Source organism: Manacus candei, unplaced genomic scaffold (genome assembly GCF_025592945.1).
Source record: "Manacus candei isolate 608988 ecotype Guabito, Panama unplaced genomic scaffold, ASM2559294v1 h1tg000028l, whole genome shotgun sequence".
NCBI lineage: Eukaryota > Metazoa > Chordata > Aves > Passeriformes > Pipridae > Manacus > Manacus candei.
This window is the reverse complement of record NW_026138076.1, coordinates 5,466,868-5,588,763: the sequence shown is the minus strand read 5'-3', so window position 1 is coordinate 5,588,763 and position 121,896 is coordinate 5,466,868. Positions and strand designations below refer to the sequence as shown.

Genomic DNA, 121,896 nt, shown 5'->3' with positions numbered 1-121,896 from the left:
GTGATGTCTGTGGCTCAGCTGCTCTCTTGCAGAGGGTTTCAGCCTGGTGGCCTGTGATTGCAGGCAGGTATCCTTGGAAGGGTTGCCTGGTTTGGATTGTCTGGGCTGGGTCTGACCAGGGACTCTCCTGTAATATGTTTTAATCCTGAGGAGCAAGGTGAGAAACTTGCTGTGATTTGCATTTGAAGTTCAGGTTGGAGCTCAGGTTAGAAAAATTTGATTGAGTGGATATTGAAAGACTGGGTAAGTGTTGTGGGTGTTTGTTGCATTTCTTTTTTTAACTTTTTTTAATGTAATTTTTTTTTCGTGGTTTGTGCCATGGTGTAGCAGGGGCTGGTGGCTCCTTGGGGCTGGGATGTGGGGAGCAATGGAGGCTCCCCAGGGACAGCAGGCCTGGATGCCATAGCCAGAGTCTGTCCTGCCACCCCAGCCAGGGTGTGGGGCAGCCGCAGGCAGCAGGGCAACCCCATCCCAGGCATCTCTGGCAGGGCCTGTGGCCAGGCTGGGCAGGGCTGCGGGGAGCTGGGGCAGGGTCTGGCCCCCATGGGACTGACATGGAACCCTGGGCAGGGCAGGGAGAGCCCTGGGTTGGTGGGCAGGGACAGTCAGGCCTGGGAATACCCTCAGGGCTCTCACGGTACAGACAGACATATGGGATGTCCTGTCATAATCACAACTAGTAATACACAATGTGCCAGTAGTTCACTGGCATTTGATATTGTAGTAATCTTTGAAAGGCAAATGTGTACATAAAACTTGTATCCATTTATGAAAATGCTTAGAAGGATCTGTTAAATTAGGAAAGCGGTAGAGAAATCAACAGTACTACAGTACTTTAAGAACATATAAAGCTTTTTTATTTTACAGATACAGTATTGTGACTCTTGTCCATAGCTGAATATAGTTCTCTTGAAGCTGAGACTTTAGGTTGTTTTAATTGCTCCTAGGGTTATCGTTAATGTTTTGAGAAATTGAAATACTGACTTAGTCTTGCACTTGAAAACAATTTGCATTTAAATGAAATAACTTAAATATCTGCACATTACTGAAAACCCACCTCCTAATATTCTGATCCTTATGTATGTTAATGGTTAGACTAGGATTCAGCATATACTGTAGTCAAATACATAGTTGGTGCTTTTTCTGTATCTAATGAGGGCTATATCTTATAGTACTCCTTTAATGTAATTTTTGTATTCAGAAAATGCATAAAGTACAAAAGCCACCAGATTATTTTTTATATGATTAAAAAATTTATTTGGAGTTTATAACAGAAACTTGATAACCATAAAATTTCAGTATAAAATGTCAAGCACTTTCTATTTCAACCATATTTTTGCTGAATTGGCAGCACCAAATTGATCTCTATCTCCTTTTTTCCCCACAAGGAATGCAGCCCTTCCAGGAATGCAGCTATTTTCAGGGCTTATGCTTAGTTCAACTTGGAAGCTTGATCCTTTTTTCTGCTGTAGGTTTCAGGACTACAGCAGAGCCATGGAGGAGTCCACATTGGCCCTTGTTGTTTGTACATAAACAAAACACATCTTGCTGGGGATATTTGAAACAAACTGTTTGAAAACTGTATTGCTAAGACAACTGATGTGTGCCTGGAAGATTTAGTGGAGTTGAGAGGTTTCAGGATGTAGTTCTACTACAGTTTTAATCTATCCAAACTGGTAGGGACTGAATTTTCATCCCTCTCCAGCACCTCTGATATTGTGTGTACAATTCTTATGTGAGCTGTTTCAGCTCATAAAACCAACAGAAAGTTACCTATTCACTTGGATTTGGCTAGACTTCTGCAGTTTTAAGGAACTGAAGCAGCAACATGAAGTTGAGGGGAGATGTAAGGGGAGAGATGAGGTTATCGTCCTAATGCCTGCTGCACATGCATGGGCTTAGATTTAATCAATAATGGAACCATAGCCACAGTGAAGTCCAAGCAAAGCTGCCGTCTTGATTTCACACTTCTGTAGATCATAGAACTTTGGCTCATTTATATATTTTTTTTGTGCTGCTGATGAAAATCTGTGGTTTCTAACTTCATGGCTTCAATTGTTGTTTTAAATAATGGAAATTTTCTGAACCTGGAGCCTCCAGTGTGCGTAGACCCTCATGAGGGTCAAAACCAAAGGAAACATTTGCATGAGTCCAGGTGAGGTGGGTATACAGCGGAATATTCTGTGTGGAAGAAATGATGCTTTGCCCTCCTGGTTGGCTCCACAGAGAAGAGTATTACCATTAGCCAAGGGAGCATTTTTGTACCTCGGGCAGTGGAAATTAAAAGGCTGTATAAAACAGCTGAAGAGACAGAGGTTTAAGTACCAACTCCTTTTATATATGCTGTTCATAACAGCTCTCCATGTGTGCTGTACATGTGTTCATATAGATCCAGAAATAAAATCTGGATCTTACCTACTGTATTAGGATAAAACCTTCATCTAGTACTAGTCATCATCTTCCAGGTCTTCCCCTGCAGTTGCAGCTTCCAGTGCAGCCAGAGCTGCTGCGACTTCTGCATCTTCCTCCTCAGTTTCTCCGTTGATGTCTTTATGGTTGGGGTGTGGGAGTGCCTGTGTGACTTTGGTAACAGCCACTGCAGTGACACCACCAGTAATGCCCTCACTCAAATTTGCAGAGTCAGTTTCAAAAGGTTCAGCACTGCTCTCCTTCACAGGCAAAGATGGGGTTACACAAAGGTCCTGGTTCTCTATTGCTGAAGGACCAGTGTTTTGACCTGAATGTGCACAGTGGACTGAAAAGCTGTCTTTTTCAACACAGTTCCCAGTTTGATTGCCATTTTGAGGGTAGTCAATATCTGGCAGTTGTATGGCATTGTTTTGTGTCCCCAGTATTGAGTTTCCTTTGAGAAAGATGCTGTCTTGTGCAGACTGGGAGTCCGAAATACTGTTAGACACATCGCAGGCTGCTTTCCTCTGACTTCCTGTCTCTAGGTCAGGTTCTTGTCCAGACCTGTTTGATATGGTGTAAAAGTCTCTGTTGCTGGTTGAAGAAGCCTCTGACTGGCTGCAGGTTCCCTTTTCACTGGCTTCTTTTGTCAGGTTTCTGTTGGGATTGAGTGTGGAGTGCCCTTCAGCACAGGAGTTGCCACCATTGACTGCAACATCAAGCTTTGCAGCACACTTCACAAGGCTGTCCTCTTGAAAATTGTTGCCTCCATGATTCCAGAGAGTTTCTTTTGTACTATTTAATGGATTTTTATTTTCTGTCCTACTTAACTCATTCTTCTGAAGTTCATTTTTGTGTTCTTCATTTTCACTGTTCTCTTTGAATTTGAATTTATTGCTACCTTGTTCATTGTGTTTATAGTTGTCTACTTCATGGATGTGTCCCGGTGATTGTACTTCTTCTGGATCAAAAATATAGCTGGAGTAAGGAAAAATTGTAGAGGAAATATTACTTATGATATTAATCAATATAATGAGTAAGAAAGATTAAGTTTCATTTTTAACTTGAAGGTATTGAGGAACTAGAGTCACTAAACTTTACCTCAGGTCCTGAGAATGAGCTAAACCGAATGCAAATGCTGAACTGTGCTGTCAGCTGCTGTCTCCTGGGACTGATCATAACTAGCCCCTGTAGTGAGATTCACCAGGAACATAAGCAGGATGTTGGAGAACTGTGTGCTGGCTGTTGCTTGTTTCCAGCTTTATTTTTTGTTTCCTCTGGGGAGTTCATTAGCCAATGAGTAGTCATTGCATGGATTGTTAATTAGTATGTCCTCACGTAGTAGCTAAAATATCTGTTTTTTGCTGCTGTTCTTCCTTCAAGTCTTTTGTCCTTTTCTCTTTTTTTTTTTTCCCCTTCTGATTTATTTTCTTCCTCTTGCTCTACATTTTCCTTGACTTATCTCTTTCAGGGCCTCTCTCTTTTCTTTATCTCCCCTCTTTCTCTCATAGCACCATTTCCCCACCCCACTTCCTTACCTGTTCTACAGAAGTGACCAAGGGAAGGAGTAGCCCCCAAGTGGGGATTAAATGTGGTCTTTATCAAACTAGCGAAGCTTCCTCTCTAGGGAGACTTTTATATGGGAATAATTCCCACAACTAACTACATTTAAAAGCTATGATGGAAGCAAGGAACTATAGTTCATTTTCATTGCTTAGGAGAGAGGGAGATCTGACAAAGTCTGTGCTCCTTGTTCTACCGAATTGAGGGAAGCTCATGCTACCTAAATGAGAAATAGCTTTACTAAAGAAGAGTTTTCAATGTCACACAATTTACTTTGTGGGACAGGAATTATAAAAAGGGACCATAATTACAGTAAACAAAAAGGACATTTGGAGGGAATCAGTATGCCTATGCTTGAAGATACTGTAAACTTTGAGAACTCCAACCTTTTAAATAGACTAATTTAAGCAACAGGTGTAGAGGAGCACAGTGACATGGTTTCATGCTTTTCTTTTATTCAGTCTAAGCAACTCTTGTTCTATTGTACCTTTGAATCATTTTGCAGCACCTGCACCCCATCTGGATTTTCTTTAATCTGAAAAGAGAGAGGGAAGGCAAGGGAGAGAGGGAGTGAGTGAAGCATTATGAAATTAATGTATGAACAATTGCATTGAAAATTATACTCATGTTTAGAAGGTTTTTATTAGCTAAAAAGAAAGATGTCTATGCAAGAATGGATGTGGTACAGTTCAAGATCTTTCCAGGTTCCTATCTTGCATTGACAATGACCTTTAACTGGGGAAATATCTGGGGAAGAATTTAACAATTCTGAGACAGTGGTGTTCTCCCAGAATTATTTCCTAAGCAATTTTATGATTTGGAGAATTCTAAGTCAGCGCAGTGGGTGTGGGGGTTCTTGTTGGTGTTTTGGGGGTTTTTTTGTTTGTTTACTTTTTGTGAGTTTGTGTTTTTTTTGATTGGTTGGTTCTTTTTCTTTTCCAGTATTTTTTTCATTTGACAGCTATTGGTGAAATTCTCTTCCATTTGTCCAGTTGTTTTCTGAAACAGTAAACTGCTAGCATCTACCACATCCTTTACTCAGTTGTTTCACAGACCAACCTTGCCTGTGTGAAGAATCACCTGCTTTTGTTTGACTTGAACCTGGTTCTTACTAGCAGTATTTGGTGCCTTCTAGTTCTTCTTCACATGATCTGACCATCATGTCCTATTGTCACTATAGAACAGGTCCTGTACTGCCCCTTCAGTTCAGATACACAGTCTAAAGAATCCTTATCTATTTAAATGTTAGCCATAGTGATATAATTTCATGTCTATAAATTGTCCTTGTGTTCTCTAAGTCTTTTGCATTTCAACATCCTTTCCAAATGATTCATGGGAACCACAAATGCAGATTTCTCAAGGTGTTTGGAGCCACAGATTTATTCTTTCCTAATACCTCCTTGTCTCCATTCACTTCTGTGACAGCTACTGAGCGTTTTTGTGGAACTATCTCTTAGTGAGGCACAGACAAATTCCTGGGATTGGCATTTTATTATATGCAATGTGTTGCACCTGCATTTTACTACAGTAAATTCCAGAGTTTGACTAGAACTAGCAGACTGTTTTGCTACATATCTGTATATTGCATGCACTGTGTGTATGTCATTGCCTGACTCAGTGAGATGCTAAGAACTATCTATTATACGCTTCTTATGCCAATGTCTTTTATTATGGGAAGAAATGTTTTGCTAGTATGGACCCTTGAGAACTTTTCTGTTCTAAACCTAAACTGAAGTCCTAGATCAGAATATGCAAAAATCCTAAAGTCTCCAGTACTCTTTGTGGGTTGGGACTATCTTATATCAAATTAATCAAGTCAAGACAGATTGTTTAATATGTTTTGTCCATCGATATTCAGACTCTTTCTTTTTCTCTCGAGATGCTCTACAACCTTGCATACTTTTGCCATTGCCTAAGGACAGCTACTCACTTCCCATCAAACAGAAACTGATGATGCAAGATCAGGATGTTTTCTGGAGTCATTTATTCACAAAACATTCAAGGAAAGTAGTATTGATTTATTCTTGCCAGGCATGGCCTGATCTGCACACCAGTGACTATGCTAGCAGAAATGTAAATCAAAACTCTCCTTTTTTTTCATCCCCCTAAAATCTGACTGCCTCTTTGCACTGAACTAAATACCTGATGTAGACCTCTCATTCCTGCAACCTCTAAGGGCCTACAGTCATTCAGCAGCAGGTTTTAGCTAGGGTAGAACTGCTCCTATACTTTTTACCTTTGTCTGCATGTGAACTGTTCTGGAGAAGAAATTTCTATCAGGAGTAGCCAGCATGATGTAGCTCAGTGCTTTTTGGGATGGCTTGTAAGCCAACTGCTTTGCTTCCTCTGTCTTGGTCCTGCTTCTCTCCTTGAAATGCAGTCTCCCTTCCACATCTCTGCTAATCTTATACTGTGTTCTCATCCCTCAACACCACCAAAGCAGGAATTCTGATACAGCATTTTTCATCTGAAGAGGATGCAATAACTGGCGAGATGATTGAGTGTACTTACCCTCCTTATGTGCAGTTGCTCTACATTACAAAGGTGTTTGGACAGGTTTGACTAGATATGGGGCTTATTTAGGCTGGCTGGTATAGCCATCTATTCCAGCCAAAGGGGAATTCTTAATACAATTTGCTTTGATCGTGTTAAAAGCTGGATTAGCTGTAGCTCTTCTTTAGGTTAAGGCTGGTTTGAGGCTAATACAGTTGAGCTAAGCCCTGTGTGGAAACTTGTTCTGGTTTGATTGACATCTTGAGTTTTAGCTTAAACCTGCTTATAAACTGAAAGAAATAAAAACTGCATGAAGTTGGCCAGCTGTTGATAGACTCGAACTTCAGGTCTCAGTGGCTGGCAGGTTACCATGTGTTAGATAAGTCCCTGTGTGATCTCTGTTCATGGGAAAGACAATGTAACTTGGCTTATTTTAAGCCTCTTTCTCTAGTCTCTACCAAGCCCTATCCTTCCTGTGGGCTAAGAGTATGCAAATATTATTGTGATTTACCAGACATGGAATAACTTCAATTGCTGTGTCAGTTGCTGTGTGAACCCACTGAAATGCCCTTGTCTTGGCTTTAAAGTTTATAGGTTTGTATGGTGACCAGTACAGTAGATATTGCTTCTAGCTGAGAGTGGGCACTTCAAGTCAGGCTGCTTCTGTTTAAACTTTTATCTGACAGATTTCCTACTCAGGACTTTTATTTATAAATTCTGTGTTGTTTTTTTTTTTTAAGCACAAAATCTTGCTGATAGGTTTTAAGCATTGAGAAGTGCTAATTGCTGGCCTTTATTCTGTTGTAGAGACACTTATAATATAAAGCAATTATACATTGATATTACTATTTTAGTTTCCATAGAAAGCACTTTCCTTTTTTTTTTTTTTTTTTTTTTTTTTTTAATACAGCTACTGTGGGAAATATCTCTGCAGCTATTGCATTAAGCTTTTCCACTGATTAGATACAACTGAATCTGCCCTCTGGCATGAATAAACTATTACATATGGAAAATAATGTATATTGTATTATCTTATAAATTATTTCACATCCCTGAAATAGGAATATGATTTTACAATGTCACTGTCTGAACACTGGCTTGTTTTTTTTTCCCTTGCCCTTTTCTTTCATTTATAATAATCTTTCAAATCAAGCTGGAAAATAATTCTGGGAAACAGTTGCTTTTATAGGATGAAAAGGCATGCTTTAGTCCTACTTACCTTGTTTTAGGTACCTAGCTCTAAAGACTTGTGTATTGTGTGATGTTCATAGTTCCATTAATGGAAAACTACTGTCTGGAACAGTTTGAATCAAGCATGTGCTACAGACTTGAAACAAGAGAGGATTAGAGACTTCACGCAATGGATAATGGTATGTTAACTGATACTGAGTTTAGAAACATTGCATCCTTGTAAGATGTTTATTCTGTTAGATAAGATGTGCTGCTAAATTGATTAGATAGTTTCAGATAAACATGATGTGAAATGTTCCCTTGAAGAACACTCTGTGGGCTAGTTCCACCCCCCCCCCAAAAAAAAAAGAAAAAGGCTGCCTGTCTAAAGTGACAGTAAAATGCTTGGACTTAACATTTAGATTCTCAGAATTCAGATCAAAACTACCATTAATCCTAGACAACTTTGTGTATGTTTTCCCCAGCCACCCTAGCAGCCATTTGCAAAAGATAGTCTAGATATAATGTCCTTGCAATGTATTAGATGAGTGTTCACACAGAGATCAAGAAGACCTGATGTTATGAAAGACTTTCTTCCTTTGAAGGAATATGATACAGAAGAGCAACCATTTTAAAAAGAGTTGGATAAAATTGTACTACAGAGGGAAACAGTAATTGGTCTTAATTTGAGTAGAGCAGGATATGAATCCCATCAGTAAAACAAATGCTAAAAAGGGGGAGGTTGTTAAATACATTTATGGTGGCACCTGCAAAGAGAATAATCTTTTCTTTAAAGTGTGAGACCATGGTGAAGATAACAAGAATAATGTCTGACTCCAAAACAACAACCTTGCATTTCAAGCCACAATGTGCTTTAAGAGAAGTCTGCCTTGCTTTATCAGATTTGAGAAACACAAGGTATCTGATTTTCAATCATGTAATAACATAGCTTGTATTGTCTATTTAAACTGTGGCAGTGTAATGAGTAAACAAAAGGCAAATTAGATAATGTCATTAAAATGGTAGAAAAAATATTTTTGAGGCATAAAAATGGTTTGGCACCTTTTTCAGTGTTCTTGGGAGTTTACATGGAAACAGAAAAAGGTCAGTATTATTTTTGCTCATGGTGTATTTTTAATTCTATCTTGATTTTTATTTTTAGATTCTTTTTAAACACCTCCAGTAGCAGAGGCAGAAAGCTGAGGGAAGAGCATATTAAAATAGCTTTTTCTAGTGGATCTCAAACTGATAAACTCTGACTTTGGGTCATTCTTTTTAAGCCAGTTGGGTTTTTTTAGTTTGTTTGGTGTTTTCCTACCACACCCTGATGCTTCTGTTTTTGCTTAGCTTTTCCCTCTCCTCCATCCTTTCTAGATTACCAAGTAAGGAGTTTTTTCCTACATGTATATTATCTGGACTGCTGAACCTGAATGATGTATCCCCCAGGGGCCTGAGGCACCTCTTTCTGATGACTTTTTCCACCTTTCAGACTTGATCCTGCCAGTGTCTTCCCCATCAGTTTGCTGTGTTTTGCAGCAATTTTAAAATTGCTCAGTGAAACCCTTGCATTTTAAGGTTACTGACTGTAGCTACCAATCTCTTTGCAGTGGATAGAAACCCTTGCTCATGAAGATTAAGTCTGGCTACTTCACTAGTAACACAAACACAATTTACTTGGTATTTTTTTTGTTAATGAGGTCTTACCTAGATGCCAAATGCTAACCAGCCAGGAGACATATGCACAGAAGCAAATGTGGGAAGAGAGTGTGTTTGCAGGGAAATATGTGGAGAAGAAATATAAAGAATGTAGGGTGGGAATAACCTTAGAGAGCTCTAGCACTTCTCCTAATGGGAGGTGCATTTTGCCTTCTGTGCTAAGTAGGCATTCACACCTCTCAGAAAATTTCAGATGCTGTCATCAGCATATGCCAAGGTGCAAGAAAGGGTCACACGTGCCTAGGTTGTAGGGAAGTGCAGTGTCCCTGCTAATAGCAGGGAGTTGGACTAAATGACCTTTAAAGGTCCCTTCTAACCCAAACGATTCTGTGAATCTATGTGTTACTGAGGTGTGGAGGCAGAGAAATAATTGATCTGAATCGCAGATAATAACACCACCAATAAAAGCCTTTTTTTTTTTCTTTCTGACAACAGAACATTTATGAAAACCAATTCCTTTTCTCAAAAACTCCAAATAAGTTTTACTGATGTACCTGAAAGTTGCAGCTCATTTGGGCTGTAACAGTTGCATTTTAGCATGTAGGTGGGAACTGAAAAAACTGTGAAAATTCAAGTGGTTGTCTGATCCTTTTTGTTGAGTCTCTGGTGTCTGTGACAACTCATGTCTTAGAGTGCTTGTTATGGGAGCAAAATTTTGATAACAAATCTGTGCTTATACCTGCATTCAGACCAGTACTTAAAGCTGGGCTGAAATCTATCTACTTTCATTTTTCCTGACTGAATCTTAATCTGTAAATTTATTTTAAATGTGCTTCACAGAAAAGCTGAATTGACATATAAAATCTAAAATATGTGAACTAACCTGAGGAAATACTGTAATATGCTCCCTTATAGGAAGGGGATCCCACTTCATGGGCCATTTTCATGTGTCTGTTTTTCTCTAGCTGAATTGACTTCAGTCTTTTTGTTCACACTTTCTTAAAATGCAGCACTGAGGTGTTGTTTCTGTGCTTCAGCCGTCTTGCAGTCCAGCCCTAGTGAGATACCTGGCTGTGCCATCCTGCTGACAAAATATGACCTGTGGATGGACTTTGAGTCACCCTGCACTCCTTGCTATCTGTGCTGCTCTGCAAGAAAAGGGAACTCTGCAAGTGCTTTTTCTGGTGCAGCTTAGTTTACTCTCCTGTGTTGAGAGAGGCAGGGTCTATATTTGGGAATAAGAAGTGTCAGAGTGTCTGCCAGAAAGAGCCTTATGCTATCCTGCTGGCACAAGGTTATTGCCAAGGTTATTGTTGCTTGTCCTATTTTCGTTTATTTCACAAAGCTGAGGAGCTGCACAGGTCTACGAGGCACTTTTATTCTCCACCGAGGCCTTATTTGCCCACTGAGCAGTTTGCATGCCTTTGTAGTACAGCTAACGGTGCAGATAAGAGAAGCTGACACAGAGGGACTCATGAAAAACTTATAAAACTTCTTCAGCCACTGTCTAACTAGCTGACTTATGGCAGTCAGCTTTGGATGTTTGATTCCCACTGCCACCCTCTGGGGTTTTTTTCCCTTTTCAAATTGGATCCCCTGTGTTTCACAGATAAATGTGATTGTTGCTTGAATGCAAATAATCCTTACACTATCATCAGTTGTTAACACTGATAATGTTATTTTTTTTTTTAATTCTTTGTTCTCTTTCTCCCTGGCCAGGCTGAATCAAGCACATGGATATGTTGTTCAAGGCAGTGGCCTGACTCTGTGTTTTCAGGACTCAAGTGTCAAACTTCTGGGTGATATTACACACTGTGTACAGACAATGGCTGGGAGGAAATTGATGTGTTCTGTATGCTATTCAAGGTATGACGGTTGAGGTTGGTTTTGTGTGTAGGGAATTAGGGATATAATTTAGGCTTCTTTCCAGTGAAGCCTAAACTAATCACTGAAACTGATTTAGACTTGTAGTTTTTTCAAGGGACAAAAGAGGTTTTAATCAGGGCAGGTATCAAAAACTGGAGGTTCTCAGTCATCAGAAGCATGGGAAATATGTAGAACTCACATATTTATGGCCTCATAAATTTTGATGCTTTGTATTCTGACATAGAGTAGTTTTCATTACCGGGGAACTAGGTCTGATATCACAAAATGTTTTTGCTTCATCAAGGTAATACATGGCAGGATAGCTGAATCCTTAAATGACAAAGGAATGTCACTAGTCATAGCACGGGGAGAAGCAAACCAAGTGACACTTAAACAGAATTGTTTCTAATTAGCTGAATCCCATACTTTTCAGGAGATTAAAGAGCAAAGTAATTAAGAGGGTTGGAACACCTCTTCTCTGAAAACAGGCTAGGAAAGCTGGGGTAGTTCAGTCTGGAGAAGAGAAGGCTCTGGGGAGACCTTGTTGTGGTTTTCCATTACTTAAAGGGGGCTTATAAAAATGAAAGAGAACAGCTTTTTACATGGGTAGATAGTGATAGGACAAGGGAAAATGGTTTTAAACTGAAAGAGGAAAAATTTATATGAGATGTTAGTAAGAAATTCTTTACCCAAAGGGTAGTGAGGCACAGGAACAGGTTGCCCAGAGAAGTTGTGGATATCCCATACCTGGAGTTGTTCAAGGCCAGGTTGGATGGGACCCAGAGCAACCTGGTCTAGTGGGTGCCATCCCTGCCCTTGGCAGGAGAATGGGAACTAGATGGTCTTTAAGGTCCCTTTCAACCCAAGCCGTTCTATGATTCTATGAATATCAAATACCCAAATAAACAAGCACTATGCTTGCCTGATGAACCATCAGTACAGCATCAGCTAATTACCAAACTATGGCCTACTCACCACTCAGCCAGTGGGAGTATGTTATCATGATTTTAACTTCTATTTGCATGGTGTCATCTGAAAATGTATGCATGTAGTAAATGTTTATCCAGGAAATGTGCAATAGTAGTGATTGACAAAAATGAGCAATTTCTATGCTCTTTGTCCCAGAATCACAACATTAGCGGTCAACACTAATTACCATGTACATGAAATAGTACTGTAATAGAATAAACTGTGTATTATATATTTGCATTATTTATAACACCATCCAAGGAAGAGTGCAGTCTCCTAGCTGAGAGGTGTGTCTACTGTGCAGGGGTCAATTGTGCCCTTTAATTGTGAGTGCATGCTGTGATATTTCTCAACAGTGGGGAAGAGCATCCTGCCAGTGTGATGTCTGGCTACGATCTGATGAGAAACTCCTTTGGCAGTCAGGATGGTGAGAGTAATGGAAATATCTGCTTACACTTGTATTCTCAAAGAGCTGAGAAAAGGTCAGATTTAATCTGCTTTGCTTATATTAGAAAAATAAGTGCTAATTATCTTACATATGTGTAGTTACACTGTCAAGAAATTATACCAGTATAGTTGGCAATGGCAATACCTGCCAATTGTTACATGCCAGTGTAAATACTTCAGCTGGAATGGGGAGCTTCTGGATTGCTGCAAATGCAGCAAATTTGCAAATGCAAATGCATTAGAAACGGCTCCACTTCTTTACAGCTGCTCTTTCTCCATGCCACGAGAGATCCTGATGTTTTTCTCAGATCCTGATGGGTTTTCTGCTTCTACATTGCCCCTTCAAATTATTGCTTTTTCATGCAGCTGTTTTGCACCAAACTAAGTTACAGCGCTGGGCAGGTCCCAAGGCAGGGAAGCTTGGATGTTGCCAGTGCAGCTTGAGCACCACACCTGCACTTGTTATTTGTGGGAGTGTTGGCAGAAGGGAAAGGTAATGAAAAGTAGATGCTATCAGTTTTACAAAAGGTGTTTTGTTTTGATTTGTGACTGTTGGTCTTTGCCTAAGCTGATCTTCCAAAAAATTTAATAATATGCATTGCTATGTTAAGTCCTGCTAGCTCCTCCTCAAAATGTCCTTCTGTCCAAGCCAATAAGGACAGCCAGGTCTTTCACTTATTTCTAGTGGCTTCCTGACAGTATTAGTTAATAAATGAAGTGCTGTGTTTATTCTCATTATAGGTTCCTATTTCTATTTCCATCCTGTCAGTTCTTTTTTTAAATTTTTTTGGAAGTCATTCTTTTACTCTCTCATTCACTGACTAATTTCTAATATCTCTGGTAGCTGTTGAATTTTTTCATAAACACCTGTGAGTGAGTGAGGCCAAGCTTACATGAGAGTTGGACCTTGTCAGGCTATTATTAGTGCAGTAGAATGCCCTAGAGGGGACATGGGCTACAACCTGGAGGTGATCTGTACACATCCTTTTTTTCCTGTTATGCTTTTTGCAATTGATTTAAAATATTTATAAGATAATTAAAAGGAAATGCATTCTCTCTGACTGGTTCCTCATCACTCATAGCACTAAGTCACAGAACGTTTCCCTCCCCCCATTATTTGCCATACAAAATGATTGTTTTATTTTTAATGAGTAAGAGGAAGAGTGGGGCAAAGGGTAAAACTCTCACAGTCATTAGCCAGTTTGCATAAAGGAAAACCAAATATAGCTTGTAGCATAAAACACTCATTTCCTCTTCAGCCATGCTTGTTTTTTACATTTGATCTTCCCAAACTTACATCACTGTCCAGTGTTTAAGTTACTGAAGCTTATATTTCCTTTCTCTTAAAATTGTTAATCTCATAAAATATAATAGCTTGTTTAATTGTGGGGCCTAAACCCCTGAATCCTGTATAGTCCCATACTGTGCAGAGGCAAACATAGAAATGTGCTCCTTCCTAGGGGATGTATGGTCTAAATATGTGACAAGGCAAAAACTGGATATGGGAAGCAGATGGTCATGTACATGTGAAAGAAGCAATCAGCAGAGAAACTATATTTCATTCAGTAATTGTGTTAGGCTAAGCCCAAGTGGGGATCTGTGTTTGGCAGCACAGCTCTGGCCTCAAAATAGTTATAGCCAATTTTTATGTAACAGAGGGACTGTACCTGAATTTATCTCTCTTGAGAGGTTAAAGTGTCTCTGTAATCTTGTGCAACTTCGTACTTTGGAGGAAGAATTCTTGGGTTCCAGCTCTTGCTCGGAAAAACCTTGGTTGTATCCAATGCCTTTTTAAAACATTTAACATAGAAACAAATCTAGAATCAGGGCCTGGAATAGTGCTGCCATGGGTCTACAATTCACAAGGTTCCTTTGCTTATACTTTGCCTGGACCAGCTCCTTTCCCAGTGGCAGGCTTCAGCAGCCTGTTTCAGAGCATGCCATCAAGGACGTGACTTTGATAGCTGTGAGGTATGGCTTTGAGACTGGGGTCAAACTGAACTGGGGACCCTCCTAATGAGGGAACTCTTTGAATACTGTGTAAAATAATCACTGCCTTCTCGATGGTTTTGGCTTGATGTGGTTGCTGTGTTTTAGGTTGAACATTGTTCTCTTAGTCTCTGTATGATGTGGTCTTAATGCACCTGCCAGTCTTTGAAGTCTTAGCAACACCCTGTGGATTCAGGCCAAAGGAAATCTGTATAGTCATACCTTAGGACAAGGGGTTCAGAATCTCTCAGCAGACTTTCAGCTGAAGTGCCTTGTCCCTCCTGGCACAGGTACATATGGATATTTGATTATAAATTCTTGCTCTTAACTTGGACTCCGTATTCTATCATGTCTTTCATGTATGTCATATGTATGATGCAATGAATCTTTCCAGGAGAAAAACTCAACTCCTTTGCCCCATTTGTCAGTCTTGAAGGGATTCAGCAGAGGAAGTGGTTTGTCATTTTTATACCATAATCTTTCTGATAAACAAATAACATGTCAAGTTAGGTTGTAAAGCTGCATTTCTATATAAATATACCTCTCCTTAAGTGTTTATAAAGTTACCTCTCCTTAAGTGTCATACACAGATACGCAAAGATAAATAAAAAGAGTCTCAAACAGGGAATAAATGTATGACAGTATGTGGCAGTCCAAGCAGTTTTCTCTTCCTGTTGGTGATAATGTCTCCTTATTTGCTCCCCAGTTTTTAAAACACAGCTACTGATGTCTTGGTTATGGATTTCAAAGGATCCTTGCTCTTATGGCTTCCCAAGACAATAGTAGGAAGATGTCATACAGAGAGATTGACTTGATTGCATGCGGCTGCTGAAAGAGAAGTGCATGGCAAGTGATGTATACCATAACTGTTCAAGTTAAATTTTTTATGTTTATTTTAAAATATGAGGTACTTTATAAAGATGTTGCAGCAAAAATAAAAGCTATAATTTGGAAATTCTGTTCCATGTTCACATTATGGTGGTATAGCTGTTGAAAGCTATTATTTGCTCCTAATTATTTCTGAAGTATTTGAATACTTCATAATACTCTACTGTTTCCTGTCTTCTCATATGGTTCCTATTCTGTAAACATGCAAGAGGCTGCTTCCTAGCTCTTGCTAGAAATATCTGTACTTTGAGGTGTATTCAATGTCCATCTGAGGTATTTTCCCTTGTCATATTAGCTGGAGGATCAGACCTAAGTTTGAACTGCTCTGCCCTGCTTCTGTGATATTCTGTAATTTCAACCCTGTTCAGTGGCCTGGTCTGAGCATACTGAAGACCACAAGCCTTTTACAGAGTCCATCCATATTCTGTGTGCCTACTTGAGAAACAATCATACACTGAAATCATGGAGACGTTTTGGGTTACTTAAAATAAAATCTTGATGAGTCCCTCCACTGACTAATTTCTGCCTAGTTGTCTACTTCATGGGAAACACTGAGGTTTTTATATGTGTGTCATTGTTCTTTATACTTTCTTTTTTTCCTAGTGGCTGAAACATTTCTCCCAGCATAAAAAAATACATACAATTCCAAATCTGGTGATTAATTTTTTTGTTTGTTTTGTTTCTCTCAGTAGGTCCATCAGACCTATCTTTAAAATATAAAGGAAATGAGAAAAACGAAAGGTCTGATGATAACTTTCTTGCTTCTAGTTCTGTCTATAGGGATAGCTGAAGAAGTGAAATTTCAACTTTTGGATGAAAGATGAGGTACAAAGAAGGACCTAACTTTACAGGGCTCAAAAAATTTAGAATGCCAGAGTAGAGAGGACAAAAACATGATGCTTAATCCATAGATATATTAAAGTCTGGTAAATTTTGAGGACTGCATAAATCCAACAGTTGCTGAGAGGTCAAAGACATCTGTTAAATTTAACAATATTTAAAGATGTTGCTATCCCTGATGAAAGATCATATTGAAATTTTAGCTGAATTTGAGGAAGGGCAAATGCTGAGGTAAGGAGGGTGCATTTGAAGAAAGCATCAATATGTCAGGGTCTGCAGTTGCATTCAGTCCTTGACACGTTTGCTTTTGGCTGTGTCCCGTTTTGGCTGTGTGTGAGATTGTGCTGAGCAAACTGATGAACTGCAGTGCCTGATGAGGCACAGCTGGGGGATCTCTACCTACCTGTGACTTAAACATGAACTGGCACTAAACTCAGGCACTGAGCTGAAAACTGGGATATTGCTGGTCACTCAGGTCACTGATTTGAACTGGTATCATGGTCCCTAAGATCCTATAGCAATGCAAGATCCACATGACAATGTGAATACAAAACAAATTGTCTCCTGGCCATGATGTGGCCTTAGTTTCCTGCACCCTCACCAGAGGTGACTGGGAGAATGTAAATAAGGACAGAATCTGCCTTTCAGAATATTTATTACTCTGGGGCTGAATGAGCCAGAAACTGCAGTTTGATTTTCTTTGCAGTACTGACAGGAAAGCAAACAAATCTTTTTACTTGAATTTTTATGTCAGCATAACTGGCTGTGGAGCTAGCTGCTTGTTTCCTGTCTCCTGGCCCAGAAGTCACTTTTCCTTAGATCTCCATTTGCAGAATCAGCTGAAGAGTATAAGCCTGCTTAAATATAGAAATATGTTCTAGATGTGGATTGTTTCTCAACTGAATATATATATATATATATAAAAGGGCTATCTTTTGTTGCCTCCTGAAAAAATGTCTTTTTTATTGTATTAGTTTTATGGATGGTGGTATCAATGAGAAATTCTACTTGGGACATTTGGAAAATGGAAAATATCAGACAGTGAGCATGAAGGCTACAGCATACTGTCATAAGATTTAGTTTGTGAGAAAAACTTGGCAAGCCAGACTGCTTCCCAGGTGTTTTATTTGGTTGTGCCATGCACATTGTTGTACAGTTGCACAGCAGCACACTGTATACTATGAAATCTAGGTCTTTGTTGATCCATCTGCTGGAAGCTGTTGCTTCTTGTATTTGCCTGTGAGTTCTGTGCAAAAACAATTTATTGGCCTTCTGCAGCAATTTGGGGCTAAAGACATTTAAAATATATTGTTGAAAGACTGAATCTTTAGGTAATCTGGGAAACACCTGGTGAACAGAAGTAGATGGAAAAGGAGAAAAGGTGGAAATCTCATATGTTTTAGATATCATAAAATTTTTGTAAGTTAAAATAAGAAAATAAAACTTAGGAAAACAACAATGAAGTCTGATCAAGGTAACTTCTGTAATTCTGGCATTCTAGCTTATCGAAAACTCTTGGTTGCACATCAGTTCTGTGAAAAGGTTCAGTACTTCCTTGGTGTTTTTTGTTTTGGTTTGGTTTGAATTTTTTTGTTTGTTTGGTTTGATTTTTCTGGGTTTTTTTGTTTGTTTGTTTTTTTTTTACCCTGTTGAGTCTTCGGAAGCGGGCATGAAGAGACACTGCTGGAGTTTAGCAGGCCTTTATCCTTTAAGTATGCCATAGACTTTTACTTAAGGGAGCAATATTCTGAAAGTAAGCTTGGATGTCTATGGAGATTGCTTCAAATATAGGTATTGGAGTTTTTTGTGTATAGGCCTTTAGGCAGGATTGAGGCCAGACAGGATACATGATCTCAGTTCTGGTATTCAATTGTAGCTTAGTGTCCCCAAAAATCACTTTGCCCTGAATATTTCAAATGCTTCTGGTTTGTTTATATCATCTGAAATATTGCCAGTGGCAGATATTGTGGTGTTGTTGTACTGCTCAGAACATCAGCCTCTCTTAATACAAAGAAAATTGGATAAAGCCAAAAGCAATTTGTATGAGTCAATGATTCTCTTCTGAAAAAAAAAAAAAAGTTAAAAAAACCCAAGCAAAAGCTGTATTCTCCCCCCCTCCCCAAACCAAACCAAACCAAAAAACCCCCCCAAACCCAACAAATGGATTAAGGAGATTTTTAAAAATTGTCAGGATATTGTGCTTTTGTGTTTGACCATTTCATGGAATAACATGCAGCTTTTTGTAAGGAAACTGTCAGAAGTCAGGGTGCTCTCCCTCTCCAACCAAATTAATCCTTACATTTTTGTTTTCCAATTAGTTCTTTTCCCAAATCCCCCTCTTTCTTTCCCCCACTTGATTTAGCTTGTTCTTCCCATACCATTTGCCTGCATTTCCACATTTTCTCCTGCCATTTTTCACCTCTGTTAACTGATTTAGATTGATTCAACTTATTCCTGTATTTCTTCTGTACAGTGTCTTTTTCTAAACTTCATAGTGGAAACTGGCAAATTTGCTGCATCAGGAACCTTAGGGTTTGGAAAGAAACATAGTTCAGAACCTGTTTTCTCACCAGTGCTTGCAGCAGCAGAGCACTGCCATTAGAAAGTATTGTGGAGTACTGCAGAGAGAAAAATAACCCAGAGGTGTTTTATGTTGTGGAATGCTGAAGTTACAATAGTGAATGGCCAGTAAGTTTTAAACCTACACAAGGAGAATTAAAAAAAAAAATAATCCTACCTTTCAGATTGTGCTCCATCGACTTCTTGAAAGATTTGTTTTAAATGTCTTGATCCTGCAATAGTAAAACACTTTGCAAGTGGTTTCTTCATGTGCGTGCACAAGTAAGAGGGTTACTCTGATGTGTAGACTGTCTACTGCAAATAGTGTGGAAATATAACAACCTCCTCTTGGTACCATTGTGAATTTTAAATTTTAGACAGTGATCAAACAAATCACTTGAGTAGTATGCTCATCCCCTTGAGCTGAATTGGAATGCTAACCTGCTTAAAGTGAGCATGAGCTTTGCTACAGTGGATTAGGACTCATGTGAAGTGTTTAAACAACAACAGCAAAATTAGAAAACTTTCAAATATGCAGTATTATGGGATTTTTGGTTTTCTGGGAGTCAGGATATTTATAGTATCAATTAAAACTTTACTGTGTGCTTGTCAGAACTTCACCCTTCAGATTTTCACAAATTTTGAAACTTAAGAAATGCCTCTGGCATTGCAGTAATATTCTAGGTTTTGGTAAAGCTGTTGTTCTTTCAGATATGTGCTCCAGACTAAAAGGAAAATTCAGCAAAATGTTTTCTATTAAGAATTTATAAAAAGACAAATAAATTAATGAGATAATTGTAGCATTAGAGTGTAACAATACAGTTGCTTTTTCTCCTTTAAAAATGTAAATATTTTATTTCTTGTAGTGAGCAGGATACACCCACATGGATCTGTGTGAGCAGGCAAACCTATAATGATTATTAATCACCAAGTCAAGCTCATTTCTGTGTAATGGGCAATGTATTTTTCTGTGCATTTTAGAATTTGGGCCATGTTCTTTCTTTTTGGCATCTTTCTCCTTTAGTGGTAACTTGAAAAATCTCAGTGCAACTTACATTACAAACCAGAAATCCAGGGAGAGCTGTGCTTGCATGATTTGTGAAATCTGCAAGTCTTTTCTTGTAAGAGAGGGAGATTCTTACTGGCCTTGAGATCACTTTCAGCAGGACACTCCTCCTAGGATCTAAGCCAAGGTAGTTCACTCCTGAATTCAGCATCCATAGTTAATGGGGCTGGGGAGGGATAGTACAAGCAACATAGTCATTGCTGCTGCTTCTCTTTTTGCATACATATTCTGTGCAGTTATACTTCTCAGAATGTATAGGTAAATTGAAAAGTTCTTATAAAATTCCAGTAGCTAGCCTCCAGGTTTGAAAGTTGTTCTGGCTGTGAAGTTTCATGGTTTCTATTTGCCTACAAATTCAAGAAGGCAACACTGCATAGTGTCTGATCCATAGGTGATATTTAGAAGGTTTTCTGTTAATAGCCTGAAAGACTGAAAACTGAATGCAAATATAAGCAACCCAGATATCTGATGTGACTCATTGCTAAGGAGAACTTGGGATTCACTCAGCCTTGATTCACTGCATTGCTCTGTTGCCCTACAAGAAGTCACTTTACTTGCCTTGTATGTCACCATTTTGTATCCTTCTCTATGTTTGTGCTGCACTTTGGAGATTTATAGCCCTATTCAATCTTACTATACTGTTGCAAATAGCTGAGAATATTTCTGTGCATCTGTTAAAGGTGACATCAGTACTGTAGGTGGAGTAAATAATAAAGCTTATGAAGAATGAGTCATGGTGTGTTCCTGTTTTTATGCAACCTTTTACTGAGGGCATTTTAAATCTTTTTTTGCATTAATTCTATTTTTTAAACATAGCTGTCATTATTAATTACCAACTAGATTCCTCCTTTTAATTTTTGCTCTGATCTCTAATTAATCTTACTTGCAGTGTAATTCTGTCTCAATGCCCTTACTTGTTTTGTGTAAGATGTGGTCTGAAAATTTATGCATACGGTGAAAGGAAATTGAAAATGAAAGGAAATGGCCCCATGTTGGAAGGATGCAGACTTTATTTAACAAATTCAAAAGATATAACCTCTTTAACTAAACCTTAAAGTGCATTCTTAACTGCTGTGAATTCCTTTTGTCTGTTTAACAAATTTTGAAGCTGTAGGTTACCTATAGGGTTAATTAATAGTTGGGGTTTGTTTATTTTCAATCTTCTATGAAATTCCTATGATTCCCCGGAAATTTAAAATGGAAATGCCAAAAAGGAGAGCTGATGGAAATCACAGCTGTTGGTAAGTTGTCAGCATATCCATTATATCATGTCAAATAATAACTGGTTTCACTGTCAACTTCTGATGCATGTAATTGGCTTTTGACCCAAAAGTAGAGTGTGCAGGTTTTTTTCTTTAAGGAAAAGGGGAGCCAATCAATTAGCAAACCTGTTTGCTTATAATGTTAAAATAAGTGCTGAAAACTCAGTCTCAAGTGCTGTATATTTAACAGAAGAATAAGTGTAGAAGCTGGAATTGAACCAGTAGTTAATTTTCTCAGTGTCAAATACAATTAGGCATAAAGCATTCTATATTTGTACTTAAACTTGAGTTAAAAATATCCTTTTTTTTTTTTTTTTCATTGTATTTGGAGCTTTTTCCTCTTCGGCTTGGTAATAGTTTGGAACATGGTTGTTAATCCTGCAAATTACATTCAGATGTCTTAATGAAATACTCTTTTTACCATCATCTTTGCTTAGCAACGTCCCTTTTGAGATATTCTGAGAAACCTAATACTTGTCTGGTGTGTAAAACAGTGTTTGTAAATCAAGGTGTGTTGCCATATCCTGCTTGCTTTTGTTGTTTAATACTTTTTATGTTGCTGTGTTTGAGACAGAAACATGAAGCCTTATACCCAGTCACTCCAACTTATTACACAACACAACTACCAGTGACCTGAGACCCAGTCTTTGGAATATGGCTTACCATGGTGGTGTAGATTGTTAAATCGAGTGACTAGTATCTACATGGTTGTCATGGATCCAAGCAGCAAGTAGTTTTCCCATTCCAAAATAACCTGGAATTTAAACAAAATCATAAGGCTCTCAGAAGTTCATATTTGCATTTTCCATTTAATTTAGTTGCTGAAAAACACTCTATCTCAAAGTCATACAGTCAAAATCGAAATACTTTAAACCTACTTTGGCATAGACCATAGGTACACTTCGGACCCTGGGTGTATTTTGTGCTGGACAAAATCAGGTTGATTCTGGCACTGAGCAATTATTTCCCTATCTACCTTCTCGTGCTGCTGTTGAATCTCTTTCTAGGTTTTTGGTTTTAAAAGTTGTGTCCTCCAGTGGAAGTGTGCATGGGGTGTTGCATTTTCTGACAGGCTGGAGAGTTGCCACTGATCCATCCACTAATGCCACTTATCCATTAGGAGCTCCCACCCTGAAACTTTCAAGCACCACACACAGCCCCTCTTTATATAATGTGTGAAGTTGACTGGCACTTTTCATAAGAAAAATTTCCCTCCCCCTAAGGATCAAAGAGAACTAACATATTTTACTCAAACAATATAGAGTTTAACTCTTCCTTTCCAGAAATCATAACTTGGGCTTCAAAGCTGAGCTGAAGATCAGTTGGTTGTAGACACTACTTGTTTTCCTTCGTTGATAAAAAATGTTAGAATTCTATGGTAGAGTTTCAGAAAGTTCTTAGCTATCAAGAGTGGTTTCAATTTATGCCCTGAGGTTTGCATTCCCCTCACAGTTTCCTCCCCTTCTCTAATAGCCTTGGCCCTTGTGCTTTTGTGGTACTGCCCAAATATTTTCTCTACTGCAAACTGTCGTCCAATAGCTTTTTCTTTTGGGTCTTTAGGATCAGTTCAGCTCTTCATTACAGTCTTTCAGTGGAACAAACCTCTGATTTCCATGCATTCTTTGCAATTCTGCCTGTGTGTTTCTCTATAATTGTTTACAGATGGTTGTATTAATGTGTATTAATTTTGATGGTAAAACTGTGACCGACCTTGCTAGAAGTGGACTAAAACTCTTTAAGATTCTGTTGTAAGTTCAAGAAATGGAACAGTTTTGTGAAATCAAAGCTAAATTTGAAAATCCTAAATTGTTTGTATGAATGCTTAGAGTGAAGAAATAATATTTCCACTGTAAAACTGCACACTTCTCTGCTGGACTCTGTAGGGGTGAGGAAAAGTAAACGTGGGTACTGACAGTTGTCTTGGTTCACTGAGGTAATTGAGGGGGAAGAGAAACAAATAGTCCATTTTCTTTACAAAACGTACCTAGGAAATATAATCATGTTGAGGTGAATTATTCTGTCAATCTTTCATGAATTTAAAAAGTTTTTATATATCAGAATGCTAGCTCTTGAATTCTGAAATCTGTAACTGAAAAGGCACAGGGTTGTTTTTTGAGTGGTTAAAACAAGCCGACAAAAGGAGAGGTCTTGATCCACAGCTGAAAATAGGCTGTCTGGAAGAGCTGTGTGGTCTTGCCAGTTGTACAAGAGATTTCTGGAGAATTACCCTCTTTCCATTAGCTGAGGCACTTTAGGATAGTGTTGTCTGTTTAGTTGATCCTGCAGTCCATTATCGTGTGTCCATTCATGTCTAGATAGAGTTCTTAGTTGTAGTCATGTCTTAGTGAGGCCCCTTTGGGTCACTGACAGCAAGAGATAATTTTATGTTCTATTTGTTCCACCACTCTTGTAGACCATGGTGGCTACTTTCTATTTCTTCCTGGCAACTAGTGATAATGAGCTGTTTTAGATGGTATATCCTTGTTCATAGCAGGCTTTCTGGTGCCTGGACTATGAATCACAACAAAATAAATTTGCCTTATGTTTTACAAGGTGTTGTACAGAATCATAAAATAATTGATTGAAAGGCAGTTCCAGAGTTCATCTGTCCCAGCCTTCCAGTCTGTCAATATAGGGTCTAGAAGCATGGCATGAAACACAGAACACCCAGGTTTAGCTCGTTAATGCATGGGAAGCTTTGATCTTTGTTAGCAGTGTCAGCAGCAGCAGCATGTGGCTCTGCTGGGCAGGTGATGCAGCATCAATATAATCTATTGATTATAGTCTATGTTCATATAGTTCTTTACTAGTAAAAATCTCCCAGAAGCAGAGGGTGAAAGTTCAGTATCCAAAATTTTCCACTTCTGTAACAGTTTCCTGATCCTAGTTGGGGTGTTAAATGTCTTACCTCCGGATTTCAGCCCCAAATGTTAGCAATCTGTCTCCTGTTTAAAGAACCTAGAAGAAAAAAAAAACACACTGGTGTGTTGCTGATATTTTGCATATATTTGCTGTGGCAATATAGAGGCATTGATATGCCCTCTAGCAAAAGATATTTGTGGCAATTTCCCTGAAACTCTTGTTAAAAAGAGGTTTTGTTTTGTTTTTTTTGTTGTTGCAGCAAATAACAATGTTCTGCAGGCAACTTTCCCTCATTTTAGAATTTTTGTTGTTGGGACAAGCAAAATAATTATGAGATAAGAAATGTCTTATAATCGGGACCTTTTGCAGCTTCATCCCTTGCTTGGGCACAGGGATGTTCTGGTACACAATTCCTGTAGACACTATTCAGCCAGCACTGAGAAACCCTGACAGACAGTACTCTGCATGGAGCAGCTCTTTTTCTTTGTAGAAATTGTGGATGTGCAGCCTTTTGTATGATCAGAATCTGAGAAATCAACCTATCCAGATGCTTAAAAATTAATTAAGGAGAGAGAGTGAGCAAAACCAGCTCCTAGTTCCTGCAGCAGTCAGTGCCCATAAATCAGCTCTGTTTTTCCTTTTGAAGCAGGACAAGAGCATGAATTTAATTAATGGGTTTGACTTGCACTGGAAACACACAGTAGAGAAATCACCATACCCACACCTTTGACAGATGCTGTAAACATACAAATGTTATTGTGTATTTACTCATGAATTGTTTCCAGCGTCATTGTGCTAGATACAGTTGAATGCCTTGGGCAGGTGGCAATCCAATGACTGCAACAAATCCTTGTTCTTTGGACACCCAGATCAGAGACTCAAAGGAGCAGCAGGTTAGTTCCTGTTTTCTTGGTTCCACCCGACTTCTGCTTAACAAAGGCATTAGTAATGACTGCTACAGAAAACTCTAGGTGAAAACAAAAAGTGGGTTTGTCTGTTTTCCATTATTGGGAATTTAATTATAACATGAAAAAAAAATCAAATAGGTTTATTCTGCCACTCTGGTAAAAAAAAGGGGGGGGGGAGAGAGCTTATTCTTTTTATAACTGTCTCTGCAATGGATCACCAGGAATGTCTCTGTATTGTTTGATTTTTATTGTATTTTTAATTCTACCCTGTTAAATGTAAAGAGACATAGAAACTGTCAGGCTGGATCAGACCCCAGTTCAGTGCTGTAGTCAGCATCAGATACCTCAGAAAAAACTGTGCAAACAGCCCTGATATTATGGGGAGCTAGTATTATATAACTTTTACATCACATCTATCATGGCTATAAGTCTCTTGTGTCTGAAGACTTACATTCTCCTAAAACTGTTAGCTTTTAAAAACTGAAATCTGATTTTGTCACATTCACTATTGTGATGCTGGATAGTGTTTGGGTTATTTCTGTAGAAACTCATTACACTCTTTCCCTTGGTAACAAATTTATAGATGGCAATTAGACAGACTTGTTATGCTGGAGGAAGAATTTTGTTTACTCCATTCTGAGCTGGTCCCTTTTTTGAGCTGATTGTGTGTTCCCCCATATTTATGTTGTTATATAACAAGATGGCTACACTTTCCCTTTAGTCTACAATGCAGTGTAGGATTTTGCTGTCTGGACAGCTAGAGGACTTAAAAAATGTGTACTGAGAAATGTGTATTTATTTATTTATTTATTTATTTAATAAGAAAGACTGGGAGCATTTTTTGAACTCTTCTATATGGATGGGACTTTTTGGTTAGTGTGGATGTCTGAGATGGGAAGTTAATTTCTAAGAAAGTAGGAAAATAGTGGTGCTTTATTGAACTACTGACAAAATGGTTTAATGTTGCTTTATATGCCCTGTGTTGCCTACTGGTGTGAGAGCATTCTGAAAACTTTAGATGCAGAATGGCATCCATGCTCCTATGATTGCTTGAACCATGTGATATTGTACTAGCAGTATGAGCTCTACCTATTTTGTTGGTTTTGTTGCTGCTTAGAGTTTAAGGACAGGACCTATCTGGAGATTCAAGGAAAATCGAGCCTCTAAATTTCAGAACAACATTACCAGACTGGTGGTGAATGCAGTTATGAATGTTTATCTGGAACTTAAGATTCAGAAAGAGTATTGAAATGTGCAAGCCACTGCATATTTTATTCAGGTAAAATTCTCAGACTTCTCTTCCTTTCCCTATGATGCTCATACCCTGACAAGATCCATGATCCTTGTTTTTTAAAAAGTCATGCCAAAACAAAAACATCCATAATAAATTTAAGTCAGAAAATGCTCTTTTCTATGTTTTAGTGTTTAACACACTCATAGCTACATTGGCCAGATGCTGACACTGGTAATTCTGGTAAATATTCACAAAGAATGCCAGACACCGGGCGACTCATCTTTGTGTTTGTTATAAGAGAACATTTTTTTATTGAACTGTAGAATAAATATTTTACCTTTCTCATCTATATATAACATCTTTAATCAAAGCCTTAGATAATTTCTTAAATTATTATTAACACTATACCTGACAGCATTTTATTATGTAAAAAAAGTCATCAATCTGATTTCATCAGCACAACTTTGTGTAAAGGCCGTTTTGCACGCTCTGGGGTCTTATGTAGGGATGGCTAAAGAAGTAAATCATCATCCTATCCCCAGCTGTTGGCCTCATTTCTGGGTAAGGCCATTCCATAAGGAATATAGAAGATGCTACATTTTCTTTACTCCTTTTTACCACAATTTCCAGCACATATTAGTGTGAACTGAAATCTATTGCTCTTTAGCCTTCATTGCTTCATGTTCTACCGTGTCTTCTCCATGGCAGTGGGCCTTCCTCCAAGGGGAAGAAACTTGCATGATCCTGAAGCTTGGTAAAAGCTGGACTGTGAATGACTTGTACTTCAGTGTTAAACTTGGCTCTGTGTTGTTTTATTACTTGATTGCTGAAGCATCTGACAAATTAAGGGCAAGGCCTTGTCTGCAGGTCGTACCCTGACTTTAGCTGTTTGACCTGTCTCTGCATTGTGTCAGGAGCTTCATGGGGGTGCACTGGGGCAAAGGCTTGTTTTCAGCTGTTGTGCTGTATGGGAAACACTGAGGCTCAGTGCCTGAACCATGTGATGCCATGGTGTCACTGGGCAATAAGAGATGACTTGCAACTGGGCGGAGCCAAGGATGTGCTGTAAAGCCTGACCTCATGCTGTTCTTCTGATGCTCAGGCTCAGAGGAGACTTCATCACTCTCTACAACTTCCTGAAAGGAGGTTGTAGCCGGGTGGGGGTTGGTCTCTTCTCCCAGACAACTGTCAGTAGGACAAGAGGGCATGGTCTTAAGCTCTGCCAGGGGAGGTTTAGGTTGGATATTAGGAAGAAATTCTTTACAGAGACGGTAATCAGACATTGGAATGGGCTGCCCAGGGAAGTAGTGGATTCACTGTCCCTGGAGGTTTTTAAGAGGAGACTGGATGTGGCACTTAGTGCCATGGTCTAGTAACCACAGCGGTGTTGGATCTAGGGTTGGACTTGATGATCTCAGAGGTTCCTTCCAACCTGGCTGATTCTATGATTCTACCCCCTGCAGGCCCTATCTGCAGACCTGCTGTGGATCTTTTCCTTGCTTGCTCTTACTGGGGAGCTTGTGTTTCTATGTTCATACAACTTCTATTTATTGGTGGAGGGGAAGGGGAGATGTGTGTGCTGCAGGTGTTTGTCTGCTCTTTCCAGTATGTTTTTCATTAAAACTGTCTGCTGTGGCATGCACTACCTGATGCAAATATATCCATGTGATTAGCTAGTCTTGCCAGCTTTTATCTGGGTTGCAGCTATCTTCCTTAGGGCCTGTCTCTGTAAGTGGTATTCTGAGGCACCCAGGCATCTTCCAGTCTCTCACTATTTTCAGGCAGTGGTGACAAAGCAACATCAAATTTAGCTACAAAAAACAGGATGGTTTCTGAAGTGTAATTCACTGTCATAAGCTCCTAAGCTTTTGTTGGCAAAGGGCCATGGGGAACCACCTGTAGAAATACAATCTCCCTCTATTCGTGATTTTGAGGATCTGTAAATGGATGACACTAAATCATGGGTTATAATTTAGACAGTGAGAAATTTGCAGACTGATTCTGTAAGTTGAAAAATCCCTTGAGGAAACACATTATGTCTATAATCCTGTCAGTCAGATTGGAGAGTCAGTCAAAAACTAACTTAGGTAAATGGCTTAATAGTAAAGATTGTGCTAATAAAGGTGAGAAATGTATTTTGCTGAAGGCTACGAAAATTGTGGAACTTTGAAGAACGGTATTTCTTTTCCAGAAGATGTAATAGAAAAATGTTCTGAGCTATGATGAGTTGAACATGATGCTTCTATTGCAACATTAGAAATAATTGAAATTACATAAATTTGTGGTTGAACGAATCCCAATGTTCTTAGCATTAGGTTATATATTTGGATAACATATGCAGCCTTTAGGGCTCAAATTTCAGAGTGGGACTTGTTCATCATAGTTTGTAATTGTGTGAATATTACATTGACACAAATGAATGAACCAATGAGGAAGTGAAGTGCTTTGGATCATTTTGAATACTCAATGGTAGCAAACACAGACTTGGGAGCAGGTTTTCCTCATCACCTTTGTTATATGCATATATAGATGTATATATTCCTACTAGCTGTGTTTAGAGTGTGGAAAGTCCTACACTATCAAATTTAGTTTTTAATAGTGTACATTCCTCCAGAAAGGTAAGTGAATCACAGTGCCTGCTGCTTCTTTCTCCTGCTTTTGGTAAGGTACATCCTGCTTTTGAGAATGAGTTTCTGTTGAGAGAGTGGAGCCAAGTTTTCTCTTACTTCAGAAGTATGATACTGAGTGGAACAAATGGATGACCCTTATTCTATAGTTGACATACATTTAAGTGGCTCATCTTACATCAGTGATCAGTGTAATCAACCTCTGCTAAAAATTACACATATATTTGTTTTACAATTTGTTATGAAATACTTGCACCCACAGTGTGAACACCCCTGTCACATCTAGGGGATGAGGATTGCAATCTAGGGGAGCATCTAGTCCTGGAGAGCCAAGGCTGGAGCTGCTGTCAGTGAAGTGTTAGTATGAGTCTTACTCAAGGCTTACTGCTTTTCCTGAAGTTCCTCAACTTGTTTGTGGGAGGTGTAAAGCTGTACCCAAAGGCCAGTAAACCCCATTGCTGAAATAGTTAATAGCTCTACACTTTTCTCCTTTGTGCAGGTAGCATGCTGCACAAAACAGACCAAGACCAGACTGCAGTGGGGGAGCTCCTCTGGGTAAGAAACACAAGCATTTTTGTTAGAATTTAATGTGCACATAAGGGCTGAAAAGGCACATAAAATCCTGCTGAAGCCAGCTTCCCCTTGTCCACTTGAAAGTTCTAGCTGTAACATTGGCAGTATTTTTATCCTCCAGACAAATAAAAGCTCAGGAGGAGGTATCAGCAGTGAGTCCTCTAAGCAAAGCAAAGATGAAGATTTTGGAAGTCGTTTCAGTAAAGCAGGCAGTAATGAAGAAGATTTTCAAAATGAAAAGAATTCCCTAATGTTGCCTCTAATGCCCTTTCAAAGTGGGTAGCAAAGGCATTTTTCAGACAAACTACTGCAATTCAATTAGACTGACCTAATTTTTATTTCTTCTCTTTCAGCTACAGATTTCCACACTGATACAGTTTAGCTTTCTTAAGATCCTGTTATGGCTTGGATGGGACTTGGGTTACAGCACTGTTAATTGAGAGAGTTTAAATACAGGAAATGTTCCCTGAATGCTTGCCTTGTCTGTATGTTCATTTGAGCTAAGAAAACTGAAAAAGGACTGTTTTTGAATTTAGGCTGATGAAACATTTTAGAAGGAAAGCAAATGCTGTTGCAGCCCAGAGCAAATGCTCACTTTTTCAATGAGAAAGAGTAGAGGTTATAGGCCCACTCTTTTATATTTATATCATTATCTTTGTGCTGACTATTCACAGTAGCATACTGAGTGGCACAAAACTCTCACTAAACACCTATAAACTCAATCATGTGCATCGCATCCCACAGTTAGCAGAATTGATTATGCATTTAAAGCAGTTTTATCTAGAAATAGAAATTCTTACTGGGCTTTCTTCATCAGCTTCTGTTTTCTTTATTTAACCTAATTGAAAGCTGCTTTAAAATGCATTGATGACATCAACATTTGGATAAGATTCTGAACTGATGGTTCTAGGTTCCAAGCCTTTGAAATAAATGACAGTTCTTTTCAAAGCGTGAAATTACTTTTTCTTGCAACTTCTTCCTTAATTTAAAATTGCTTATCCTATGAGACTGATAGTCCAAGCATCTTAAGACTGAAGCCTACTTTGCCTATAGATATGGCACTGTTGAGAAGCAAGAATAAACTAATAAATAAACCAGTTTTAAATCAGTGCATCATTTTCTTATGTACAGAATTGCTTCAGTTTAACTATGCCAGTGCAACACCACCCTTTTTTTAGAGCTGTGTATAGTACACACTGGTCTTTCTATGAGCTGCTCTAGGCAATGGTTTTGCAGCTGAAGCAATGCTACTGTAGCATTTAATACAGCTTGGGTTGTCACATTTCCAGTGCCAAAAGATCCCTGTGGTGCCCTGACATGAGACTGCCTTCTTTGCCAGGTGTTAGTATTTACTTGCAATCTGCATATGCAGGATTGAAAGCAAAGGCATGGTTTTAAATGATGAGAGAGATTCTCACTGTTTGCAGTCTTTGATCACTTCATCTGTAAAGAAGGTATTTATTTCTCTGTTGTAGTTTTAACTTACTAGCTGGTATGATTTGTTTGCATTCTAGGGATTTTAAGCAGAGAATCCTCAGTATTCCTTTTGATTTTACACTCACAAATGCTGTGTATCACATCTTGAATGAGATGTATTGAAATTTTGGAGTTACTGAGGGTGATTAAGTCTGTAGAAAAGACTTCCTTTTTCTACAGTGTAATCAGATATGACTTTTATCAGTTCTTCAGTCCTGTGGTTTCATTCTTTCAATGGATGGTTCCTCAGCTTTGACAAAACCTATTTTTTTATTGTTAAAATCAGTTAAAATCCTCGAGCTCTATTATGCATCCCAAAACAAATATTGATACATGGCTTTTCTTTTACAAATCACATTTAACTGAGGGCCCAAGTGATCTATAGGAACTAAGAATAAGTATTATCTCCAGTAATAAAGAACTTTTTTCTCTTAGCTCTTTAAGCTTTTCTCAGGTTCTAGTGGCAGGGATGCTTGTGTGGACTGGGGACACCGGAGCCTGTAAGGGTCTGTGCTGTCCCTTGCACTGCAGTGTTCTAGGTCTTTTGGTGTGGTGATTCACCATATACACTTCCCAGATTTTGACATCTAGAGACATTCCTATTTGTTGTGTATATTTTTTCAGATGACATGTGTTAATAAGGATGAATAGGGAAAGGTAAGTCTGGTTTACAGAAGCTGCAAAAAAAATGTATCTTTGTTCTGGTTGAGAAAACATAGTTTTCTTGTGGTTTCTTTTTAAAATTCTTTGTGAAAAGACCATTTCCCCTTTAACTTCATAGCATGATCTTTGTGGTGATCTTTAGCTATTTGAGAGAGCTTTGAAGTTCTTGGAGCCCTGGAAGAAATATTAGGGCTTAGTTTTTGTGCTCCTTGTCAGTCTGCTAGTTTGATATCAAAGAACTGAGCTGCTGTCCCAGTGTGGATCACAGTGCTGGTAAGATTAGATAGTGAAGTGACAGGAAAGAGAGTTACTTATTGAGACTCAGATAGCTGCTAGATTCTATCAAATCCTACCTTGTTCATGTCAAAAAGACATCAGAATTCATTTCAGCTAGGATGGACAGGCAAATCTGCATAAAAATGTAGTCAGTGCTCTCTTAACCCTTCTTCTGTCTGATCAAGTTTGAGTCTACACATCTCATTGTGATTAGGTGAGAAAGGGGTCTGAAGGAATAAGATATTTTTGTCCTTTACAGGAAAGAAGGCTTTTTCACACTGTGCTATTTGGCATATTACCCCCTGAAATCCTTTAAATGCTTATGTTTTTATTTTCTCTGTAGCAAAACTTTCTTGCAAAAGTGACATGAGTGACTTGCTGTGTAGTTTTCTGTCACAATTAAATTTCTGTGATACTGAACTACTACCAAGAGCTGTCCCTTTTCTCACCTATTCCTTGTCCTATGCTGTATGTATTCAAAAGGAAAAAGTGACTTTGAAAATTCATAATGAACAAAAGTGCTGGAAAAAACAGCAGTCTGCTGTGGCTAGAGCTTAATCTGAGCCCATAAGGTGAGAGCTGGTGAACTAGAGGTCTTGACATTCGCAGAAACTTGGCTAGTTCAAGCTGTATTGGAAGATCCCTTTTACTTTCTTTTTTTTTCCCATTTATTACTTTTTCAGCTAGTAGAAAGTTTTTCAAACATGAAAGAATTGTGGAAACTTGGGAAATCAGTCTTGGGAAAAGGATGTCTCCACAGGCAAAGTCTAAGAAGAAGGAAACAGGTGGTAAAGATTAACATGAGGGCAATTAGCTGTGTGGTTTGGGTGGAGCAATGACTGGGGAGGACAGCTTTGTGAATAATAGGCCTGACTAACTCCCAACAGTCTGTTTGTGGCTTTTCTGCTGGCACTGCCTGCTTGTGCTCTCTGTTGCTCCAGCAGTGGGTGCACTGCAAGAGTGGTTGTGGAACATAGCTCCAGTCCAGCTTCAGCAGCAGTCAGGTGCCACATCATGGCAGAACAATTCATAAAAGCCTTACCTAGTGTTGTGGTTTGAAACCCACAAAAATCCAATTCTCAAGTCCAAGCCCCCCCTCCCACAACTCTGTGGGATATTGGTGTTTGTTATGCATAAGACTTTGCCCAGAAAAATCTGTTTAACTGTCCTAAGTCCTATTACTGGACTTGACAGCAGTATGCTCATGGCAGGTCCCTTCTCTTTGAGGAAGGCAGCTTGACAACCACATTGTCCAAAGCAACCTAAGCTTTTCAAACCTGGTGTTTCCTTTGTCTTGAAGAGTTCCTGCTGCTCTGGGTGGGCTCTGAGCCCCCCTTAAACACAGTATAGACACTGGAACCCACTGCTGTCAAAGCCACATGAGGCAGTGGTCACCACAGGTTATGTAATAACCTCCTGATGTCACCCATTACTTGGGATTTCAGGTACCTGCAACTATGCGCCTCCTAAATCCAAAGGGATTAAAACTTGAACATTTATTTTGCAGGGATAATGTATTCTCTACTAATAAGCAAGATGGAATTGGGTTGTGCCTCCTTATTCTCCCAAAAGTAAGGAGGTGCCAGAAGTCTGGATCCAGTCTGGATCTGTCTAGGTAATCTATAAATGTTTAAATATAGTATGTGTTATTAGATGTCTCTGGGACAGATGGATCAATGAGACCTTTATCACTTACAGTGCCAGTAGATGCTGCTGTAACACAAACAAGAAAATGCTGCAAAAACCTGATAGTAGCTCAGAGACAAGGCACCTATAGGTCTCTTTATAGAGAGAAGTCCTACAGGAAGGGAGGGGGCAAAAGACCTAAAGTATAACGGGAGCTGGGTAATTGTATGCTGTGAGTAACAAACACCTTGGAATCTTCCAAACATCTCACCTGGATGCTTCAAAAAGACCATTCATGGAAAGCTTTGTGGTAATCAATTGCAATCTTTCTTCCATAAAGAAATCTTCAGGCCTCCTGGAAAGCAAAAGAAGTGCCTGGAGAAAGTAGGAGGGTAAACTCAGGCTCTGGTACAGGCTCAGCTTTGTTAACAGGCCTTTCAAAAGGGCTCATTGACATGAGTGCTAAATCATGTTTGTGTTGCGTTTTGCTGGACTAGAATTACAGTGTTTCTCACTGGAAGAAAAGAGTAATGGCTCAGTAAGGAGAAGATTTTCTGCATTCAGGCTTTTCTAGCCTTTATGATGGATGCTCTAGCCTTTGTTTTCCACATAGGTGTGTTATTTTTCTCATGGGAGGGAAAGTAGCAAAAGATCTCTCTGTGTGGGAAGGAGAGTGAAGCTAGTTCTGCAAACATGCTTATTGCAAATACCACCCTAGAGAGAGTCTGCAGATTTTTGGAGACTGAGTTCCATGTGGTAGGTGGGAGGGGTTTCTGTGCTATTGATTAATTTCAATTTGTGTGGGATTTTCCTGGCATAAATGCATGGTGTCTTTGCCAATTAAAGCTTAATTTTCCTTCTGTCAAATGAGCTGCAAAAGCTGTGTGATGAGGGAGTTTTGAGGATGAAGGACTCTAAAATCTGCAAGGCTTGATGCAGCTAACTTTTCCATTTTGTTTGGGAGAAGGAGCATGATTTTTCCTGGAAAGTAGTATATTTACTCATGTAAAAATTTCTTTTCCAGAGTCTTATTCAGGAAACCCTGTATATCTTCTGGAGTACAAAAGGCTTTTTTATATCTTTGGATAATATGCTCCTTGCTGGGAATGCCATGGAGATGAGGAAAACCAAAACAACCTGAATAAAGTACAAATTCTGCAGAGCAACAATAGATTTGCACAGGTTGGGAAACAGGAGGCCAGAAGGCTCTTGATGGACTCAGTCCTTGGGTTAGAGAATTTGTGCCAGTATTGAGGTGAGTTGTTCAACTGTGTTAGCACTGCACTGCACAGTGAGCTCTGTGGACTGAGCAATACTGCAGGCTGTAGGAAAGTGAGAGAAAGTAGAACTGAACAGGCCAGAAAAAAATGTGTTGTAATGAACAAAAAAATTTCAGTCTATGATTAAATATAGTTCATGTCAAGAGCAGAATACAAATCTAGGCTCTTTCTTGGCATGGTACTGAACAGTATAAGCCCTGTAACACAGAGCATACCACTGCTGGATTTTTTGTCCTAAGTGTACTTTAGAGAAATTCAGTCAGGTTTACTTTATCCTGACAAATAGTCATTTAATGCAGCTGTTACAGCAGTGCAAACCACAAGTTTGCAATAAGTTCTTCTGGGGTTCATCTCAAAACACTGGTATTATGAAACAGTTTTTTTTGCAGATTTGTCTCTTTTTTTGCATCGAGCTAGAATGACATAGAGAGTGGAAAACAGTTTCAGAAGATTAGAAGAATCAGTGGTTTACAAACTTCAAAATTGTTTGACACAGGCACTTTTAACATATGTGACAGCTTAACAGGTTTAAGCAAACAGAACCCACAGGGAAAAGAGTCAATGTTGGTTTCACTATTTCAAAGGAAACTTAAGTAGATAGAGGAAAAAAAGCTATTTTGTGTGACTGGAAGACTGAAAACTCTCTTGGGAAGATTTCAAGTTATAACTGGATCTTCAAATTGGAATGCATACATAAAGAAAAGATACTGAAACCTGTTTATAAGTAGCTCGAGTTTGCAAGAGTTACATCTTTAGTTTGTTACTGCTAGGCCAAAGTGAATTATACACAGAGGAGTAGGTATGACCCACAAAGCACATGCTATAAATTCATTGTTCAGACAAAACATATATTTTTCTGGCAAGACTGAAACAGAGGATGATGAATGAACTACTTGGCCACTTGCCCAAATTCATAGCTCCTAGCAGGTCTCAGAATCAGATAGCTATGCATAGGGCACAGTGTTTGGGCTAAGGCATACACAGAAGAATGGGGTTGGAGAAGTAAAAATAACACTTGGAGAACAACATACTTGGTGCAGATGAGTTGGGTTTGAAAGAAAAATTTGACTTTGGTCATCTTAAAAATTAAAGCAACCTTACACAGTTGTCCTGCATGGAAACAGTGGTAAAAATAACTTTATCACTTTTATAATTATTCCTTATTTTTGCTGCTTTTTAATTGGATCACAACATGAAATCCAGACAAGTAATTTGGCTTGCATTGGAACACCTGGAGAAGATCCTTTCCTCAGCAGAAGAATTTTACATGTTGTGGGAGCAAAATTAGTTTATTCTATGAGCAAAATAGTAATACTGTTAGTTATGCCACCAGCGTGCTTGCTTGTAACAAACATGGATAGAGCCTTTCTAAATCTTCATTCGCGAAGCCCAGCCATGATGATGATGTCAAGTATTGGTGGTCCATAGTTCAGATGCCTAGCATGTAGGGGCACCAATCAGGTATTTTGGTGAATAGTTAGGCTAGGGTGTGCCTGGCTCAAGCAGTTATTTCTGAAATGATCTTGTAGTCTGTAATCTAGTACTACTTAGACCTACTCAGCTATGGGAATGTTTGAGAAGGATCAACTATGTACACTAAAATTAGAAAACCTTCTAAAACAGCATAAGCCATATAAATCAGTTTATTTATCAGATTATATCTGTGTCTGCTCTCAGATCAGACATAGCCTGAAAGTTATTCATGTACCTCATGCATTTCTTTTTCATTCATCCTTTTTTTGGGGTAGTGGAGAGCAGGGTGTCTTTTCCCCCAGTTTCATTGCTCGACGTGCTTCCCTTACACAATGCTCCTTCTACCTAACAAGTACGGGAAACGTACCGGGATGCATTTTTTAACCTCGTTGTTCCTGAACATTTCACATAAAGAACGGTCAGCAGAGAGTAGAAAAGTATGGTTACAAAAGATTGTGAAAATGGATAACAAACCTTTTAAAACTGAAAAATACAGAAAACACTAGAAGTCACGCTGAAAAAAATCTTCAAGCAATTACTCTGATACAATACCTTAATAAAGACCCTTTTATATGATATGACTTTTTCTCTTACATGAATTCTTTTTGATTCAAAGGGGTTTTATTTTCTTTTAAATATAGCGTTTAGATTCATGTGTAAAGCATAGAGATAATTTAATCTAGAGCTGTTTAGAGTGTGAGTGAACTTTTCCGTTTGCTTATTTTAAACCAATTTCCTTCACAGACATTGAGTGATGATGGGTGGCTAAGGGAATGATTAGTTCACAATTTTGTGAACAAGAGCAAAGAGCTTTTACATTGTAATTACAATAATTATTTCTCAGAACAAGGCAGATCCAAAAAATTGACCACTGCATTTAAAAGGTCCAAATGTGGCTAAGATGTGCTAATGGTGAGATAGCAACTGCATTTCTGTAGAATTATTGAATTGCTGATCTTGATTGCATTTGCAACCTTTTTTAGTCTCTCAGTAGAACAATACTTGAAAGCTATAGTAAAATATTCATTGCCTTAAAAGACTTAGTGTTGTCTGGCATTGAGCCAGCTTAAAAATCCTTTTTTTTTCCCTTGCTGTTTCTTTTAATCCTGTGCAAAGGAATGGACTATATTCACCAAAATTATCAATGAAGATTGTGCTATTAGGTCTAACTTGCTGGTCTATGTTTTGGCTGTGGAGTTGCTTGTGATGCTGTACGCTAAGAACAGGCTGACATTTCCAGCAGAACTCCTTGTTCCAATAACTACAAATGGTGTGTTGCAGGTCACACTATCATAAAGCAAATACCTGCTGCCTGCGCTGGAATTTTATTTATTGGTCAATTTAACATACTGCCCTGTGACAAGAAAGTTATTGACACTGGGTTGGATTTTTAAAGTATGTTAGTATCTAGAAACAGATTTGACTATTAAAGTGTTTGGGAGACTTTGATTCAAATTCTGCCTCGTACACAGAGCCAAGGGGCTGATTTAGCTACTTGCTTCTCAAACCTGGCCTTCCCCCACATGCAAAATGTGGTGCTCTGGGCTAAATAGGTGCTCTCTCACTCTGGACTGACTGAAATCAGTCCAGACACACTGATTTCAGGGGTGCCATTGTAAAGTTTTATGATGGAAGGATGGCAGGGAAATGAAACAATACTAAGGCTGTAGTTTGATGGTGCTGGTATTGGCTGTGAAAGCAGCCCTAGCATCAAGCTCTTTGCCCTTGGTTTTCCTCTGTTTTCTTAAACTGTCTGATGTTTTTTGATCATCTGTGCACTAGCAAATCCATATGTTTGTACTCTGTATAAACTTAAAGCAAATGGAGAAGTTTTTATAGAAGGTCATTAATGGGATAATTGCACTGAGCATTAATTTTTAATGTATATTGGTAAATATGGATTAACCTTTTGGCAATCTGTGTGCATCCATCCAAAGCAATGGAAAATACTCCCAAATTATTTTAATTTAAAAAGAGATGCTAAGGACAGAAATTGAACATTGTACATGGCAATAGCTCCTCAGGCCCCTGGTGGCCTTCAATTCAGGACTGATGACTGTGGTTTCTGTTTCATTTGCATGAAAATGAAATCTTATGGTATTTTTGGTCTTTATCCCTTTATCCACATTTTTCTCTGAAATGGTGCATGGCAGTTGAATCTGTATCTTTTCTGTGCAGACGCTGCCTATTCATTACTAATGTTCAGTGGAGACATGCATGTACTCTGACAACAAAATGCAGGGCTGATATCAAGCCGTGCAACATCTGCTAAATTCACATGGGGAAAAGGAATATGAAAACAAATACACAAGGGCACAGCTACTGAGATGGTAAATATTGTTTTTTCCATGCCACACCCAAACCAAAAATAGAGACAGAGGGGCCCTTAACAAAGCTTTATCCAGGTTCCTGACAGCTGACTGCTTGTTTTCCAGTGAGTTATAAGTGAACAAGACTGCCAGCTTACTTCAAAAGTATGAATTAGCCTGAGACTTATGCTTCTTTTACTATGAGTAGATCCGAAGTAGAGGAGAAGAATAGCTCCATGGAAATTTGTAGTGTTAAAATCACACAAATACGGTTGCTATTAAGCTTGCTCGCCATAGAGGAGTAAGAGTGAATAACACTTCTTTTTGAGGAAATAAACTGGCTGTAATGTGGTGGAGCAGTATGGATTCACTGGCTGGGCAAGAGGAGCAGCAGGCAAGGGAGCCCACGCTGGCCGTGGGCTGCAGCCCCAGGACTGGGAGGTGCCCTGGCACGGTGGACCTGGGTTTTGGTGGGGTGTCCTTCTGCACAGCCCGGTTGTAGGAGGGAGCACACAGCCCAGAAGGGAGAGGAGGAACTTGCTGGGTGGGTGTGTTGGGGCACAGGTAGTGTTTTCTGCATCCTAGGCTATTGCACAAAGCTCAGGTGCTTAATAAGGTAGATAAAGCTGGGCACTCCCAAATCTACTGCTGATAAAACAATGTTTCACAGTGGCTGTGGGACGAAGGGGGAAGTGAGTGTAAGAAATACATTCCAGTTAATAAATATACTCATTGCAATAAATTCAGTGGGGAGGGTAGGTAGTCAGGGAAGGAACAGACCCACAGTCTTGAGGGGTCCTCAGGACTGTGGAAATGTGGCTCTATATGGCTCATTTGGGTCACTCCCTGCCTCTCCTGCCTGAAAGCTGCTGTCAGAGACTCTGTATCAGGGTGTATCGTAAGAGGACATTAATGCCAACCTGCCTGGGCAAAGTGCCTTAACATCCAGATGCACCTGTCCTGAGCATGGGAGATTGGACGTGAAATAATCTATTTTGGTATGGTCTGGAGAGCTTCTGCTCTTTGGTATGGTCTGGAGAGCTCTCTTGCACAGGCAAACCCATACTGCTGCCATGCTGTTTCTGCTGGCAACAATGTGCTGGGTAGCACTGGCACTCCTTGCATCAGGTTATTTCTTCTTCTCCTGTCCTCTGTTGGCAATGTGAAGATATGATACTGTTCCCACTGGAGGCAGTGTGAGAAGTTCACACTGGACTTCACACTGAAAGGATTTTCAGTAAATGGGATACACTTGTCCTCGTTACTCAGCTCTTTCTGAAAAGCAGATTGCCTGTAATAGCAAGGCATTGGACCTAATTTGCATAAAATCACACAATTAACTGCTCTTTAATGGAAATACACAAATTATTAAATAGTTGGGAAGTGATGCAAAGTTGGCCCAAGCCCAACTGGTAGCATTCAAAAGAGTAAGCCCCAAGGAGATGGCTTACTCCTCTTTGCTATCCTAAATGGAAAAGTAACTTATGTGAATTATTAATAGAGTATTCAACCAGAAATACTTTTCTAACCAGAAAGCATCTGTGGCTTTGCAGCAAACATCTGTGATTAAAGTGAAAAATAGAAATTAAATAAACTTGTATAAAAATGGCAGACAGAAAAAAGTCACACAGAAGAAGAAAACTTGTGCCTTTTTTTTCCTGCTGTGAGTGATTAAATGTTTAGTTTCCAAGCAATGTATTCAGTTCTTAATAAAATTTTAAAGTTCTTCCATATGTCTAAGTGAAAGTGACTCAGAGGAGAACTCACGGGAAAATTGCTGCCTTTTTTTTCCTATTTACAGGAATCCCTTTTGACCTTTCTACTGAAACTCATTTATTTTGTCCATTTTGATATCAAATTTTCAATAAGTAAAACTGCATTGTGTTTTATACCTATCCTCCTTAACAATACATCCTGCTTGCCAGCACTCTTGTGTAGCTCAGCAAAAATCAATGATTTTCATGCACCATTGCTTGGGTGTGAAGTTTTGACATTGCTTCTCTAGCATGATCAGGTGCTAAATGAGGTGCTCCTGGTTAAGGAGCAGTGGGGATTTGGCCACCTGCTCTGGTTAGCCACGACCTCCACATCACAACTTTGTTTTGTGGGCTGACAGGTGACCATATATAATCCTCAGAAAAAACAGGTCTGAAGGAGAAATTGTAAATTCCAATAAAATATTTATGGCCTGACTACATTTCATCGTGTTTTAGTGGATTGAGTCCCTCCCACCTTAAGTCTTTAGTGAAACAGTATCAGTGGAAGATGTAGACAATGCTGAGGCCATGTTTAATTGGATACTGTGCAAACATAGCAAAAGACCATCCCTTCCTGAAAGATGTGAATAAAGGCTTTCCTTGGCTTTTATTCAGTAAAGTCTGAGAGCAAATACTTTTAGCAAGTTTGTTTCCTTGAGCTCAGGTACAAACAACAGTGTGATTAGAGAAGGGCCTCAACACTCAGAAATGTTTACCTTGCGCAGTGACCACTTTTAACCAGGCTTTCCAAGGAAGGAAGCCGTGGTTCCCTTCACTTGAAGCTTTTGCTCTATCTTCCCACCTACCTAGAACTGTGCAAAAATCATCAGATTGATGATTTTCAATATTAGCCTTAAATCTGGTTAAGGTTCCCAGAGATCTGCAAGCTTTTTGAAAGATTTGAATTGGCTTTTGACCAATGCTTGTCTTAGCTCTGGTTTTGGGGTAAAGAGAAAATTATTCCAAACTTCTGGTAGCATTTTCATTCTTATGTTTGCTTGACTTCTCCAAAATTCAAGAGAAAAGTTCTCCTTTAGGCTTCTAATTGTCTTAGTTTCCAGGAACTTCTCTCTTTTTTTTTGGTTATGAGCAGAAAGTATTTGATTTGTGTGGATTCCCTATGAAACAACACTAGATTTAATTCTACATCGATGTGACAAAGCAAGAGAATAGGTTGGTTTGTTTCATCAGAAAAAAAGAAGAGCAGTATAAATTCCTTTACTAAATGTAAAATTGTGGGTATAAAAAACATCTGAACTACTAGTACTAGCTAGCAAACATCTCATTTATATTCCTTTCTTTAGGAAAGGAGTAAACGCTCCCCCTCATTCAATGGCCACCTTTCTGGTCACAGAGTAATAGTGTGCATTTTACCTTCCACCCTACAAAGACACTTTGTGTAATTAACATTCAACAAATTTAACTCCTGAGCTACTAAGAGCTGGTTTACCATGACACACCCAATTTGTACAAACATTTCGTAGAAGAGACTGGCCATGGCAGGCTTTCTTGGTGTTTCAGGTGCAATGTTCCTCCTTGGTGAAAGCCTGTGGTTGGCTGTTTTTGGGAGCTGGTGTGTTCCTCTCACTCCCCTGAGATTTAAATGTAGTTTAGCAAATAAGGCCCTTATCTACAAGAGTTTCTAAATAGATTTTTGTAAGTGATAGAAGTTCCGAGGTCAGTTATAGTAAATTCAGAAGAGTTCTTCAAAGTGTAGTGGCTTATTGCTACACTTCCCACCAGCACAGTTGTGAGCAACTCTATCAGGAGGCTGGTACAATTAGTTTGATAAAAAGACACTTGTTGTCTCAGGCTGATCTAGGCTGATCATACTTGGGTCTTGGCCCTACTCAGCATAAGACCTACTATGTTTCAAGGTGGGCATTCTGAAAGTGAACGACAATTTTTTGAAGTACCACTGGTAAACTTGTTTGGACTCAAATTTATTTTAAATACTGGTAATGACAAAACTATTTTTTTTTCCCCGAAGAAAGTTAAGAGCTTGTTGAAGCAAGTTGCTTCAGGTATAATTATTCTCTACTTCTTTTAGTGTCTCCTAGCATTTTGTGTGAAGAAGAAAAAGAGCTGTGTTTTGCGAAAAAAATACATTGTCTGCAATCACCACCTAATCATTGTAGGAGCAAAACAATAAATACTGCTTGCTGCTTTTGTGCAGTGGGAATCCTTAGGGAGTGGAAATCTTACGATGCATTAGGGATCTTTTAGTAAATTTGGATTCTGTAGCTCTATAGAATGTAGTCTTTAACTGAATTCCTATAAAGAGATTAAAATGCTGAGTATTTAAAACATTGTCTGAAAACAATTACAGTTTAAAGAAAAATCATGAGAAAAAGATCTTTGTGATGAAAATGCTAATGCTCTACACTGGAAAACTCCTTCAACACTAGTAAAAAAAAATGAACTCCTGCAATACTGCCAGCAATTGTCAGTGAATCTTTATCACTCCATGTGAAAACTGATATGCTTTAATGCAATTTAAATTCTTGCTTTAAATAAACTGATTTTAACTGTCTTTCCTTGAAGTCCATATTTTGTAATTTTTTCTCCTTTTATGGAGCACTGTAGTATTCCCCATCTGCCTTTCATTTGCTTTTGCAAGATTTTATTTTTAAATGTACCAAATTCTAGGAGGAGAGATCAGAAATCGTGTAAGTACAGTGAGGAACTGAATCCATTAAAATACACTTTGATTTGAGTGACTGAAACAATGTGCAATTCATGGTATAAGTAAAGTTAGAAGAGTTCTAAATCCCTTCGTTTCAGACATCAAAGACATATTAACTCCCCCTTTGCCCCACATACTCTAACACAACCCTTTCAATAACTAAGAAATCTTAAAAAAATATTACTTTTTAAATAGAGTTGGCTTTAAAATTGTTTTTGTTTGGATTTCCACTGAGCCAACTCTGTTTCTGATTGTAAAAACAATACTATTCTACAACAGGTGGAACAAATGAGAACAGATATTTTCAGGATAAATCTCTTAGGGTATTTTGAAAGGTGCAAAAGAAATACAGTGCAAAATATGTCTTATAAACAGTTTCTCTAGAAAGCACAATGTTACAAGTTTAAAGGAAGAACTTTTCCTACCTGCAGGTTTTGTGTGGATCAGGAAGTGTAGCTTTTTCTGATTACAATCTTCCATGGCTTAGCTCGGCTTCTGCATTTGAATGTTAAATATGTAAGAATGCCTTGTTTAGCTTGGGAGTTTGCATGACCTCTTAATGAGACACTGTAGTTAGTGTCATTGGGTATTAAGGCATCATGTGACTGTAGATGAAAATAAAATCCTTCAAAGTTTGCATTTAATACTTCCTAGAATCTGTAACCCTTTACCTGCAGGCTGGATAAAAGCCTGATAGAGCTCACCATTTTATGGTCAGGGTTAAAAAAAGGAGAAGTAGAAGAGCACGTGCCAAATAATTCCTTTCCTCGGAGGCAGTCACAACTACCACAACAAAGTCCGAGCCTGTCAGTGTATTCATGCTGCCATTTGCATATTCTTAAAATTAAATCTCCCCATATCACAAACAGTGCTGGAGGGATTTGGCAGCAAGTTCCTCTCTTACATGTTGGCTGGCAATGTTTATTTCCCACTATTTTGCGTGATTCTCTACGGAGAAACTCAGCTCTAAGGTATATTTGAAGGCATCACGTCACGTTTACCTGTGAAAGCTGCTGACTTTCCTGGAATCATTTTGATTTGAGTGTGGTGTTTCCAAAAGTGATACAGAAGGTATCACTGCCACAGCCCAGTTAAGAGAGTGTCCCCTGTGCAGGAGGAGAGATTTAACTTAAGCACGCAACTGGGTCAGGTGTGACCTTTAATATGTGTCAATGTACCTGGAAACTAAAAAAAACCTCCCGTAAAGAACGGGCACTCAGATTGCGTCACCTGACTGCCTGTGTCACAACCGGGGGGTGCTGAGCAGGAATAACAGATCCTTCTTGATAGTACTTCGGAAATGTTCAGCTAAATCCCTTCTTTGTTGCTTTTTTTTTTGTGGTGTTAAGCCTCATGGAAGCAGTTGTATGAGGTTTGGCTGCTATATTGAGTAGGTGTGCTGTTGTCACTCTAAATAATGCCAGATTTATGGTTGCCTCCCTGCCTTGCAGGGGTTGCATCCTTGCCTTCCCCAGAAGGATGGCATGCTTCCACTCATATCTGCTCTGAGCTGAAGCTGAGACTGTCAAACTCGTGTCAACAGTGGGCTGGGGAAATCCGGCAGGTCCCGTGCCTGGGAGCAGGGACCCAGATACGCCGCCTGGCCCAGCCTCCTACTGCAGGAGCCAGCACACATAGGGAGTGAAATGTCAGATGCCAGCAAAGAAATTAATAAAAGCTGCTTTGAATATGGTTATTTTAAGTAGAGGGCTATGTCATAACGTAAAGACCAAGTATCATTTACAGGCTGTGAGCTGCAAAGCTCTGCAACAGCTCTTTGGCAAATTTTAATTTTTTTTCTCCTGCAAACAATTAGTGTTAGCTGAAAATGGACTTCAAGAGCCAGGAAGTTTCTTAGTACAAAACCATCACTAAACTCTCCAAAGGCTCTCTGGTCAGTAAGTGAAGAATTGTTAGGCTAACATATCCCCAAGTTGTGAGAGGAGGTGAGGGAGGTAGGAGATGCAAACAGTTTGGGGCTACCTCTGCAGCATGGAGTCTGATGCTGCGTGCAGCCTTGTGCACAGTGTGTGTTTGTACCTGGCTTACAGCCCTGCCAAGCTGGAGCTAACCCCCATGGGCCAGCTTGGCTGTATTTTGCCTGTGGTATTTTGCCACTGCACTCGTGGCTGCTGGGCTAATGAGGTGGGCTAATAGGCTGAGAAATGTTCCAGTTGAAAAGCTGAGCTGTAAGCCAGGAGGCCACTGGAAGCAACCTCAGGGAGGCTGCCTCCCCTCTTCTCCTGATACTTGGCCTCCTTCTCAGAGGTTTTCCACAGCTACTGTATTTTTTGTTGCTCCTCAGACTGTTCATTCTCGTGATTTGTCGAACCTACATCCAGTATTTCTGCAACAGTAAAGTTCTGCCCCAGCCCCTGCAATCCCAAGTGTGCTGTGCTCCTGAAAGCTAACGTTTTCTATGAGTATGTGCAAACTGCTGGGATCTTTTTGGGATGATTGCCTGACAGGTTTTCACAGATGTGTTCCGCAGGAAATGATCACTTGTCTCACCAATCCATAGTCCTTGTTCAAAAACACGGGTGTGACAACATTTTTTTTCAAAGGAAAAGTATTTGAGACATTCAGACTGCAGAAATCCTCTTTTTCCTTTAATCTCATTCTTGTATCTATTTTGGCTGAAGTTTTCTGGAGAATGTTCCTGCTGAGATATAAGGCTACCTTGAAAAATTGCAGCCTAAAAGGTTAACTTTGTGACTTCATATACTATTGTCAACATGATATTAGTGGGACATGCTGGGCAATTTACTAACAGGCAATGGGATAACATAGACAAATGACAGCAAACCGCCCTGTTCTGTTTTCATCTGTACTACATGATGTCTGGATTTTTGCAATTTTGTGTATTTCACTTTAAATATGCTGAATAGATCTATTTCAGTCTAGAAGCTTTCTCACATCCACTGAAATGCACATGGAATCAGAGATTTTTGGAAGAAAAGCAGGCAGATGATTTTATTTATACAGTATTGTGTGGTGAAAACTCTGACAGTGGGAACATGTGAACAAAAATCCGTTTTTGTATATTCACTGCTGAGGCTGGAGAGGAGATCAGTGAGCTGCCAAAAGGGCAGGTGCTGCAGCTGGAGAGTGTATCAAGGCTGGGAACATGTGAGGGGCTTTGCTGAGGATGGGGGCATCACTCACCCTGGTAAGCAAGAGCTGCATGGGCCTGGGATGATGGGACAGTGGAGACAGGGAGAAGGGCTTGGTAGGGGCAGATTTTAAATGTCACTTTGGGAACCATCTGTGATTTCAAGAGCATGTTATGCTGGACTGGACATGTTGGGGGAACATTCCCTCACACTCTTCTGGTTATTGGCCTGGGTTTTCGAGTGAATTGAGCACTGTGTAGCTTGTCCTTGATAGTGAAAGGCCCTTTTTCACAGAGGGGTGGTAGTGCAAGCTTCCCCTTCTGGAGAAGCACATGATAAAATGCCTCAGCCTGCCTTGGGGAGGCTGGAAAGGCAAACCACAGGAGAAAATGTAGCTCACTACTCTCCCTGCACCCATGTGGTGACCCAGGAAGAGATATGAGTAATGTCCACAGCAGGGTACAAGAACTTGAAGGAGGTCATATTTGTAGCATAAAGGCTTTATAGGGATTCTTAGTAACAAATCCTTGCTAATGAAACCCATCCAAAGGCCGTAGTCCATATTTGGATGATTACATAATCAATTTTATGGTTATATGAAAAATAATGTGTAAAAAAGTAAGATGTCTTTGGTTTTATAATTAGGAGAAATAAAATTAGTCTGTCCTTTTGCAATATTAATAGTTATATTAAATCAGGTATTTTTTTAATCTTTAATCAACAAAATAAAACAATGCAGATTGTTGTTAATAGCCTAATAGTAGTGCCCCAAAGGACTGACTTTATGAAGTATCATACAGACACACATATAGTTTTTGACAAAGGGCAAACTCTCAGGATTTTAAGCTGACACAGTACACTCTGGATATGAACACTATTTTAGCAATCAATATTTGCTGTAAATTCTCTTTGCAAGATGGCTAAAATTTCTGTTTCCACAGGTAGAGGGCTTGAGTCTGCAGCATGGAGAAATCAGGGCGGGGGAGCCACTGAAACCTGAATGCCCCCTGAATGCAGAGTTTTCCAGGCTACATGTTAACTCACATTCTGATGTTATCTGATAATAATGTGAAAAAAAAGTCAAATGGCCACAGGCAGTTTGAAATGAAGTCACGGGCCGTGCATTCCCCAGCTGTGGTGCAAAGGAAATGACTGATAAAAATATTTTTTCTAGCTGACCTCCGGCTTACCTTTGTCTGCCAAAGAATTTCCGGCTAATTCCGCTTTAAAGCTTTCTTGCAGCTACAGCCTATTCCTAAAATCTTCTGTGTCAGAAAACATGGACCCCGTCTGAGCCTGTTTATTGATGCACTTTATCTAAAAAACAAATGAAAGCTGTGTACTAAATATGCAAATAGTGCTTCTTAACAGAAAATAAATTGCTCTATTCCTATCTAGGGATAGAACAGCACTTGGCATTTGGATGGCTCATTATTGGAGAAACTACTTAGTCTCCGTACCTGTGGATAGAGATACTTGGGGACAGATTTGTGAGGGGCTATGGAGCACTCACTCTTGCAGTAACAAGTATTTGGACACTGAGCAGCCTAATGCCATTCAGTAGCCTGTGCCTGCCTCTTAGGCTCAGTGTGAGGAATCTGACCCCTGAGAAATTGATTCAGAAAGCTGGAAAGCTGAATGAGATAGGTTAGGCACATGATGTGATTCTTGGGGACGTCCGGTGAGGGACTAAGAGTTGGACTCGACGGTCTTTTGTGGGTCCCTTCGAACTCAGCATATTCTGTGGTTCTATTATTATTCTATACTTCATTGCCACCCAAAGTTAGCCACTCCCTTGGCAGATGAGAGATGTATTTTACTCTTCCAAGATAATGAAAGCACTAACTTTCCAATATTACACAGGTTATGCACAAGGAGTTCAAGGCTGAAATGTGTGCGTTATGCACTGCATTTGAAAGAAGGTGGAAGTTGTTTACCTTCAGGACAGGATCCTGGGAACCATGGTTCCCACAGGTCCATAGCTCCACAGGTCTGAAGAGAAGTGGGATTTCAGGTGCTCCTCTCTCTTCTGTGCTTTGTCCTGGGTAGTTTACACAAGCCTTCATGTCTGTTGACTTGCATACCAGCAATATGCATTCTAGTCATAAACACCACCTAAGCATGGTGTTTTTTTGGCAAATCTCATTGGGGTTTTTGAATGCTTGATTTAGTCAAGTGAAAGGGGAAAATACTGAAATTTTTCCTTATGAATATAGCCCTCAGAAATTATTTAAATACAGGCCAAAGGGAGCTGTGAAGGCCTTGTGTCCCTCTGCCAGAGTGAAATTTCCCTGAAATTAAGGGACATGTACAAGTCTGCTTCCATAGTTTATTAGTACAAACAATGCATACACAAGACTGTATATTGTTTGAAGACTGCAATAGATTTCTAATTTAACAACTTTGTAACAAAATTTAACTAAATTTGACATTTATGAAAATATAAATCTCTGATTGGGTAGGTTTTCCCAACAATACAAAGTTTACATAAAAACATTCAATATGATCTATTAGTTGCAAACAAGTTAGGAAAAATCATTCAAGTCACTTAATATACTATATTGGCTTTTACACTGGACATTCACACACTACATTAAATTCTAGCTTAGCATTCATTTCTTGGAAATCTGTGACATGGGGTTCTGATTTTAAAAATAAAATTATTCTGTTTAAATAATTTGAAAATATATCCACAGATGTGCCATCTTTAAGATATGTAAGGAGGGGAAAATGTTCTTATCCTTTCAGATATTGTCCAATATATGTTTTTACTTGGGAAAATGTAAATTTTTTACAGCATTTGTCGTTATTTCACAATTTCTCCCTTGAAACGGTAAAACTGTACAAAAGGCTCAAAACAGTTCTAAAGCAGAAAGTGAAGCTTGTACATATGTGGAAGTAAGAAAAACCCATTACAAATTGGACCAGTAAAGGACCTTTGAACAGCCTTTATGTGTAGTGGAGGATTTCACCACATATACTAAGTGTCCCAGAGTGTTTGGTCATTTGATCTGTATTTATCATGGGAAAGAACAAAAATGATAGTAAGGCAAATGTTATAAGGATTAATATATGGCAGATCTGAAAACTATTAAGATTACATTAGGGACATAGGAGATACTTTAGATTTTCTTACAACAAAACAGATAGCAACCTTTTAACATAAAGAAATTAATGTGTTTAACTGTTCATCTGTAACGCTCTTTGTCTTTGAAAAATTTTCATTATGACCTGACTAATACACACTATGAAGACGAAAAATTTCCCTAAACCAAAAATAAAACCCCAATCCCTATACTTCTTTTACAACTTAGGATTTTTTTTCATTTTATCACAATACAGAAATCTGAAATCCCTGCATGCAGTTAAAAAAAAAAAAGCTTTCAGTCCATTCATTAAGGTGAAACAAATACTTGTTGCCTCACATGGTAACATGTTTACAGTTGACTGGCACCTACTCCATTCAACCCAAAGAATAATCCCAATTAAAAAGAAAAATCAAAGTAAGCATTTTTAAAATGATGATGGAATGTATCAAGTGTTCCAGGTTGGCAGGTGACATCTTGTCATTGCACCATCAAGCAGAAAAATGCATTTTTGCAAGTGGTTATAAAGCCGACTGTTAGCTGTAGACCCATCTAGGTGACTTGGAATATAAAACAGTGGTCTGACTCTTCTCACCAATCATGTGGAGGTTTAGTTCTAGTTAAAACAGTCTGTCAGACCCAAATGTGATCACCTGACTTCTGTAATAGCATAACAATTTTGACAGTATTGCTAGAAATTTTTAATCAAGGCCCTGGTGAAATTCTGGACTGAACCTTGTATTCTGAAATTAAAAAAAAACCCTGCAGCCCATTTATATTTACTTTTATGTTTACATAAGTGTAACACAGAAAAAAACCAGCTGGTCTGCCCTCTGCTGTTTCTATCTGTCTTCCAAGAAACACACTGATTTTTACATGAATTCAGAAAACATACCTATGCAAGTATACTATTCAGATAAGCTCATCCAGATGGTTAGTTAGTTGTCAGAGGCAAAACTGTGTCCTCTGCAATCTATGGCTGAGCACACTTTCTCATAGCAATAGTTGTGTTTTTTGGTTGGTGTTGCTTCACTCACCTCAGGCTCTATAACTGTAATGGGGCTATCCCTTGCAAATACTTCTGTTGATTCCCTCCAAATGCAGTCTGCAGCTGCTTTGAAGCTATAATTGTGACATTTTGGCCTAATCACTTGTGTTGTGTTATTGAAAATCTGACGGCTGTTTGAAGTAGCAATTTTGATTTTCAGTGCAGCATCAACTCGATCCACTACAGTGTAAGTACCTATACTTCCATCATCAAATCCAATAATAATGTTTAAATGTCTCTGTGAGAGTGTAAGAAAAGTGGGAGTTTTATAAAGAGAACAGGCACCAATGTTTTTGCCATCAGCCAGCCTCATTACAATTAAGCTGGAGACCGCACCATTATCATCATCTTCCTCACCACGACAACAAATGTATACCAGGTAGCGACCATCACGAGACAGCCTCTGCCGCCAGATGACACCCGGAGCGTGAACCACACGAAGTTTTCCACTGTATAAATCAAGCACATTGATGTTCTCATCACCACGCGTTATAATTCCTAGCTTCCCATTTGGAGATATTTCAAAGTCTTCCAATTTTTTTAAGAAATTGGTAGGCAACTGTACACGCTTGCAGATGACTTCTTCTGTTAAGCTCCAGATATTCACGGTTTCAGTAGATGTTATAAATACGATAATATCTGGGCAGTCTGGTATCAACTTAATATCCACAATGCTTGCACCGTCATCACAGCAAAACTTCTTTGTTATGCTGCCTGTCCAGAGACTGACAGCCAAGACTTTGTTCTTTGCCATTCCAACTACGAATGTATTTGCAGTTGTTATAAATGCATTCTGTAAGGCAACTAAAATATTGCAAACTCTATGTCCTGTGGCCAGTCGCCAAACTCTGGATGCATTTTGCTCACAGAGAGAGACTACAAATTGATCATTATGAGTAATCATTAGTTCTGAGATTTTTTGTCCATTAATGCGGAAGATATTTTCACCACTAACAGTGTGCCATACGTACTGGCTACATTTGTCATCTGATGTAACCATTATCTCTCCAGAAGAGGTCAGCACGCAGTTTTCAACAATACCTTCATGCTTGAACACAGCTTCAATGAATCCAGTGCTGAAGTTCCACTTATGGACAGAATCTGATCCATCTAATGTGTATATTAATTCACCTCTGGCTGGCAACACCAGCCTTTGGATAGGCTTGCCAGATTTGTCAATATTGGACATAGCAGTTATGATGTCTATATCCCAAATAGAAAGGACACCACTGGTGGATAAGGATAGCAGCATGTTATGATGATTTGATTTAATTAGCCTGACTATAGTTCCTGAGATTTCCTGTAAGCTTGCCATACACTGTCCAGTATCTCTTCTCCAAACAAAAATGGCTGAGGTATTTTCCATTGAAGCAATTATACAGTTGCTATTTTTGGACAACACGGCAGATATAAAACGCTCATTGTGTTTAGCTCTAAACTTTTCAGCCACCTTCCACACACGAGTGTCAAGAAGTTCAATGCTGAGAGCCTTACAAATTAAAATTGCACTTTGGTCTTCAGAAAGCTCTATGCTGACAACTTCACTGTCTTCCTTTCTGCAGTCAAAGTCATCTGTAAGCTGGGGACTTGCAATCTCCTCCATATTCCAAACAGAGAGGCTACCCTCACTGTCCACCATCACCATTTCTTGGGCTGTGTCCAGAATGAGAAGGAATTTCACAAACCCACTTGAAAATTCAGATGTCACGGTGGTCAGCTTCTCTCCACTGCCCAAGTGAAAAATGGTTGCAGTGTTCAAATACTGTCCACAGAATGCATAAACTCCATCTGGAGAACACTGCACACAGGTCACTTCGTACCAGCAGTGGAAGTGATAGAGAGGCCAGCCGTAAAGCAGATCTATTACCGTAACATCTTTGCTGGCCTCCAGCCAAGCAAGTGCATGGTTGACTGATAATGTAAATCCATTTATAAAAGTGGAGCCCCCAATTCCACAATGTTTTGATCCCTTAATTTCCACCTCAGACAGAAGACAGGAATTTATGTTATCATATATCAAAAGAGTGTTGTTTGTTGTAGCCACTACAAGATACTTTTCATCACTAGTGAGCTTCATCCCTAAGATAACGGACGGAGCTGTTGTAATTTGCCTTAGTAACTGGCGGGTCTCTACATCCCAAGTGCTAATGGAGCCATTTTCTAAAGCAGCAATAATTGTGCTGGGATTAAATGTAGGCAAAATCTCAGTGACATGCATGCAGCTGGATGACAATGGCAGGCGCTCAGGGCTGTAAGTGACATCCATGGAAGAATGCAAAGGGACGATAGAGCAGTACTTGGGTCCATCCTTGTCACATTCTAGGAGGAGATGTCGGAGTTTGGGCAATGAACTTACTACTGGGAGAAGCCTCTGCTGCAATTCAGCAGAGAGTGAACCTGGGTATTTTACTACTTTGAACTTTATACTGCGGAGGGTACTGGCCAGAAATTTCAGCTCTTTTTCTTGAGAGTAGGTGTAAGCCAGTTCTATGTCAGAAAGTGCTTTATCAAACTGCCCTATTCTAATCATGGTGTACAGCCAGCTGAAGTTCATAATGACTCCATACAGAAGATCATCAGTTCTTCCACATCTTGTCAAGTGATGGATAAGCTCCGTCATTTTTCTGTGATTGATAAAAAAGATATCAGGTTCTAATGGATTACACTGAAAGACCCATGGCTGATCTGGTGCCTGCCTGTCAAAAGCAGTCTGATCCATGCAATGCTTTTCATCCTCGTTCAGGCCTCTACTGTCATGGTCAGGACAGCCACTCAGATATTGGTCATTGCTGTAAAAAGGTTTTCTTCGTCCACCAGACCAAACACCAAGGAAATACTCTGCCATGACTGTGTGCATTTCACGCAAGTCTTCTTCGTTGTGCAGGTACAGTTTCTGGGCAATTAGCTGCAAGTGCCTATTTGCCCAAAGAAGCAGTGTTACATTTTTCACCTGTCGCTCTATTAAGTATCCTTGTAAGCCCTCCTTAAGCCTTGCAATATATATATATGGAATTCTCAATGGATTACTGTCTCTGACGCTCTCATTCAGTTCATACATAACACTGTTGTCAAGGGCTAAAATATCTTCCAGTTCCATTTCACTCAGGCCAGATCTGGACATAGTAATGTAGCCAAGTGCTCTTGACAATAGTCTTGATCCACACTTGTTTTCCAGTGACCAAAACAACTGCTCTATGCTTTCATGGACAGTGACACAGAGGGAGGACTCATCCACATCCTTGTGTGATCTCCAGTTCCTGACCTCTCTGAAGGTTAAGTTCACAAACATAGGCAGTGTGCACTTGGAGAATGCCTGATTGACATAGATTTGTTGCCCTGATGTTACTTTTCTTTTAACTCGCAGCAGTTGATGTTTCAGTACTTGACTACACGTCTTTCTGTCCCTTGCAGTCAATTCAATATAGTTGCTTTCTTCATGAATAAGGCACCTCAGTTTTTGCAAGATCCCATGCTTGTTTGGCAGTGTTGACAAAATTATCCGTACTGAGCGGGGAAGGTGAATGGGAAGCCACCAGAGCTTCCTACCATCATCACTATCTGTTAGCTGTTCTAGGGCATCAAATATTATAACCAGTGGCCTGTGAAATGAAGACTCATTCAAGAGATTTATGAACAAGTCCCGAAGGTCATGAATCTTTTTTGGGTAACTTTGTACGAGGCAACGGTAGTTGACTGCTAGTTGTTCACAAATGCTCTGAAGTATATTCTTCAGATCTGTACTTGTTTCAGTGGATCCCAAAAATCTTATAACTACCACAGGGTCAGAATCTGGTCCCATCTCTTCTTGCAACCAGGAATAGGCCTAGAATATAGAGCATAATTTAGTTTATATCTCAGTGAAGCACAGTAACAGAGTTTATAAATAGTGATAGCCTGTATATAAATAAATCATTTTAAAATATTACTAGTTGAATAAAAATGCTTTCACTTGCAGAGTTTGAGGTGGGTTGATTTATGTCCACTGAATGAAATTCAAAGCATATATCATCTTTGTTTAGCATAGGTAATATCTCAAAACACTAAGACTCAGATCCACAAAAAGGCTTATGTCAAAGGGGACATGACTAGAATGTAGTCCATGAATCCCAGGGTATTCTTGGCAAAATCTGTGTCACTTCAGAAAGTAAGTAGGTAGAGTGTCTTATAAATAAACTCCCTTAGACACTATGCAATGTCATCCTCGGTCAGCCTACCACCAGAACATGTTTAACACGGATTCCCAGCTGAATAAAAATGAATGTCACTAGAGGACAGGGATCAGAGTACAGGTTGCCCTTAACTAGCTGGTTACCTTAAACCCTGGCCCACAGAACTACACTCTGCCTTGGTGTATCTGTCTTTTTCTCTAAAACACTGCCAGAAGGAGGAAAAAGTATCTGTCTTTTGGTTAGATCACTAAGCAAGTGAGGAATGTGGTTTTAAATCTTCCCTGTCTGTGGAGGCTAACAAGCTCAGCTCTTTTACTTGCCACATCTTTTCACCACACTTAAAAAAATTACAGTATTTTAAAAGAAAAGCATAAGCAGAGTCTCTAGATTGACTTATGTACTCAGATCTGAAAAAAGAGCTTAATTTGCAAATCCCAATTTCATATACACAACTAATGTCACTCTATAGGAAGTAGATACATTATAAACAGTATTGTTCCCTTCTCCATTTCTTTCTGCCTGATATGGCTGTTTCCTAGCCCACTATGCTAAATTCTCTGACCACCCTGCACAGAACTCAAAGTTGTGACTCCCAGCTGAAGAATTAGGCTTAGAGATGCCAGCTTGGTCTTTTTCTGCATCTGGTCCCCTCTGGCACAAAGTGTTTCATTCATTTGCCTGTAGTAATCAGCTCAATGACTTAAACAGCATATGTCAGATAAATAAGTACAGGTATTTTTGCAGATTATTTCAGATAGATTTGTAGTAAGTGTATTAGACTAATTCTGGAATAATTTCTGATAAGAACATGAAATGGCATGACTTGGAAAGAAATACTGCATTTGTGTTTAAGACTAAAACCAGCACATGATGTTTAGATGGTTGCAGATTCATAGGACCTCAGTGGAACAAGAGGGAGAGATCATTCTACAATACACATTGTTAATTCAAAATATATTGATTCCTCTTAGGCTTCTAAGAGCTCTGTTAACCTTTTTTTGTTTTGGCTAAGCACATGATACAGATATGTTATTATCGGAAGGTAACTATTTTTCTGCATATGTGTACAATAATATGCTGAATATACCTTTTATTATTTTTATTTTATATATTGAGGGCTGATATCTGATCTATTGACAAAAGGAAGAATGAAAACAAAGTTGGCCTTTACACACAGTAATACTCCCAACATGACATTATTATGTAAGGTATTTATTTACCTTCTTTGCCGCTTCAGCTAATAGAAGAGTCTTCCCTGTGCATGGTCCTCCATATATGATAAGAGGGTTAATGTGTCCTATTTTGCTAGGTAAAACATACTTGTGAACTATGTTTAATGCCTCACATCTATATTCATAAAAAGTGGAGTACGTTTTACACAGCGATGAGTGTTGAAGAACTTCATCATACAGTGTGTCTGTCTCCGTGTCAAAATTCTGCTGCACTGTAGCTTGGATTATATCAATCATGTCTTCATAGAACTGTTTACCAAGTCCTTCGATGTAATGGTTCTCCACTTCTTGGGAGTAGCCCAGTTTCATGTCACAGTGAGTGACGGATGTGTACACTCTCAGATTGGACGATGCGACAATGGTAGGAATGAATTCGTCCCTGAGCTTGATTAGTTTCTCATGGGCTTCAGGATCTCGTAGAAACTTCCCTGCTGTATGTACCACATCCATGTATTTTCCCATCTCTGGAATTTTAACGAAGCGCTCGATGTTGGCAATTTTCCGAATGTAGCAAACACACTTCTTTAGGAAAGCTGGTGTTTGTTTACCCAAAGCAAAATCAAGTTCATCTTCAATAGCTGAGGATGAAAAGAACACAGAGTCTCTGTTAACTTTTCTTTATAAACATGCCCTACTCCCAACAGGCAGACTCTTAAATGATTGCATCTGTTTGTAAAAAACTAAAAAAATGGAAAATTTGCTGGGTGCTTTTCTATGGGTTTTAGTCTCAAGCAAACATAACAAACCTTTTTTCCCCCCTCTCTTTAATTATATGAGAAATGCCAACAGAAATATATCTTCATGTTTGAGGAAAGGTTGACAGAAAAGACAATAAATGGATAACATAGAAATTGTTAGTGGGAACTTTACCAGAGGAAAGATATCTCTTTGCTTGGCTATGTTTCATTTTTCCTTTCTCATACAGCAATTTCACAGCAGTCTTAAAAATCTTCTTAATCTCTTCTGATATATCTTGCCATTTGTTCTCATTCATAGAGTTTGGAGAAGATTCCATCTTTTAAAAATATCCACAGTTAAACAGTAGGTATAATACACACATCTACAACTTCAGAAAGTAGCAGTCTAATATTCAAGGTCAAAAATAACATAGTAACAGAGAAACATATACACTGAAAAAAATAAATAAGGGTTAAACTTTTTATACTGAAGGTGATCATAATGTAGCTACTTGGAGTATTTTGTGAATTCCTAGTGTAGGCAGCTAATGCAGTATTTTTCAAGAATAAGGCCAATAATACCTTTATAGAAAGAGGATTTTGAAAACCAAGCCTGAAATAATAAAGCCACAGTAATACTGCTAAAATTATCACTCCTTTACTGAGAAGTAATAATGGTAATAATTTAAACTTGAATATTAGCTAGCATATTTTAAAAATACAAGATCATATGTGACATTACTTTCATTCATTCATTACTATAGTAACAGTAATCTTACTGTCATCAGAGAGGAACTCTAACATAAATTCACTAATACTTTCAGATGGTATCTTGCAAATGCCATGATGGAGGTTTCTCTAAGGCAGTTGGGCTTTACTTACTACAGATGAAATCTTTAAGGGGTCTCCAGTTTTCCTGGAGGGTGTAACAGGAAAAAGAACAACCTCCAGGACAAGCCCCCTAGCAACTCTTTCTTGACATATTAACAGCTGTGTATATTTTATTCCTTTCTGTAAGTTTATGAGATGTAAGTCTGTGTTACATCTTTAAGTTATGTTACATCTATGCCACACCTTTAAGTTACAGCTTTAAGTTATGAACATGTTTTTATCTAGTCCTATGTATCAGTAGTTTGAAGAAAGGTATAAAAGATTAATAAAAACTCCCAAACCAGTAATACAGTATGCATTGAAAGTGAAGTGAAAACTCCTTTAAGGACTTCATTTTTTGTACACTAAAATCTATCCTTTGTTATATTGGATGTGTAGGAGGATAGAATTGAGCCCTGATAATATACAGTTTTTGTTGTCATCAATTAAAGGCATATGCCTGTTTTAAAAATAATAATTAACAGTGTTCCAAAATCTTATAATACAGTTAATAAGTTAAAAGTATGACACCTAACTCAAGACATGCTAAGCACTTATTAGAGAGTTTTCTTCTATGGGGATAGAAGGGAAAATTCCTCTGCAAGTCCTGTTCATTGAAATCTAGCAAAAGCACAATACTAAGTAGAAGAGCCTGAGCTTTCCCTGTTACAACATCAGGGAAGGAAAGAGAAATCTGTACAGCTGTCTCACTAGCCCCAGTAGGTCATGGATGACAACAGTCCCTTTCCTCCAGCTGTTATCAGAGAGCACATCAATGCAGGAGTCAAGTTCCTTGGTGTTTTGCAGCTGCTGCCTTTACCATGCGTGGGAAAGGAGCATCACAGCAGCAGTTGCTCAGGTGTGGACAGCATTGTAGAAGCCAATTCAGAGACAGCAGCAAGTGCCTGGCCTTGGGGACTCCCTGGCACTAACTGACAGAGAAGAATTTTGTTGAGCAGTGACTATGACTTACCGTATTCTGGTAGTTCTTCAGCATTTCAGATTTTGGTCTGAGGTAATATGCTGGTGGCACTGCATTCTCATCCCTGCAGTACCACTCTTCTAAAATCCTTGTCTCTAGCTTGGCCTCTACAGCAGCATCCAGGATCATTTCAAATTCTGACGATTCAACTTCCCCTGGTATTCGTATGTTCCCATACTTCTCTCCCAATAGGCCCTATGTATTTACAGGAAAGTAGGGATTAAATTTTTCTTTTTCGTTATGCAAAAAAAGCCTCCTCGGGGTCTGAATTTCATAAAAATAATTCTAATAGTAGTTAATGACTTTGAAATTACTAGGAAGGGAAACAAATACTGTGTGAGATGAATTACTGTAAAGGGTACTGTATTGAACTGTATCTTACATGACCTGGTAAAATTTCAAGTAGATGTATTGTCTTTCATATTATTAACTGGTAATAAAAATACAAAGGCATTCAAAAGAATTAATTAAAAAATATCCAACATACTTAGCACAGTGTTGACTCATGTACTACTGAGTTCCATTAGTCACAGGTAGAGATTAATCTCACATGAAAAAGCAAATGTCAAAATACTTTTCTGTGGACAAAGGATAAGTATGCATGCCTTTATTCTTATAAAAGTTCATGTTCTGTTTGATGAAAATTCACATGATATTATGCACAGTTCATATTGGTGCTATTAAAGATGTGGCTTATACCAGCAATACTAAGGATCAATGTTGCAGAACCATGAGCTACTTTGCTGTTTTATATTCCTTTGTTGTCTTTGCCCTGGTAGCTGTTCATTGAAGAACAGTGGGGCAAGAAAAGACAAAATACTGAGTAGAAATGGATCAAACCCCACTTTAGTACTTAAATGCATATCTTTTGTATAAGGGTAAAGGTTTGTGGAAGTCAGTTTTTAAACTGTGGCACAGGAGATATTTCACTTTCAAAAATGAGGTGGTTATGGTATTCTAAATACTCTTTTTTGAATTTATTTATGTAGTTTACTATCCATACATATTCTATAAAATATGATTGTAATGTCCTGGACTTTATAGTGGTATAGGAAATTACTGCAATCTTTCATCAATTTTTTTCAAATTTGTGATCATCAGATCAATTCTTCATTATATACTTGGTCCACAAAAGTCAGTGAGAATTCTTACTTCATTTATAATGGGATTTTTGAAAATTCTTTCCTAATTTTAAATGTATTCAGTAAAGATCTTCAGTTAATGAGGAGGACTTCATGCAGAGAGGAACCAACAGTATCAACATTTTGATTTGAATCAGAAAGATCTCTTAGTAAAGTAATGCTAATGCAAATACAGTAGTACCCTAAAGATGTAAATGACCTTGTTTGTAAATAATAATATCTAAATATTCATTATTTTTAAACCACTCATCATAATGAGAAGCTGTTTTAAACTCTTCCAGCTGAAGATCAGCCTGAAAATCAATAACTGATGATGATGAAGCCTACTTCACTGATTATAAAAGCATGAAGCAGCAGACCACTTTTCTGAACTCAGTTATGTTGGCAGAGGATACTTCAGTGGCTTACCAAGCCAGATGCTGCAGCCTCAGAGCACAGACATCAGAGCAGTGCATGAACATTTCCTAAACTCTTTTGGGGAAAACCACCTCAGTTAGCTCAGACCACACTTCACATCATGTAAACTAACCTGGCTTAGTTTTGCCTGGAGCAGATTAGGAAGAACTCATATGAACTACCAAGCTGGCTTTGATGGCAAGAAGTTGGCATCCTTCAACAGAGGAGCTGTGACAAAGAGCTGGTGGGCAGGAAAAAGTCAGTGTCTGTCCACTGCTTAGGAGAAGTGAAGGAATGTAGGAATTGTGATAGCTCATATAGCCAGGTTCCAGTTTCTGACAGGTCACAGCACTTGAGTTCTTCAAGAGGCTTCTCCAATAGAGAGGGATCAGGGGAAAGTTGGGTTTGCCTGACTGCCCATTCAGATCCCACAGCAGTTTGATTCAGGGTGCACATCAAGGAGTCAAGAGATTGTAGCAAATTTGTTCAGTAACTAGAATTATATAATAATTTTAATGAAATGAAATTATCCAATATTTTTATAATCTGAATTTATTTTTTCTATCATTCTAACTAGTAGCTCCCCTCATAGAGAGAACTATGTAGCTTCACATAATGAAATAGCTGGGGAAAATTTTGAAGCTTTTACTGTTCTGATCTATTCATAGAGACCTATAATTTTTGAATTCTGAAGCTGCAGAGGTTAAACAAAATATAATATTATTTTCCTTCATTCAACTGAGGTTAATAACTCTTATTATGATGAATTGGAAAGCCTTTTAACATTCATGTTGAGGTAGAATTCTCATAAAATTTCTCTCAGAGAAGCTTTTACCTTACATAGAAATTATTACTGAGAGTTCACTAGGCTACATTTTTTCTGAATTTAAGTCCAGTGGATTCAATAGACAGTTGCCTAAGCAAAGATCAATAGCTGGGCCCTTCATTAACAATGTTAACATTAATATGTCTGATTTTAATGTACTGCATTAAATTATCTATGTTTGTTTTAGAATTATTCTGTGTACTTTTCTGCTTCTCTGGTATGGTTTGTACTGTTCTCTCTCCACTGTACTATAGGCAAATAACAATCAGTATTACTTTAAAATTGAAAGACAGAGTTTTTTCTTTCATCTGTCACTGCAAAAGACATTATGTAAATAATCTCATATTAGGGATCATCCTACTGACTACTTGAGCAAAACACAATAAAACGAACTTTGATATGATCCAGCAAATCCTGAATACTGTGCTGAGCAGGTCATTTAGAGCAAGACAATCTCAGGTACTGCACTGATAGAAGTCAGCTGAGGTTTTGGTATCAGTATGTATTTGGTATTTGGTATTATCTGACTCTATGTAGCCATCTGAAGAATATTTTGGTAGAAAATGTTATGTTGTAGAAAGTCTTCATGTAGTCACTCCTGTGCTTTCTGATAATTTCAGACTAGCCTCAATCTACAGCCCAGTTTTACTGGCCCTTTAACTGAGGTATTGAAACACAACTCCTTTTCATTTTTCTGGAGAGGACTGAAGTAACTGACACTGTTTTTCTAAAGGACTGTGGTATCACACCCCAGGCTGGAAGCAGGAGGCATGCTGAGTAAGTGCAGCTGTTTTCTACTGAGAAACTGATTCTTGAATGCTGGGTTACACCACATAAACACACCAGGTTCCTGAGGAACAGTCCCTAGATGCACTGAAAGTTTTCCAGTGGCAGTGGCATTGGTAAAGAAAAAAAAGACTAAGGAGTATAAACAGATTATATGCATTTGCTGTAATTTTAAAAGACTATGTGTTTGTAGGGTTACATGACAGCCTTAGGATGGGTGCATTTGCATGCACAGGCTGTGAAAACTACACCTTCCCCCGTTAGACACAAAGGTGAGGCTTGGAGGTAACTCCTTCTCTTTTGGTATCATTATGGTTAAATTTATATCTGTCTGTATAAGTGTAGTCTATCAGGGTACCACAAAACCACTCAAACCTTAAAGGCCTAAATGAGAAGATCTGAATTGCGCTTTTTCTCCAGGGTCTTCAGTGTCTGAACTGCATCCATGCCAGAGGCTTACAGCAGCCTCTGAAAATATCTGCTCTATCTTCATTTCCCTACAGTTTCAAGTAAATGCAGCTTTCTTCTTAGAAAAATAAAGAAAAATGAAGCAACAGGATTGAAAGAAAATACAATTTCTCACAATCTTCGTGTTGTTTCATATTAAGTCTACAAATAAAAATTACCATTATTTCAGACCTCTATGAAAAATATTATAGTACTCTACAGTAAGAACCTAAAACTTCAATTTGTGATAATAACATTGCAGTATTTTGATGATTATTATAGGAAATTATTTTTAAAAGGAACAGTAATGTTTACACTGTGTTCATTATCAAGAGACAGTTTTATATGCAGATTCGTGAATCAAAATCTCCCACCTGATGAGTCATTTTCCTTTAATAGTAAAACATAAATTAAAGATTCATTAGATTGAAGGTGATTGAACTGTATAAATCTACCAGGCTGACAACCATGTATAAAACCCTCAGCAACCATATGTGTCTAACAAAACTTTGCAGAATTAACACAGAGCAATCGAACCAGTAGCCTTGCTAGCTTTCATAGAATCACAGAATCATAGGATGGTTTGGGTTGGAAGGAAACTTAAAGATCATCTACTTTCAAGCTCCCTGCCATAGGCAGGGACACCTTCCACTAGACCAGTTGCTCAGAGCTCCAGCCAACATGGCCTCCAACACTTCCAGGGATGTTTTGTTAAGCCTGAGGCTGAAGTGACTATTAAATGAAGGTTAAAAAACTACTGTTTAGATCAAGATGGGAAATATTTTTCACTCTATTATTCTTGGTGTGGAAAGATATTAAAATTATAGGCATAGTCACAATAATGACCAAAAGGAGAAAACACAGATTAGGATTAGATCTTGAGATATGAAGGATTCACAATGCTTCAGTTCAGACATCATCACTAAAATGTTCATAAACCCTAATACTAGACCTTATATTAAAACAGAACAAATTGAAGTTCTAAATATGCTCAATTCCAACTAAGATATTTAGTGGTAATTTTAATAAAAAACGAGCTGTCCAATAACAGCAAGTTATATTAATTACTGGTTTTGCCAACACAGGAAAGATCTGATCCAATGATCTTTTGCTGGGCATCATGGAATCAGTCCTATTTCTCAGTCTTTGTGAAGTTCCACATGTGACACTGAAGTCCTCTCTGCCTTTTCTCAGAGCAGTCCTGGATTGCCAGCTTTTTGAAGAATAAGCATTCGAGAAATCATCTTTGAAGGAATTAAATCTAACCACAATTAATTTTTTAATTGTATGCCCAGATCTAAGCACCCCTTAAACAATTTGGTTTTGAAAGATCCATGTTTTTGCAAGATCCATGAGGGATTAGGAAGTATTATTGTCCCCATGTGACACAGGAATTAAGTGCAGGGAATTAAGCCTGAGCAGGGACTCAGAGCTGGAACAGGTATGCAATAGTTAGATAAAACCCGGTAGTGGAAGCTGTTGTTCCTGATTATCAGCCCTGTCCTTCTTACTGAAACTACTCGCTACTGAACCAGAAAAGCCTTGCCCTCTTGTGATGAGGTCCTGAGCGACTTATATTTCAGCCTGCTAAATTAATGTAAGCTTAAACTAAGATGACTTATTCAAAGTAGAACAGCTCCATTAGGAGAAAGGGTATCTCACATTATTGAAGATGTGTTGAATGCTTCACACTCTGGCCTGAAAACTGTAGGGATTTAAGTGCTTTTAAAATACTGTGGAGTATTAAGTTCATCTGTTGCCAGGGGTTGGTAACTGCTGGTCTTACTGATGTTCCATCCCCAAGAAAGCTGTGGATTGCAGTCTGTTATCATGTCACCCCTCACCAGGAGGCAAGAAAACTGGTGAGGAGCAGAATGTATCTAGCAGGCCATCATCTATAGCAAAAAAGGTAATAAGGGAGCACAGCCATGAAGAAAGGGACCTGTTTCAAAATCTCTCCTCAACTGAAAGAAGGACAAGTCTGTGGTCACCAGGTATAAACCCTACTCATAAGGCTTCTGGGCATGAATGATGGGGTAACAGTAGCGTCCTGCTAGTGCAGCTCCTTTCTGTACAAGAAATTGCATAGTATTGTACAAGTAACTGAATATTAATTGGAGCAGGAACATGAACTTTATTTTTCCATAGTTTTCATGAGTACCCTAAACAAGGGCTACAAAGTGAATGAATCTTCTGGATCCCTCTCTCTTCTGTGGTCACTTGCTCTTCATTGCCTTCTGTGAATCCTGGGGTTAGAGACCTAAGTCCTGCTTCCTTAGCCTGCACTTCTAGGCTTCTTTCCTTTTGTAGTAAAATCTTTCTTATGATATAAACCTTTTTTTTTCCTCTTTAAAGCCATGCATTTCAGTCAAATAGCCATTTTGCTCAGAGAAATGTGTTTTTTTTCTCTACTGCTTACTGTGATGTTCATACATGTGTTAGCTGATAAAAAGTATGTTAGTCTGTAGTGGATCAGACTTCTATAGACAAAAGAGATACATAAAGAAAAAACACAAGTAAATGATTGACACTTCTACTTAACACCAAGCTTAAAACACATCAGATGCCAATACCCATCAATTTCTTTCCATTGCTCTATATGTATGTATGAAGACAGAATTACTTCAGCATAACTACAAGAAACGCTTCACTGTTTTCAAATCTTACTTTTTACATGCATAGTGGCTACATTATATGTCTTGTCTTTCATATTAAATTTGGAGGTGGTAAGACAGTGCACTGCTTGTGTGAGCCTGCCTAAGTAGCACATTAAAGTCAAGGAAGGCACTCAGAATTGTAACATGTAGGCATGTTTACCTTGTCTGCAGAAATGGGGGCTTAAATGACATAACCAAATATACAGGTAAACCACATCTTGAAAGTCTGAAACAAATGGTCAGGGGACCAGTTTTTAAGGGCCTTTTATTCAATATCCCATTCAAAGAAATTTAGTACAACTATAGGTCCTTTAGGTTTCTTGCCAGTATATTTTAACTCCATTTTAACAGTGTCCTATAGAAATTATGTATGTGATACAAGATGTGCAGGTGCAGCCAGAGTATTCTGGTGAAAAAAAAAAGAAAATCAAAATAACAGGATTAGCTGGAACTCTCTTTCACAGAAATAAATATGATTTGAATTGAAACCAAGAATTTACTACCAAAACTAATAGAAAAGCATATCCTATATTATTACTTTTAATAACTTAAGGGAACAATAGTCAACTCATCTCAAATTCAAAGCAAAAATGCTAATGGCTAAACAATAACAGTGAATCTGAACTAAAACCCAGAAAAGTATATTTACTTAAATTTAGTTTCAATACACTAAATAAGTTCAGTAAGGAATAAAAAAAGTGAATTTATTTAAAATCTCAATGGAATATATTTATGTTAAGTGCTTCTTAGGGCAAACTCCAAGCCATTAAATTGAGCTGTACTGAAAACTGAAACCAAGATGAAGAAAGCTATAATAAAATTCTTAATCTAAACCAAGTTTTAGGAAGCTGGAGTTCCAGAGTGCCCAGGAGATGACCTGAAAATAGCTGCCTCTGCTCCTTTTTTTGTACTTCTAGCTGCAATGCGGTACAGTGTAACGACCTCACAATACAAGCACAGAGAGAATATTACTGAAATAAATAAATACATTTGACTGCTTTTCTTGTCTATCAAAGGAAAAAAGTTATGTTGCACTGGTATTAAAAATCCCCAAAATACCACCATTAGAAATAAAAAAAAAATATGAAAAAAGGACAAAAATGTAATCTGTGATTTCTGGGATTTACAGGTCAAAGTGCCTTTTTCTTCTCCTGCCAACAGTTGTAAGGCAGTGCAGCTTAGCAGACAGAATGTTAGAGCTGCTGCAGATCTCTTAAATCTTCTTTCCACTTTTACTGCTTCTCAGTATGGAAACTCGTTGATGCTTTTGCCACTGCCTCAGACTGTCTATCCATAAAATGAGGCTAATGATAGCTTGCAAAATAACCATTTTATTTTAAGTATTTCTATTTTGAAAGATCTTGTGTATTTATGTATCAGCAGAGATGGAACTGTTACTTTACATTGTTTGTCCTGTTTAGTTTTTAAAGGAAAAATAATACCATAGAACAGTATCAAACACTTTCATTTGCTTTTCCTCCATACTTAGGTCATAATAACAGTGTCCATACCTCAATCCTTTGGTTGAAGCCTATGAGTAAAAAGATTTAATTTTAGAACTACAGTTGACTGTATAAAACATAATAAATACAGGTTTTAATTGAGATTATTGAAGTGAATAGGAAGTTGAAGGCATTTCTGATCTGAGAAATACGTTGTTTTTCCACCTACTGGGATATATATTTATGTTCCTTGGCTTGAGGAATATTGAAGTACGTTGTTTCACAGAGCCATGCCCTAATTTCTCTCTTCCTTTTTTATCTGGAGGCACTGCAGAAGTACTCTGGGGGGGTGATATGAGTTTCAGAAACTTGAGATGGGTCTTGGTTTCAGTTCCATGAAAAACAAAAAGGGCTGTTGAACTCCTTGTAAGAAAACTGACTGGAATTAGGACTGGAAGGGTAAGGTGCAAGTGCTGAAGTCTTTTGCTGTAAGTACTGTTCATGACATAAGATATAAGAAGAAAATGATTGTGGAGTTTCTTGATGCTCGACCTGTCTTTCAGAAAATTAAAGAGAGCAGCCAAATCTAGCTGTAAATGTACCACTTCCCTCAACTCTGAACTTCACCCACAGTGCAGTATTTTTAAATCTCAAAGCTTTTCTCTAGTGGTAGGGAGATATGAAATAACGATGAGTAATATTTCAAGACATAGTGTGTAGGAGCTAACAGTCCACCTTACAGAGCGAATATGTTTCCTCAGAAGAAATTCATGACCTGCTTCCCTGATACACTTTGCTTCATCAGAACTCTCCTTTTTCCTGGTTGAGAAAATACCAGTGGTCTTCCTCCACATTCTTCCTGCCTTCTACATGATCATGAAGCACCAGTTTAGCTCATTTTGTTGCCGGCTCTTTGACCAGCCTAAGCATAGATGCAGGTGAGAAAACCAGGCAAAAAGAATACAATTAGGGAAGAAATCTGTGAATAAAAGTAGGGTAGAGGAAGGATTGGAGAAGATTTTGCCTACCTCTGCCTAGAGGTTTGAGCTGCTCACTCACTCTGATTCTCCTCCAAACAAATGCATTATTCTCACTTTGCTCTGTTTTTGAAATTGTGTGGGAGATTTCTTGACAGGCATGTACATTTTTCCTTTCACATAAAGCTCAGGTCCTTGTAGGTAATTCCTACTGCAGTCCAGATTTCTGTCAGCTCTCTGACAGGTCCCGTAACACTTTACAACAGTAGAACTGGGTAGAAAAACAAACCACAAGGGTTAGGTTTAATAAAAGACTGTAGCACATATCCCACACTAAAGCCAGTAACCTTCTCTGTGGAAATCACTACCCTGCCTACAGCAAGTGGGAAACATACCTTTCTTGGAAACAGCAAGGAGACAAATATTGTCTTTTAGAGGAGGGCATGGTGGTGTAACCTCCTCTGCTTTGTAAAATAATCACAACACTCATCCACGCTATAAGGAACTCTGAAAGGGTTTGAAACCCTGTGTTGCACCTCAGAGGTGAAGTGTGGCTAATGGAAAAAAGCTTCTTCTAGGTTTGCAGTTTAATATGCCTTACTGAGCATCCAGGGACACAGGTGTTATGGAGGCAGAAAGGAAGAAGATAACTCTGAGCCTATCACTGTACTCAGCTGGGAGGCCAGGGCACTGGCTTCTGGACACCAAACCCCAGGGTTAAATGCATTCTTACTGCCCTCTTTGGTATGCTTACTATGCAAGTGGCCATATCTTTACTTTCTGGGAAATATGATCTTACTAGTAATTATCAGAAAGGCTGTTTAGTTTCTAAATTTCCATTTTGGGATGGTATTTATGTGACAAATGATGAGATAAAGTTGAGCATGGCAAAAAGGGCTGAATCAGACACTTAAGGGATTGACAGAGATGCATTTAGTCTGTAGTAACCTCCAAAGCTGCAGCAGCTGTGGAGGGGTTTTTAGGACTGCAAAACCTATATAAATCCCACTGTAAGCACATACATACACTCTTTATTGGAAATAGACCTATATATTTATGCTTTTTTTTCAACATAATTAAGCTGTTTTTCTCACTAACATACGGAGCTGCTATGAAGGTATTAGAAAGTGTTAATTATGAGTATTATTAGAGGGAGAGATCGCTGATAGTATAATGGAATTTTAACACCCCTCCAGATTTTAGGAATACTGAAGCTATTTATAAGATGACATGACATTTCACTGCAAATTTCTTTTTTCTATTTCTTTTTCCCTTCTTATTAAAGCTAAACAGATTGGTATTTATTGAGTCGACAAATGAAAACTGATTTTGTAATTAAATGTCAAGAAAATGATTTCACAACTTACATAGAATAATGCAGTTACTGGGAGCCTGATATGACCCATGACTGTGTAGTGAGCACCTAAAAACACCATTAATAATTGTTTTATATATAACATAAATGAAGGCCCAAAGGCAAATTTTTAGTATAAGTGACATTAGTTCTAGGAGATTATAACACACCCAGAATTTAGACTTTATCACAGTATGCAAAACAAATACCAGAACATAACATCAACTCTGCTTTGCAAGTACATGTGGAATGGCCTAGATTATTTATTTTGACTAGTTCCTTGATTTTGATGATTTTTATTTAAGATTTTTGTATCCTTGTGCGCTAATTGTAACAAAACATTATTTTTTCCAAGCTAGCTGGCATTGGCTTTAGGGCTTATGTTTTGGGTCAGTTGGTGGCTGGTACTCTCTTAAACTTATCAATCTAGTCCTTCGAAGATGAAAAGAAATTGTTAGAAAATTCCTTGCATGAGAAGAGTATAATTTTCCTTTCCCTACAATGCTAGCAGTATGATGGCCTAGTAAACCTAAGACTGATGCAGAATTATTAGTCCCTTTTTAATGTTCTTAAATGATTTGCATGCATTCCCTACTTTTCACATGCTTGGAGGGAAAGAACTCTTTTTACTGTTTATTAAATTATAAATTTGGAGAAGGATAAAAAGGACAGTAATACAGTTGCACAACAAAAAGAACTAATTTCTATGAAAAGAAGCTAATAATCTAAACTGCAATAACAATTAAGGAAAGAATGCAAAAATGTGGAAGGGATCTTCAAAGAAGCTGAACCGAAGGAAAAAGACTACAGCAATCACTGTGATAACAGAGATAAAGGCTTTCCTTGTCTCCATAAACCAAACCCCTTAGGCACTTGACAAAGGTTACAGCTTATCAAAACCAGCATTACTTAGTGTTCAGAGTGTCAACAATCTTTACAGTCATTTCACATCACCAAACCTGGGTCTGTTATCAACCTGTTAACCAAAGGATCTCTGAAGTGGATCTCTGTAAAAGGGAAGGCGTATACTCTAGAAGCAAGCAACAGTATTAATATCTCTCTTTGAACTTACCAAATGCCTGCTAAATACTGTAAGGTATGCTGTTTCTTTACCCAGAAGTAGCACTGCAAGGTTTACAATCCCCTCCACCCCCCTCACTTCTGTAGAATAGCTGATGTTTGATCTACCGTTTCATTTGTAGGGCAGATGGTTACATCTAGCTGATTACAATACTACCTCAGAAGATGGTTTGGTAAAGCTCTTGAGGGTCAAGAGACACTAAATCTCATAAATGTCAGGCAGCCTATTTTCTCCTCTACAAATAATAAAGAATGATGGAAACATGACTTCACGTTAATCTTGTTTTCGCGAATATGGTCACTCGTATTAAACATAATACTTAATCTTTCTGGAACGCAGCACCAAAAAATATATTTCTGTCAAGAAAAAGAAGTACAGTGACTTAGCAGAAAATATGTGCACTCTTCCGGTTGAAAATGAAAGCTATTTTAAGACTACATAAAAAACCATGCAGTTTCTATGTTCCATGGAAAAGCTGTCTGATGAATCTTGTACCTATTTTCAATGGGCCACGTTTAAAAAATGGGTAAGTATTTTAGATTTAGAGAATCAGAGATGATTCACAGGAAAATACATCCCCATCCTTAAAGCAAATGAAGGAATTCACTTACAATAGCTTAATCATATAATATCCCCCCATCCTTGATTTCACTTTCTGTGTATATCCGTTGTTCAGAGACAAACTACACTGAAAGGGATAGACACCCTTTAGTTCTTAGTCTGGAGGCTGTGAAAGAAGACCAAAGCTTGCTGAGGGGAAAGTTTCATATTATGACTTTAAAATTTATCACTTTATTTGCTTTGAAGGGCTTCAAAAAATAGGCAAAGCTCTACTTTGACATTCACAGAAAAATCTTTCCTCTTGCCCAAGTCCACATAAATCAGGATTATTGTCTGCAGACATATACTTTACTCCAGATCAATGCCAACAAGTCCTATGGAGCCATTCCTGATATGCTGTATGAACACAAACCCACTTATGTTAGATGGAGTCCTTATTTGGATGGGTTTTGAATCAGATGACGAATGAGAATAAAATTCATAATTTGATATTTCTTTCTTGGAAGAGCTGGACTGTTGTACCATGTCTGGCTCCAGCTATTTCTCCCCATTCACTTGAAAACTACATACAGAACTGCTTCCTTGAGGAAAATTAAATACTGAATTGCCCAAGCACAGGTAACTTCGGTTGAATTTCCAAAAAGCAGGGGGTGCTTAGCATTCCCCCTAATGTTTTAGTATAGACACATTTGACTGAATTTAGCCTCCCTAACTTAAATTGTGTGGCAATTTTCCCGGGAGAGCAAAAGCAAAATATAATTCATGCATTCCAGAACCCATATATATTTAGTTTTCACATTAGGAATAAATCCTAGAGTAACACCAGGACCGAGATGGTAGTTGAGGACATTCAGCAGAGCTGGAGTAATATAATTTGGAATTTTCTCTGAGCTGGAATGCACTCAAAATTAATTATCAACCATTTGTACTAAGCAGAGAGAGTGTAGCAGTGTACTTAATGGAATGATTAAAGCATGCATTATACAGTAGGAACAAAAAGATACAGACAGTAAAAAACATTTCACTCCTCAATTTACCATACTTCCTCTTCAACTTCAAGGTGATTTAAGGACATGACAAATATTGCAAATTGCTAATATTCTTTGAAAATTCTACAGGAACCCCAAATTTATAATGCTAGGTCTTTAGCTCTGTGAAAGTGGAGTTTTATGCTTCCCTAGGGTCTGTTCAGGAAGGGATGCATGTGCTGCTCTTGAATTCAGACCTGTCCATTGCTATCTTCTGCCCTTGCCCTGGACTGAGAATGGGGAGAAGAGCTTTTAGGCATCCACAGTTGGTCTGTGGTAAGCAGAGCTTCAGAAATACACTGTGGGATATCTCAGCAACCCAGTGAAAATGCAAGGGATGATGCAGGAGCTCAAGTTGTTTAGATGTGGAAATTCTTGAGGACATGGGGAGACCCATTGGAAAATATTTGGTGTTTCTCATATTTCTAAGTGGTCATCTTCAAAGGTCAGCCCTGTTCTCCATTAGCAAACAAAGAAGATTATTGGTTATAGATACCATTACCAGGTTCCTTAATGCTGAAATTAACAAGCTGACAATAATTTGAGAGGGATAATGTAAATTACAATGGCTGTTCAGAGTAGGTAGAAAATGTTTTTATTATTATTTGGACCAGGTGATTTGAATGATGGGTGGAGAGAATCTCTAAGGTTTGTAAAATCCCAAACATATTTAATTGAGCAAACCTTTACAGGTAACAGACTACCATTTCATTTCCATTTCTACTTTTAATTTTACAGTCTTCCAGGAGACAGTCATGCAAGGACAGCAGTTCAGGCAAAGACTGTGTGGTGCCACACAGATGGAAGAGAGCACCCACGTGTTATAACTTGCAGGGTGTGTTTTAAGAGAAGCGCAAAGAAGCCTGACAGTTTTCTCATCTGTACTAAGGCCTTAACAACAGCAGGTCAGTACTAGAGTATTAGTTAGGGAGTGTCAGTAAAAGGGAAATAAACTTATTCTGCAAATAATTACTATAGACTAATGACACCCTAAATACCTCATGGCCTTAACTGAAATCAAGCACTGTATTTGAGTTCCTAACTTAGCAGTCTAATGTCTCCTTGTTGTTAAAGGAAAAACAGTTATCCAGAAGATGACTCAGGTATTACTGGAGGTATCTGTATGTTCCTATTTATTGTAAAATATGTCAAGACTAGATCTGTAATAGATGAATCCTGTTCATGATCAGTGCTAGTTGTGGGATCATAACATAACCTTTATTATCTCTCTAACATCCTGTCCGTGTTGCCATCTCTTACAAATTCACTAGGAAACATAATGTAACAAAATGTAAAAGTTCCTGTGATGCACTGAATGCATTTTTCCTTTGGTATCATTGTGCAATGCAGAGTTTATAAAGTTCACAATTTAATAAATACACTGCATTTTAATCTTTCCATGTAGATTCCAGAGAAAACTAGTATAATTTCTGCATAAAATTTGTATGAGAAATATTTTCCCCACAGAAATAGTACCTTTCCCCTCATAAATGGATCTCAATAAATTACTCTGTAAATCAAAAAGAGCATGGTATATATTTACCTATAGTAAAGGTTATGAGTATTTAAATGATCACATATAATAGGGACTGATTTTGCACAGCAGAAAAAAACCCAAACAAAAACACCAACCTAACAAAACACCCTCAATTTAAGCAAAAAACCAAACAATTCCCCTCTCCCTTAATTGAATCAAGTGTTAATAGAGCTCAGGCAGCAGGTAAGAGGGGGACTATACATTCTCAAAGACAGTGTTCACAGCAAATTCATTACGCCTTTTTTTCAGAACTGCTTTCTCCTTTGTGTTTATGAATATGTGTTAATTTAGATTTTGTTGCTTCATATCTGCAGAAAAGCCGTGGACTTCCAACGTAGGCACTGCACTAATTTAAGAACTGAATTTTGTTTTCTCTCCATCTGATATCACAATGCAGACACAAAGTGCCATAAAGAAACACTTTCTAAAATCAATCCATACCTAGTAGTTAATTCTGAATAGTCCAATTTAATCCCAGACCTGTGTCTCAATTCAAAAAGCAGTAATTGATAAGTACAAAAAAAATACCCAGCTGAATGGAAGCAGCACATTTTATAGAACTTTCTCAAGAAATGGGAAGTTGCCCAAAGCCTGCAGTGCCAAAGTCAGTTTTTAATTATGTTACTATAAATTAAAACTAATTATGCCTTGTTGGAGTAGAATCATCTTCAATTTGTGTTGTAAATGAAATAAACCCCATCTCACTACGGTACAGCAGGGCAAAAAAAAAATGTGCATAAACTGATTTCTGTAGTTTTGCCAGTCATTGGGAGAGCTATTACTTTGGCCCATACTTGGAAAATGTGAAATAAATATTGAAATCGTTGGCTCACTGCAACCTCTTTGCTAACTGTTTTGTTTTGTTTAAAAATTCTGATTTGGCTTGATTTCTTTCCTTAGTAACAATATCAGGCAGGCAGTTCTTAAAAGCTTCAAGATTCTGAGCTACTAAAATATGCAGCAATAGTTCATGACAAGGTTTTCCTTCACTGTGAAAGATTTTACAACATCCATATCTAAGGACACTGGGTGCTGCTACAGGAAAAACGCCATGCCTTTCTGTTCCAACTTTGGTTTTTTTCATCAAGGGAAGATAAAAAGTAGAAAAATAAACCCAGAAAACTAAATTTAGTCACATAAGATGAAAGACACCCAGCCTCTCTAGAGATCTGGGCCAGTGTGTGCTTGTGAAAAACAGTGTCACAACAGCATCAAACCCATTCAGTACTCCAAGCGCTGGGCTCTTACGGTCAAGCTGAGGACAGCTCTTGTTCCCCAGGCCTCTGAAGCTAAATAACAAAGTGAGACAAGCAGGTGAATGAATGAGAGCCAGAGAGATCTTTTTAAGGGTGATAAAAGTACAGAATGACACATGCTACAGCTTGCTCTTTGTCTAATCTTTGGCATGGAGAGACGTGATCTCCAGCCTTCATAGCAGGCAGTGTTCTGTATCCCTTCCAACCCCAAGGGATTCTGTGGTTTCAGTTCACTAAATCTTTAACATTCTTCCCTTAAAAAAAAATAATCAAGGACTTGCAGGTTTTTTTCAGAACTCTTCTCTGTCTTATTATGACAAGTCTAAGGATTACAGATCACTTAGCTAAGTTTAGGTAGAAGAGGAAAAAAATACCTTTTCTAAATTACTTTCTTAGCAAATGTATTATAGAAAATAAAATTTGGAATAGCAAAGGCATGGCCTTAAGATTGTTTTGCCATGAAGTCTAACAAGGGACCATGGAGAGAACAATCAGTTGTATATCAGTATATCACAGACTCAGTCTCCTCAGGTTGTCACTGACCTCCAGTCTTTTCACTTGCTAATACCTGATATCCTAACTTGTTGTGGGTTTATGACCCAAAACAGCAAATGCTGATCAGAGCAGACAGTTCTTTGCTGCTGCTGGTTTTTTGTTGTCTTTTTAGGCCAGCCGATAGTGCATGTGTGAGAAGTACCAAGAATTAATTAATCGTGGCCTCCTTAAACAAGTTGTCCACAATTCTGTTGTGATAGTAGTACAGTCATACTCCTCTTGTTATGGGGACTGGTCATAAAAGATCCTTCCTTCCTCTCCACTAATACTGAGTAATCACTGTTAATCTACAAAGCGGTATAGGGAAACATTTGGATGCAGCATAGCAAGGAATATAAAATATTTTAGAAAGAAGAAAATCATGCATTTGTTACTGAATCATGCATGTTAGGATAGATAACATTATATTTTTTTTGTAAAGTAAAACATTATTTTTATACCCACAACAAAACATGGACCTGCAGAACTTTTCAAGCAGTCTTCTAACAGCTTCATACGAGTCTTTTGCAGCTCTGGACTGTCCCACTCATCTGCTTCAACTCCCCAGTATAAGTCTATGACCTGGAAAATAGTATGCAACATAGTTACTCATCATATGCTCTTGCTACTGATCAAATTAAAAATTAGCTTTGTCAACATTCCATACCCTGCTAAGCATTCCTCTGCAGTGCAGTAAAAACCAATGAGGTCTATATCCAGTCCTTACACAGACTGGCAGGGTTTTCTCAGGTTAATGACAATTCAAGCCTCTCACTTTCCCTCCCAGATAGTCCCTCCTGGGACAGTGTCTCATTTAATAGTCATATTTTTGTGCAAAATTAGCATGACGAGATCTTGATTTGATGTAGTTTTTATTTGCTACTAGATTGCATATAACGGATAGGCAAGAATAATGACAAAAACATTGAAAAAAATCCTAGCTCCATGAAAATTAATGGGAGTTTCATTGTGGATCACAGTCAAGACCATGACTTGACACCCTGTGTCACTTGTATCCACAGGATACAAACTCATCCTGTGCATGTGGCTCGAAAGAAATAATAGGTATTGTTCTATAATATTATACTTCCTTTGTTAGTTGATCCTTGTACTTTGGAAGCAGAGATTGTAGAAATATAAAGTGGCAGACAGATTGCTGTCCAGACTTTTGTCTGTAGCTACTGACTCAGTTTTCTGATGCTAATTAGTTGGAAACAAACTCCTGGGAGAAACTGGAATATGGATGTTACATTTATTTGAAGAAATTAAGTGATGAAATGTGATTTCACTACACATTTTAACTAAAAGGCTGAATTTTCACTCTGGGAAATCGAATTTAAAAGAATAGGGATCATATGTATGAGTTTCTTTTGGTACAAAAGTTATGGCACGTGCTACTACTCTTTTCATTTAAGCTACTATTGGTTCTTAACATCTTGTATATAACTTGAACAAAAACAATGAAGTCCAAATGGACAGTTTAAAAAAGCAATCAAAATTGTATTAAGACATGAATATATTACAATATTATTTATTGCCATATTGATTGTACTGTGGAAGCACTCTGATGTTTCTATAAGTAACAGAATGATAAAACTAGCTGTTGTCTACACAGATTATAACATCAGCCTGAAGACCTAATATAAGAACGAAAAATGAGTTGATGTAAAAGTAATATTCATCAGTTTCAAGCTGGTTAATCTTCTTGGAATTACACCAATAAATACCAAGGTTTAAGACCAAATCCTACACCTATTTATGCCTATGCATAATTTCACTGTCAACTGTCTCACTGGTTATTTCTGCCAGAAAAGTTTGGGATGCTCCTCAGTGTTTGCTGGAGCAGACACATTGTTGCTACACACAAGAGGTAGCGTCTTGTGTGACTGATGATGAGTGAAAAAATCCAAGGTATGGAATGCATTGTAGCTTACACTGCCAAGAAAATACACTCGATATCTTTATCTTTTACAGAAACTGTCTTCCAAAATTTTGCTGGAACATGCATTTTCTATGGTACAAAACTGCATTTCAAACAGCCCTCCTATTCCCCTCATTTGCACTGATTTCTTTTTCTTTCTCTTTTAGTCTCATTAGGAAAAATATGTTCCTTTCTTCCTCTTTCCTTTCTGTAATTTATCAATAAAACTTTATTATTGACCTTCACATTGAATTCATCTGTCTGATTAATTGCATGATGTATGATAAAGCTAAAATGTGGCAGTCATAAAATCCTTTGCATACAGATCTTAGCATACTGTCAAAAATATGTGAATTACTGGTTGAAATAATTTATTGTGCAGCTCAAGTTCTTCTGAAACATAAAGGCAATTTTTATTTTAATTAACTGTTCAGAAATCATGTTAATTCTGTAAACGTGAAGAGGAAATTCCCTGCAATATCAGATATTGTAGGGGCTCAGCAGCTGCGTTCTGTGTGTTATTTTTATGGGGTAACATAATTTTGGCACATAGTATCTTAATGTGTTACAATTTTGCCCTGCAAAAGCAAATATTTTACCCATAAATTCAAAATTAAAGTCTCATCAGTTATTCTTTATACTAACTAACCCAAATAGGATTTACAAAATTAAAGAAATGGAACAAGGAGATGACTATATCTAATGTTGAAGCATATTTTAACTTACATTTGAAAAAATGGTATGACAAAAATGCACTCTAACTTTCAGAAAGGCTGCCAAGGTGATACGACAACCAGGGCCCTGTGCAAGAGCTACTTGCACACAGTGGACTGACACTGGTCTAGTTCAATTCCACATTAGTCATCTAACAGAGTTTTTGTTCATAATTCAGTGTTTTATTTTGCTTACTTTAGCTTTTGTCCTACCAATCTTACAGTTCCACAGATTTTTCTGAGGAGACGAAATAATTTTATCTTTATCACTTCCAAGAGCTTAAAAAAGGCACTAAAAATTTTAATTCATGACAAATTCCACTTTCCTTCTAGCATATATATCTCCTGGTGAAAATTATTTGAAACAGTTAATTGTCCTGAAGAAGAAAAGAGTATACTGCTAACTAACTATGGTTAATTATTGTCCCAAAATTTTCAATTAAAACCACTTTCTTTAGCCTCTCCATCCTCTCCTATAAAAATACTGTGTTTCAGGTCAAAACCACCATGCACTCTGGAAATCTTTTACTCAGATTGCTTGCTTTCTGTCTTCACCAATACCTATTTTTTCAAGAAATATTTTCTGATTCAATGAAAAATCCATTGAGCAAACAAATTCATAGTATGATTGAATACAGTCAGTTATGCTTCCACACATATGGTGATTATGTTCTCCCACCAAATTGACGATCACATGCTTTGCAACAACTAAAACACTTTTGAGTGCACCCAGATGACTCACTGAAAGCTGGAGTAATGCATGTACTCAAATGCATTTAATTTGGGTCATGATTTATCAGGTAGAGGGTGTCCTGAAGTGCATTTTGTGGCAGTGACACACAAGGTAGTTCTCATTTGGTCAGCAGAAGATTACATATCAGGATGAAAAGTTATGTGTTCTGCTCTGTGCCGAGAAATATAAATTTATCCCTTTATCTGAAAAGTACATAATACTTTATTGATGCCACTGCACTAAAAACTGTAGTCTTGATTTTTCATGCTAACCTCAGAAATTCAGCTTATCAGGATTGGCATAGGCAAAAAAAATATGTTTTGCTAAAGTCTACCTCAGAGCCTCTTTCAAAAAGCTTTACTATTTTCCCTTGGTAATTTTTGTACATTTTCCTACTTTGCTTCCACAGAAATGTGATAGCTTTCTAGTTGTTTTCAGAACTATGTCAGTGGAGCTGTCTCTCAGACCTCATATCACGTAAAGATGCTCCTGGTGTTGAAACTATATAATAAAATAATTTGCTTCCATGAATATCAACTACAGTAAACTTAATTATTCGTCCCCTAGAGACCACATCACAATCTGTTTGGAGAAAGACATGCTTCCTCTCACAAAGAACTCAGTGGATTACGATCTACTTGGAAGAGACATTTCCTTCCTGTCATTGAGATGTCTCCTCAAAGATGACTGAGAAATAAAGGGTTGATATTTTCCATGACTATCACATAGTAGTAATACGACAAAAATATTATTTAAATATCTTTTGCCATTCCTTTCATGTACTACTGCAGCTGGGACTTCCCAATCAGCTGATGAGCTAGGACCTTCAGATGAAATTCTTTTATAGCCATAATCAAAAATCACTCTGGAATTTACCACCATGCAGATTCAGCAACTTCACTGTGACTCAGGGAATTAAAACCAAATATCCTAATTTAAGAACTTGTTATTTTGATTAAAAACCAGCTGCATGTGCATCAGGAATAATACACTGGGAGGAACAGGATGTTGCATAAAAGGCATTAATTGTTTCCAAGTAAGCTACACTCTGGAGAGATGAGTTAGGGGTGGGGTCACTAAGGATGTGAGGAAGGCTTGAGGATGTATAGCCATAATTTTTGGAAAACAACACTTTTAGAACATTGTAAGCTTTATTTGTCTCTCTTAGCAGAGAGCCAGTTTCAGGCCTGCTGACATATAAGGGATTGTGAATTAGGATATAATTGACTTAAAGTACCAGTGACTTTAACAGTAATGCCAAACACACATGTTTTAAGTCTTTATTACCAGCTGGCTCTTGCCAACGATGTGTACGGGTCTACGTCTCTCATAATACAAAGGAAAATATGAACTGACTGAAGCAATGGGAATGTTACAATTGACACTAAAGGAAGTAAATTCCATAGTATATAATCACAATAGAAATGTTCCATGTTCAATTCATTTTGCTAATCCAGTTTGTGTATTCACCTAGTTAAATTATTTTCCACATTACAGTGGAACTTAAGTATGGTTTCCAGAAGTACAACACTAATTCAGATGTAAAATGATTTCTTCTTATATACTTTGAATATCTAAAATAGAGGTCGTTTCATTAAGTTTCTGAAGCTAAGGCCATCAGTTTGTTGCCATATTACTTTTACTACCAATGCAATGTTACATTGTAAAACTGTATGTTTTCATCTATGCAGAATTTACCCCAAATCTGCTTGTAAAATAATGTAAGTACATCAAAGGCTGAGAGAGATAGGCCTGTTTAGCCTCTAAAAGAGATGAATGAGAGCGGATCTTATCCAAGTATACAGATATCTTAAAGGTGGGTGTCAAGAGGATGGAGCCAGGCTCTCCTTGGTTGTGCCAAGCAATAGGACAAGAGGCAACAGGCAGAAACTGATACACAGGAAATTCCACTTGTATATAAAGAAGAACTTCTTTCTGTGACTGTGCCACAGCACTGGAAGAGATTGCCCAGAGAGGTTATGGAATCTCCTTCTTTGGAGATATTCAAACCCATCTGGAGGCAATCCTGTACAACCTGCTTTAGCAGGGGGTTTGGACCAGATAACCTCCAGTGGTCCATTCCAACCCCAACCATTCTGCATGTGATTCTGTGAAATAAAGTTTTTGAAATTTTTTATTTTATCAGTGATATTTAAAAAGGTTATCTGTTCTAAGTAGAGTTAATATCAGGAAAAACTAATGCAAGTTTCAACACAACAAAACCTACCTGAAATTCCAGGCCATAGTTTTCCCTGCAGAATTCTCTCAGCTTAGGATACACATGTTCTCTTAGGGCGCCCCTTTCTGCTATTGTATCTGTGTTGGGGAAAAAGATGTTATTAACAATATTTATATAAACTCTGTTCTTTTAGTCAGGCTTACAGATCTATCCCATAAAAAAGAGCCCTTAACACATACACACAGAGAGTGCTTTGGAAATCAAGTGCTGGGATTTAATCCCCAAATTGTACATTGTACAAACACAAGGAAGTGTTTGCATGTGCAACAACACATGTAAAAACACATGTGTTTGTATTTGGCAAAATTGTGCTTCATAGATATCTTGTATTGCAGCCTATTTCAACACAGTGAAGCTGAATTAATATTGTAATTCAGCAGTCAGAATTTCTTTATCAGTTTGACTTCTATTTAATTTTCAGAAAGCTAAATTTTAGAAATAAGGAATACCATAGAACAAAGAGATATACCAAAGATGAAAGAGATCTCAATACTTAGAAATAAACTGATAACATGAATTAATTATATTGTTTCAAACACTATCACTTTCTTCACCCTCTTTAATCCACTAGTATCTTAAAAACATTATTTATCATTAATAACATAATTTACAGGATCTTATGGCCCAGGTGATTCCTCCTATAATACTAAATGCATGGTTCTGATATCACATTACTCTTACCATGCAAAATGACATGTGTTTTGATAATGAAGTACAATATGGCAATGACACCAAAATTTTTATTAAGTTCTGTCTAAGTTAATCTAAACACATTTATGTAAAGCATATCACTCACACATACTGTCAAATGTGAAGTGAATTTGCTTAGTAATGAAATCTGGTGTAGATAATAAATTTTGTTCTCTTTCACAATAAGACTAAGACATGTCATGGATTTTGCTAAATTGACTCAGTGTCAACTGAGTTGAGATCAAAAAGGGATGGTACTGTTGCTAAGTTATTTTCAAAAATAAACCACAACTGTTGTAAACCCCTATCTTTGAGTGCCATGTGATGAAAAATGAAGTGTTAACTTATGAATGATGAAGAATATCTGAAACAAAACAATAGATTAAAACTGATTTGACATTTCTCATATTGTTGCAAATGAGAGACATGTATGCAAATCTAACAATGCTTAAGAGCCACAATCAGAGACACAGTTGATATATCTAAGTCAGAGGTCTGTTCATAGAATCATGGTCACACATTTATAACGGTTTTTATTTTGAAAAATTCTAGGAGATGGTGAAAACTGTAATTTGATTTATTACAACAATGTAATAATATCCTTCTTACTATTTATCTTTGAAATATTACACAAATGTGTGGGATAATTACCATTTATTTGCATAAACAGAAAGCAATCCAGAACACCTCCAGAGAATTATTTCTTGTGAAATTTTCATTAAGGTAAAAAAGGCTATACCACAAAGGCTGAAAAGTACAGTCAGGATTTTAATTCAATTTATCTGAATTACAGCAGTTCTTCCTTCACAAACTTTTGATGGAGAAAAAAGTCAAAGATGTAGTAGTTTCCATAAAACATCCTCTGTAAGTGCAAGAATATGATATTATGTATTTGTGACTTCATGTTTTAGAATGTACTAACTATGCTTATGTGTTCTGAAGACAATGGTCCAAGAAGCATTGTCAAGTCCTTCCTCCATCACAAGCTTTCTGTTGGACTACCTGCACGCCACTCAAGGCAAGATTCTAAATCTGAAGTGCAGAGCTTTTCTAATCCAACTTGAACACTGCAAGTAAGAGCCCCTGCTCTGTGCTACAGTTGAATGAGTGTGGCCTCACTTCCCCTCTTCTCACTTCCTCTCAGGAGGTTATTACACTCCTCTTCTTGACACTGAAGAGGCTGCACTAAGAGTGCTGCGCCCAGCACATCCAAATCAGGAGGATGGGGACAAAACTGGAGAGCCTACTGAGATAGAAGCCAAAAGCATGTGGCCTACAAGGAGAGATTGGGGAATTTGGTATGTTTAGACCAGTGAAGACTGTAAGAGGGGCCTAATCACAGCCTATAACTACTTCTAAGGCATTTACAAAGATGATGGAGCCAAGCTCTTTGTGCCAGTGTCAGAGAGTACAACAAAAGCAACAGCAACATATTAAAGCTTGGGAAGTTCAGGTTGGACACTAGGAGAAGCTACTGTGTCCTTAGAGTTCTTCAAGACTCAAATACACAAGTTCATGGTTGACAGAGTTTCTGTTGACAGCACTTCAAGAGGAAAGTTAGTCACAGAATCACAGAATATGCTGAGTTTGAAGGGACTCACAAGGATCATTGAGTCCAATTCCTGGCCCTTGTACAGTGCCTGGGAAGATTTTTGCTACTGTCTGGGCTAGTGGGAGCAAAACTGTAGAGTAAAATAGCTGGTGCCAAGGACATAATGTCCGTGACATATGTTTTTCAGGGGATTTTACTTTGGATTGAGCTCAACCCTTACAAACATTTAGAGTGCATTAGGTGAGTTCCTGGAGTTATCTTCCTGTTTTTCATCTGAAAGGAACCCAATGCATGCACACCAAGACCACTCTGTGATGTGAGTCAAAGTATATTAGACAGTGATGATCAAGAGATTCACCTCATCTCCAGATCTGGATGAATACAGACATACTCTATAAATATTTAGGAATGGGGTGAAAAAACCAGCATGCTCAGCCCAGAACTGCCTGTGTACTAACACAAGGAAACAGAGGGATGGATGGGTCTCTCCCTCCTTAGGATCCACTGTCATTAATTTTCTCTCATACTTTAGTGCCTAAGTCGACCTTTTCTTGCAGAATGTAGTATACAGCTAACAAGGCCAATTAGCTAGAGGGTTGCATGGTGCCAACACAGCAATATTATTTTGGCTCCAAAGCCACAACTTTTCTCAGTGCTATTTTAGAGTCACTTTACTGCACGGTGTTGCTGTACCTTGTGATAAAAGCTATCTATGTAGTTGGCTTCATTTGAAATACTTCACTTTTTTTAACTTCACAGTAGCTGAGACCCTCAGATCAGTCAGTGATAGAAGACTACATATTCTATACTTTGCCTCAACAGAGGTTAATTTTGGCATGCAAGTCTGTGAAAACACAGTGTGTCATATCTTCATGATTAAGTAGAATAAACTGTTAAAACCAACTTGTAGTAACTTACTACTCACTTACTGAGGTAAACCAAAATGATTCATGCCTTTTTAAAGGGAAATCAATCATGACTACAACTTCATTATTAAGGAGGCAACAATGCAGTTATTATTTGCAGTTACTTAAATGTGACAGTAGACTGAACAGTATTAATAGGGATCTAAAACAGGCTAAGGTGCAGGAATCAAAAAAAAAAGGAAGTATTGGGGAAAAAAAGCAGAATTTAAGAGGAAACATGATTAAATGATAAATGAAAAATATTTTGCCTGAGGTTTACAACAGATAAAACCATATTCTGCTACTTTCCTTTTACGCCCATAGGATTTATACTGCAGAACCATGCTAGCTCTAGTTTTAGAACATGCTGCTGTTCCCTGAAGCATAATGTGTAGAGTCTTGTTCAGAAAATGAAACAACACACTGCAAGAGTAGTGCTACATTTGTAATATCTTACAAATGAAACAGATAAAACATTCCTTCAACTAGAACTGTGTTCTAGATAAGACACTCAGCATACCCATCCTGTGTTTTTATTCCTACCTTCATTATCTAATGGAATTTGAGTCTGGTGCTTATATTAAAAATTTTAAAAAATTCCTGTATTTGTAATAGATTGTGAAACTTTAAGGAAACAGAAGTGCATATAGTTAAGATGAACTATGGTAATTAGTATGGATGGCAGATAAGCTGCTTTAATTAGATATAATCTAACTTGATTTAAAGTGACAGCAAATCTGTGAAGCTGGCAGTTCCTAACAACAAAAATGTCACACAGGCAAATTCCACCTTCCAGGCTGCTGCTGCAGATGAACGGATTAACTAAATTACATTTTTCTAGCCGTCCAAAAGAGACAGTAGTTGTGAGATGAGCTTTCTACACCTCCTAATGTTAATTGTGAAACTCAGAAATACAAATGATAGTCCACAATAAGCTATGGGAATGAAATTACATCTGCAAAAACATAAGACAAAACTTAAAAAAAACACCAACTCTAAACTTCTTTCCAGCATTCAAATGAAACCAAAACCCAACAGTCCTGCGCAAGACAGTGACTTGCTGAACACACATCTTCCATACAAGAGTTAACTCTTGTTGCCTCCTAAGCCATTCCACAACCACACTGTCCTGCCCACCCCTACACTTTAAGCTGACTGAGAATGTCAGTGCAGCCCTCCTTCTCCTGATACTCCCCAGTGTAATGCTGAGGATGAACTGAATTAGTCACACATGCATCTACCTCCTTTCTGCTGTCTGTTTAAACATGACTGTGTGCAGTGTGATTTCTGAAGGCTTGTAGCTCAGTCCAATCAATGCCAGTTTCCATCAGAGTACACCATGGCGCTGCTTCTCAGCATGAACTATTTCCATGCCAAAATCTGACCTTCAAACCCTTCTGCTATTAAAGTCACTTATTTTAACAGAGAAAGTACATTTTACATTCTTGTGTTAGTAAATAGATGATATGTATTTATAAAGGGTTTTCAAACATTAATCTCAGATAAAATAAGTCATGGAACATAGCCTTGTTGAAGAAAATTTCAAAATGAATATGCAAATGAACTGAAAGAGTTATCACGTAAGGCTGATGGAAATTTCTCACTTTCAAGCACCAGTTATTCTGTCCTAAGACCAAATATTTCATCTTCTTGCTGGTAGTTGTGCCGGTCTGAGTTCAGCCACAGTGGCTGGGATGGCTGTTTTCACATACATGCGCTGCAGTCACACAACTCTTACTCAACCTAGGCTTGATGCAGCTAAACAGGAGGTTGCTCAGCCTCATTCACCTATCCTGTGTTGTGCAGGGGGTGCCCATGTGGGGACTATGAGCCCCACTTGATCACTTTCAAGGGAGCAGCACATTCAAGTGGACAGTCTGTTCACAGAAATGTAACCTGAGTAACCTTACCCATGCATGACACAAGCTAAGGCCCTCAAGCAGAGGAAAATCCTAAGCAGGGAGGGTCTTTGCCCTGCCACTGTTTGACTGACAGAGGAACACTGCATTATCCAGCTTGGGGGAGCCAGCAGAAAAATTGTTGACTGACATAACAAGTTGAGGCAGGCAGCTGAACCTGAAAGAACCCAGGCAGAAAAAGATGCAGAAGAAGAAAAAAAAAAAGCTGCCCTTGCAGCTGTTCAAGGCATTGTAGAAATGAATGTCATATGGGGTCACAGAGCTGCCTACAGGTTTCATCTCCAGTTTGTCACCCAAGAAAGAGCAGCTCCTTGTATTCACAGCAAAAACAATTTCTGTATCACCCCCTCCATTGTTGGTGTTCTTGTGATTTGCAGCAGTGGGTCAGGACAGACACTTGCTGGGGGTCTTCTCATCACTTCTTTCAGCCTAATTCTCTGTTAGCATAGTGTCCTGTAAAAATTCACACCAGTATGTTTATCAACAGGGGTCGAGCACAGAGGGTAATAGTGGTGACTGTCATTTGTGGGGTTCCACAGGGCTCCATCTCAGGCCCTGCGCTCTTCCATATCTTCATAAATGACTTTGGATGCAGGACTGGAAGAAATACTAAGAAAGTTTGCAGATGACACAAAACTGGGAGGAGCTGTTGACTCCCTCGAAGGCAGGGAGGCCCTGCAGAGACTCCTCAACAAATGAGAGGACTGGGCAATCACCAACCATATGAAGTTCAACAAGGGGAAGTGCTGGATTCTGCACCTGGCATGGGACCATCTGGGATGTTTGTACAGACTGAGGAATAAGATGCTGGAAAGCAGTACCTTAGAAAGGGAGCTGAGGGTCCTGGTCGATGGCAAGTTGAATATGAGTCAGCAGTGCCCTGGCAGCCAGGAGGGCCAACCGTGTCCTGGGGGGCATCAGGCAAAGCATCACCAGATGGGCGGGGGAGGGAATTGTCCTGCTCTGCTCTGCACTTGTACGGCCTCACCTTGAATATTGTGTGCAGTTTTAGGCACCACAATATAAGAAAGGTATTCAACTATTAGAGAATGTCCAAAGGAGGGCAATGAAGATGGTGAAGGGCCTTGAGGGGAAGCCATATGAGGAGCAGCTGAGATTGCTTGGTCTGTTCAGCCTGGAGAAGAGGAGGAGACCTCATTGCAGTTACAATTTCCTTGTGAGGGGAAGAAGAGGGGCAGGCACTGATCTCTTCTCTGTGGTGACCAGTGACAGGATCCAAGGGAATGGCAGAATTTGCATCAGAGGAGGTTTAGGTCAGATATTGGAAAAAAGTTCTTCACCCAGAGGGTGACTGGACACTGGAAGAGGCTCCCCAGGGAAGTGGTCACAGCATCAAGACTGACAGAATTCAAGAAGCATCTGGATGATTCTCTCAGGCACATGGTGTGACCCTTGGGGATGGTCCTGTGCAGGGCTAAGGGTTGGACTCGATGATCCTTGTGGGTCCCTTCCAACTCAGCATATTCTGTGATAATGCTGGAGTCTCTTCTGCAACTATGGAAGCCCTGGATGAGCAGAGAAGTTCTGATCTAGTCTCGAATGCATGTCCACTAAGATACCTAACTATTTGCTTTTTCTAAGTATTGTAAATGCTTAGATTTGATGGAAGGGTAGGACAGATTCTTGCCATAGGATTTTTTAAAATGCATTGCAATATTAAAAAATGTGGATATTTCATAACCATTGTCTATTAAGTGCATTAAGAGAATTTCTACACTTTAATTATCTAAGGTTAAAAATTACTTAGCAGCAGTACCAAGTAAGGAAGTGGCTGCCAAGCCTCTTAATGCTAGTATGTTCTTGACTCATATGATTTTCAACTGAATTATTCCTTTTAAGCTGCCTTTTTTACTAATAATGCACAAGAGCATTGTGTATTACCTGTGCTACCAAAAACTTTGATTACTAGTAGGTAAAAAATGTCCCTAAATATTATGGAAACCTTGTCTCTGAAAATAATACCATAATAATAAGTAATCTGCATTTCTACAGTGCTTTTCATCTGAGAATCGCAGAGCGCTTTGCAATGAGTTTGAATCATGCAGCAGGTAAGAAAGGGAAAAAAGACTTGAGCTCCAAAGTACCCTTGCCTTCCCAGAAAATGAACTCCATAGACACTGTTGGCTTTTTTTCCCTTGGAGTTTCAGTGAGTAGAGAGCATTAGAATAAACACCCAAAGCTTCCCAAGATGAGGTAGACTGGGAATGGGAACAGGTTGATCTGGATCACTTCTCCCCTCCCCGAACAACACTGCTAACTTTCACGTCTCTACTGGCTCTCTAGAAGGCAAATGAGAAACTGGACAGATTGAAGACCACTCATTAATTAAGCTAAACAACATAATTGACTTTAACCCTCCAAATAAATTCTGACTAGCAAAACACCGCAACATTACTGTGATGTACACATCTGTGTGTCCCCACTCCGCCTCATGGCGGGAGCTCTCTTACAAGATGTGCAGAAAGTCTACGTGTCTCATTTCTTAAAAAAACCATAAATACAACAGTGGACTGAGCACTTCAGCCCAGATGAATGGTTGCTTACCATGAAAGTCAGACAAAATAATGAAAATAATATTAAAATAGTAAGGAATTCTGAGATGTGTCTCTCAATTGGGAAGAAACAACAGGATGTGACTACAAATTTGTGTTCTACACCAGAACATTTGACAAACACTTTTTCAAAACAAAAGACATAACTATCTGAGGCAGGATTCAAAATTTAGGGTGTAATTTTAAGCCTAAAACTTCTAGTTGCATCAATTACCTCTTCTTTTTTAGCCCCAAATCAAACAATATCTGATTTAAAATGAGGTATAATTTTAAAACCTATTTCTCTGAAATGTTCCCTACTGTCACTTCGGTAAGATGACAAATTTAAAACAAGGCATATACAATACACACACACAAACATATACAATATGTATTTTCTTTTAAAATTGTAATGTTTTTACAATTATAATGGCCAGATTTCACAGTGTCATCTTATAAAATACCCTGCATCTTGACTATTAATACGATTAACCGGTGCCACCTATTGGTTTAACAGTAACACCCAAACAATTTAAAAAAAAAAAAGAGTTGACTAGTAAAATCAGAAGAGTCAAGACCCATGTTAAAATACAGAATTTAGGGGAAACATCAGTACTGAAATAATATGACAGAAGGGAAAAGTAGTTCCTGTATTCAAATATCAAGCTTTAAATTGTCATTATTCACATGATTGTCTTCTCAATTTAAAGCAAATGTTGGTTTCTGAGAGTTCTATTATGTGTGCAGTATGCTTACATGAAAAAAATTTGGGAGTCTGATCCAAAAGTCTGTGAAGTTAACGGAAAGATCTGCTAATCTCAGCAGATTTTAAATCAAGTTCTATATTCGTGGCACATATTGAAACCCCTACCTTTTGATCCTTACTGACTTCCACAGAGCTTAGGTGAAATCCTTCAATCCATAAATAAATCGATCAGTAATTAAACAGTATGGACACATTAAATCTAGTGGTTATGGCGTAGGTGAAGACTGAAGCAGAATTTTTTCTCATAATGTGTCCTAATTAACTAACCTTTGGGAACACAGCACCCTTACAGGTAGGTGTTCTAAAATAAAAGAAGAAGAATTAGGTTGACCTGGAATCCTTTCCCAATCCTGCAAATGGTCCCTGGACTGCAGCTAGGGTACGTAGGCATCCTTGTGTCCCTTGACTGTAGTTTGTGGCAAACTGCAAATGCAAATGCATCTGCATGCAAATGGCAAGCAACAGCAGGAGTTTTAGTGGCACCATGGGCTGAAGGGAGAATCTCTAAAGGGGGAGAATTTTGCACTCTGCAAACTGCACAAGTGGAAGAATGCACCAAAGTCTAATTCTTTCAGTTAATAAAGCAAGCTAGCAAAAGCTCCTGGAAACATGACAATTTGCAAACAATTGCTGTCATGCAATTAAATGATGTGACAGGAGGAACTGAAGACACAGCACATCCAGAAACACAAAATTTAAGTCTGAAAATTATCTCTGCAGAACACCAAAGCTTATTACAACTAAGCACTGGAAAACAACAAGGCTTGCAAGGACAAGAATTTGCAACTATGATCAAAATTAATATGAAAGAAAAACTTCTTGTGAAATCTGAAGGAGGAATTCTGAATGAGCTGTGCAAAAATGAATAACAGAAGACAGAAAAAGGGCCAGTGCAGTAACAAAGTTATGTGCAAAAATCCTACTAATTTATTAAGAGGTGTCAGCTCACACTTCAAAAAACTATGGAATTTCCTAGAAAGCAGAAAAAAGGCTGTACAACAATGGAAAATACTTTTAACACTTCAGTTTTCTGTACTGCAGTAGTTTTACTACTCTTCTCCTGACATCCCCAGAGCAAAGAGAAAAACAACCAGGCTACGTTACTAAAGCACTTGAGGTAACAAAGCTGTGGCAATCAATAAAGCAAAGGGATGTCACAGACATGTGGTCTCCTAACAAGTTGCTGATACAAGTGCTAGAAGTTAATGAAGTAGTATGTTGTAGGCTTTGAGAAGGCATAAAGTAGAGGTGAGCCACAAAAAAACACGAGAAAGCCAGTCTCATAAAAGCACACATGTATTTCACAATACAGTCCAGTGGAGGCCTATTAAATACACTTCATTCTGAAGAAATTCCAATAAACACTCCCATGTGACTTCGCATCTGGCAGTGCCGCAAAACTATGGAAGAGCTCTGCAAGCACTGTTGGCTCCCTAGTAAAGTTGCCCTTCCCTTCTCTAGACGTTCTGCTTAAGTTCACAAGTCACCAAGTTCTAATTCAGGTGGTATTCCTCCTTAAACTTGGTGGAATATAGCCACAGTTTGGGTCACTTCAAAACTGCTGGTCAGTTGGGCTAGCTGGAAAAGCATGACTGAAAAATGCAGCCTACTCTATGGGCTTCAAGTGAAAGATTTGAAGAGTTTTATGCCAGAAGATGACAAAAGTCTTGAACTTGACACTTTTGGGAGTACAGAGATGCCCGCAGAAGAAGTGAGAGGTGCTGCTTGCTATCAGTGCATTAAGTTTGCATCGATACAGTAGGAGTTTTCCTTGAAACAGATTCTTTTTTCTTGATGCTAAATGGACAGTACTATTAAATAACATCACTGCACAGTCAGAATAGCTCTTGGCTGCTGTAGAAACTGTTATCAAAGATGGAGACATTAAATGACAACCCTAGCAAAGGAGAGCAGCTGCAAGAGGGCATTAAGCCCAGAACAATGAGGCTACATGAGGGAGGGATGCCAGAAACTGAACTACATCTTGCTTAAAGAAGAGAATCTCAACCGATTTCTTTACAGGACTACTTCACATACTGGCAGACAATTTATGCCTAGCTATTACTACCCACTTACAGGCCCTGTGGTACAGCAGTTTATAAAACTGAGAATTCCAGGTAGGGTTTGTGCTAAAACTCACTGAATGTGGCCAAATAATTCACAAAACTGGCTTGTTTTGATGGTTTATGTAATACCTGAGAGGCAAACAGTGATTGACATGTAAAGGAATAGAGATTTATCATATCTCTGTTCTCCCTTACCCTTCCCAATTCTAATGATTCATCTAAGCATTATTTTTAGTGAAGATTATATAATCCAGTTGAAAAGGCCATTCTTAATAAATTCTAAAATGTATCTGTTTTTATCAGTCAAATATTTTTCTGATACCTTGATGTTACTAGGTTGTGTTTTCTTGCTTCAGGTTTTATTTATTTCTTCTGCTTGCTAATCACATTTTGTTGATTATATGTAAAGGTAACTAATTTGCAGTTCAACAATCTTGGGGAGTTAGCAATTGAAAAAGCACAACACATGTTCTAGTCTCTTGCTTCATTTGAGACACAGATGAAGTTGAAACAAGTAAGTTTAATTTCTCACAAATATCTTTCACAAGTATGATACAGAAAATAATATTTAAAGATCTTCCAGAACTGGCATACCAATTTAATCAATTGGTGACTGAACTACAGGCTGCCTCCCAGATTAGTGCTTTCAAATTACTTTGGCCATCTTCCCCAACTCTTTGCTCTTATTTTCATGATAATAATACCAATGACAATATCTTTAAAGGAGGATAAAGACCTTTTATGATGCTATACTCTCAATGGAAGTGTAGAAGCTGATTGAAAGTGTGGACTTGACTTTATTTCCATTTCTTGCATTGCCAGACACTATCAGTCTTTACAAGTGCCTGCAAAGTTATTTGTCCCTTGGCCGCATAGATAAAAAGTCATCTTTTGCCTTCCACACATATATGTGGTTAAACACAACTGAATCCATAACTGGGATCTAATCTATTTTATTTGAAATTACTCTGAATTTACAGAATGACTATGAGGAGCTGACTGTGGCATTAACACTGGAACAATATACCACCAATGGAATTGCTTAATAGAATTATATAGTATTATACATGGTTGATTATAGAAAGTGTAAAATAGAACATTTTTAATTAAAACAGGTGGAGTGTAAGGAGATAATTTGCATTTTTATCTCTGTTCTTTAAAAAAAGGAAGGAATAAACGATGACCTGTGTATTTTGAAAAGTATTTTAAATTCACTGACTGACATTAAACAAATCTTACTGATAAATCACCAGGTAAATATGAGAAATCATGTAAATGAGTCTCCTCCTTCCACTCATAAACAAACCACCAAAGAAAAAGATGTAACATGAGCTGTAACATTAAACATTTCACAAATGCCTCATTTCCAGAAAAGCTTCACCTGAAACCAGCAGACCACTGGCAGGACATACATCCATGGTAAAATAATTTTTATGGGCGTTGATTGCTTTATATATCCTACCTTTTGCATGAACGCACAGATGGAGTTCCTGACATGGTAAAAGGATGAGGAGGCAGAAACTGGATTTGAGAAATTTATGAATAATTACATACACAGTTACTGAAAGTTACTGAAACTCATTCTAAGCAAGGAAATTTTTCGGAAATTTTTTATTTTTGGTCCTTTTTATTGACTAATGAGCTTATTGTGTGTCTATGTATGCTGCTGTAAGCACTACTGTCGGGCTATGGAAGACATACCACAGCACTATGCTGTACAGTCTGCTTTCCTGGGTATTTTCTTGACTGGTTTGGAGACAGGTCATGAAGAGCTAAATAATCTGTCAGGAATGGCACACGTATGTTTGCTCCTGCTTCAGGCAGGTGGACAGATATGAGGGCCTCAAGAGGTCCCTTACAGCCTCCTGGTCTGTGATTTGCACAACAATAAATGACTAATTAAATAGCGGTCTAAGGTCCCTTGGACCTCTGTTATAGCCACATACCTGCTTTAAATGGCACATCATATAACTCACCAGCACTCATTCTGCTAACCACAGATTGATTAATTCATTATTCCATGTTGTAAATGGCTTGCATTTCAAAGTAAATCATCATCAAAAATTGCTAGTGTCTTGATGCACCTAATTAGGGATCACATAAACAGAAATGCTTCAATAACTTGCTTCAAGAGCATTGCATAATTCTTCATCACTTTTAAATGTAATACAATTCATGGCTAGGCTTTGCGAACGAAGATTTGGGAAATGTAATACAATACATATATAGGTAAATCAAGACCATTATCTAACAATAATATGATTCTATAATTTTAATAGTATTTTCTAGTAACCACTCCTAAAAAGATCAACACTTACCTGCTCACTACTATTTGAGTGATCAGAAATATTATGGGAAGAAAAACGAAGGAGAAAAATAAGAATTTTCTTCTGAACATATTACTTTGTCTTGTCAGAACAGTGCAAGCTCTGAATCTAGCCACCAGGACTATTTAACAAAATACTTTCCCTCTGATCTTCTTTTCTAGAATTTGTAGGGCCTTTATTAAACAACAGTATGTACAAAACTTAAAAATATTAAGTCCTTCATTTCAAGAAAATCACTTATAAAGTGGTCATATGTGATTAATGTTATGTTTAATTAGACAGTAAAGCAAGATCCTCTAGATGTGTCATGCTGACATAGTTAGGTGTGAAAAATTCTCAATAATAAAATAACCCTTAGATTAGAGTCCTGCATGCCACACTGGATTCCTTTAGATTAGACTCCATACTTTAGGCTCCTTAGATTATTAAACACTGTCATTTCCTTATTTATTTCTCATTATGGCTCCATTTTAATAATCCCATAAAAATAAGGACATTCAGGTACCTAGACCTTCACAGTTAAGCTCTCTATATACAGATAGACAAAAATGGATCATCACAATGATGGTTTTGGATAAAGTTATTCTTTCAGGGAGATCTGCTTTTAGGTACCCTTTCTCCACAGATATTTCCACTTTTGGCTTTTGAGATCTCTTCTTTGGCTAAATACACATAGTCTGGTTCATAAAGAATTCCCACTGAAGTTCACAGGATCAGGCTTTTCATCGGGCAATAATCTACCTCAAGATTTGGAAAGGTTGCTACAAGTCCCAAGAATACTGACTAATTAGTAAAGCAACCAGACAAATTCATGGAAGCAAAGGACTTCACAGGTTTATTAAGCACGAAGAGATAATCTTCATCATTTTGTTGTGATTTATTATTCTTTCATCATACATCTGAAATTGCTAGAGTCAAAGGAGGAGTATTGGGCTCCTTTGGTCTAACTCACTAAGTCTGATGTAATTGCATTTGCTTCTCATTTATCTTGTATATAATAGCTGACATGCATAACTCTGTAAGTATGGATAACTCCTCTCATCTTATAACCATCACATGGTTATTCAGTGGCTTTCAATCATTTAAAAGTAATCTTAATACAAGATCTTAAACTCTGAAACTATTTTCTTTACGTTCAGATTTTGTACAAGAATGACTGTAGCTGCTCAGGCACAAGCGTCCTGTCTCCAACAGCAGGCAATAGCAGCTGCTTATAGAGGGAGTTTAAGACCCGTTTAGAGACAGAGCAGGCATTTAATTATGGTGGTCATGAGACCAGAGCTGCGTATGTTCCTTGCCCAGCACAGCAGCATGCACATGGCACTCTGCACTGACTCGGGCCTTCCTACTCTTTACCTTGCTACACCGCTTGTTTTCAGCTACCTGTGACTGAGCCCCACTCCCCTTTTGACTAAAGATTTTGTAAGTAAAAACCTTTCTCTCTGATACAACCCTTATATTAACAGGAGTAGTGTCAGGCCAGTGGAGTTATTTTAGAGTAGCATTGACACAACCATTATTAAATTGGGTTCTCTAATTCTGTCTATTATTATCCTTCCTTAATTAAAATTCCAGTAAGGGGATAAAGCAGTTGCTTTGAACAGCACTGCCTATATTAAAAACTGTCAGATTACTCTGTATTCCATACACGTGACTATCTATGATATTATATTTATAGCTACCACCTTCAATATATTAAAACCTTAAATTACTGGTAGCTAAATATTACTAATGTATTATTTCTGCAGCCTGAAAGGATATGTCATCACAAAATACTCTTTCAGCAGATGAAAATTCAAAGAAATTTCAACTGTTTCAGATGAAAAGAATTGCCACGCAGGCACTGCCCTCATATTTTGGATTAGAAGTTTAGTAACTTCTTGATCTGAAGTTTTCTTTATGTGATATATATTTTAAAATTCTCCAAACAAAATTTGAAGTATAATGTGAGATTTTCCCTTGTGTGTTCACAACTCTGTGGATACAGGCCCACATAGTCATGTATGTAAGTTTCTTAAGAGGAATTATTTCGCCGCATATGCTCAGAGATAAGACGCCAAGTCAGGTACCCTTTGTACTGCACTGCTCTTACTGATTACACAAATCCTGCCACTGAATACACGTGGCCTCCTCGAAACAGTGTTGCAAATCCTCTTTAATTTTCTGCACAGCAGAGTGTTGCTCAGCTGAGAGGTCATCCTGCTGCCCTTGATCAGGCAGGAAAGAAGCTCCCCTCTGTTGATAGGGGAAGGCACCAGAATGCTGCCTGCACGGTGCTGCCTCTCATTTCAAAGGTCTCATACCTTGCTGAGGGAACAATTCACAACAAGGACCTGATTCAATACTGCTGCTGTCCATCATCTAATATATTATTTGAGAAATTAATATCACATGGAATTTGCACACTTGTTTCACTGTCCCTCACTGTATTTAGAAACTGTGTCAAGTGTACAGGGGCAAGCAGCTCCTCTTTGTCACTCAAAGAAAGCCACTTCCCCCAAGAATGAGGCACACTCCAGTGTCCTATGTACATCTTGACTGCTAGGTGTTTCTAGTTTTTTAAAAAAAGGATGCATGCATATACATATATATGTTTGTATATATACATACACTACAATATATGGAGCCAGTCTAGCACATGCAAATACATCTGAAGAAAAACAGTATTTGCCAAGTTAGAAAGAAAAAAACCCCAAATTGTAGGTTCTGCTTTGTTTTAATATTATTTCTTCAATTCTAAGAAAAAGCAGTCATAGAAACTAAGCTGCAGGTGCATACAACCCTGAATGTTTACAGGTTTACCTGTGGATAAAATCTAAATTCCTCTGTAAAGCTTTTGCTTTTACAATAGCATTCAACAAAACCTAGGCTGTTCTTCAGTAACGCTAGAAGTACAACCTTGAGTGTTGCCCTTTGAACATAAATACTCAGTCGGCACAAGAGAACTGAGAACTAACAGCAAGTTTGAATATAGTCTCTGACAGCATGGCTTGAGTTTCACACATTCATTTATACAATTTTACAGTTTATAATTTTATATAATTTGTGTATATGTGTGCATATGTTTGTATAGGCACTGTAGAAACACAAAATTATAGAAAATTACAATCTTAACATTTTAAATATTAAAAAACAATGGTCATGTTGTTAAAAAATTTAAGTGCTTTTTTAAAAAGTAGATAGTGCGAATACCTAATCCAAATTTTTGGAGCTTATAGCTCCAGGTGTTGCTTAGCAGGAAGGTGACTGGATTTCAGGTAATTTTGCTTATTTCTAAATATCAAGAAACCACAAAACCAACAAACTACATAGCTTGCTCCTTTGCTAAAAAAAACCCCACCCCACACATCTGGATCATAGTCTCATCCCCAGATGCACATTCTACCTTTTGAGTACATGAATGAACAATTTTGTTGAAAATTAAGCAAAAGTCCTCAATGTTTCCACTTGAAACATTTGGTACATTTAGAGCAAATCCTTAGCCCAGTCCACAGGCTTCACAAGCAAAGGACCCACATGAAGAATAGGGGAACATGAAGAGCAGGTTTTTTCATACAGATTATGAACAGTTTTTCAAGTTTATCTGCTTGACAGAATAAACTTCAATCCAATTCAGTCTTCACCCTAGCCCAAAACAGTACTTCCTCCTAACAGGAACAAAGGCTTGAGGACCTCCTTAGAAGAAAAACATCTTGTACTGGTTCTGCTTGAGGTCTGCTTGCCCTGACTTGCAAAAAAAGTTAAAACCTACATGAGACTTGGTCATACAGTCTAAGGAGAGTCAGATCTTGCTGAACCACACCAACAGCAGATTTGTTCCACAGCACAAGACAAAGAGAAACCTTCACACAGAGACAGAAGTGCTGAAAATGGTAGGTTTCTTTCCAACTTAACAAACTGTTGGTAACTCTAACTTCTGGGCCTCCTGAAATAAGATGCATTTCAAATTAAGGTCCACACCAAACTTGGGTACTCGAACCATGTTTCTCCCCCAAACTCTGAGTTACTTTATCTCTAAAACTACTAACTGCTTTGATTTTAAACACTACTGTGATGTGCGTCACACAAAACCATAAATAGGTACAAAATTAGGTAACCAGAACTAACACTTAGCATAAAAAAAGTCCTGGAGTTATTTGTCTCCACATCTCTGCAACACCTCCTTTGCAATTTCATACACTTGAACATCTGTGGTTTTCTTTAGCTAACGAATAAATTCCACTCAGATTATATAAAATTGTCTTTATAAAAAGATCTTCATGTAATGTATCCAAGTAGGGACACCATATGGTATTTTGGGCCTGGTCAGAATGGACTGTAATTAACTAAGTATTATTCTGACTTTTGAATATTTTCCTTCATTACCATTTCCTCAATTACATATTTTATTTAAAGGTAAAAAATTTCAGGTAAAAATAATATAATAGACCTGGAACATACTGAGAATGCAAGATTATACCTTTCTCTTATTACATATGACAATAACCCTGTAATTAAAACAATCATAACTCTTCAACTGTTATGAGTTATCCACCATCATGTTCTAAACTACATGCACTAAACTACAAATTCACATAACTTTTTTTTGTTTCACATGTACATCAACATGGATAAAAATACACGTAATTCCTGAAAAGCAGCCTACAACAATAGGTCCAAATAAAAAGATTGGACACATTTCCACAATCATTATTTAATCTTTTTTTAGTCAGCAAAACTAACTGCTGGTGAGAATTTTGATTTATGTATCATGAGAAAATATGTAAAGAGGCATCAAACATTTGTACTTTATTAGAGTCAAGTGTTTTTCAAATTAATACAATGTTCTGGATGATGCATGCCAATGGACATAAACTAAGGTGAAAAACTGAATAATAAATCAAGAAAACACAGTCATTCAATAGCGTAAGACAAGGAAATTTCACTCTGGCAATTTATGGGGAAGCTAGTGAAGTTCCAGCTCTACAGGTTAGTTTTATGCTGTGCTTTTACAATGAGGTCATTGAAGTGACGATAATGTCAGTGGTATCTTCTGTTAGAATAAGATTTTCATTTTATATTTCTACATGTACATAGGACTTCATACGTTAGATTGTTAATCGTGCCAAAACTGGTAGCTGGTTTTATGGTTTTGAAAAATGGGTACGGGAGGCACAGAAACCATGAGGAATTAAAAAGGGCACTTAAAACAAAGCTTGTTCATGAACTCATCACAATTGTTTCTGTTCGTACAACAGAAATGTTTTAATAGGCTAAAAAATGGCTAAAAAATATTAACTGTCAAAATCCAGTAAAAGCAATCTGGTGTTGGAACTTAGGAAGTATGTAGAGGTGCTGCACAGAGGAAACTGTGCAGTATGTAACTGAAATAATGGATGGAAAAGGGATAATCCTTACCATGTGACGTGATAGGTGCAACCCTGTTTACACTTTGAGATAAGGGTGGCTAACACCACATATGTCAGAACACACTCAAATGCTATATAAAGGCATTATCATCCTGTCTTTAGTGGAACCACCCGTGTGTGGGATTTGGTTTTATGCACATCCCTTGTCAGTGAATTCATTTGTTTCTACTAAATTACTAAGGCATCTTCAGAAATAAAACTTAAAGAGCTTAACTAGTCACAGCAATAACAAGACTTTAAGTCAAACTAGCAAAGGTCTAGGTTCCCCACTTTCAGAAGAACCAACAGGATCTAAAATTATCAGTTTTGGCTGCACTTTCTGATTCACTGGATTTCACTTTCAAGACAAATTTCTAACTCCAGTTAAGGCACCTGTTTCAACCACAGCTTGTAATATTGCTTATATCACCACATAACTTCTTCAAATAGTGAACTGTGCAACTCAAATAATTTTCTCTTTGAAGTGTTGACAGAAATCACTGGAATGCTCTGAACCTATAAAGGGCTGATATCACAGCTCCATATAATGGGACCATATGTAAGTTTATCTTGTTGTATTTCATATGAACTATATGTTAATGGCAGGCATCTATACAGGCACTCTTGAGTAGCAGAGAAACTGTCATTAACTGACTGCTGTTTTCTACATGGAATAGTAAATTACAAACTTATTACAATCAAATGAATATGACTTACTTTCCTTATCACTTTGAAACAATAAAAATATCTTAAGAAAACCAATAGTTTAAAGCAAAATCTTCAACTTCTCCTAGCCAAAATGCATATTCCAAATACGGTTGATTGCTTGTATCTACTGAAATGTGAAAACAGGCTTTTTTGTATCTAAGTAATAAAACAACTTCCATATTTCTAAAGATCCAGGCATTTTCATTATATGAAGATGGATTAACCGATATCAACAATTTGAGCAAGACAATACTGTTAACTACTAGGGGAAAATACAGTTTCATTAATCTACAAAATTTCCTCTAGAAAACAAGACTGCAAATGGAAGCAATTTTGCTCCTGCTACCCATGCTCGCTGTCTCCACTTGTTGTTCAGTTTTTAGGGATTTCTGTTGAAGAAATTTTTCAAATAACCACTTCCTAGTTGCATAATAAAAACAGAATATATTTCAAGTCATACTAAAGTATTTTTGCAAAGAACAGACCAGACACTGATTACCAGAGTTCTCCCATATACACTTATTAAACTGAAATAATTCAAGAAAACTAGTTTTAGGTTTGTACACTTTCAGTGGTAAATAAAGTTTTCTTGTGACTGCTAGTAGGATTAATCCCTAAGCTTCTCTGACACCACAGTTCAAGTCTATCTCTGGGAGTGTGGGGACTCACTGTCCTTTTCAGGGATGCTCTGCATCAAGAAAAACAGGTATAAACTGTACTGATATGCTGAAAATTAACAAGAGGCCTTGGTCATGCAAATATGTATTGTAGTTTGGGGCTTGAATGTAATATGTTCTAAAAATCCACAATAGTTTTCTTTCAGAGCCAAATAAACTTTTTTTTCCAGTAATCACTATTTATATATTTCTTTGCTTAAACGCCAACAATAAACTGCAAACATCTTCACGCCCCCCTTAAGAATATAATCTTTTTAAACAAACAGGGATGTTGAATATCAGAGCTGAGAGCTTCCTTGTGTCAAAAGCAAGAAGCGCTGGAGGTGTGGAAATTCTTCAGAGGAGCACTATGCACATTTTTTTTGCTTGTGAGCACTATTTCTCATAGTCCTGTAAGTACTGGTGCCAAGACAATTTTCACTTAAAAATTCAGACTGTTTTATTATTTCAGGCATGATTTTCAGATCTCTGATGTTTGCATAAAAGGTGACAGTATTGTTGATTTAGAAGCGTTGGGGGGGAAGGCGGTGGGTGGTGGTGTGAAAGATAATCGTGAATACAGCGGGTTCATTTTTTACAGACAAGAAACGTCATAAGTGTGAATGCCTAATTTATTATTTCCGTGCTTCAAGTGGGAATATGCTTCAGCAACTCCAATCTTACAAGTGGGAATGACACCTCCTGAATGTATGCAAATTCCTCGAATCAAAGGGCAATTTAAAAAATAGGCTTTAAGTAGCAGGATGCCTAATTAACTCAGATACCGGCTATGCGACCCCGACTTTAAGCAGCTAAAACTGCAGATTTCAGTGAATGCTTCCTTGGAAGCGGAGTATAGCCGGGATCAAAGGATCACACTAGCTGTAGCATCAGCCGGCTGAGACCTGCTTTCATTGTGCTATTAAATCAATCGGAAACTCTAATCAGACTCCCCAGGAGAGCTCTTCAATACATCCCCCCTGAAAAACCTCCCCTTCGGTAGAAGGCAGCCCGTTTCTATGTCCCTGGTCCTCCCCCGTGTCCTACAGTTCCGACAGCGCAAAAATGAGAGGACATGCCGCGCACCGATGCCTTTCAGGCGTGTCATTTATGGACATAAAACTTCAGGAGCGGAGTACACGGGCGCCTCCGAACCCGAACACCAACACCCCTCACACGGCAGGGACAGCCGCGCCCAGCGCGCCCGCCCCACACCCGCGCGGCCGCCGTGCCCCGCACCGCCCGCCCCCGTCCCGTCCCGTCCCGTCCCGTCCCGCCGCCCCACACCGCGCCCTGGCGCCACTCGGGGCTGGCTGCGGAAAGGGGCAGGAGCCGGACTCGCCCACGCCGCGGCCCCTGAGCGAGGGTGCCCGGGAGCCGCGGCCGCGCCCGGGGAGCGGCGCGGGCGCTGCGGGCGGCAGGGGGAGCTGCGGGGCGGGCGCGGCGGCCGCGGTTACCTTCGGGGTTGGCGCTGATGAAGACGCGGACGCTCCTGCCGCTCGGCGCCAGGTGGGACGGCAGCGCCGAGAGGTTGCCGGAGAACGCCGCCCGCCGCAGCGCCGCGTCCCGCGGGCAGGGCAGCCTGCCGCCCGCCCCGGCCGGCCACATCCCGCCGCGCTGCAGGGCGAGGCCCCGGCTTAGGGCAGTCCCCGCACCGCCGCGGCGGCGCCAGCGGCTCCTGCTACCGGCTGGCCGGCAGCGGCCATACGGATCCTCCGGCTGCCCGGGGCCGCCGCCTGCCTGCGCGGCGGCGGCGGGGCTGGGGCTGTGGCCGGGGCTGTGGCCGCCGCCCGGCGACGGAGCGCGGGGGCAGCGGGGAGACGAGGCGCCGTCCGCCCCCCGCGCCGCTCCCCTGCGGCCGCCGGCGGCGAGGAGGGCGCGGGAAGAAAGTTTGCGGCGGAGCGGTGCCGGGCGCGGCGGAGGCGGCGGCGGGACGGCGGCCCCGCGGCGGCAGCAGCAGCCGGACCCCCAGCGCCGCCCGGCCCCGGGCGCGGCCCCGGAGCAGCGGGAGGCTGAGCGCCGGGAGCGCGGTGTGGCCGGCGAGTCCCTCCGGTTCCCCCTCCACCTGCGAGGGTTTGAGGTGTCCAAAGCGGGGACGTCTCTGGTGAGGCTGACGGCGCCTTCGCTCCTCCGAGTGTGTCACAGCCCCGCGATCGGATTTTTATAGGAAAACTGCTGCCGGCTTATCCTTTGGGCTCGGAAGAGTTCAGAGCCCTTGTTGTGTTGTGTTCCGTAATCTCCTGCACAGGAGTCCCACCTGCTCAGATACAAAAGAGAGATGCTCTTGCTGCTTTTTTCTTTCCTTTGTTTTTAATCAGTTATTTATTTATCGGAATAAATGAAAAGCTGCGGTTTGAAGAATGAAAGAGGCAGGAAGCAGTGAGCCACGCCGCCGGCAGGATGCGGTCCCTTTGCAGCAGTCAGTGGCGGGGCATCCCGTCGGGCAGCGCCGATGAAATATTTAGGAGGGCGGCGGGGTCGGGCGGCGGCGCGGTGCGGTGCTGCGCGGTGCTGCGGCCCCAGCCCCAGCGGGCGGCGGGCCTTCGGCGAGCCGCGGAGTTTAGAAACCTCCCCGGGAGGGGCGGGCAGGCAGGCAGGGACCTGGCAGTACGGTGGAGAGGAGGGGCTGGAGGGGCAGGGGAGGGGTGGGCACGGGGCCGCAGCCAGCCTGATGGGTCTGTTGGCCGTGGGAATCCTTCCTGGGAGGAGGATGCAGCCTTCGACAGAGAGATCTGCAGGTGTTTGAAAGGCTGGAGAGAAAAGTCTTTGGCGCGGGCGGTATCTATATATTCATGTACTGTAACTGATAAAATACTGGTTTGTGTATTTCCACATGTATGGTACGCTATGTATAATGTATATAAAACAACCTTATTGTGTTTTTATACACAGTATTTAGGAGCCGAGATCTTCCTCTCACCTCCCCGCTTTTCGGTACTCGGTTGTGTTACCCTACCTGTGGTCCCAGCCGGACGAGTTGCTTGCTGTGGCAGCAGTAAGGGACCCTGAGCTGGCTTTCACCGAGGTAATGCTACTAAAGTAGGCAAAAGCAAACTGTTCAGCTCATTTCAGAAATGAAGGTGACAGCAAGATGGGTTCCTTAAGTACTGCTGACCAGATTTTTGAGAAAAATTCCGATTTCTTAAAGAAATAAGGTATATGCAGAATTGCATCCGTGTGTATTTGCATATAAGGGAATAATTTTGCTGCTGTTTGCTTGCTGTTGTTTTATTAGTTCTGCACCCCATAAGTTTTGGACTGATTTCAACCAAATGAAACAGAGGGGCAAATTTTGAGATATTAATTCTCAAAGAAAGAATATTCCTCTAAGTTCTGTGAACATAGCTGGGCAGGAGAAAATATGCTTATGTACAAAGAGGAAAAATATGCAGCATATATTTCAACCATTAATGTTGAAATGTCAGCGTTGAACAGAGGGCTTGTGGGACTGTTGGGAACTGAATGTACAGGAATTGGAAAAATCCAACTTTCAATAAAAATGCATATTTCTGTAGGATTCAGCAATGTCCAATAAGGAACAAATCTCACTTGAAGCCTGTCATGGTAGACATGCATATTTCTCTTCTCTGTGGATTCTCTGGTGCTCCGTTAAGACAAGCCTGAAGCTTTGGTATAATTCGGTTAAAAAATCTGATAGTCAGGAGATGCAATTCTGTAGGAAATAAGGCTTCATGCATGTCATTGCCTACAAAACTATTGGTCTTATCTGCACTTCCTTTACCCTTTGTGTAGCCAATGTGCTTAGGTGTGCCTTTTTCTGGCTTGTGTCACTAACAGGTAATTTCTCTAATTCAGAGCTGAAAAGCAGCTCCTTGAGGCTGCAGACAGTTAATGAGTGCATGAAGGAAATGATTTATAGTGTGGGCTGAGTTATGTCTTACGTACTTTGCTGGCACTAACTCTCAGCTGGGCTATCTCCTTTGTTTCTTCTGCATAAACTACTAGGCAACTCTTAAATAGGAATTTGTTTGTGGAAGCACCTCCTGGTAAGGATGCAGAGACTCAATTCACATTGCTGCTGCCTTAGTGTTATCGTCACTTTCTCAGACAGCTTCTTTGGAAGATGAGGCTCATTGATCTACCCCTTTACCATTCCAGCCATAATGCAGTGGTTTTTTTAAGATTCATTTTGGCAGTCATTTTCACTAAGTTGAAAACTTGACTTTGAATAATTTGAATTCTTTTGGAATTTTGTTTTTGACAGCATTGACAAAAAGTCAGCTTTTAACTGAATATATTGTTTCACGAACCCAATCTGAATGAAATGGGACCAGGCATATCACTTCCAGCTGTTCCCCCTGTCTGTTGGTTGCCTGGCTGATACAGTGCTGGTGGCAGGCATCGCTGCATTGCATATGAAGCAGGTGGTTTGTGCAGCTTGCAGGCTGCCAGTGTGCAGTTCAGAACCTGTGCTGATCTGTATTACTATTTTGATCTGTACACTGGATTGCTTTTATGCATGACTCAGCTTCCTGTCACGGTAGCTGCCACCTTTATGAAAGCTGAACTGGACAGATGCCTCAGAGTAGTAATCTCTTCAGCTGTCCAGCTTCAGTCTGCTTGTGTTTAGGGCTCAGTGTCCCCAGCTTTAGTGCCTGTGAATATAAAATGCTGGGAATGAAGTACAGTGAGGGTGAAATGGAGAGGATAAAGAAATGACTGCAGAGAAAACTAATTTATTGCTTTACCTGAGACTTTATCAGTATGAAAGCACTCTGGGTTAACTCAGTTTGGAGATTAGTTGGTAGTTTTTCTTAAATTAAAAAGAATTATTTTGTTAATTCAACAAGAAGAAAAACAATATAAAAATATTATGTAAACCAAAATAAAAAACATAAATAGAGTACTTCTGTGTTCATTATAAGCATACATCAATATTATCCTCTTTTATATTGAATAACAGGTTTTTTTAATCGTTCACTTAGGAAAATGTACTACTTTAGAAGGGATATTTCAGAATCAGTGTCTGTATGTGAGTCGCAAACTAGTTATGTGGAAGCCACCTGGACAGAGATTCTCATCCTGTAGAAGATTGCAGAGCATTACCTGAAGGCATGATCTCCAAACTTTTCACCTTAACTTGACTCTACTTGGAGAAGATCTGTAGTATCTGTCATTAAAGTTAATGCAAGAAGTATCCTTGTGCCAAACAGGAGTACAAACAGATCTAAAATTCTGCAAGTGACTTCATATAAACATGGCTTGATACTGAAAAACACTAAATCAGCAAAGTGGCAGGGAATCTTTGTGCATATGCTCTCGGTGTATGTTCTTTCCCTTTCAACTGAATGTTTATTGGTTTATCACTCTGTCCTTATTTGCTCCATGTTCAGATATATTTAAATGAAGCTACAGAATGCATCCCTTGGGAAAACACGAGTAAACGCAAGTTATTCCTGATGGCCTGATCCTGCTGTAATTCAGAGTAGTGCTTTATTTCTTAAGCAGTACCACAGGAAATGGCAATATATTGAAGGTAGGCAGTACAGTTCAGTAGTCCTGATCCAAATCCATGGAGATCAATAAAAAATACAAAAGCAAAGGGTTTGAAATTTACAACCAGCTTTTTGAGGCAAATCATTCTGAGTCAAGTTGAGCATTATAGATCAGTTCTGATAGTTTGAAGAACTTGGGAAGTCACCTGAGACTTAACTCTGAGAAACAAATTTATTCTGTCTGCAAGCTAAATTTATGCACTTATTCGTATGTGTTTTAATACTTTAATACATATTGTGAGGTATGCGAAAGCACTTGGTAGTGGTGTAATTTCAGTCTCACTGTGATCAGTAGAGACACACTCAGTACTTCTATTGAAGGCATACCTGAAGCTGGCGCTTCCTACACCAAGTACATGTCAGGGTCATAATAGCTGAGGGGCGGTTTTTATATCTCTCAGGTAAAGTGTTTTGCCCTGCACTAAAATACAGCCACTGAGGTATGAACTAGGTACTTAAAATACCCATCAGTTCTCCTCAAATTTTTAGAGCCTAGTTCTGCCAGGGGCTGCATGTTCAACCTTCCCATTGTCTTCGCTCCAAAATGGTAGCTATTTGAAGGAGTTGGGAAGGCAAAGTTTTAAGATCAGGTCAAAAATCAAAGTTTAAGGGTCAGCAAGTTGAACAGTGTCTCCCCTCTCATGTAGAAATTATAAGATTCCTGATGGAATACTAACTCAAAGCTGAGTGTTACTTTACTGCTCCCTAGTAAGCTGGCCCAGTTTTATGAGCAGGCGAAGCAGGCAGTTGCCTAGAGCGACAGACAAAAGGAGGCAATAAAATCCCATTTTAAGCAAGAAAGAGACCCTGTGACTCTGTGCCTGTTTGTGCCGGTTTAATGAGGACTCGGTGCATTCTCCAGGCATCATTTGCCTCAAGATGCTGATGTGCTGAGACTGAGCAAGCTCCTTACCACAGGAACAATGGCCATAGTCCTGTTGTTTGAACATCCCATCTATTTGTTATCTCTGCTTCAACTTGCTGCTGCTGAAACCGAGTGGAGAAACTACGTGCTCCTTTTCTGCTCCTTTTTCTTGAGAGTGCTACATTACTTTTGCCAAGATGGTTGGATTGGCAGGAGAGCAGGGACAGATGTGCTGAGACTAGAGAGCTTGCAGAATTCATGCTTCACTAAAAAAAGAACCCTTTATTATCATCCTTGCAAATTAGGAATGACAGGCTACTGAGACTTACTGAGTTTATATTTATGTCAAGAAACTGATTGCAAGAAATAAGATGTCTTAGCGAATCTTACACGGGTACTGGGTTGCTATAAGGACCTTTTACAGCCATTTCAGGGCTCAGTTAATGCTGCTTAATGAAGATTTCCACTACCCACACAGTTTTGAGTGCTAAAAATGTTTCCTTCCTTCTCCACTGCTTTGTGCTCTGATACCTCTAGACTTTTTGCATGAATCTCTTCCGTGCTGTGAATAGATTGCTGTATCAGGCTTTACTAATAGGTAGACTGGGTGGAGACTTCAGTATCACTGACAACATGGTAACAAACTGTAACAGAGAATCTGTCTGGAGTGACATTTGTTTTGCCCTACTGCCCTTCAGAGGAGCTGCTTGGAGCAGCAGAGTTTTATGAGCCAACTGCAGGGTCTGGGATACACTGTAGTGGTTTGTGTTATGTTCACAGGTTTATTGTGTCATCCAAAGGCATACACTGAAAGCATTGTGAGGTCAGCCTTCACCACACATAAAGGTCCATAATAGAAGGAAAGGAAGTGTTATTTAGATTACAAGAAAAAGACAATCTAGTCTCATCATAAGTAATAAGAATTTGGAAAGTATATTACATTTCATTAGACTTTGCAACTTTAGTTTCACTGTGTCACATTAGAAGGAGATTTATGGGAGGCAGATAATCCCACATTGGCCCAGTGTAATTTTCTTACACTTTCTCTGAAACACCTACATTACTACAACCAAAAGAGAATGCTAAACTTGGGTCTCATAAAACAAGTTTGAGTTTCTGTGTTTTTTAGTCCAGGAATATGTTTTTCTTGTGGGTAATCCTGTATATAAAATTCTGGTAACTTCTCCATGTTCTCTGCGCAATTTCGTATTTTATTTTTTTTTCCATTGTGCAATTTTGCTTTTGAATATAGAGTAATGTGTTAGGTTTTCAAATCACTTCACTTGTGCAAGTGCTAAGGAGGGGACTCCAGCCTAGAATGTGATTACCAAATATGGAGGCATAATAAAATTCTAGTTTTCAGGAGCTGCCAAGCAATGTGATTATGCGCTTGTACAATATACAGATTAATTTATATTTCAAGGAAAAGAAAGAAGTTAATACCTGGTTGGGTTTGTACCTTTATAAGCACAACTGTACCTAATTTCCACATCCAAATTCCAGTTACTTTATTCTAAAACTTGCCCCACTGGGAATCTGCATTAATGCCTGGAATGACAATGGTCTGGAAATCAGAGGTCTGCACCTGTTTTTACTTGTTTGTTTTTTTGTTTTGGTATGAGTTGTGTTTTCTTTGAAATGGAGTAAGGCAAACATAGCCTTTTCTCTTAAAATGTTGTAAATGCCTACACCACATCTTTATTTCATGTTGCATTTGATTGAAGGGTTCTTCAGAGCTAATGATGAAAGCAAGGAATTGGTTTTTGTGTGTATTGGTTTCTACTGGAAGCTTAAAAGAAGCCTGTTTAATTCATGCAGAATTAGTGTTCTCCTGCACACATACATAGATGTACACTCCCAAGGATATGTGTATACACACATGTACACACTCGAAAGAAACACAAGGACATATGGTTAACTGAAGTCAGATGGAGTATGCAGTAATAAGATTTCCATGTTAGTAATTCAAATTTGCCCATATACCTCTAAATTTTGTCCTGCTGCACATAAGCATTATAGCAATCTTTAATTAACTGACCCAATATTCTATTTTACAGTCCCTTTTCATAACTCGGTGCAGACAAGAGGTGTGTTCATCTGATGAACAGTTTTCAACTCTTAGTCAGGGTGTGTTTGATGGCATGCTTGCAGCTCACCATTCAGACCCTTTTAGAAGCAGTCATTTTCTTCTGAAGTCTTCCATATAATTTCTTAAGGTAGTAAGTATATAAGCACTTCCAACACACAAGGCAGAGAAAATTTCATTATTGATGCAAACTTGTTCCACTGAAGCACAGGAAGATTAACACCTAAAATATCAATTATTTGGATGCCCTCTATGAGGTACCAAGGACTGCATTTTTTTCAAAGTAACTGGTATTAGATACTAAGTATGACACACGATTTTTATCAGCTTTGGTTGTAGCTGAGAGTGTTCAGTGTTTTTGTGTTTCAACCTTAGGACTTCTAAGGCAGGTCCCCAGACAATGAAGAACCTAGAATTAATGACCATCCTGAAAATTTAAATTAATTAATTAGCATCATAGAAAATCTGGATTGGAAGCTGGGGTGGAATGTAATTCCCTCCCTCTCTGGTGCAATATTCACTTTCTTAGCCATAAAATGATTTTTTCTTTTTCTGTAGTCCCTTGCCTTGTTCCTGTGCCTCCTAACCTCAGCTAAAAATTAATGTGCAATCTGGTTTATTTTATGGTCCTGCATCATCCTTACATGTTACCTGTAGTTAAAATAAAACAGGCAAAATAAACTCCCAAGTGTTTTTAATTTATTCAGTAAGCCATATTTTTTCCTCCCCCTCCCCCCCGCCTCCTGCTTATCCTTATCTCTTTGGCCAACCACTCATTCTTGGCTCATCTGTGCCTGTGCTTTCTAGGGTTCATGACTTTGCTCAGCTGTTTTGAACTTCCCTTCTCCTCAGTTCCCCCTTTTACTTCATTCCTCCCTTTCCCCTCTGACTGCTCTTCTCCCTTCCACCCTGCTGCTCCCTGACAGACACTTCTGGGGAAGGGAGCTTTAGTCTTTAAGAATATATACTGATAGTGGTGATAAACATGGTAAAGTCCCATATGATGAGAACATTTCAGATGGACCTAAAGGCTTCTGGGTCTAGAGGTTGCTTATGGCAGCAAAGAAAACACATGTTGCATTCCCTTTCAGGAAATGCAATCCAAGTAAATTCCGGAAAGTAAAGGAGGAGAAGGGACAGAAGGCTGAGATGTTTCTCTGAGAGTCTATCCATGTTTCTGTGGCACTGCTTTTACACAGATTATTGTGGCAAGGAATCTTGGAATCATATCTGAAACAGAAATTATGAAGAGGCTGAGCCTAGGGATCGTGTACATGTCTACAGCTGAGTTAAGAGACACTCATCTACTGTCCATGGTTTCATGAGTGTTTTCTACTTCTAAGTGAACTATACTTGCTGCACAAGTGGCTAGTGAATTTTAAATGCGTGAGTCAAAATATTCATGTTACAAGGTTGCTGATGAATAAAGCTTAACAACCTGATTGGACATCTGTGTCTCTGTGTATATGTTTATTTGTGCACATTACATGGAAAATATATTACTGCTCTCTGATGTGTTTGTGCTAATAGAAAATGAAGCCATTTACACTCCACTGTTAATGTGATTTTATGGGATTTATTGACATGGCAATGCCAATTTTAGACATTTTATTTTAGACATATGAAGACCTGGGGGAGTGGTATTAAAATAACCACATTAGTTTCTCTTCTTAGTGCTCAGAAAGAAAGAAAGAAAAAAAACCAAAACCCATAAAACTTGCTAAGCTTTGTTTTACCTCCAGGGATTCTGGAAAAGCAGCTGTCACTTTTTCAAGTCTTACTTAGTACATACTATCATTTTTCATCTGGCTCCTGAATTGATACTGCAGCTTGCTGGGGGAAAAGGAAGCTTCTGCCTTCCAAGTCCAGAACAATATACTTAATCTTGGAGACAAGCACTGAGAGCAAATAGGAATGTTTTTACATGAATCTGATTTTTCTGCCACAGAAATGGTGGCAGTACATTTCTGTCTCTAGCCTACTGTTGCTAATAGTGACTTCTGTAAGTTGATGGAGCACAGTGTACCTTATTACCAAATGGAATCATAGATATGTTTTGTAACCATTGCCATGTTGCAGTTGTACAGTGCTGTGCTCTGAAGTGTTGTGAAGGTCCTTAGGCATCCTTAGTATAAAACACATTTACTGAGGAATCACCATCATAGGGTGAATTTTAATTCAAAATAGTCTTTATCCACAAATAAAATATTGGCAGTTAATCATATTTGCTAAACCATTTAAATAATTCAGTAACTCTCTTTCATGAGTTATGCATTGCTTATTGTAGAGAATGACATCAGTCTGCCCTTTCATCACTGTAGGTATGCATAGACCAGCAGAGGCAAAAATAGAATCATAGAATCACCAAGGTTGGAAGAGACCTTTAAGATCATCGAGTCCAACTGTCCACCCAGCACTGCCACTGTAGCCCCTAAATCCCTAAACCACATTACCCAGTGCCAGATTCAGACACGTCTTAAACACCTCCAGGGATGGTGACTCCATCACCTCCCTGGGCAACCTATTTCAATGTCTGATTACCCTAACAGTGAAAGAAGTTTTTCTAATATCTAACCTGAATATCCTATGTCTCAGCTAAAGGCTATTCCCTGCAGGCAGGGTAGAAGAGATCGGTCCCCACCTCACTACAACCTCCTTTCAGGTAGTTATAGAGAGCAATGAGGTCCCCCTTGAGACCCCCGTCTCAAGACTAAACAAACCCAGCTCCCTCAGCCTTCCTCATAAGACATGTTTTGTCTTAAGAGGAACAGCTAAAATATTTCAGGGCTCCTAGGTACTAAGGGCTCCCAGTCATTGAGGGTTGCTGTCAGGGTGAGATCACACACCAACCTCCTTCCTGCATTGCCTTTATTGGGAAGAAAACCTGCTGGGAGCAGCAGCAGGCACCAGACAGAGAGACAAATGCCCCAACACTTACTGGCTGCTTACTCCAGGCACCAGCCTCTGACTTAGTCTTTGCCAAGTACTCCGTGAGCAGGTAAGTGTGCTGAACGTGCCATTTGATATTTCCTATCAGCTGAGCTGCCTGATGAGTGCAGTCACTCCTTTTTTAGTTTTCTTGTGTAAGAGAGTTGGTGGATGGTCTTCCAAGAGACATAGTTTTCTCTTGTCTGGATGCCAACTGAAACCAGTTGGACAGCTTTAAATCTACAAAAACAACTATATAAAGGCTTTGCTTTAAGGTGCTCGACTACCCACAAAAAATCTAAAAATAATAAATTCCCTCTTGTTCAGAAATAGAGCTTGTTCTCCCAGTAGGAGTGTGTGAACTTGCTTTATTGGCTTTTGTAGCTACCTTCTATTGACAGAAGCGAGGCCTGGAGATGCAAAGTGACAATTCAGGTATGTTTGGGGAACTCAAACCCAAATTTTTCAGTCTCAGTTTAGGTGCCTGAAACTGAAGGTCTGTTTTTATTCTTTTTCTGTCAAAAAAAAAAAAAAAAGGAATCAAAGCAATTGCGAACATTATATCATTCCCCCATCTGGTTTGCTCCCCCCCTCCCCTTCCCTCCCCTCAGTTCATTTGTTCATGAAAGTACATAAAAACATGAGAGCTGAGGAAAAGTGTCTTCCTCTGGGGACGTGAGTAGTCACACCTGGTGATTTCAGTAGGAGACAGAGCACAGCTAGAGCTGGGAGGAAGCACAAAGAGTTAAACAAATGGCTGAATCTGAATCAAGAAGACGATTCCCTCCAGGCCAGGTGAGGTGTCCAGATCTGCTTCAAGCATATTTACCCCATAAATTCTCATGCCTACAGTAATTTTGTGGTTTTGTAGTGTATGCAGGCTTCAATTTGTTAGTGGGTATTGAAAAATGTGTTATGGTGTGTTATAATATGTAACTAAATAAAATGCATTTCCTTTAGGTTTTCTTTGGCCCAAATATATGTTATGTGTTCTCTTCAACTCACTCAGGGAATTGTCTACTGAATGAGGTATGGTCAGGGTGTTAGGATTTTAACTCTGAGGCCTGTCAACATTTCCTGTGCAATGACTAAGCAAGTCAGTTAGGACTAGATTATGGCGTGAGGTACCTTTATATGATAAAGAAGGATGCACGCTCTTCTGAGATGGAGAACAAAGAGATTTATTTGAATTCGGCGCTTCCCTTTATACCCTGATATCATGTGACCTTCTTAATCAATAGGGTTATCCATTTAGACGCGTGCTCCCTTGGGCTTCTCTGCCCCAGTACGTTCCCCGTACCTTGGACACGCCTCCTACACTAGATCTTCTGAGAAACTGGAGGATATAACTCCAGGTGATCATGATGCATCTTTGGTTGCTGCCGAATCTTTAGTTCCATAATTGCTAATCTAGGTCATTTAGGCTTATAGCTTCTGAGAGACTCATTCCTCAGAAAATAATTCTTCCTACGGATGTGCAGGAGCCAGGGAATCATAACTGCACCTGATGACTGAACAGGTTTAGCAGTAAGTTTGCATTTGTCATTCCCTCATTGGTGAGCTGTGAGGGGGCTAAGATACAAGCTGTAGCATCTCCTCCTCTCACAGAAATGCTGAAAGTATTAGAAATTGTGAGATAAACATAAGCAAAAGACGACAAGACCCTCCAGGCATCACTGGATGTCCATTACAGATTTCAGTCATTGTGATCCTTAAAAAGAAAGAACTTAATTTAAAAAATTGAAACAGTCTAATTTACCAAATCAGGATTTGGCTGGGACAGTGGACTTAAATCTACTAGTCTCGAGGGCATTACTTTTGTTACTTTAATAACACAAGTGGATAAGATGTCATCTAACTTTTCACCTGGAAAATAGCATTTCAATCCATGTTCTGTGCTAAATTCAACTCCTAGTATTGAATCAGCGAGAGCAGATAGGCGTTACAAGTTACCATGGCACCTCCTTGGTGATTTCCACTTCTTGGTTCCCTTGAGCAGCAGTGTCTTTTATATGAATACTGAATCTTTCATGACACTCCTTCCTAGAATGGTGTGCTTGTATTAAGTGTTCCTTTTTCTATTTTTGTTTTCAGGTATAACACTGAAACTGAGTTTTTAAAATTGAACATTTTTCTTTGATAACACAAACTTTATGTGTGAAAAGTTAGGAGCTCAGACCAGGTGCTGGAACTATTTACATTTCTGGGTCTATCTGCCTCAGCAGCACTGTGGCAAGCAATATGGTTGCAGTTAAGTGGTATTTGGGGAAACCAGCAGCACAGAGGTTTCTGACATAAGGGTTATCTGTATTTAGGAATGGATTAAAGTTTCATTCTTCATATTAAGTGTGTCAGAGAGGTCGCTTGCTGCTCTCCAGAGGAGACGGGAAGCTGAGCTGTTCAGAAGATAAAGGCACATGGAAGGCCAAATAATCTCTTGAGCAAATAACAGGCTGTGCCTTCACAGTGCAGTGATATCATGGTTGTTCAGCGAAAACAGCCCTGAAAATGTCTGATATTGGTAAAGTCTCAGACTTTAATCTCACGAGTTTATTACTCACAAACTTATTTAGGTAACCCAGTGAAATGTATAAAGCTGTTTACTTCTGTATTCTTAAGGGCTTTTGTGGCATTTTGCAACAATATAGAAATAGGTGACACCTTACAGTTGTTACATTTCAGAGTCTTGCTATGTTTTCAGGAGGTACTAGGATGGTCAATGAAGATTTTTTTCTCTTATTTGTACATGTTTAATTTTATATGTATTCCAGGTAAATGGGATTAGGTTTATTAACTGTAGTTTTCCTAAGTAAATTAATTTGCTATCATACCCATGCAGTAATTTAATTAATGTCTTAATAGATACTTTTATTAATATTTTTGGCCCCATCTTCCCTGTTTTCCCTTGCAAATAAACATCCATGTTATAATTAGCAAATTAGTGGATGCTCCCAGTTGTCCCCAGTTACTGGCTTTTGGCTGGCATCAAGTAGTAGTCTTGCAGTGCATGAGCTAGATTCTTTTCAGGTGATACTAAACTGAAAAACAAGTTATGGCATTCAGCCCATGCCAGATTGGGGATGATCTGGAGGAAAATATAAAAACCTAAAATGTGTGTGCTGTTTGTATCAAAACTTCTGCATCAACAGTTTTACTCTACAGAGTGGTTCACGCTACTTGCTAATGTAGACCTAACTAAAAGTTAGAACTAAACAGAGTGTTTTTCTTTTGTTTATGTTCATAAAACAGGGAACAGAAAATATCCCTCATCCCTATAGAAAGACAGATCTTGGGATTTTAATTTTTTTCAGTAGTCAGAAAAGATATAGCATTCTTGTGCATTATTACTATTTATTTATATTGCACCATTTGAATTCCTGTTCAGTTGAAAGATCAGGAACAAGGATGCCAGGAAATAGTTTAATTTGCTGTTGCAGTTTCTCTCTACTGCTACACAGTCAGATAGCCATGAAAAGATGGCTTCTTTATAGACAGCACCTTTGAATTATTTAAATTTGGTTTTATCTTTTCCACTGTTCTTAAAAAGTAAAATAATTTGTAATTAAACTTAAGTAAAGTCAGCTCAGCCATGTACATTTTTTGCTTAGAGCTGTGATAAACGCACTAGATGAGGACTACTGATACACCAGAGCATATACACTTGTATACACACATAAGGTCAATCCAAATTGATTAGCATTCCAGTTGTTGCTGATATATTTAAAGCCATGAATGCCTGAAGTTTATCAGGTAATTTCTTTTAAGATATTAATATAAATATTATGGCAAATATATAATAACATGTAATAACATACCTATTATTATAATACTATGTGATGATGATGATGATAATAACAATAACAACAACAACAACAACAACAACAACAACAACAACAACAATAATAATATAAATACACGAATATATTGTAGTGAGTAACGTTGATGTTTAGCCTTAAAAATGGTAGGTGTTTTTCCCTGGAAATTTTTCTTCACAAAACTTCCTGGTGGAAGTTCTTACATTCTGTAACATGGTGTCTGTAATGGAATAAAATGCAGAGAAAGCATGTAAATATACAGCATAGTCTTCATATATAATTTCTAAGGAAATAAGGAAGATTGGGTTCCTTAGGTCCAAATCAACTGACTTTTCATTGGCATCAAAGTGTTTTGGCCGTATAGATTCAGTCCTCACATCTGCCTCTCTTCTGTCAGCTGGGCGTGACTTGTATCTCTGTTAGGATGTGCTACAATCCAAAATGGATTTTTATTATGTACAGTCAAATGGCCATTTCTTCAATGGACATGTTATTTTCTCTGAAATCCTCTTTTCTTGGACCATGCAGGAAAGCATTGGAGTGAGATGATGAATTATTTATTGACGTGACTGGATCAGGTATGTGGCAACAGTGTATTCTAAGTGCAAAACAGTGTGCAGTGAATAGCAGCAGTTTGATGTGATTTTCTGCTTATAGTGCCTTTTCAGTCTCTAAGAACCAAAACTGAGAATATATATTGAAGTGGATACTGGAGTGTTTTCATATTTTCTGAAGTGTCATGAGGTGTATGTGTTCTTAAAGCTCAAGGTTCGGGAAATTCTCTTGTTCTGCGATGTCTGTCTTGGTACAGCCAAGCATTCAACTGTGCCTGCTATTTCCAGAGGAACACACAACTGAGGAGGAAGAAGAAGAAGAACTGCCAGGAAAACAAGTGGTGGGAAGTCCAAGCATTCAGGGAAAGAGGGTCTGGACATGGAAGGTCTTTGTGAACTCCTCAATGAGAAGGCACAGTGGGAGGACATGCAGAGGAGGTCTGTCTGTGATCTTCCAGAGATCTGTGTGGGGAAGGACAGCAGAGGAGGCCAAAGAGCACACACTGCTGGAAGGGTTCCTGGGAAACAGTAAAACAGGTCAGGTTGTCCACTGAAATAGATAGCTTTCCATTGATTTAATAGGCTAAGCCTCCAGTCTACATGGAGAACATAGTCCTGTTCTCCTGATATTTGTCTGGAGCTGGTGGCAGAGGATGACTTGTAAGCTTTAACAGAAGCTGCCAGACCTTGATATTAAAGGAAAAAAGAGGGCCTCGGGATATGGTTTGCTGGGATCAGACAATTTGGCCTGCTTGTCTAGGATGTTTGTTATTCCTTGGGAAAAAAAAAAGAAAACAAATTTGGAGACATGGTAAATCCAGATAGCACACAGCTGCCATTTATTTTTCAGGGAAAAAAAGGAAAGGTCTATTTTTGTTCTTAAGCAATCTTTTCACTTTCTTTCTTTTAAAGCACAATGACAGTTAATGATTAATAGACGCAGTCCGCAGTGCTGCCAGCAGGAAGCTAGCCTAAGTGTGGAGGAAGTCTAAATAATTGAAGGGAAAAGGTGACAGAGGCAGCCATTAATTCTTCTGGATAAAAAAACTCTTAGTTGCCTGGCTATTTGCCCAAATAAAAGGGAAAATTTACCATTCGAGTAGCACAGTCTGTAGATGATGCACTTCTTTTGGGAACAAAAGAAAACAATAGGGCTCTGTCTTTCTAAATTCATAGAAATTGATGCAACCCCCCCCTTATTTTTAACTGTGTTACAACACATTAATGGACTTGCAACATAACCAGTTTGTCAGAAATATCTGGGCAGCATTCCAGAAACAAACACCCTATAGCAGAATGAATGATATCACACTGCCTTCACAGAGTGACTTCCCTCCTAGACATTCTGGTGGTCACATGAGACCCTGTGTACTTGCAAAGAAGGTTGGTAATTTTAGGGCTGAGCAAATCAGAGTGGCAAATGTTGAACAGAAAACTAGCTTCAGTCTTCCCAAACTAGGTGATGAAAAACAGAGGTATCTAAAATAGACAGTTTTCAAAGAGCAAGCTTTTGTTTATTTGCTGAATTGTCCATTCTGGAACTCTGTGTCCTGGATTTAAGTGGATAATATTATTTCATATTCTTATAGAGAGAAGGAGGATTCTTTCCAGCAGTTTTTTAACAAATCGTGGATTACTGTCTCATCTGTCACTTCATATAATTTAGTTTCCTTTAATTTCTAGTCATAATTTAACAAGTATCATATCACAGGCTGTCCTATCTTCTACAGAAAAAGTTTTTTAGAGCAACTCTTAATATGTTCATTTAAGTCGTGATGTAAAATGAGATAACATCACATCTCGGACAAAGGTATCTGAGCCTGTGAGGTGATTACAGCGGTAGCAGTGCCCTGTGCCATGGAGGTGGGTTGTTGCCTTTCCCTTTGATGTGATAGCTGAGCTTTCTATCAACTGTGGCATCTGGGAAAAAGCCATGGTAGCATGTATAAGGAGAACCACTCAGCAAACTAAATTTAAGATCCTTGACTGCAGCAGGATTTCTTGAAGAATTTGTGTCTGCCACTATCCTTCCCTCCTGATAAGGTCTTAGTGCTAGATCTAGGATGCTGCTTGCATTGACTGATTGTCTCACTTCTGTATAACTTCCCTAAGGAGAGGATGGTATTGCTCACAGTCTTCTTTTGGTTTACTGCTTTTGAAGGAATGCATTGAGTCTATCTAAATTAGAAGGACCCCGTGCAGTTGTGCTAGCCAGGTAGGTGACTGCAGAACACCCTGCTCATGGGGATGACTCTGTTAAACAGTGCAGAGATTACGGGTTTCAGGGACAGGAGCACTTCATTTATGAGGAAGGGCTGAGGGAGCTGGGCCCTTCTCAAGTTCAACCTTGAGAAGACTGAGAGACGATCTTGTCTATATCTATAAATATCTGAAGGGAGGGTGTCAAGCAGATGAAGCCAGGCTCTTCTTGGTGGTGCTGAACAGTAGGACAACATCCTCATAGGCAAACTTATGAAGTGTGGGCTGGATGAGTAGACAGCGAGATAGATTGAGAACTGGATGAATGGCAGACCCCAGAGAGTTGTAATTACTGGCACAGAGTCTAGTTGGAGGCCTGTCAATAGAGGTGTCCCCCAAGGTTCTGTACTGGGCATAGTATTGTTTAGCTTTTCCATCAATGACTTGGACCAAGGGGTGGATGCCTCCTCAGCTGATGATAAAACTGGGAGGAGTGGCTGATGCCCCAGAGTGCTGTGCAGCCCTTGAGAAGGACCTTGACAAGTTGGAGAGATGCACAGAGAAGAACCATCTGATATTCAGCAAACTCAAGTGCAGGGTCCTGCACCTGGAGAAGAATACCCCAGGCACCAGTACTGGCTGGGGGCCAACCTGCTGTGAAGCAGCTCTGCAGAGCTGTGGTTCCTGGTGGACAACAAGCGGTCCACGAGCCAGCAGCGTGCCCTTGTGATGAAGAAGGCCAATGGTATCCTGGGGTGCATTAGGAAGAGCAGTGCCAGCAGTTTGAGGGAGGAGATCCTGCCCCTCTACTCAGCCCTGGGAAGGCCATATCTGGAGTGCTGTGTCCAGTTCTGAGCTCCTCAGTACAGGAGGGACATGGAGCTCCTGCAATGAATCCAATGGAGGGCTACATATGTGATTAAGGGACTGGATCATCTCACAAGGAAAGGCTGAGGGAGCTGGGCCTGTTCAGTCTCAAGAAGATATGAGTGAGAGGGGACCTCATCAGTGTCCATAGGTATCTGAAGTGAGGTTGTTAAGAGGAAGAAGCCAGGCTTTTCTCCGTGGTGCCAAATATTAGGACAAGAGGCAATGGGCAAAAACTGATGCACAGGAAGTTCCACCTGAATATGAGGAAGAACTTCTTTACTCAGGCAACTGAGCACTGGAATAGGTTGCCCAGAAAGACTGTGGAGTTCCCTTCTCTGGAGACATTTAAAACCCGTCTGCACACAATCCTGAGTAACACACTCTAGGATGACTGCTTGAACAGGGAGGTTGGATTAGATGACCTCCAGTGACCCTTTCCAGTCTTACCCATTCTGTGGTTCTGTAAAAAATCGGAATTAATTTTTAACACTTTTTCATCCAAGGATCTCCTGAAACTTTAAAAACCAAAATCTATAAAAGTACAAAGTGATCTGCCAAGCATAAGCTTGTACTTAATATTCTGGTGAAGAGGATATTTTCATCACACAGCTTTTTTCTATACTGACATTTAACTATTTAGACACGTTTACTATGAATTCATAAAATGGGAAGTTTGTGATTTTGCGTAACGTTAATGGCTCTCCACAACCAAAATTGTATGTCTGCTTGAGGTATTCCAGAAAGGTAAAGAAACAACATAAAGGAGGGTAAGAGAAGTTAATACCCTTTTCAAGAAAAGGAATCACAAACATATGTTTGATTCTCTTTGCAGAGGAGTCACGCTCATTGATAATAATAGGAACAAAGGCTGAAGAGAGAAAATGGAGTTAAAGGACTACCAATTCCTTGGATGTCATTGAGAAGGCAAGATCCCAAAAGAGAGAAAGTAGAGGTAGCAACCAAAGTTAACCAAGAGAAGGTTATGGAGGAGGAAAGAGGCTGTGGCAGGAGAAAGATGGTTGAATGCACAGGAGTAGGAAGAGCTCCATGGTCCAGATTTGGAGGTATTTAGCTAAATTGCAGACAATTCTTATGTTATGAATGAAAGTCAAGGATATATCCTGTTGCTTATTTAAATGTGAAACATCTATTTCCTGGAGGTATTTTGCCTGCAGAAACTCGGGATGTAGCAGCCACCTTCCCACAGTGACAGTCACTGTAGAAAAGTGCAGAGGGGCCATGTCCTGATCCCGCCACTATCTCCCATTTGGTAATACTGAGATAATTCTCCCTTCCCTGCTTAAAAATGTTGCAGCAAAAGGCTGCTGCAGTCAGATATCAGAGCAGTGCCCAAGGGTTACAGAAGGATGTGAGGCAAAAAATGTACTTTATAAGATGAAGTATGGATGGCAGCCTGAGGGCTTAATCTGAGACTATCCAGGTATTGAGGAGGGGGCACATCTAGTCTTGATGGAGAGTGAGATGATGACTTTTGTTGGATTGGGTTTCTGAAGCAAAACTCATGCATTTACTGTGATTTTCTAGAGAAGGTGGAATGTAACTGTTACTTTTGAGCAAAAATTTTTATGCACACAGTTTGTATGTTCGAACTCTTCACAACAGTTCTAATGCTATTCCTAAATTACAGAATAGAGGCTTCATTTTTGTTCATCAAATAACACAAAGTCTGCAGTGATTCTGAGAGAGACTGGGGAAAAAGTAAAACACATATGTAACTTGTTTTGATTGCTACACCTGTCCTGTTTCTTCTCTTATCCTGATTTTTTTTCCCACTGTTTAATATCTTTGAATTTGACTCATTATTTCTAAATATAGAAATAATGAAAACTATAAGAACTGGCTGTAAGACTGCTTTAATATTATACTTTGTGAGGGTAATTTTCATTGAAACCCCACGATATTTACAAAATATTTAGAAGCTGATTTATTCAGTTTCCTGGGCACTCAATGGATATTTTCCTGAGTTCCTGTGACTTCTGTAAGTCTGTTCTCATTTTGGCACATGAGAAATTGATGTACCAACCAGCTTGCTTAAGCTGATGAGAAAGTCTGTGTTAGAGGTAGGTACTATCAGATTTCAAATCCCTGACTAATATTTTAAATGCACATTTTAAACAGGTCAGTGCTCAGATGGATCATCATAGTATTTCAATTTTTCTTCCTCACATGCAACTGATTAAAGTAATATTTTCAGTGCATTGATATCCTTTACTCATTCTATTCTCTTGTGCTTTTTTGAGGTAGGAAAGGTGCTGCAGGTGCCTTCTACTTTCATTTTTTCCATTGGTTTGCAAAGAGTTTAATCAGCTTTTATTCACTGAAGAGTATCTTCATCTAAGGAGTTCACTTACTGACAGAAAGGTCAATGAAATCATAAGGGAACCATCAATGTTTCCATTCCACATCCACGCTGTAAAGTTTAAAGGAACTCTTATTCTACCTGCTAGCAAGAACATCCTCAACATTTCTCAGAAGCAAAGGACAGTCTTTCTATTTAGTGGGAAGCATCTCTTTCAAGCTTTTGAGCCAGATAAGTAGGCATAACTGCAGACTTTTCTCAAGATCAGCTGCTCATATACAGGTGTGCAGGCATGAATAAATGAAATCACTAATGAAGGCAAGGTAACTGATGAGAGCTGGGTCCTTGTCCTCTGTAAGTATATGATGATGGGAATTTTTTTCAGGTAAGAGCTGGACCAGAACCATTTTGTTTTTAAAAATTACCAAATAAATAATTTTTTTTAAAAAAACATTCATTTTTTTTTTCCAAAATTAAATATACTTGCTACACCTTGAAGATATTCTGTTAACCTGGAACCCTTGTCAAATTCCAGTTGGCCCATAAAAAGGTGCTGAATTTTCTGAGGAGTGGTCTAAATTTCCAGGGTTTTTGTTGTTGGATAGAGGTAGGGGTTTTAGATTCCCAACTCCCCTACACAGCTCCGGTTTATTTATCAGAAGATCCACCCTGAAAGTGTGGACCTTGAAAGAGCTGCGCTCCTGTCTTTGGGAAGGTCCTGAGGACAGGCACACCATTTGGGGATTTTGATTTCACTAGGCTCCATGACCTAGAACAATCAGGCCTAGAACACTCAAGCATTTGGCAAAGCTTGTCAAGTTCAAAACATTTTTTATAAAACGGTTTGTGTTCCACACATCGACATTTTCTGACGAGTATTCAGCAGAACATTCCCACGGAGTTTAATTTCTGAGTAACAGGAGCCATAAGTTTTCACCAAGCAGCCCTCAACAATAGGATATATTTGGGTCAAAGTATAGCATGCATCTTCAGTGCTACTTTAATATCCTCTCTGCTATTGTTAGTCCAGGCAGCTCACAGCTAGTCAAAGCACAAGAGAAGCTGATATTAAAAACTACTGAGCAATGGCTAAAATGACCAGAGAAGTAGTGGTATATCATGTAATTATCTTGATACATGAGGAGGCTCTGTTATTACCTATTCAACTTATATATTTTGCATATATAGAGAAAGCCACTCTACTGTGACTTTGAATTGATTTAGATGCCTTTGTCTAGTCAGAATTAAATGCAAATTTTATGAGAAAAGTAACCTTGAAGTTTCCAACAAAAAGGATTTAGATTGTTCAGGTATTCAGAACAGAGCATATAAACAAGGGTGATTCTCTGTTGATTTAATTATAAATGGTGTGGGTAATATCTCAAACATGTTTCCTTGAAGAACCTAAAATCAGATTTTTAAAATATTTTTCTAGTAGGTAGCTGTAGGTTTTCTTAGGATTTAAGCATAAGTTCCATATT

At 38.8% G+C, this 121,896-nt stretch overlaps 2 protein-coding genes across 15 annotated transcripts; both read right to left on the bottom strand.

The window, feature by feature from the left end:
- Nucleotides 1–268: 268 nt before the first annotated feature.
- CUNH4orf19 (chromosome unknown C4orf19 homolog) lies at nucleotides 269–43,703 on the bottom strand. 11 transcript variants are annotated; one of them, XM_051790081.1, is made up of 8 exons: nucleotides 43,353–43,703; nucleotides 33,694–33,777; nucleotides 24,086–24,135; nucleotides 21,841–21,931; nucleotides 19,905–20,081; nucleotides 19,028–19,082; nucleotides 4,460–4,507; nucleotides 269–3,387 (listed from the first exon to the last, which is right to left on the bottom strand). In XM_051790081.1, exons 7-8 carry the CDS (start codon nucleotides 4,489–4,491, stop codon nucleotides 2,448–2,450), a joined length of 972 nt encoding a protein of 323 aa, XP_051646041.1. In that variant the 5' UTR covers nucleotides 4,492–4,507; nucleotides 19,028–19,082; nucleotides 19,905–20,081; nucleotides 21,841–21,931; nucleotides 24,086–24,135; nucleotides 33,694–33,777; nucleotides 43,353–43,703; the 3' UTR covers nucleotides 269–2,447. The 11 variants fall into 11 exon arrangements, 7 of the variants coding, with proteins under 7 accessions (XP_051646041.1, XP_051646038.1, XP_051646039.1 ...); XM_051790078.1 differs by lacking the exon at nucleotides 33,694–33,777; XM_051790079.1 differs by lacking the exons at nucleotides 19,905–20,081; nucleotides 33,694–33,777.
- A 4,658-nt stretch (nucleotides 43,704–48,361) lies between these two features.
- Nucleotides 48,362–101,012, bottom strand: NWD2 (NACHT and WD repeat domain containing 2). 4 transcript variants are annotated; one of them, XM_051789896.1, is made up of 7 exons: nucleotides 100,720–101,012; nucleotides 79,723–79,811; nucleotides 74,594–74,710; nucleotides 58,096–58,299; nucleotides 56,446–56,590; nucleotides 55,564–56,153; nucleotides 48,362–53,997 (listed from the first exon to the last, which is right to left on the bottom strand). In XM_051789896.1, exons 1-7 carry the CDS (start codon nucleotides 100,868–100,870, stop codon nucleotides 50,065–50,067), a joined length of 5,229 nt encoding a protein of 1,742 aa, XP_051645856.1. In that variant the 5' UTR covers nucleotides 100,871–101,012; the 3' UTR covers nucleotides 48,362–50,064. The 4 variants fall into 4 exon arrangements, with proteins under 4 accessions (XP_051645856.1, XP_051645857.1, XP_051645860.1 ...); XM_051789897.1 differs by lacking the exon at nucleotides 100,720–101,012 and adding an exon at nucleotides 88,386–88,449; XM_051789900.1 differs by lacking the exons at nucleotides 79,723–79,811; nucleotides 100,720–101,012 and having other exon boundaries at nucleotides 74,608–74,689.
- Nucleotides 101,013–121,896: the final 20,884 nt, after the last annotated feature.

What these genes read in the sequence shown, in the direction of transcription:
- NWD2 (XM_051789896.1), bottom strand. Translation starts at nt 100,870, where the DNA reads ATGTGGCCGGCCGGGGCGGGCGGCAGGCTGCCCTGCCCGCGGGACGCG. An exon ending in CTGCAGGTCCATGTTTTGTT is followed by an intron (nt 58,300 to 74,593) that starts GTGGGTATAAAA and finishes GTAAATACATAG; the next exon opens with GGCCTATTGGGAGAGAAGTA. An exon ending in AAAGAGATATCTTTCCTCTG is followed by an intron (nt 56,154 to 56,445) that starts GTAAAGTTCCCA and finishes TTTCATCCTCAG; the next exon opens with CTATTGAAGATGAACTTGAT.
- CUNH4orf19 (XM_051790077.1), bottom strand. Translation starts at nt 19,119, where the DNA reads ATGAAGAAACCACTTGCAAAGTGTTTTACTATTGCAGGATCAAGACAT. An exon ending in GATGGAGCACAATCTGAAAG is followed by an intron (nt 4,508 to 19,027) that starts GTAGGATTATTT and finishes CTCTCTTTTCAG; the next exon opens with ATTAAAGAAAATCCAGATGG. An exon ending in TGCTGCAAAATGATTCAAAG is followed by an intron (nt 3,388 to 4,459) that starts GTACAATAGAAC and finishes TCCTTACTCCAG; the next exon opens with CTATATTTTTGATCCAGAAG.